Here is a 144,179-nt window from a genome sequence, read left to right as displayed (position 1 = left end):
ACTACTTCTGCTCTAGGTAACTTAACCGAAGAGCAATCCTTTATGAGAATTGTCGTGCTCCAGAATCGTCTCGTCCTTGACGTCATACTGGCCGATAGGGGCGGGGCATGTAGAGTCATCGGATCTAGTTGCTGCATTTTCATTCCTAATAACGCACCGTCTGTTTATTCAGCTATTACCAGACTCCATAATATTGCCCATATGTTACACCAAAATCCAGGCACCTGGACATGGTCCGGTTGGTTCTGGAATATAATTTCGCCTGGGGATGGAAAGTATTGTCATTTCTGGGTATTGCAGTAGCGATCATATTCAGTTGCTGCCTCTGTTTACAATGTGGCCCTGCGATTTGCGGCATTTGTGCTACCTCTTGTATTCCTAGTCCCAAGCCCCGTTCTAAATCCAGTTCCAAGAAAATTCGAGACGAGCAAATGATACTGTATGAAATGATAGATGGTATCATGAATATTGATGTTTCCTGATGGAAACGTAGTGACAAGGAGGGAATGTGGAAAAGTAAATTTTGCCATGTTCTGTGTCCCTACGTGTCCCCCATCTTATGTCATATGTGCATGATCAATATGCATATGTATTTCCCAAGTTCGATTAAAGACGCAATTACAGTTGTGTCCATCTCTAATATGCTAGTTTCCAGTTCTCGTGAAAGCTACGAGTATCAGGCCTATGTAAAGTTGCGTTGCCACGTTTCTCAGTGTGCACGTTATTTCATTGAAAAGTCCCCGTTTCTAGGCCTCAAAAGGGCCCGGACACCAGATTCAGCTTCTGTCTCCTGAACCCTCGCTGAGGAGCGATACAGCCCCCACCTGTATTCCTGACCCTTCACTTACTTCCTGCCTCACAGTGCCCGGCTCAGCCTGGCTCTGCCTACGAGTCTGCCAAGAGTATGTTATGATTCTAGTTATCAGTCCAGCCCTCCTTCTCTGCATTCCTAAGCTACTGAATCGCATCAATAGTTTCCGTCATTGTCTAGCCTTTACATCTCCATGTAGGAGAAATACTGTATTAATGGTCATTTAATATTCCTCAACACGCACTACATGTAGAATAATGCATGCTCCAGTCTTAGAGTCTGTTAGCCTCTCCCCTCCTGACTCTTAGTTTATATCAACATGTCCTCTAAACATTAGATACTAGATAGGGTTTAGGTACATGTCGCCCTGACTCTCCAGACTTCAGTCTCTACTCCTAGCGCAGAGTTCATAGCCCCCAGCTTCTCCTAGTAACACGTCATTGTCAGTTTGCGCGCACCATTAGGTTAGAGGTCCCGGCTCCTTAGGTAGCCCCCTCCATGTTTCCGCCCCATTTATGACATACTCTGTTACGTTTACATCACATGTCTATGTATACGCCTCTTGTTACACCCACTTTCACCCTTATCTTTCGCGACTGCTATTGACCACACCCACTGCTCCGCCTACTGTATTCACTGTAATGCAACTGTTTTAGTATATATGCTTGTGTACTGTTATTAAATGGAACGCCGATTCCTTTTCCCTAGCGCGCTCATTCCCTGTCCCCCCTGCAGGGCTCTGCCATCCTGTTCCCGTGCAGGTTGTCCTGTTCCTGTCCTTTATGCTGTATTAAACCTGCAAACTCCTACTACCTCGAATCTTGACTCTTATTTATTGAGCTATCTGTTATTGCTATGTCCAGTCAAACCTAGATCCGGTATTATTTATTTATATACCACATGACTGTGTGTGCTGTGTTGTCGCTTATGTGGAACATCTAATGCATGGTGTAGTATTCCTGGCGAACAGGGAGGGGGGGGGGGGAATGCAGGCGGCCCGGCCCGGGGGGTGGGGGGGGAGAGGGGGGAATGTTTTTAGTTATAGCTAATGAAGTCATCTTTGTTGCTTCTTACCTCCCATTCCCCACCCCCTCTTGCCGGTGTTGTTTCTTTCCTCTGACATCCACCCTCAATGTCCGTGTTGCTTGTTTGCTCATACTCCAACCTCCCATTGTCTTTGTTTCTTCTTTCTCCCCACCCTGCACACTCCAGTTTGTCCGTGTTGATTCATGCCACCAACCCACCACCATTGTCCATGCCAACCAACCCACTGTCCGTGTTGCATCTTCCCTCCCAACCCCTAACCTCCCCTTGTCTATGTTGCCCCTACGCATCATAAGAAAAATAAAGTTCTGTGATGCAGTCAGTGAAGGCAGCGTCATTGCGCTTTTTGATTCCCATTCAAGCATCATAGCAACTTTAAAAAAAAAAAACTTTTAGCCACGATGCACAGCTGTCACACTGCTGTACAGCAATGCTAAAAGATATCTCACATAGGCGAGAGCTATTGGTTTTTCCAATGCTTGTTAAACTGAAAATACATCGCATCAGACTGGGCCTGAATGTAGGCTCACATTGGAAGGGTAATTGTCACCCACCCCCATTGGTAACAGAGGAGAACTGTCAACTTGGGTGAAGGATTGACTACCTTTCTGACACTATGTGGAACTTAATTGTGCAAAACGCCTTCACAGATTGAAAATTCTAAATAGAGGATTTTTTTTAAATCGAGAAGTGCAAGAATACTGGTGGAAAGCTGACAGTATGATGGGTTTCCCGCAGGCATTAAGTGGGGGTAGGAGGCCGGGCACACATGTGTACTAAAGGGGGCCAAATTGCGAAATGCAGAGAAAAACTAGAAATATGTGAACATTTTTATTAACATTTTGTAACACTTTAAATATGTACAAAACTACTAAGGTAAAAAGCAAAAAGTAAGGCTCAGATTTACTAAGGTTTTTGGTCCGGGCTGAGTCACTTTTAATGCGCAGCCCCAATATAAAATCCTTGTTGGTATTTAGTAAGCTATGCAAAGCTGCTTTGCCTGGTTTAGTAAATACAAAGCAACACAAGGCAGTGCATCGCATTGCATCGGGGAGGCATTCTATGGGTCGACCACGGTCATTCCCTTGCATCCACCCAAAAGTGAGGATTGTGCCAAAATGCTACACCTCCCTGAAGCTAGTACAACGAGGAGAAATATCTTTATTGCATAGAAAGAGGGAATTGCTTCTAAGAATTGTTGTTGTGTAGGATGGAATCTCTTCCTGTGCAAATGCAATTCTGCCTATAATGCAGACACCCTTGCACCATGGTACAAGAGTGCATGCATGGACGCTAGGCAGCACACAGTGTGCCAGAGCTTGGAGACAGCAGAAATGTGCCATATCTTAGTAGATATGGTGCTGTAGGAGGGATGGGCGGATATATGGCTTTGGAGGTTGATTTGATTTACTAATCTTGATATTTTATTGGAATTACACAACAGAGTAGTATACGTCTGAATGGGTGTTGTTCCTTCAAGCTCGTAACAGATAATAACACAGTGGTTTTTGTTTTCACTCCTTCTCCATAGGTCTTCCAAGGAGGTGGTCGCCACCAGTATCCTCAGGGAAACAGAAAAAGGAAGCAGTAACTATTATGGGCCTCATTTACAAGGTTTGGTGCTGGGCAGCGCTGCCCTGCATCAAAAGTAAAGGGCAGGAATGCGCTGTATCTATGAGATACAGTGCATTCTTGTCCTTTTTAGATCTCGCCTACGCAGCGCGCAAGCGCTGCTTTGGAGTGACGCCTGGGAATCAATCGATCCAGGCTTTTGTTGAAACTTGTGCATGTTCTGCACTGTTTCCTATTAGTACTCATGCATGTACGGTGTTTACCTTGCGGAAGCAAGCAGCAGCACCATCTGTTTGTAATTATGTTGCCTGACACTGCTCGCTGACACAAGGTAAACCCTGTTCATGGACTGAGCCTCAATGCCGCGCCCCGTTGCCTTCCGTGGCGCTACACTGAAACCATTTTGAGAAGCCCTCAGTATCCTGTTACTAATGACTTGCTTGTTTATCGGGGACAAAAGGTCTTTAAAGATTCCGTCCTGTATCATTAATTCCTAAAATCAGACGGTCCATGCGACTAAATTGTGAACATTGTGTTTTAAGGGACCATGTTTTGTTCCTTGCTGTTGGTTACACTCGCATTGCCTTGCCACAATCCTCCCAGTGGCTTAGAGTGCTTGTACTTGGACTTTTCGCCTCAAAGAACTTTGGGAGGTCCTTTTTAGTTTCTTGCCCTTTAAGTTATCTATTAGCTGCAAATTGTTCTTGTTGTGTGTTGAGTTGCACGTTTGTCTTGTCACGGTTAAGATTCCTTTGATGTTAGTTCCAGTTGTGGCCCACAGGGCTTCTGGTGTCCAGGCAGCGGCCATCACCCTTTTATAAGTATGCGCTCCGGAGTGGTGCTAGTTGCTGCCCGGCGCAGAATTCCCCATGACATCAGGCGCTCGGAGGTCAGCTCCTTCCTATTCGTCAAGAGACAACTTCCTCTTTCAGTTTCAGCAGGCATCACCTTCCCGTCCCCACTCCCCATGCTTGCACCCAGCAAGTTAAAGAAGAAAAATCACAATTCACCAAGCTTAACGCAAGAAGAAGGAAACTTCAAAAGAGGAATTAATGCGGAGGAAGGGGGGAGCTAAAGTGTCGAAAAACCTGCAATTTTGGAAAACAAAGTATTGTGGTTCCGGTTTCATTGCGCAAACACTCTGCTGTGGCCATCCAGTGTTTTTTCCACAAATCCCACAACTTGATTCCGACCCCCTCATTTACCACTTCAAACTGATGGCCACTTGAGTGATTGCGTCTCTCGAGACGGTGCTGTACGCCTGCATAATTACAGCCGGACTAATGAGTACAACTACATAGCGCACACTATGATTTGCCTCTGATCTAGGCGCTGATGACAGATGGTAATTACTACCTAACTCAGTGAAACTTAAGTTATGACCTCGGAACAATGAATGGCTGACTTGGCCGCCTATGAACGAGCAGGATAATATCAGGATACACAAAGATCGCCCCAATAAGTGCATTAGTCCGCTGAGCTATGTTACATGCTTTACACCTGTTATAATAGGGACTGCATTCAGGAAAGTGTGGGGTGCTTTGCTGGGGAGGGATGGGGTGGGTGAGCAGTCCTGATGCGTCCAGGCAAATTAATACTTATAAAAACCTCATCCACAGCAAAACAACTTACACCTACCAAAGGCGAGACCTATTGGCTATGCCAATGTTTAATCCCTTTTGCTGGCGCCATGGACTGCCATGCGTCAATGCAGGAACCCTTGCCCCATGGTGCAAGGGTGCCTGTATTGCAGGGCTGATTGATTTTGTACATGAAGGGACACATTTCTGCACAAAATCAATCAGTTGAGGGGATTTTCCCTTTTCTATTTGTGCTGAACAATGCAGACACATAAAAAGAGGAAAAAACGAGGCGGTGCGCCTCCCTAACGCCACCCCTGGGGTAGCGCTAGAATCTGATGCATTCCCAGGTTTATTATCATTGTAAATCTGGCTGGGAATGCTTCAGATTCCATGGGTGTTGCAGTATTCTGCGTGAAAGGAGCACATATTTACAAAGCCGTGCAAACCTGAGTTTGCACGGCACGGTCCTGGTTGACTTTAATATTCACATGGACAAGTCTTTGCATCCTGACCCCTTGAAGACTGTATGAATCTTTCAATATTCTTAACTTGACTCCATTTGTTTGTCATCCCACGCATGATAAAGGGCACAAAGTGGATCAGGTTTTCTCCTCAAACTAGATTTACATGGATGTCCCACTAGCCTTAACTTGGTCAGATCACTATTTGATCGAATTGAAAATTCATGGAAATCATGTAAGGCCCCAACTCCTGGATACAGCCAGGGTCAGTCACAGTTTCAGGCCATTCCATCTGATGACACCTGAGGCTATTCAGTGCGCTTTGTGTGATCATCTAATTACCTGGAACAGGATGTGCAGACCTTAGAGGGTTGGTTACAGCAACAGTCCAATGAATTGGCCCCCCTCTGTGAGCCCTGCTAAATCCACTCGAGTTTCGGCCCCTTGGTTCTCCGAAGCCTTAAGGGATAGTAAAAGGGCCTGCAAACATCTCTAAAGGGAGTGGTGGAAGAATTATAGCCCCTCTGATAAATTGATTTACAAACGTGCTTTGAAAAATAATTACAAGAAAGTGTGTGAGGGTATGAAACTCTTCCTGTCAACAAAAATTGATTTGGTGGCCAATAAAAGCAAAACCCTTTTCAATGTTGTAAAAAGCTGTTCCTCCCCTACGACAATAAGCCAAGTGTTTATTCCTACAAGCGATTGGACTGATCGAATGGCCCTCTTCTTTTATGAAAAAATGTAAATGATCTAGGACTCCTTTGTAGTCCAGTCGTTGGACTTGGAGGATGTCGAGGGATTCCCCTTAGCTGAGTGCTCCAGCTCCAGTGCCTCCCTTATGGAGTTCCCGGTGATCACCCTGGAGCAATCTCTGGTGCTCATGAAATCTTTGAAATCTGGCTGGCCCTCTGATCCCTGCCCAGCGAAGGTCCTGTCTTCATTAGCGGAAGTGATCAACCCCTGTGTGAATCCTATCTTGAACACCGCTTTGCGGGAAGGGTTGATGCCATAAGTGTGGAAACACGCTAAAATTCTCCCTCTACTTAAGAAACCTACGGCAGACCGGGACGTTGTAATTATAGGCCCACTTCTCTCCTGCCTTTTTTTTCAAAGGTTGTGGAAACATTTGTTAATGGAATCTTAATGAATTATGTGGAGACTAATGATTTGCTGCATTCTAGCCAGTTTGGCTTAGATCTAACTTTAGCACCGAAACGGCTCTGCTAGAAGTTGCGGAAACTATTAAAGCTACGGTGGATAGAGGAGGTAATGCCGGTCTGGTATTACTGGACCTCTCTGCAGCCTTCGATACCATGCCCCATGCTAGATTACTGCAAAGACTCAGTGAAAGCGGTATTGGTGGCACGGTGTTGAGTTGGTTTGCATCCTTTCTTGCCAACCGCTCTCAAACCATCTGGTCCCCTCCTTTCTCGGCGGCGATTCCTCTTATGAATGTTAGGATGACCCAGGGCTCAATCTTGAGTCCTACATTATTTAATTTGTATATGGCCCCTCTTGCCCTTCTCGCAGAGAAATTTGGTGCTAAAATAGTGTCATACGCTGATGACACTCGGTTGTTGTTCACCTGCAAGAAGGGAGTTGAATTCAATGGCAACTTAATTAATATCTGCCTCTCTATAGTCTTCTCCTGGTTAAGTTATAACCAAGTAAAAAGTAATTCCGAGAAGTCCGAGACTATCTTCTTTGGCCCACAGCCCTCCGAAGCTTGGCATGCATGGCGGCCTCAGGACGTCTCCTCCTGTGTCAGCCGTTTCCACTGTGAAAAATATAGGTGTAAAGTTGGACTCAATCCTTTCCATGAAGACCCAAGTTCATACGGTAGCTGGGGTCTGTTTCGGGCTGTTGAGAATGTTACGAAATGTTCTCCCCTTGCTCTCGATCTCCTACAGGAAGACAGTGGTTCAGGCCTTGAAAGCCTCTAGATTGGACTATGTCAATTCCTTGTATCTCGGCCTCCCTGAATATCTCTTGGGCCGACTACAAGTGATCCAGAACGCAGCGGCTAGAGCCTTTTTTCTGACAAGACCTAGAATCCATACCACCCAGCTCCTGTCTTCACTGCATTGGCTTCCGGTACGGAAAATAATTCCGTTTAAAGCGCTGGTTCTGGTCTTTAAAGCCTTCCACAAGATTGGAGCCCCTTACCTCAGGGATAGATTCCAACCTTATCCAAGCATATCTTCCTCAGCGCACCTTGAGATCTTCAGCCCAACTCCTAATCATTACCCCTAAGGTGCAATTTTTCCAGATAGGGGGTAGATCTTTTCATGTAGTTGCTTCATGGCTGTGGAATAGCCTACCTTTCTCCGTTAGACAGAGCCCAGACCTCCTTACTTTCAGGAAGAGTCTTAAAACATGGATCTTCCAGCTATGATCTCCTGAGTAGTTATCTTGCTTTGTTCTACGTTACGTGGCCAATGTTTTTATAGCGCCGGGACACTCCATGGAGTAGCCGCGTGCTTTATAAATATGAGCTAACATAACATAACATAACAACCCACGTAAAGTGGCTATGTGTGGCCTTGTAAATTTGCTGTGGTACATTGCCCTTACAGGAACGTAAAAAAAGTTACGCTCTGGCAGTGGTAAGGAGCCTAAAGAATGAGGCCCTATGTCCCCAAGGCGCAGTTGGTTTTCCTTCACTAGTACACCTGTGACACTATCATCTGTCCCATCCCTTCAGACATCCCATTTGGATCAGGGATTGTCTAATCAACCACTTCCAGGTGTCTCCAGATCGTTTTGTGACTAGGAATCTTTTAGTTAACAAAAGGCCTAGCAGGACATTGAGGTTGTTATATTGTAGCAAACCCCCCCCCACAACCCCCAACAGTTGTGGGTCGAAATGCCCACTCTCTGAGGTAGCTCCAGGAAAAATAACGTAGACACATTGGAAAAATGCTAACAGAAAAATAAAACTGGTACCTGAGCTGTATGTTAAGGAACTACATCCAGGAGCACACAAAAAACATTACTGCTCAATAAAGCAACATGTAACCCAACACCAGTGTTCCTCTTCACCCAGTGAACAAATTTCCCACTGCTGGTTACAGGCTTCCCCTTCACAGACCAATCACTGCGCTGCCACAGCTCTCCTAAGTTGTCGCCGTCTTGCACACACCTTCCGGCAGCCTCCACCACTCCTCTGTCCACATCTCCTCGGGGTCCTTGAGGGGCCCAGCTTCGCTCTCCTTGCCTCCCTCCCTCTGGCACTGCAGTCCACGGACTCCCACTCCATAGGTTCTTCTCCTTCCTTGGCGTTTTCTTGACGTGCTCGGTAGGTGTCCCCCTTCTCCCTGAAGTGCCTTTTCAAACACCGCTGTGCGCCCTGATACAGGGCCTTCTTCCCTTTGGGTGGCAGGGCTCTGCCCCCTACACAAGGCAAGAGAAGTCCATTCTTACTGTTTATGCCATGTTTTTCCTTCCCAGTCCCTCCTCTATACTCTCTCTATTTTAGTTTTTTTCCAGGTCTGTTGGCAGTTCTTGCTCCTGGAGGATCGAGACGTGATGGATTTCCCAGGTAAGTGCAGAATACAGGAAGGGGGTTCTCCACAGGCACATTTCTGCTCTCTCCCTTTCACGCAACTGAGCGACATGGCTCCAGGAGCTAGGGTTCTACTTGCAGCATAAAACACAGTTGGAACATCCACCTGTATTACCTTTCTCTGCGTTGATTGGCCTTGTGGCTGGTGAGTGTTGCCTCCCACAAGAGAAAACAAGGGAGTTGAGTGACTCTATAGCTACAGTAGTGTCACACAAGAAAGTAACAGTACATCAGCTCTAGGTTCTAGTGGGTCAGTTGAATTTCGCTCTGAGGATTATTACCATGGTACGCATTTTCTCCAGATCCATAGCTAGAACAATATCAGGCCTAAGGAATAAGCACCATCACACTAGATTAGGCGCTTCGGTCAGGAAAGATTTAAGAATTTGGCGCAGTGTGGCGTGGGTGAAGGAACAGGACGGATACGAAGTCGAGGTAAAGAGGGTTTTATTGAGCTTAACATGCATCTCCTCCTGGACGCCAGCCTTCCTGGGGCATATGGTGATGAGACTGTTTGATGGGCTGACGGGTGATCGTTCCCAGGCTCTCTCCGCTCCTTCTCCCAGCGAGTCGGTCTCCGGGTTCCCGTAGACTCCGTGATGTAGGTCGCGGGGAGACAAAGAAAAGAAACTGACGTGAGAGTTCGGTTGGGGATGGAAAGTGCAGGGACACCGTAGCAACCGTGACACACTTCTAATGGGAAAATAAACGTGAAGGTGCTCGAGGTAAGGTGATGAGGGGGAAGTAAGGAGGGTGGGAAGATCTCAAAATTTACTCTGTTCGCCTATCCCTCCTCCCAACCCAACCTGTGAACTTCTCTCGTACCTGTTGTAGAGAGCCAGGCGGGCTCTACCCTACAATGTATCAACATTCATGCATCCACTCCACCCCTCAGGGCGGGCACGCCCCGAGGGTATAATAAACCCCGGGGAAGATCGCTCGTGGTCTTCCCGGCAACCGGATCCCAGAGTGTCTGTCCAGTCATTTCATACTACTGCCCCCATGTGACAAGGCCCTGACCCCATCACCACATTGGCGACGAGGCCGGACTGCCCTGCGCGTGCTGGATACGACTAGGAGTGACGGCGCATCACGGAGCCCGCTCCCGCTCTGCTCCGGTCCGCGGCCTGCCCACGCGCCTTCCCGTCGGAAGCGCTTTCAGCTGGCAGGGCCGGGACCGCGGAGCGCCCAGGGTGAGTGCGCGATCATTGCCCCCCTGCGAGCGCCTCTCGGCCTACCTGGCTGGTTGTCCGGGCGACGGCTGCCTGTGTCGAGGCATACGCCGGACCGTGAATCCGGCTGCAGAGGTCGGTGAGGCTCCGCGTCACGCCTCCGACCCGCCTCATGGACACCTCGCACCTGTGAGTGCGTCAGGCGACGCTCTCCCGCCTCATGTGCACCACGCACCTGTGAGTGCGTCAGGCGACGCTCACCAGGCTTCTGAGTCTCTCCCTCAGGCGACGCTCACCAGGCTTCTGAGTCTCTCCCTCAGGCGACGCTCTCCCGCCTCATGTGCATCACGCAACTGTAAGTGCGTCAGGCGACGCTCACCAAGCTCCTGAGCCTCTCCCTCAGGCGACGCTCTCCTCCGGAGTCTCTCCTCTTGTCAGCTGCCCTAGGCCCAGCGCGGAGAGCGCGAAGAGCGAGAACGAGCGCGAGGCGGCCCCTGGTGGCTGCCAGTGGTACTGCACGCGCCACCATCTCCACGTGGCTTCGCCTGAGAAAAGGCGCGAGGAGCGCGACCGTGCTTGTCAACCCCCACACAAGGTGCATACTGAGCCCCAATGGGTGTCACAGATTGCAAATAAAGCTCCTATCAGCATACTGATAGCCAAATATTAGGAAAACAAAAATAAATAAATAAATAAAGAACGCACCATGTCCCAGGACGAGGGAGCCCCAGCGTTGCAGGATGGGGCACCAGCACAGGCTGCACAGCCTCCACCACCTGTCCAAGCAGGACACATCCCAGCACAGGCCCAAGCCGCAACACCTGGCCCGCAGACTGGCCATCATACCCATTCAGGCGCGGCGCCGTTGCCGCCGTTCAGTGAAGCGTCTGACCCGGCCACTGCGGCGGTGAGATGGAAGGCGTGGGTTCGCAGGCTGAACCATTATTTCAAGGGCACCAGGGAGACAGATGGCGAGGTCAAGAGGTCCCTTTTGATCCTATACGGTGGAGCAGAGATAGACGAGCTCTTTGAGACGCTCCCCAACACAGGAGGTGACAGCGACTACGAGGCCGCGGTGGCCGCGCTAAACAAACACTTTGACCCCCAGCTAAACAACGATTTCGAAAAGTTTAAATTCAAACGGGCGTGGCAAACGGGCTCCGAGTCGGTAGACATGTTCTACGCACGGCTACGCCGGCTGGCGAACACCTGCCCGTTCACGGACCCGCGTGAGGAAATTCGGGATCAAATCATTGTGGGGTGCCGTTCAAAGCTGCTCAGGAAACTAATCCTGCGCCAACCAGGGATTTCGCTCGATGCGATCCTGATTCTCGCAAGGTCGCATGAGCTGTCAGACGTGAGGGCTGAGGAGATGGAGGCGGCGCTATACACCCCGGTAGCTACCCCCGCACAGACCAAGCCAGTGCAGATCAAAACGGAGAGAGTGGAAGCAATCCACCGGAAACCTGCGGCGAGTCGGCCGCATCAGGTGCCTACGACAAGGAATCTGTGCGGGTACTGTGGAGAGGCCCACTCCGCCACCGCAGCGTGTGCAGCAAAAGGGCGCACGTGCTCCAAATGCGGCAGGATGAACCACTTCGCGAAGGTATGCCGAGGCGGAAAATACAGGCCGGCAGGGACAAGGCCGAGAAACATACAGAGGAGAGTTCATCAAATGTCACTTGAAGAAGATGCCGACCCGCCACCAGACAGCCATGCTCAAGAACGGCCTCAGTGGTACGAGGATGATGAAGACGACGAAGTCTACGTCGTCTCATACGTAGGCAGAGCATCCGCAGCGTCCACGAGGAGAAGACCCCCACCGATGTGTTCAGTCAAGGTGGATGGCACGACAGTACAAGCACTCATAGACACTGGGGCATCCGTGAATGTTATGGACTCGGAGCAGTACAACCAAATGATGCCGAGGCCCGAACTGGTACCGTCCCAAGCGAGAATATACACGTATGGAGGAACAGAGCCCATGCCGCTGCGCGGAGTGATCACGACAACAATCAGACAAGGGGAATACTCCACTGTAGCTAAGTTCCACGTCACGGAAGGAAAGAAAGGCACGCTACTAAGCTGCCACACCGCCGAGGACCTCGGATTAGTGTTTTTCGCTAATCAGGTGCACCAGTCACATGCAGAGTTCTTGATGGAGGAGTTTCCAGAACTGTTCCGAGGACTAGGGAAACTCAAGAACAAGAAGTTCAAACTACACATAGACAAGTCTGTGCGACCGACAGCCCTAAGGCACCGGCGTGTCCCGTTCAACCTGCGGCCGCAGGTGGAGGAGGAGGTGAGGAAGCTTGAAGAACTCGGTGTAATCGAGAAGGTGACCGGGCCCACACCGTGGGTCTCTCCACTCGTCGTGGCGCCCAAGCCCAAGCAACCTGGAGCTATACGGCTGTGTGTGGACATGCGTCTGCCAAATGTAGCGGTGAGGAGGGAAAGGCATATCACCCCTACCATGGATGACATCATAGCGGACCTCAACGGTGCCAAATGGTTCTCCAAACTTGATTTAAACGCAGGTTACCACCAGCTGGAGCTTGAGCCAGACAGCCGCTACATTACAACCTTCTCCACACACGTCGGGCTAAGGAGGTATAAACGACTAAGCTTCGGAGTGTCCTCGGCAGCTGAAGTATTTCAGAATGCAATCAGAGAGGTGCTATCCGGACTGAGTGGGGTCATCAACTTGAGTGACGACATCCTGGTGTACTCTGGATCGCTTGAAGAACACCACGTACACCTGAGAGCGACCCTCAAAAGGCTATCAGAACAAGGCCTGACACTCCACAAATCCAAATGTGCTTTCTACCAGGACTCGGTGGACTTCTTCGGCTACATCTTCACCCGAGAAGGCCTGAAGGTTGACCACAGGAAGGCCGAAGCCATCCGGGCTGCCAGCACCCCGCAAAACCCCACAGAAGTCAGGAGTTTCCTCGGGATGGCAACGTATTGCGGGAGGTTCATCCCCAACCTTGCAGACCTGGCCGAGCCACTGAGGCTACTCACCCGCCATGACCAAAAGTGGGACTGGACCGTGGCGGCGAACACGGCGTTCCAAGCTATCAAGAACAGCCTCCTGGACACCACAGTGATGGCGTATTTCCAGCCAAAGAGGAAGACTGAACTAGTGGTCGACACAAGCCCGGTGGGCCTGGGAGCGGTGCTCCTTCAAGAATACGGAGCTGATGTCTGGAAACCGGTGGCGTACGCCAGCAAGGCTCTATCGGACACCGAGACCCGCTATGCACAGATCGAAAGAGAAGCCCTGGCCATCAAATGGGCGTGTCAACACTTTCACTTGTACCTATGCGGCCAGGAATTCCGGGTGATAACGGACCACAAGCCCCTTGTGCCCCTATTTGCAGGATCAGCGAGGCTGGCCCCTCCAAGGATCGAGAGGTGGGCCGTCCAGCTACAGGGCTATAACTTCAAAGTCATCTTCCGCCCGGGGGTCAACAACCCAGCGGACTACCTGTCAAGACACCCGGACTGCACCAAACCAGCCACTAGACTAGAGGAAAGTCAAGAAGCAGACGCCTTTGTGCGCTTGATCTCAGAAAACGCGTGTCCAGAGACAATGACATTGAAAGAAATTGGGGAAGCAACGGAAAGAGACGAAACACTATGCCGAGTCAAGCACGCGCTCAGGGGGAACCAATGGGCGCACTTCCTGGATGGAATACATGGGCTCAGGCCGGAGGTCAGTCATGCCCGCCAGCAAATATGGCAGATCAAGAATGAACTGAGTATCGGGGATGAAGGTGTGGTTCTACGAGGGCATCTAATAGTGATACCGGAAGACCTCCATCCCAGGATTCTGTCCCTCGCTCACGTTGGGCATCAGGGAATGGCCAAAACAAAGGCCAGGCTGCGGTGCCGAGTCTGGTTCCCGGCGATGGACCTCAAAGTAGAAGAGATGGTGAGGGCCTGCCACGCGTGTCTAATCACCGGAGGAGATCCCGCCCCGGCCCCTGTTATAACGGAGCCCTCCCCGACGCTGCCCTGGACCAACCTGAGCCTGGACTTCGGGAGTTTCCCGGATGGTCGCCATACCCTGGTACTAGTGGACTCTTTCTCCAAGTTCCCGGTGGGGGAGGTGATCCCCTCCACGGCTTTTCCCCAAGTCAAACGGAATCTAGACAAGATCTTCGCGACCATGGGATTGCCGGAGGAAATTAAAACGGACAACGGTCCTCCCTTTCAAGGCCGAGACTTCCAAGCCTACTTGGATGCCCTCCAAATCAAACATCGGAAAATCACCCCCTTGTGGCCGCAGGCCAATGGAGAGGTGGAGAGACTTATGAGGACCATTAATAGAGCCCTGAGGATTGCCGTAAGTCAAGGAGAAGATCCGGAATCAGCTCTAGACCGATTCCTGGGAGCCTACCGACAAACGCCCCACAGCACAACCAAGTGTGCCCCGGCCCATTTACTGTTCAAAAAGGCCCCCAGGGACATCATCCCGTCCGCAAGCACGTGGACACCACCTGAGCGAGATGGGGACGCCATTCAGTCCAGAAGAGATGTAACCAACCAGAAGGCCAGTGCGGCCAGACGTGCGAAGACATCAAATCTACAGGAAGGAGACACCGTAGTGGTCCATGACCGACACCCCGGATGGAAGTATAGGACCCCCTATGAACCGGACTTGTGGACCGTTGAAAGGATCAAAGGAACCATGGTGACCGTCAAGAAAGGCGAACAAAGAGTCACGCGAAATGTGTCATGCTTTAAACCAGCGAGGGGAGGAACAGAGGACCAAGGCGAGGAAGAAGAGGTCGGGCCACGACAAGCCGGTCTGTCTCCAACAGCCTCATCATCGGCGAGAGGATCTGATGATCAAACGTCGGTCGAAGACCAGAGGAGAAGCCAAGATCCATTGCCGTTGCCGGGCGCATTGGCCGACAATTCCCCGACCTGCGGAGCACAAGGAGAGGTGTCCCAGGCTGGGGACACTCAATCACCAAAGGGCCGAAGCCAAAGATACAACCTTCGGCCAAACTCTGGCCCAAGCCACAAGTTACGGGACTTTGTGTGTACCTCCCCCTGAAGACCAAGAACTGGTGATGAAGCAGACTGAAATGAAGGAGGGATGTAGAGAGCCAGGCGGGCTCTACCCTACAATGTATCAACATTCATGCATCCACTCCACCCCTCAGGGCGGGCACGCCCCGAGGGTATAATAAACCCCGGGGAAGATCGCTCGTGGTCTTCCCGGCAACCGGATCCCAGAGTGTCTGTCCAGTCATTTCATACTACTGCCCCCATGTGACAAGGCCCTGACCCCATCACCACACCTGTGTCAGCCATGTTCCTCCTGGGGCATGGCTGGGCGAGTCGCGGGGTCGTTGGCCTCCTGGCTCTCCCGAGGCTCCAGATGGTACTGCTGCATGGTCTGCTCTCTCTCGGGACACTCCGCTTCCTCCGTAATACACAACGCTCTACTCACACGCCTCGTCCTCCTCTCCGGTGTAATCACACACCTCCTTCCTGGACTCCAATCTCCTTATTGGGGCAAGAGTAGTGACGTTGTTTGTGGGCGGAGTCTCGTGGATTGCGAATTCCCAATAGCAGACGCTGTCTTCCTGGAAGTCGACACCCCCGGAGGGGATGCTGGTTGTTGTAGGCCATTTGTCCTGCTGGTGCGGGCAGCATGGGCTTTGGGGCCTACTGGTGCGGTGCATTGGCCACCTACAAGGCATTAATAAAACATTGCCTTCCTAGAACTATTCATTATTGTCGTGACAGTAAGTATTTGGAAGAGTTCTGGCAAATAGTATCATCTGCTGGTCGGAAAATATGTAAGTGGTCGAGGCTATTAAAAAGCAGGGGGCATCTTGCAAGCAGGTATTGGGGCTACTCAAACACGTGGTTCTCCTTTGTCTGAAACTTGGTGGCAGAATTATCAATCTTGCATGAAGTGCACAGCAGCAAGTCTCTTTGTTGCGTTGAGCGGTGTGAAAGGGAAAAGACGGGAATGCATCGCATTTACCATTATACGGCGCATGCCTGTCCTTTTTTTAGCACTGGTGTACTTTTGGAGGTCTGGCACCAACACAGGCACCCTTGCGTCATGTTGCAAGGGTGCCTGCATTGTAGGAAAGATTATTTTTGTACAGGAAGGGACACCTTCCAGCACAAAAACAATCTTAAGAGGCATTTTCCTCTTTCTGTGTGTGCTGAAGAATGCAGCACACGTAGAAAGAGGGAAAAACGAAGAGAAATAAAGATATTTCTCCTCTGTAAGCCTCACCTGGCGTAGCATTTTGATGTATTCTTGGGTCTACCATTAATGGTAAATCTGGGAATGCACCAAAATCCATGGTTAATTGTGTGGGCACACCCACGCTCCACTCATGGAACGCCTCCCTGCCGCAGAGTAACGCATGGCAACAGTTTCCACTAGCTTGCGTTTCTCCAGACTTATCAAGCCATGCAGGGCCATGCAAGGGGGCTATGCAAGGGGGCTTTGCATGGCTTGATAAATCTCAGTAAAGTTTGCGTCGCCCTTGCACCCCTCTGCGTGGACAAGGGTGAAACAAAACCTTGATAAATATGGGCCTTAATGTATTATCTAATACCAGATACGTACCCAACATCAATATTAATGCAGCCGATGCTTTGTTTTCTCTATGCTACAGAACGTTTGGATTTTCCATCTACATGCAACAGGGATGATTGGTGTTCTGTTTTGTCTGATTTAGTGGCCGCTTCCCTTGCAAATGGCACACGTGGACTATGTAAAAGCATCCCGGAGCAATAGGGTTTTTCTGCTGGAAAAACATCTGGGACCCAGGGTAGACCAGTCTTCCATGCTAGGACTCACATGCCAGCTATTGGTTTGTTTGCAAAGTTGAGTAGGGCACAGGACATGGGTGATAGCTTTTTGGTGAAGAAGGCCTTCGCTGGTAGGGCCAGGCTGAGCGATGGGCCAAAGGACAGTAGGAGGGCTCTTGATGTGCATAAAGTTACTACCACTTTAGACAACCTAGAAAAGGCTTTCAGTTTACCATATGAGACGGTGCTATCACTTGCAGTGACTTTTTACAGTGCCTTCAAAATTGGCAAGTTGGTTGACAACTTCAAGCAGAATCATTCTGGTGATGGATACTGGTGTTCTCCAGTACAAGCTGATTATTAGACTCACAAGTTCCAAAGAGGATCAGGTTTGCAAAGCGGCTCACATCAAACTCCAGGATAAACAGGTACTTCTATTTGTCTGGTGGCCCGCTTGAGTGCCTGCCTGGCACTGCAGCTGGTATTGGGGGAATCTGCATTACTTCTTCATTTAAATGGGTGATTGTTTGTCACATTACCAGTTCACTTGGGCATTTGCCACGGGGCTCAGGGCTATTGGGGTAAATCCATCGATGTACTCTTCCCACTTCTTCAGAACAGGGGTGGCTACCTTTGCCTCTGGGGCAGACCTTTCACAGCAGGTACTTAAGAGAATCGGTTGATGGTCATCCTCTTGCTACAAACGATACATCTGCCCCAAACTGCTATAGAAATTGTCCCTTTAACTAGGCAAAATAAATATGCATCTCGTTCCTATTTTTCATTCTAATAGCCATGCCTTCCAATGTTATACAGGTCTCCGGTCATTCTTTAGTGATGCATGCGGCATAACAGTTACAGCAACTCTGTAAACCCAACCCGCCTACATTGTAAAATGACTTCATCAGATGGTATGGAGTGGAAGGTCTCAAACTCCGTCAGCTGCGGAAGATGGTGAAGGAGACAAAAGACCATGAGAGACTTGTGGTGTTCTGAATTAATGAATTCTGGAATGTGAACTAGGTCCTAGGGTGGAAAGTTGTATTTGATGAGGGTGACAGCTGAACTGGACTGCGGTGTGGATGGGGTCTCTGCAGATGTACTACTTAATAAAAAAGGTTATTCACTCTACGGCATATCTACATATTTATTGGAGATGTGAGCTTTACATTTTGGCGACTATCTACTCATGCAACAACTGCAGAGAAACCCCAGCAAGAAGAAGACGAACAACAATGTTTTCATCGTTATGGAAAGACATTTGAAGATCTTACCGGTGTTGAGGTGCCGAGTTTTTAGGAACCCGGTGGTGCCAGGGGATAACACCCGAAGACCTCTGAGTTCTCCCTTGTTCCGGACCACAGAAACAATGAGTCTTCTATCGCAGTCAAAGATCAAGTTTTATTTGGCAGCTACCAAGTAACATGTGTCCCAGAAGTACACCTCACGGACAGTAGGTTCTCAGGAGACTGTTCGTTTTTACAGAACCAGCCTTTTCCTTATATACAAAATATATAGCTCCAAGCAAGAATTCTTGAGTTTATGATATGGCTATACACATATTTCTACAATAATACAAAGAGCGAAGTCATGTAAGCAAGCCCATATTTTAGATGTCCAGTTCGTTGATAGATTACCCAGTTAGGCCTGGAACTCCCATCAGATATCGATGAAACCTCAATAAAGAAGGGCACCTCCTAGTCATAAAACTGGCCATAAACAAGGAACGTGGACAGGTGCGTGTTTGCAGAAAGCATGGTCTGTATGTAGTGAATGGTTTGCGGAATGTTATGCACTGATGTTATCGTATTCGGCCACTGGGCGAGGGGCCGCCCAAACAGGTCTGGCCGAAGGCAGTGGAGTCAGTTGGGACAGGTCAGGGGGAAGTCAGGGAAGGTGGACGTGTCCTTTTGGATCAAGCTCAACCTTTAATTGACTTATCATGAGGGCAAGACGTAAGATGGATGCCGTTTACAAAATGGAGTCTAAGGGGTCGGAACGGAAACTACGATTTAGGGGTGTTGGCAATCTTCGATTATGATGCAAATGCACAGGAATGATGTCCTAGTCATTATCGGTTCGTCGATACCAAATTCGTCATGGTATGTGGATGTTTTGTGACACGGAAAAGGACCTCGATATCGGGATAACAACAGGGTCCAGATTTTCAGAACCACAGACCCTCCTTTTGCCCTTATGTAAGGCAATAACTTATGTTAATCTGAGTCCAAATCGGTATGGAGAAATTCGCGGAGATGTTGCTGTAGCATCATTCCGTTACTCAGTTCGTCCTTTGACACAGGCTTCCGTACACACGAAGTAGCACAGAGGCCACATAGTGCAGGAGCGCACTGTATACACAGGCAAAACATGAACAGGAGTGCTAAGATCATCCCAATGAAGATCAAGGTTTTCCATCCCCAGGCGGTGATCAGCTCCCAGAACCACCCCAGCAAAGACCAATCCCCTTTCTCTACGTGAAGGGAACCAGATATTTCATGTAGCTTAGAGATGGCCTGGTATACCGTCGGCGCATTATCAGGGATGAAAATGCAACAACTAGATTGGATGACTCTACACACACCACCACGATCGGCGAGTATGATATCTAGGGCAATTCGGTTCTGAAGGGTCATAAGTCGATCCGACTGAAGCTCGGTTGTCAAATTGCCAAGGGCTCCGGCCGTTGTAATCACGGCGGATTCAACTATCCTTGCTAACTGACGAATATTCCTGCTGTTCACCATAGGCCCCCAAAACGGCAGAAAACCCTTTGCGAAGTCAGCGAATTCCTGACCCGCGGTGTCGTCTTTACTCACGACACCTCTAGCTGTCCTTGTCCGATGGTAATCTGCTCTGGCCGTGTAGGTGGGAGGTAGCAGAAATGAGATGAAACATGTACCTGAGAAGTCAGGGGGCAACCAGGTGTAGGCTTGGTCGTGGCAGACGAAATACGTGCCTTTGGCTGCTAAGAGTATAGGGGAAGTTCGGGAAGCGAATACATATGTTTCTGTGCAAATGCTCTTTCCTAACTGTGCTGTGGGGTCCCTACCAATACCCTGTAAACATAAGTGACCTCGGTGGGCCACTATCCAAACTGGGCGGGATTTCTTTGCTGCCTGGCTCTTGTCCAGGTAAACCCCATGTTTAGTCACGTTCCATCGGGTGTAGGGACTGAGTTCATCTTTGGGTATTGTCAGGTATGTGTCGATATCCCTACTCATATTTCTTATCCCTGCAATTAGTGCCTTGTTACTGGAATCGCTCTCAGTGGAGCGGGTCGGGTATGGTTCTAGGGCGAATAGGAACATGGTCTGGAAAGCCCACAGAGAACCATAGTAACTGAATGGCAAAATGAAGTATGGGATCCCCTTATCGGTTGTGTGTGGCATGAGTCAGCATATCCAACAGTTTGATGTGGTCATTATGGACTGGTGTTGGTGTAGAAGCTGAATGAAAGAGTTATTTACAAATTCGAGTCTTCGGGCAGACTTGTGTTCAGGTAGAGGGTGAAAGTAGTGTGGAGAAATAGTGGGAGGAGGTGGTGGCTGGGTGTCATTCGAGAAGGTAACTTTAAATACGAATAGAGTATAACCAGTAAAAAACACGACTATGCTACATAACATTAAAACACATATTATCAGGAATCTTCTTTTGGACAGTATCGTGCATAACTCTTTTTCAAAGTTCGTGAGTCTGATAGGTCTCTCTACCCTAGGAAACTCCATCCTCTAGTTGCTGCCCGCGGTGGTTGATTGATTCTCCCAGGGGGTGCACTCTGTTCAGTCCGGGGTAACTCCCGTGGACCAACCAGAACCGTGGACCTAAAACTTCCCCAGTTGCACTCCCCAGACTTCAACCGCGACCCTAGCAGCAGAACCGGATGGCGGTTCGAAAATCAAAAATGAGCTAGTTCCCTGGGACGAGAGAGCTGAAAAATCCAAAAATAGTTCTTAGGGGAAAAGGGAAATCACATTAGATCAAGCTTTTATTAGTCTCTTTGTCTAGACCGTAGGTTGTACCGTCGTTTCCCAGGTACGGTGTGGTCTTCAAACAATGTCTCAGGTTCGGTAGTGTCCAATTGCATAGACGGTGACACAAGTCCTTGTAAAATATGATCACTCTCCTTCTCGGTACCAGTTTCTTTCAAACGTGCATCGCTGAAAGGGATGAAGCGAGGTACGGATTCGGTCTCGGAGTCGGCAAGTCCTTTATTGACCCATCGGTCGTATGGAAGGGGTAGAGGGACCCGTTTACAGTGGGTCCCATGTACCCAGTTCTTCTTGCCTTCCACCCGAACAGCTGATCTCGTTGAAAGCAGCACCAGGTACGGTCCGGTCCACCTCGGCTGTCCGTTGTTGGTGCGCTGGAAATTCCGCACCAAAACCCACGAGCCGGGTTCGATGAGGTGACCTGGATCGTCAGAGGCTGGCGGAGAGGAACTGTGAACCTGTTGGTGTAAAACACGCAATTTAGTTGTCAATTCGCACAAATAGTCAAGCAGTACGGGGTGTTCTATTTCACTGAGTTTCTTTGGTCTTGGCACGCCCCAGACGTTGGCTGGGCGGCCAAACACTATCTCATGGGGGCTAAGTCCTAATCTGGAATGGACAGTCATTCTGGTTGACAAGAGTGCTAGAGGCAAGGCGTCGGGCCATTTAAGACCTGTACTGGCTTGGATCTTGGCTAGTTTGAGTTTTAGAGTGCCATTGTAGCACTCTACTAATCCAGCTGATTGGGGGTGATTTGCAGCATGGAAGTTTTGGTGGATGCCTAGACACTCACACACTCTCTTCATCACGCATCCTACGAATTCACTTCCGTTATCACTCCAGACAATTCTAGGCATACCGAACCTCGGGAAGAACTCTTTGACAAGGGCTTTGGCAGTTGATAAGGCGGTGTTGTCCTTAAGGGGGTACGCTTCCACCCACCTTGAAAAGGCGCAAACAACAACGAGCACATACTTTAGATTGTTGCACCTCTCCATGTGGATGAAATCGAGCTGCAAAACCTCGAACGGATACGTTGGAGGCGCAAAATGACCAGCTGGAGTTGGGGTTCCCCTACCGGAATTGTACTTCAAACACACCATACAGTTTTTTACCACATTCTCTGCATATTTTGGGATATTGCTATTCTGCCATACTGGGGCCAATAGTTTACATATTCCTTTCGAACTGATGTGCGCAATTCCGTGAGCCATCGTTACTACTGCAAGTACGTATGCATTAGGTAATAGCCATCGCTGGTGTTCTGATAGTTCGACCCAACAACCATTCGCATCTAATCTACCTGTGCTTTCTCTCCATTCATTCACCTCGTTCTCAGTGGCCTTGGCTTGTATCGATTTCACGCTTTCAATGGTGTCCTCACACATTCCCACATCAGCAATCCATCTAGCGGGACCCATAACATACATCCGACTCATTGTGTTCATTGCAGTTTCTTGCGCAACCTCGTCTGCAAATGCATTCCCGCGGCCAACATCATCCTGAATCTTTTTGTGTGCACTGCATTTTATGATGGCGACTTGTAGTGGCAAGGTAAGTGACTCAAGGAGCTCATTAACTAGCTGACCATGTTGTATCTTTGCACCATGGGACGTAAGGAACCCACGTTCACGCCACAATCTCCCAAAACTGTAAGCCACACCAAAGGCATATTGGCTGTCAGTGTACACATTCACTCGCTTTCCTTTCGCCAACACACATGCTCTGGTAAGCGCTATAAGTTCTGCGGCTTGTGCAGAATCGTGGGGAATACGCGCAGTCTCTATAATGGTGTGTAATGTCGTTACGGCATATGCTGTAGTCGTATCACCATTCGGCAACTTGAAACATGAACCATCAACCCATAAAGTGTCATTGCATTCGGGAAGGGGAGTGTCCTGTAAGTCTACTCTCCCTTTTGTCTCTTCTTCTGTCCTAAAGCAGCAGTCATGGTTATCAATCTTGTCTATGTCGGTTTCTGTTGGGATGGGAAGTAGCGTAGTGGTGTTGAGTGTACCACACCTCTTTATGTGGATGTGACTTGCTAGCAGTGTAAGTTCGTAACTGGATAGTCGAGCGCTAGTAAGATGTTGTGTCTTTGTCCTATTTAGCAAAATGTCTACTGCATGCGGAACCATAACGATCAGAGTGTTATTCATGACTAATCCAGCAGACTGTCGAATGCAGACAGCTGCTGCGGCGGTTGCTCTCAGACAACTTGGTAGGGCTTTAGCCACAGGATCTAGAGTTGCCCAAAAATACGCGCATGGGCGCTGTTTGTCCCCAAAGTATTGCGTTAAGACTGATAATGCACAACCTTCTTTTTCGTGGACATATAATGTAAAAGGCTTACTGTAGTTGGGGTTTCCCAACACAGGTGCCGAACATAATGCATCACGCAACTCGTGGAAACTCGTCTGACAATCTTCAGACCAAGGCATAGGATTAGGCGTGTCTTTGCGGAGTAGTGCCAGCAAAGGTTTGGCTAGTAGTGAGAAATTCGGTATCCACTGTCTACAGTACGATGTAATGCCCAAGAAGGCTCGAACCTCTCTCTGTGTCCTTGGGGCACTTAGTTCTGCAATTGCCTGTATTCTTTCTGGTGTCAGTCTCCTTCCCTCCTTCGACAAGATGTGACCTAGGTAGGTCACTTCTTGTCGACAAAATTGCAGTTTTGAAAGGGAGACTTTGTGCTTCATGTCACATAAGTGACGCAATAGTGACAACGTAGCTTCCTTGCAAATCTCCTCAGTGTCTGCGGCGATCAGTAGATCGTCTACGTACTGGATCAAAGTTGACCCATCTGGCAGCATAATTGTGTCTAGTTGTGTTTTCAGAGCCTGACTGAATATTGATGGGCTTTCGCAGTAGCCTTGAGGAGCGCATTTGAAGCGGAAACTTCGTCCTCCTAAATTGAAGCCGAAAATATCTCTACTCTCTTCAGCAATTGGGATGCTGAAGAAAGCGTTTTTCAGGTCAATCACCGAGAACCAAGCTGCTGAAACTGGAACCATTGTCAATAAAGCAGTAATGTCGGGGACAACTGGAAACTACGGTATAACTACCTTATTCACTTCTCTGAGGTCGATCACGAACCTGTATACAGGTGGTCGTGAAGGATCAGTACGTTTTAGGACCGGTAAAACTGGACTGTTACAAACGTTACCTGTTGTTTCTTCGATAACATCTTTGTCGATCAGATCATAAACGATCATTAACAACGCCTTTTCGCATTCGTTAGATATTTTGTATTGGGGAATACGTGCCAATCTAACGTTGGCTTTCAAAGTTATGACGTACGGTGCTATCTCCAAACGACCTACATCATTGGAACCATTAGCCCACAGTATATCAGGAAGTGATGACAATTCAGTTGGAATATCTTCTTTTGACAAATACATTGGAGAAATGACTTTTTCCCTAAAGTAAGTTGTACTCCCGAGGGAGAACAGTACAAAGTCGCATACAACCTCTTCAGCAAATCCAATCCTAACAAATTTTCACCGCAACCTGTTGTAAGAATGAGGGGTGCTTCTAATTCACAGGGGCCAACAGAAAGGGATATAGGACTAGAGATCGGGTTTCTAACAGGGGCGCCAGAGAAGCCTACTGAGACATTCATTTCGCCAGACAAAGGTGCGCCAGGAAGTTTCGAGTGCATAATAGAACTTTTTGTAGCACCAGTATCCAGCAGAAATGGCTCTGACACTCCTGAGGTAATTACCTCGACATAAGGTCCATCCTGATCTACTGGAACTGAAACAACTCCCTCTCTTTGTCCATGGCTGTCCTAGCAATCGTTACCCTCATTGTCGTGTTCGGTGTAATAGTCGTCAGCATAGTACTGAGCTGACCTGGACGATGTATTATTCTGTTGGTCAAAGCTATTCATGGAATTCTGAGGCGGAAAAGAAGCTGTGTTTTGGGCAAAATTTCCACGGCCCCTACCTCTAGGGGCATGTTGAACACCTCTTCCCCTTACACCTAAAACACCGTTTAAGCGTCGCGCAAGAGCCGGACAATTACTTTTGAATTGGCCCTCTTCCTTGCAATACGCACATTGATTCGGGCCATACGGAACACGCTGATGGGAAAACTCGTTTCCTTGCGCGTTTCTCGAATACTGCGGTTGTTGCTGATAATTGGGCTGACTAGCCATACGAGGCGGATAGGCCTGCTGGAGAAGAACTTTAGTTTTTAAATCTTTCGTCTTTTTGTCTGCCTTATCTAGCTCGTCTTTGCGCCTGTTTTCGTAGTACTGAGCTGTTGCTAAAATCTGCGCTGACGTAGAGACAGCCCAAGCACTCTCTGAATCTTTTAGTTTAGTACACAGTTCAGGAAGCAAATTATGTACAAATTTGTCTACGAACAATCTTTGGCCACCCTCGGTAGCCATATCCTGACCACTATGATCGGTGAAAGTTTCCTCGAATCTCGTGAAAAAGTCAGATACATTCTCGTCTTTCTTCTGCTTGCATGCAGATAGCTTGTCCCAGTTTACGCGTACTTCAGGCATAATTGTCTTCATGTACGCAATAATTCTACCGGGAAGTTCAGCTATTAACGGCTCAGGCTTGAAACCACCGACTTGTCTAGCATCTGTAGTCGCAATGTTCGCCCACGAGTCACCTAATTCTTGGTCATGATCCGTATGACGAATTTGACTCCATAAAGGATGTGGAACAACGTTCCCAAACAACATGTCTATATCCGCTAAATTCATTATACATGAGCTTGCAGTTTGGGACAACTCTTTATAATACCCAGTCGGGTTTTTACGGGGATCGGGTAGTGTCTGCTTGAGTGCTAAAACTTCGGATCTTTTCCAGGGGACATGTACCCATACGCGCTGGAAATGAGGCAGAACCGGTGGAACTGCAGTTGCGTCACCTTCCCTCCAAACCGGAGGAACCTCTCTCATGGGGTACTGTCTCGCTCTTTTCCTACTAGATGTACCACTTTCAGAGGATGACCCAGAATTACCACCCGTACTTCGATGTGATAATAATATCTCAACTGCTTTTTTAACGTCGGGACCCACAATCATACCCTCCCCAAACTTAAATCGTACACTACACAACTCTTGCGGGTTGCTCTTCTGACCATTATCTTCCAAATCCTCACACAGGAAAACACACATCTGCTCAAACACGTATCTTTGCGTTGGTTCATCCCATTGACGGAAAACGTTCATGACAGACTCTACATCATATCTTGCGGTGTCAATAGCCCAATTCCGTGCTAGCTTATTCAATAATTCCCTTTCCTGATAATCGGGCATTTGGCTTCGTAATTGTCTTCGTTCCGTATTAGGGGTCGTTTCAGGCGACCGAAAAAGTGGTGAAGGAAAGTTAGTAACAATGCTGGCCATTTTATGCCAGACGGAAGGTGAAAGTGGAGGAATAACTGGTGGTAGAACAGAGTCACGCAGAGCAGAAACAGAAACATTCGTAGAAAGAGTATCAGAGAGACTAGAAGGTGCGCTAGGCGAAATTTTAGAAGGAATAGTAGGAGAAGTAGATGTGATCGGTGAGCCTTGAGGAGGCTGCACCAGAGAAACAGGAGCCAGCTGAAGAGCAGCTGGTGAATGCTGTAAAGGAGCCTGTATAACAGCTACCAGAGGTGCAACTAAAGGTTGCGGAGGTGCTGTGGCATTTTGTGCATAGGGTGGTGGCGAATTCAATAAGTGGGACATTAATGGATCTTTCTCGGATCCTTTCTCTTGACCCTGTCCCTTATTTGGTAACATCGGGTAACATTTATCTACTGCTAGTTTCTTGCTCCTAAGCATTTGTTCGCTCTCCTGCTCTTCCTCGTTATCTCTGTATGCAACGGCAACTTGCACCATCGACATACCTCTTTTATTCCTTTTTGCTAATTTTATTTCTTTCTGTTTGGCTTCTTTGCGCCATAAGCGGAAAGAGTCAAACATCGCCGGCCGGGCTTTTTTCTTGAACAATTTGACCTCTAAGTTATCTAATATTTCTGAGTCGAAACTACCATATTGGGGCCATTTTAAAACACCATCCTTGCGGGTGTATTTTATCCATACTTCGTTATATGCGATAGGACCTACGCCGTGTTTGACATAGAGCTCATACGTTGGAGTTCCAATCGGAGGAACCGGACAAGAATCCTCTAATCGGGAGTCCTTACTACAACCAAGACAAAACAAGTTTCCAAGTCTGCTAAAACCAGGCATCTTCGCTCACTAGTCTAGCTTCAAACTTCAAAGGGTTATCTATTACGATATTTCTCGTGAATACACGAGTCCTTCGGCTTTGGGGCTTGCAAGTACCAAATCAAAGCGTATCTCAAGGATACCAAAAACTAAGGACAAATTAAGGACTGGGAGACGCTCCACTTATACTTAACTGAAGTATTTGAAGATCTGGACGTCGCTAGAAGACTCGTCTATCGTTTCGCTCTACCAAGGATCACTGGGTCCAAAACAAGGCGATAGTCAGGGTAGCAGTCCTTCGTAGCCGTCGGGACGCGGGGAACCTCGCAGCAAAGACCTTCGGAACCACGTCGACATACAGGGGTCGCTGAAGTGGCTGGCCGTCCTCCGGAATATTCACACGAAGCTCCTCACGAACATCTAGCTTGGACCGTCGCCGCTTGATACCGCCCCGAGTTGGGCGCCAACTGAGGTGCCGGGTTTTTAGGAACCCGGTGGTGCCAGGGGATAACACCCAAAGACCTCTGAGTTCTCCCTTGTTCCGGACCACAGAAACAATGAGTCTTCTATCGCAGTCAAAGATCAAGTTTTATTTGGCAGCTACCAAGTAACATGTGTCCCAGAAGTACACCTCACGGACAGTAGGTTCTCGGGAGACTGTTCGTTTTTACAGAACCAGCCTTTTCCTTATATACAAAATATATAGCTCCAAGCAAGAATTCTTGAGTTTATGATATGGCTATACACATATTTCTACAATAATACAAAGAGCGAAGTCATGTAAGCAAGCCCATATTTTAGATGCCCAGTTCGTTGATAGATTACCCAGTTAGGCCTGGAACTCCCATCAGATATCGATGAAACCTCAATAAAGAAGGGCACCTCCTAGTCATAAAACTGGCCATAAACAAGGAACGTGGACAGGTGCGTGTTTGCAGAAAGCATGGTCTGTATGTAGTGAATGGTTTGCGGAATGTTATGCACTGATGTTATCGTATTCGGCCACTGGGCGAGGAGCCGCCCAAACAGGTCTGGCCGAAGGCAGTGGAGTCAGTTGGGACAGGTCAGGGGGAAGTCAGGGAAGGTGGACATGTCCTTTTGGATCAAGCTCGACCTTTAATTGACTTATCATGAGGGCAAGACGTAAGATGGATGCCGTTTACAAAATGGAGTCTAAGGGGTCGGAACGGAAACTACGATTTAGGGGTGTTGGCAATCTTCGATTATGATGCAAATGCACAGGAATGATGTCCTAGTCATTATCGGTTCGTCGATACCAAATTCGTCATGGTATGTGGATGTTTTGTGACACGGAAAAGGACCTCGATATCGGGATAACAACAGGGTCCAGATTTTCAGAACCACAGTGTAACTCTGGAGAGTTACAGGACATGCAGACAATGACCAGGACCCCATACCTGTTGTGCCTGTCATCTGGGGGCTGATTGCGAGGCGGACCCATAACGCCTCTTTCCTCGAGTCACCGTCAGGGGAACACTGAATACAACGAGGTGTGTGCAGTGGTCCCCATTTGAAGCATTGAAGGGCCTTGCTGTGTTTTTTGGGCTCCCTTGGAGTACTCTGGGCTTGCAAGCACAGAGGCACCGTTTGCCTTGTGAGGAGCGAGCTCATGAGCGTGCAGGCCTTCACGTCAGTGTCCCTGAGCGACAAATGAACCTAGGAGAGCGGTAGCGGTGCAGCCAGTGCTCCCGCACACATGCTCTCTCTGTCGTGCCCCTACATCATAGTGGGGCAGTCGGAGAGCGTCTGTACCTTGGCAACTAGCCCTCTTACATGCATGCTCATGGTGGAGCGTGCAGCATAAGGAGTAATAAGTGGCTAGAGAGAGCTGATCAACCTTGTGGAAGCCATGTTGTGTGAGGACACGCACTGCCTGTGAAAGGAAAGGTGCGCTCTTTCGCTTCATCCTCTCGCTCAGCTGATGCGCGTGCCTCCAGGATCAGGTTGTGTCCAAGCAAAATGCGAGTGCGCTGATGCGCACAGCCATTTATGAGTTTGTTGTCTTTCTCCAGAGTCTCGTTTGATGACATTGTTGCGCTGATGCACACAGCTTCTACATGGTTATTGCCTTGCTTTACCAATGGAAATGTGAATGCGCAGATGTGCACAGCCTTCCATGAGTGTGTTGTTTTGCTCTTAAGTCGAATTACCTCATGTGATGACATTGTTGCGCTGATGCGCACAGCTTCTACATCATTATTACCTCACTTAGGTTAATGTTATTTTGAATGAGTTAATCTTATAAATACATTGAGTTGCACGGCTGACCTCCAAGGAGTTTCTTAGATTACTAATTTATCAGCCCATCAGAGACATATGTACATCCCACACTTAGTGCTTTAGTGATCACCACTATTCTCTCCTTGTTCAGAGACTGATTTGGTAGCATTTGGGAGCCTATTTTTATACAATGTAAACGTGCATCATGCAGAATGTTACAGTTCCTCCCATCTTTCTTACTTCCCCAGGAGACACCCCAACTTAAAGTGGAAGAAAGTCTTTGCACACTATGCTTGGGTTTGTGGCATGTCTCTTAGTGCTGAGAGGAAGACCTCTTTGCTCATGCACTGCTTGGGTTCGAAAGGTCAGGAGATTTTTTAACATCTTTCTGAACTCCCGGACAATGATTCCTCCAGTCTAAATGAGTATGAAATTTGCATCAAGATGTTAGACTTGCATTTACTTCCAGAGATGAGTACTGTTCTTGAACAGTATCACTTTGGGAGGAGAATGCAAAGACAGGATAAATCCATAGAGCAATACATTACTGTTTTACGCAAGTTAGCTTCCACCTGCAGTTTTGGCACTGCCTTGGAGGAACGATTAAGGGATCAATTTATGTTAAGGTTTGCCCTTGACAAAGCAAGAGGAAGTTTGTGGCAAAGGGGTAACCCTTCTTTGCAAAAGGTTCTTATGATAGCTAAGATGCATGAACATTCAAAAGTGTGTGTAGATATCATACACAAGGATGTTTCAGTAGAAGGAAAGGATGGTAAGGTTGTTAAAGTGGTGGATGACAAATCTGTAAAATCTAAACTGAGCACAAGCATTGCATCAAGGTCTACCAACATGATAAGTTTTCAAGGCAGGTGTTTCAGGTGTGGCAATCTAGGTCGTTCGGCTAACTTCAAAGACTCAAAAGACACACAATTGATGGACGGAATGCAGAACAAATCAAAACATTCACCCCCAGTCAAGAGATCTGTTAAATCCATAATTCTTTTGCTCACCTTGCCACCCTAGTTTAGACCTGGCCAATAGCAAATCAGTCTTGAATTTCAAAGACTGCCCCGGCTGGAAGACCACGTATAAGATCTGTGGAATGAAAGGTATTTCTCCAAGTGCTGCAAACCAGGCAAAGAGCAAAAGAAGGTCAGAGAGGTTGATCCATATGAGGAAGATGAAGAAGAAATTAACATCCTGCAAGTTAGGGAACGTACTGGTGATGGCCCTCTTGTAGTGGTATTGATTAATGACAAACCAGTGGAGATGCTTTTCGACTCTGGAGCTAAGATAACTCTGATTCCAAAAGTGTTTTATGAAGGAAATATGCTGGGCAATGTAGCACTGTTGAAACCTGACATAAAACTGAAAGGCTATGGTGGTATAACCATTGACCTTTTGTGCTATTTCTGGGGTATGTTTGACTTTAAAGGGAGGATCCTTCCTGGTAAGATTTATGTCTCAATGAAGGGAGACTCCCTGATAAGTTGGTTCCACTAGCAGGATGTACATGTTTTTCTAGACCCTAATGAAAGTGCACCTGTTTGCTTGAGAGAAATACTACCGGTTAGAGCATTGAATAGACCTAGTAGGCATTGGATTAACATGTTTCCTAATGCATTTAAAAAGGAATTGAGCTGCCTCAAAAACGATATGCACCAGATAAAGCTGAAGGTAAATATCACTCCCAATGTGGCTAAAGTGAGGAATGTACCTTTGTTAGTGAAAGAAAGCATGAGGGTGGAATTAGACAAACTTCTGGACAATGATATCATTCAAGAGGTTGAAGCCACAAAGTCTCTCTGGTGGTTGTGGCTCGGAAAGCCTATGGTGAGGCCAGACTTTGTGTCGATTTGAGGGAGCTTAATAAAGGGGTGGTGGTGGATCACTACCCGCTGCCGAATATAAATGAAATGTTGTGCTCCCATGAGGGTGGAAAGCATTTCATGTCCCTGGATTTGACTTCGGCCTCTCATCAGGTCAAGCTTCATCCCTCGTCTCGTGATCTCACATACTTCGTAACACCATTTGGCACCTTTAGATTCTTGAGAATAGCTTTATTTTATTTTTTTATATAGCGCGAACTCGACCCGAAGGTATTGGAGCGCTTTACATGAGCACCATATTTACATTACACATTCAGGCACGAGGAGATTAAGTGATTTGCCCAGAGTCACAGGATGTGGACGCAACCTTGAACCATTATTGGGTGTTTTCAAGGTGTCAGGGTGTATCAGGATGATGTTTTGACTTTTGGGGGGAAACTTGAGGAACATGATGATAGGGTGGGCTCAGTTTTGAAGAAACTTCAGGATGCAGACAAATGTAGATTTGATGACAACGAGATAGAAAACCTGGGACATTTAGTGTCTGCTTCTGGCATTAAAGCCAAAGCTTCTTTGGTGAATTCCTGTTGCAAACTCCGCGCTCCTCTAAACAAAGAAGAATTGGTGAAGTTTTTAGGCATGGCTGAGTTCTACAATGATTTTGTACCTACATTTGCGGGCAAGACATGCTGTGTGGAATGTTGTATTTGGTGAGAGTGACAGTTGAACTAGACTTCTGTGTGGATGGGGTCTCTGCAGGTGTACTACTTAATAAAGGTTACCCATTCTATGGTGTATCTACAAATTTTTCTGAGATCTGACCTTTACAGGACCCCACCTTTCGCACCTTAGTGTTTTGCATTTGGGTGGTAATGATCTGGTAAAGCTGGGGCAAAAGGACGTAAGGGAATTTATCCTGAGGGAATTCGATTGCCCAGGTGGACATTCCCAGATGCCTTCATTACATTGTCCCACATGATATTCCGTCACACTTGGGGCAAGGGTGTTAAGGCAAAGGCCCTTAATGTTTCTGTCAGACCAAATAATGCAGAAATGGCAAAATTGTGTTCTGGACCTGGGAGTTTAAGAAATATTCCACACAAGCTAATCGGGGAGAGCAGATATCCACCACAATATGGTGCCTCTATCTGATATGAACACTGACCTTTCCTTGGAGGGCTCTAGAATAGTCACTTAATCCTTGTTTTTTTGTGAGAGGGCGAAGGATCTCATTGCCCTGGTCACCCTTGTGGTAGATCAGCAACATGCAACACAGAATTCTTAGACACATAGGGTTTTCCACCAAACATTTCCTACGACAGCACTACCCTTATACTGAAAGGGACATTCACACCAAGTTGGGAGCATAGTTTCGCAGATGAGCGGTGTTGGGCAAGGGGCTCCAGCCCCAGCTCTCACATCCTATGACCCCCTTTTACAGCTTGGTGTTCGGGTTGGGACCATTACAGGTGGGTAATGGTGCAGAGAGTGTGGGACCGTTCAGGTAGTCCAAGGGTGCAGAGAGTGTGGGACCATGGCAGGTGGTCCAAGGGTGCAGAGAGTGTGAGACCATGGCAGGTGGTCCAAGGGTGCAGAGTGTGTGGGACCATTGCAGGTGGTCAATTGTGTCGAGAGTGTGGGTCTGTCTTTCAGGGAAAAGGGTTGTTTCGCCTATGTGGTCTGGGCAGGCGAGCAGAAGAAAGGGAATCCAGGGGCAGATTTGCAAGAAACTGATGCATCTGCATAGATGCGTCAGTTTCCCTGCGCCTCCATGCTAAACCCTTGCACCACCATGGATGCGTCGTATTTACAATACGGGTACCATGGCGCAAGGTTTGAGAGATGCATCAGAAATTCTGACGCATCTGTTGGCGCGAAAGTCACGCATGGCTGGAGTCGTGACACATGCACGACACAATTCCAGCATGTATAGGGAGGCCTATACTTATTGAACTGTGTCACTCCTTACGCCTGCTTCAAAAGAGCGTAAGGCTTTGATGCCGTGGTGTCCTAGAAGTGGCGCAGTGAAATCTTGTAGATTTCACTGCTTCACTTCTATGAGACTTTCCTGCGTGGGAACTCCCACTCTGCATACATTATACCTGACGCAGGTATAATGTGGCACAGAGCTTTACAAGGAGACGCATCTCCCTAGATGCGTCATGTTCTAAATGGGCTGCAGTTTACGCCACCGCTGAATCAAAAAAAGTGCTGCAACAGCGACGCAAAAGTGACGCTAGGGGCTTGTAAATCTGCCCCCTAGTACTAAGTGCTGTGGCATTTGAGGGATTGCTTTGTGTGTAAATAACTGCATGCATCAATCTTTTCAATGTGATTAGATTTATGGATGTGTTGTATATAGAATGCAGACCATATTACTGTAATGTGTTCATATTTTGATAACTTATGTAATTAGTGACTCTGCTATATGTTTTATGATCGTAATATTTGTGCTGTGCTATTCATAAACATGATATGTGTTATCCCTGTCAAACTAGTAGGGGTTTGTCATTTATTCGGTTGAGTTGGAGGGAGGCATGGTCCACACTGGGGGTTTCTGGCCACTGTTGCTAAGGACAGTGTTGGCTTGGTTATTGCTTGTGCCTCCAAAGTGTATTATGAGAACAAATCAATGAGAACCCTTTTTTCCAAAGGTGAACTTGAAAAGCCAAGCACGTTAAATAACAACACAATGCGAAAATAGGTCGAGACAACACAATATCACAAACTGTATGTATTGGAAAGCTGAACAATGCACACGGTGGTCCACAAAATGCCTGCTTTATAAGACAAAGCACATGTATTGAAGCAGGAAGTATGTATGAACATTAATGAAAGATCTCTAAAATGATAGATTGCGGGGGCAGAATGTGGCACGTCACAAACACACGTGTGCCATTTTACTGGTAAGGAAGGGCATACCTACACCTGTGCAAGTGTAGACATGCACCCTTGTTCTTGATCAGTCAGCTGCTCAATGGAAATGGACACACACATGCAAGAACAAACACAGACACACAGACGCCTCAAGACCCGACGGAGCTTGGGCAGGCGGCGGGCGAGCAAGCAAGCAAGGCGTCTTCTGCATTCTGCGGCCGGAGGCGAAGACCTGCTCTAACCGGGACCCAGATCTCAGGGCGCCCAAGCACCGGGCACAATGGTGTGCTGAATTTCACAATATTAACGCATAGTTAGAAACCTGTTGTAAAGTGGCACCTGTAAGCCAGGCGTCGGCTGATGGCACTGCAAACCACATCCCGCTGCTATGATTTGGGCTTTAAAAAAATCAACAATACACGTGTATATTTACTCTGTGATGCTTTGGCGATTGCTGCGTGCTCAGTGACGTCATCAGAATATGGGACACGAACATCATGTTTGTAGAACATATTCTTTGATTTGTGTTCAAAACTCATATTACCAGATATTAGAAGGTCAAATCCATTTTTCACCCCAATACTATTTAAAAAAAGAACACGATTCCTCTTGGGTTAAAAAACAAAAGGACAAAAACGAAATATATACGAACAAGAATAAAAAAAATGTAATTCAATGGAAGTCATCTACAATTTTCTTTGCTTGACGACGTTGTGTGTAGGAGTAGTTATGCTTCAGAAAAACAGAACAGTGACTGCTCGCACAGAGGCAGAGCGACTGATGCAAAGGACCCAGAATTCAAAGATGGTCTTGTGTCTGAGACTTTGCAGACGCTGCCAGCCCGCGAGGTCTGTGACCTCATCCAGGAACTATCTGCATTAATGATTAGCAAACTATTAGCTGTTCAGATGTTTTTGGCAGAAGAGCAGCTGGACCTCTCCGCACACCAATCGTGCAAGGCAAAGGTCTTGGGAGATTATTGCCAAATAAATTAATCATAATTTATAATGCCATAACGGGGAACTTACCGAGTCAGAACACTCCTTTATAACGCCATTCAGGCACTGAGGGGCAGATTTACAATAACTGGCGCATCCCTGCATATCAGCAGGGATGCGGCAGTTATTTTGCGTCACGGCAGACACCTCTTGCGCCACCATGGATGCGCTGCATTTACAATGCCGCGCACCATGGCGCAAGAATAGACAGATGCATGACGCATCTGATGCCGTAAAGATGACGCAGTGTTGGAGTTGTGTCGCAAGCGCGACGCAACTCCAGCACTGCTCGAGGCGCCCTATACAAGCTGTGCTGCGTCACTCCTTACGCCTGCTACAAGCAGGCATAAGGTTTTGACACAGCAGGGTCGGAAAAGTGACTGAGTGAAATCTTGTAGATTTCACTCAGTCACTTTTCCGAGGCGTTCCTGCGCTGTAACGCCCCCCCCCCCTGCGCCAGAATGTCCACATGAACCCTGACGCAGCTTCATGTGGTGCAGGGCTTTACAACATGACGCATCTCCCTAGATGTGTCACGTTGTAAATAACCCACAGCATTGCGCTGTCTTTGCCCTGCTGCTACGTCACAAAAGTGTCACAACGGCGGCGCAAAAGTGGCGTACGGGGCTTGTATATCTGCCCATGATTGCCCAGAAGGAGGCGTACAAAACTGCCATTCCACTCTGTGGGGCAGATTTACAAGAAAGTGACGCATCTATAGAAATACGTTACTTTCCTTGCGCCACCCTAAAAAATGCTTGCACCACCATGGATGCGCCATATTTACACTACGATACAAAAGGGGATGATGGACGGGGCGTTTGAACAAATCAAACACTCACCCCCAGTCAACTGATCTGGGTTTAATCCATCACCATTGTTCACTTGGCCACTGGATTCAAGATAGCCTGGCTTATGAGGATTATGAATCCGAAACCGGTCCCAGGATGATTGTTTCCAGTCCAGGGAAGACATGGCTTGGCAGTTCGGGCTGGACTGTTCCCTTGAGGCACAGGGTCAGACTGATTTGCATATAGCCATGTCTGAACTGGGGTGGCTGAGTGAACTAAAGAATGGTGATGGATAAAACCCAGATCAGTTGACTGGGGGTGAGTGTCTGATTTGTTCAAACGCTCCGTCCATCATCCCCTTTTGTATATATTTACACTACGGCACACCATGGCGGAAGGATTGACAGATGCGTCAGAAACTCTGACTCATCTGTTGGGGCAAAAGTCACCCATTGCTGGAATTGTGTCTCATACACGACGCAACTCCAGCAATGCATTTTGTGGCCTATTCCCTATACACTGCCTCACTGCTTATGCCTGCTTCAAGCAGGAGTAAGGTTTTGATGCAGTGGCGTCCTAAAAGTGTTGCAGTGAAATCTTGTAGATTTCACAGCGTCACTTTTACAAGGCTTTCCTGGGTAGGAACGCCTCCCCTGCATACATTATACCTGAAGCAGGTATAATGTGATGCAGGGCTTTACAACGTAACCCATCTCCCTTGATGCGTCATGTTGTACATAGGGTGCATTGTTTGTGCTTCGTTGCATCAAAAAAAGTGACGCAATGGCGGTGCAAAGAAGCGCAAGGGGCTTGTAAATCTGCCCCTAAATATCGCAGGAGGCCTCGCAATTCAGACACACATAGTTAATTGTGACATCAGCACTTTTGGGACAGGAATGTCCCCTCCAAGGTGCCCAGTAGCATTTCCCTGCTCTGACTGTCCGACTTTGTGTACCTGGCATCCTGTTTTTTTTATTTTGTCCCTAGCCTCACACAAAGCTAGTGTGTACTGTCCTGTGACCTGGAGTGGTCACTAAGTGCACCGTCAATGACAAACAGTGGACTTTTGTCCCTGTTGTGGGTTTAGCACAGAGTAGTAGTGGCAGCATACTAAGTTTTGTGAATCCTTAGTTATAACCAGACATTTTTATCTGTGCCACTGGAGAGGGGGTTGTAAAGTTTCACCTCTATGCACTAACCCAGATCTTAGCACTAACATTCCAAGTTATGTTTACACCTCTGTTCATGTATCCTGCGTGGCCTTGTACAAGATGGAGTTGAGGTTGCGTTCCCAAACAGTGGTAGTTTCCTGCTGACAAAACCAAAGGGGATGATGAACTGAGTGTTGAACATTGCAAGCACTCACCCCCAGTCCACTGATCTGGGTTTAATCCATCATCATTCTTAAGCTCACTCCGCCACCACGGTTCAGACATGCCATATGCAAATCAGTTTGACCCTGTGCCTCATGAGAACAGTCCAGCCCGAACTGCCAAGGCATGTCTTCCCTGGACCGAAACAAGCATCCTGGGACCGTTTTCTGGCTATCAGCCGTCTTCAGCCAGGCTAGCTTGAATCCAGTGGCAAAGTGAGCAAAGGACCCACATCTGGGCATACCCTGCCAACTTAGGGCTTGGCAGTTCGGCCTGGACTGTTCCCATGAGGCACAGGGTCAAGACTGATTTGCATATGGCCAAGTCTGAACTGGGGTGGCGTGGTGAGCAAAATAACGTTGGATTAAACCCAGATCTGTGACTGGGGGTGAATGTTTTGCCAATGTGCAACATTCCGTCCATCATCTTGTGTGTTTAGTCTACTGCTGACATTCATGAACCGAGAGAAAGGAGATCTATACAGGGAAGTGGTAAAAGAGAAGACTAAGATCCCTTAGAAATTTAATTAGTCATTTTGTTGAGAGAAGCTGCTGATTAGTTTTAGTAATTGCAAAAAACACAGTTGATGGACAGAATGTAGAACAATGTCATACATTCACCCCAGTACAAGGATCTGGGCCTAAATCCATCGTTTTTTTGCACTCCACACCACCCTGGGTTAGACACTGGCTATATGCAAATCAGCTCTGACCCTGTGCCTCAGGGGAACAGTCCAGTCCGAACTACCAAGCCATGTCTTTCCCAGACCGGAATCAAGCATCCAAGGACCGGTTTCTGGCTATCAGCCTTCATCAGCCTGGATAGCTTGACTCCAGTGGTGTGGAGAGCCTGGGACTCACGTCTGAGCATCCCCAGCCCACTCGGGGTGAAATTGCAAAAAACACAGTTGATGGACAGAATGTAGAACAATGTCATACATTCACCCCAGTACAAGGATCTGGGCCTAAATCTATCGTTTTTTTGCACTCCACACCACCCTGGGTTAGACACTGGCTATATGCAAATCAGCTCTGACCCTGTGCCTCATGGGAACAGTCCAGTCCGAACTACCAAGCCATGTCTTTCCCAGACCGGAATCAAGCATCCAAGGACCGGTTTCTGGCTATCAGCCTTCATCAGCCTGGATAGCTTGACTCCAGTGGTGTGGAGAGCCTGGGACTCACGTCTGAGCATCCCCAGCCCACTCGGGGTGAAATTGCAAAAAACACAGTTAATAGACAGAATGTAGAACAATGTCAATGGGGTGAATGTATGACATTGTTCTACATTCTGTCCATCAACTGTGTTTTTTGCAATTTTCACCCCGAGTGGGCTGGGTATGCTCAGACATGAGTCCCAGGCTCTCCACACCACTGGAGTCAAGCTATCCAGGCTGATGAAGGCTGATAGCCAGAAACCGGTCCTTGGATGCTTGATGCCGGTCTGGGAAAGACATGGCTTGGTAGTTCGGACTGGACTGTTCCCATGAGGCACAGGGTCAGAGCTGATTTGCATATAGCCAGTGTCTAACCCAGGGTGGTGTGGAGTGCAAAAAAACGATGGTTTTAGGCCCAGATCCTTGTACTGGGGTGAATGTATGACATTGTTCTACATTCTGTCCATCAACTGTGTTTTTGCAATTTTCACCCCGAGTGGGCTGGGTATGCTCAGACGTGAGTCCCAGGCTCTCCACACCACTGGAGTCAAGCTATCCAGGCTGATGAAGGCTGATAGCCAGAAACCGGTCCTTGGATGCTTGATGCCGGTCTGGGAAAGACATGGCTTGGTAGTTCGGACTGGACTGTTCCCATGAGGCACAGGGTCAGAGCTGATTTGCATATAGCCAGTGTCTAACCCATGGTGGTGTGGAGTGCAAAAAAACGATGGTTTTAGGCCCAGATCCTTGTACTGGGGTGAATGTATGACATTGTTCTACATTCTGTCCATCAACTGTGTTTTTTGCGATTAGTTTTAGTAAAGCACAGCCATTGGTAGATGGTGGATGTAAAATATGGGACTGCTGTCGCTGTTGTTCTGAGACATGGACCCCGAAGTGAAGGCTAGCCTTTTGTCTTTCCTCTGATCACTCTTCAGTGTAGCTGATGACAGCCAGGGACAGAAAGCTCACATCTCTTGGTGCCTCTGTTGTGGGTGCTGCCGGCTGGAGACTGCTGTTAATAGCATCTCTCTTCACAAAGACTTTGTCTGGAGAACCACCTCAAACCAGTTCTAAAAGTGCATACAGTGGATCCACATTGCCTGTCTGATTTGACTGTATAAAATTGGAATCAATTGGCCCATTTCTGAATCTACATCCAAGTTTTCTATGAGCAAGGATGCTTTATTGAGTACTTAGAGAACTTGTATGCTAAACAAGATGGTGAACATTTACTAAACAGTCACGCAATGCAGGCTAGTAAGCAAAGTCACTGCACAGCTTTGCGTGAAAGGGAAAGAAGAGAAATGCTCCATATTTACAAAGTTATGGAGCATTTCTGCTGTCTTGAAGCAATGGCACACAAACACAATCCTTGCACTTTCCTCTTTCATTTCTATGTGTGCTGCAGAATGAAACAAACGTGGAAAAAGGAAACAATGAAGAGAAAAAAATAGATTTCTCTTCATTATACGTCACTTGGGAAGACGTAGCATTTTGACACCTTCCCAGGTTTACAGCTGAAAATCTGGAAATTCACCAAAATTCATGGGGGGATGCAATGGAATTCCCATGCCAAACACAATGAGATGATAGACAGAATACTGAAACTTTTCAACCACTCACCCCAAGTCAAGAGATCTAGGCTGAATCCATCATTCTGATTTGCATATGGCTGGATCAAAGCTGGGGTGAGATTATGAGCAAAAGAACAATGGATTAAACTAAGATCTCTTGACTGGGGTGAGTGGATGAAAACGTTCAGCACTCCATCCATCATCTTGCTGTGTTTGTTATGTTCGCTCTAAGTGGCCAAGGGTATGCCTAGACGTGGGCCCTTTGCTTGCTGTGCCACGACATTCAAGTCAGCCTGGCTGATATGGGGTGATACCATGAAACTGGTCCCAATATGCTTGTTTTACAGTACTGGTAGGATCTGGGCTAGCAGTTCAGCCTGGACTGTTTCCATGACTAGCAGGCTCAAGGCTGATTTCCATAGGACTGGGTCCAGCTTCCAGTGGCATAGTGAGTAAGAGAAAATGGTTCAAACCAGATCTCTTAACTGGGGGTGAGTGGGTATGCCCAGACGTGGGCCATTTGCTCGCTGTGCCACTGGATTCAAGCCGGTCCCAGGATGCTTTTTTTCTGGTCCAAGGAGGACCTGGCCTGGCAGTTTGGGCTGGACTGTTCCCAATGAGGAGCAGGGTCAAGACTGATTTGGATATGGCTGGGTCCAAGCTTGGGTGGCATTCTGAGCTACAGAACAATGGATTAAACCCAGATCTTTTGGGAAGGGAGGGCGACCTGCCTCTGACCCAATCTTCATTCATTAACCACCACTGCAGTTGTTGTGCAGTTTCTTCCGATATCTGTATGTAGTTGGAAAGATTCCCCTGTTGCTCCACCCACTGGAACTTCAGGTCCCACTGCAGAGCCCGCATATGCCATCTGGCATGATCCACCAGCAGGATGCAGGAAGCTATGAGGCCCAGCAGCCCCAGGGTCATTCTCACCGAAATCCAGGATAGAGGCTGAAACATCGGTATCATTTCCTGAATATCCCGGACTCATTGCTTGTAGGATAGGCCCGAAATTGCACTGTGTCCAGAACTGCCCCAATGAAAATGAGCGTCTAAGAGGGAGTCAGGTGTGACTTTGGCTTGTTGATAGTGAACCGCAGCGAATGCAAGAGGTCCGCCGTAGTCTAGAGATGGGAGACAACAGCCTGGGGTGAGCCCGCCTTCAACAGCCAGTCGTCGAGATAGGGGAAGACTGAAACCGCTGATCTGCTTAGATGAGCTGCGACCACCACTATCACTTTCATGAACACCCGAGGGGCACTGGTAAGGCTAAAGGAGAACACAGTGAACTGAAAATGCTTGTAGCCTACCATCAACCGCAGGTAGCGTCTGTGGGCTGGCAGGATGGGTATGTAAAAATAGGCGTCCTGCAAGTCCACTGCCACCATCCAGGGTCGACGGCAGACAGGACCTGAGCCAAGGATAGCATTTTTTAACTTCTCCTTCCAGAGGAAGCAGTTGAGGGCCCTGAGGTCTAGAATAGGACGCAGGCCTTTCTTGTTCTTGAGCACCAGAAAGTAGCAGGAATAGCAACCACGACCTACTTCTGGCATAAGAACCCTCTCGATAACTCCCTTGACCAAGAGAGCCGAGACTTCCTGGTGGAGAAGTGCCAAATGATCCTCCGAAATGCGATCGAAAGATGGTGGCATGGAGGGAGGGGTAGTCTCGAAGGAGTGGGAGCAGCCCCCTTGGACTATTTACAAAACCCACCTGTCTGACATGATGACTTGCCAGTGGGGGAGGTGATGTTGAATCCTGCTACCAATTGACCTTTGGTGGCCCTGAAAGGTCGGACTAGGAGGGCTTGGAGGGTTTGGAGGCTGTTGCAGGTGGGGGAAAGGGTGGACTGGCCAACCCGCTGGCTCCCAGGCCCGCTTTGCTGGGTCCCTCGCCCGCGGACACGCAGAGGCTGTGCCGCTGCATGAACTGGTGGCTGGACTGGGTCGGCGTGGTTGGATGCCCCTTACGCAGTTACCAAAGTGGTGAAAAGCAGACTGAGGGGGACGGGATGGCATAGCGGGGCCCAAGGATCTGGCCCTAGCTCCAGAATCCTTAAAGCGCTCGAGCACGAGTCTGCTTTGTCTTCGAAAAGGCGACGGCCGTCGAAGGGCATGTCCAGCAATGTTGACTGGACATCCCCGAAAAGCCAGACATCCTCAACCAGGCATAGTGCCGAAGGGCTACCAACGTGGCAATTGTTCTGCCCATTGAGTCGGTGGTATCCAGTACACATCTTTTTGTGAATTTGGCTGTGTCTCTCCCCTCTGCCACTGCCTGAGAGAGAACAGCCTGGGCCTCCTCCGAGCACTGAGGCAGCACGTGTCCAACCGAGTCCTAGATGGTACAGGAGTATCGGCCCAAAAGGCACGTGGTATTCACAGACCGCAGCGCTAACCTGGAGTAAGAGAACGTTCACTTCCCAAGGTGATCCACCTCCTTGGATTTCCTATCTGGGATGAAGAGGCTTGCAACACCTAGCTCTCCGAGAAAGGGTGTTGGCTGAGGAAAACTGGGTCACCCGAAGCCTGGAGGTGGTGGCGGGCAATCGTCCATTCCACAGGAGCCCCTGTGCTGGCCTTGGACCAGGTAGCCAGAAGGACATCAGTGAGGGCTTTGTGCATCAGCAAAAGGGGTTCAGAGGAGGTTGCTGTCGGTTGAAGCACCTCTGTCAGGAGGTTAGTCCTGACTGCCACTGAAGGGAGCTCCAGGCCTATGGCCTCGGTTGCCCGTCACAGCACCACAGCATAAGACGCTCCCTCCCCGGTAGTCACGGTAGGGGGAGAAAGCATGCCAAGGTCTGGTGAAATGTCCAGATCACTGGTGTCACCCAGGTCCTCTCTCCAGTCCGGCTCTTTCAGCTGGTCAGCTAAAGGGTACAGTGACCCCTCCCAATCCTCATCACCACCTTCTGGATGGTAGGGTACACTAGGGATGAACACGGGAACCAAAGTACCCTCCGGCGTCAGATTCGACGTCGACCGATGTCGATCCGACTCCAGTTGCACCGTGGGGGTAAGGTTTGGGACGGCATCGGTCAAGGGCACGACATTCGCCAGTGGCATCATCGCCGGGACTGGAGCTGCCGGCATCGAAGGCCCAGGACCCACAACTGGCTCTGCGGGGCCTGAAGGCACGCCGGCAGAGTCGGGCTAGCAAAAGATGGAATGGAGACCCTTGAAAAAAATGCACGAAGCATGGGAGGTGACAGAGTGTCCCCTCCCGGAAATGGAGGGAAGCGCGGAGTTGGCTCAGAAGGAGGCACAGAAGAGGGAGTCTTTGAGCGACGATGCTCTGGATCCGGTGTCACGTCAGCCGACCGACAGGGAAGCGGCCCGCCGGTGCTTCTTTGCCTTCATCTTGTGCCTCGACTTACCCAAAGACTTGGAAGACTTTGAGGGTTCCGCGACCGGTCTCAAGACCTTCCTCTCAAGCGAGACTGGAAATGATGCGTAACCGACTGACGAGCTTCCAAGAGCTTTCCGAACCGCTCCTGCAAAGACTTAGGGGCAGATTTATGAGGCTCTTGCGCCTCCTTGCGCCGCAATTGCGTCACGTAATGTGACGCAACGGCGGCGCAAACAATGCGCCCTATTTACAATGTGACGCATCTAGGAGATGCGTCACGTTGGAAACCCCTGCGCCATAAGGAGGCGTTCCTGCGCAGGGGGGGGCGTTCCTGCGCAGGAACGCCTCCTAAAAGTGGCTGAGTGAAATCTATGAGATTTCACTCAGTCACTTTCTACGTCAATTCCTTACGCCTGCTTGAAGCAGGCGTAAGGGTGACGCAGCATGCATAGAATAGGTGGCTCCTGTGCATTGCAGGAGTCATGTCGCACTTGCGACATGACTCCTGCAATGCGCCGCCCGTGCGCCGAGAGATGCGTCACGCATCCTCGCTGCCTTGCACCATGGTGCGCCGCATCATAAATGAGGCGCACCATGCGTGGCGGAGCAGTGGCGCACTGTGGCGCATGTTAACTGGCGCATCCCTGGGGATGCGCCAGTTAACATAAATCTGCCCCTTAGAATTTATGGCCTGGCAGTCGGAGCACAACTTTGGGTTGTGATCGTGCTCCAGGCACCAGAGGCACACAAGGTGCGCGTCCGTCCCAAACATCAGTTTGTGACAGGCCTCGTAGGGCTTGAAGCCAGTTCAACAATGGGACATACTCGCTCACTAGTAGTTGAAGACTCAAAAAAGAAGTCGACAAAATTAAAAAACAGCTTAGTCAAAAAATGACTAAAGGGGTAGATCTTGCCCGATCTGCGCTAGGCTGGCATGGAAAAAGAAAAAACTGAGGTCGGCGCGCAGGAGCGGCATCTATGTAGGCACCGCAACGTCATCCCGGCGAACACGATGCAGATGACGGACGCTGAGTTGACTGACACCACCTACCGACGCGCAGGGGTACTGCCAAGAAAAATTCTCCGGATCCAGTCTGACGCCTGGGGGTTATTCGAAGGTAAGGAATCTATAACTAACTCTCTCTCAGATTTGCGTATCAGCATGAGATCTAGCTATACAGCTAAAGTTGTCAGTAGGCAAGACCTAAAACCCGAATTGACGTTTTAAAATGTTTATAAAGTAAGGCAAAAAGACCGGCTCTCAACTTTATGAAACACGGTAATAATAAATAGGCTTAAACCTTTTTTCCCATACAAAAAATTGCTGAATTTATGGTTTCAGATATCCACAAAAGCTGTAAATGCATTTACTACTGCGCCATTGTATATCACGCTTGCACACAAAATGAAACCTCTATCTTGTCAAAATCAGATGCCAACCTAAAATGGAAAGATTAATACATGGAGTCAGATCCTGGGAGTAAAAGATCACAAGTTCAAAGATCCTTTCTCAGAAGTCATATAAAAACTAAGCTGCTCAAAAAAACTCAGATGACTGAGAACTCATACCTACTGTGGATGACCAAAGCAAACTGTACCTACCAATTATTCAAGTTCCTGCCACATCCTATTTGTGTGCTCTCTGTTACCAATGCTTGCACAGTAACCATGTAAGGGCCTCATTTACAAGGCCCTGTGCCACTAGAGCATCACTTTTTGCGACGCTCAGTTGAAGCTTTGTCCTGCTTCATATTTACAAGGCAGCGCTAAGCCACTTTGCAAGGCTTAACGCTGCCTTATTTATTTATTCATTTCTGTGTTTTATAGAGCGCGAACTTGACCTGTTAGGGTATCAGAGCGCTTTACAGAAAAACATAGCATTGCATAGACAGGCTTAGAATCACCAGGTAACGGATCGAGTGGTGGTGGAGGGGATGGGGAGGGGGGTGGCAGGATATATAAGAGACAGAAGGGCACGTATTTACAGATTACATTTACAATTACTCAAGATAAGTTCCCAAGGTTCTTGGTGGGGTGACTAGGTAATCCGAAGGGAGATGGTAGACAGCCATAGATCAGGGCCATAGTGGTGATTGAGGCAAAGATTAAATGAGAAATGTACCCATAAGGAAGCTATTGGCATCCTTTTTGAAGCGAGCCAGAGAGGGGATTCTTCTGATGACAGGTGAGAGACAGTTCCATATTCTTGGAGCAGCCCCAATCAAGGCCTGATTGTAAGTTTTGTTTCTCCGAAAGCGTGCAGGTTGGAGCAAGAGGTCTCTGGCAGACCGGGAGTTTCTGGATTCCTCCGGAAATCACAAGTTTCTGTGCAAGATATGCAGGGGAGTTCGAATATAAAGCCTTGTGCGTGATGCATGCTATGTTCAGCTGTATATCAACATTGTTCTCTTTGATGCAGTTTTCTGCATTAAAGGGGCGTACAAAGGGTGTTGCTGTGGGGGTTCCCAGCAACACCCATGGCTTTTTGACCCTTCCCCAGATTTACATGGGTTCAGAAATCTGAGGCAGTGCCAAAAATGTATGCCTCCCTAGGGCAGGTGTAAGGGTGGCGCAACAAGGACAAATAATTTAATTTCTCCTTGTTGCTTGCTCTTTCTGTGTGTGCTACATTCTGCAGCACACTTAGAAAGAGCAAAACGCCAATAATTATGGTTTTTGTGAAGGAAGGTGTCACTTCCTGCACAACGACAATCATCCCTGCAACACGCATGCAAGGGATTCTGCATTGGCACACGGATGCTGTTTGTGCGCCGGTGCAGGGTGAGTACAGGAATGTGCCATATTCTTGTAAATACGGTACAGCAAAATTGCTTGCAGCACTGCATGGCATCATTGTCTTGTAAATATGCCCCTAAGTCTTTCCTAGTTTGCTGGATCCTAGCTCAAAAACTGACCGCACCTTAAAACAATCACTTATAGAAAACTGGACAATTTTGCAACTATTGTGTTTTTATTCAAATATATGCAAGGTACATCGAGATGGTCAAATGATGTCATGTTGTTGCAACAGAAAAATATAAAATAATTATAACTTATTATTAGAGTTATAAGACTGATTAATAAGATGGATAATCATAATTCTTCTTACAATATTATTTATCTTAGCATTATTAGCAATTGTCCTTATTAATATTCATATTAACCCCTTCCACGCTGATGACGAGCTGGGCTCGTCATGGCGTAGCCTCCTCGCACGCTGATGACGAGCCCAGCTCGTCACGTAAAGTGCGCTTTAAAAAATCTCAGCGTACGAGCGGAATTCCGCCCGCACGCATGCGGTTAACTTTAATAACACTTAACAAAAGCAGTAACAAGAACCCGAAAATAATATCAATAACAACAATTATAATAATAATAATGATGCACCAGGTACTAAACAAGCATGTCTTTGCATTTGATAACACACTTTCATGTATAATGTTATGTTCTAAATGCCACACAATTGATATATCGACAAATCAACATTTCCTGATTTTGAAACACTGATGTTTTGTAACAAGCAATATTTTTGCATCAGATATAAATTAATATGTCGTTCATGCACAGGAAATACACAGCACGAGGGCCTTCATGCGGGCAGAGGGCTAGCAGCCACCCAGAGCCCCTGGAATGCTGCTGCTCCTGTACTTCCAGTCAGGATGACGCAGCCTGTGAAGGCCAAGATAAGGGTGACAATGAAAGACAGCCAGGGGAGATTACCCTGCTTCCGCCCTGGATCACGGCACCAGCAGCCTCCGCGGGTTACTCTTTCACCGAGTCCTCCACAAGGCCATCTCTAAGTCAGGCTTCTGCCAAACAGGGCAGCGAGGCCAAAGCAGAATAGATTAAGAGCACAGGGGGTGCGCCTCTGTCAAGAGGTTAGTCCTGACTGCCACTGAAGGGAGCTCCAGGCCCAGGGCCTCGGCTGCCCTTCACACCACCACAGCATAAGACCTGTAGCCACGGTAGGGTTTTTTTTAAAAAAGTCAGTGCGCTTGAAAAATAAAAGCTAATTACTACTACCAGGAGTTAGTATCAGGCTTTTTCTCCATGTCCCAGAGCTACAAGTGGTTACTGGCCAGTACTCGGGCGAGTAATCCTCATGAGGTCCTGACTCTTCATGGGAAGAGAGGAGGGCCGGACTGGAAAACCAAAGCAGCCCTCCCATTTTTGTCGGACCGGCCCACCCAAACCCGGGTGGGGGGTGTGTGGGGGGTTAAGCCATGAATCACTGCTGCTTAACGAAACCGGCCTCTCTACAACAAGAAGCCCTGTTAGCCTGCATGTAGTGAATCTCAGACTCAGTAACTTACGGGGTCATACCTCCCGTTCACACACCAAGTGGCCAAATTAGGTCAGTGCTGCGTTACAGGTCCTGACATGCATTCAAACATACCAACAACACTGTGCACACGGTACAACACATAAAGAAAATATGTGTGAAAGCAAGGAAAGCACCTCACGGACGTGACACCCGAGGGGGTTCCCGGTCTGTGAATGGCCGGTTTACCCACTTCTCATCATCGGTTACTTTCCTTGCAGGGAGGATGAAAATGTGCAAAAGAAGATGTGCACAAAACAGGATAGAGAAACAGAAAGGGAGTGTACAAATACACTACCTAGTAGGATAGAGACATGTGTTCAGAACTAACAAGTACCTACACCCAACACCAACAAAACATAAAAATATATAAAATAGTGAGGTTTGGCTGGCTGAATCAATTTTATTCTGGTGCTGCCAAACTGCACTGTTTTTAAAAAAGGCTTAAATTGATACCATTTGATGTTGTAATTGGACCAGCTTTCCTTGCTTTCACACATATTTTCTTTATGTGTTGTACCGTGTGCACAGTGTTGTTGGTATGTTTGAATGCATGTCAGGACCTGTAACGCAGCACTGACCTAATTTGGCCACTTGGTGTGTGAACGGGAGGTATGACCCCGTAAGTTACTGAGTCTGAGATTCACTACATGCAGGCTAACAGGGCTTCTTGTTGTAGATTTGTTGAGTGGGGGACTGCCCTAGATAGCCTTTTTTCCCCTCGTATCCCTTTGTGATTAATTAACGAAACCGGCCCCCAACACTCCTGCTTTTGTTACTGGGGGCCGATAGGGAAGCTTCGCTACAAAAAATGGCCCCCAATAACAAAACTGGCCCCTTCCCAGGGGTCGAAGTGGAGGAAAAAAGTAGGGGAACTGTGGGCGGAGACTCAGGGGATGGGAATAAGCAGAGGATTGGTTTAGTGGGCGGAGTCAGAGGTGTGGCTAGAAATAGCAAAGCATAACAATTTTTAGTACATTTGGTGAAGTGGAAGGCTGATTGTCTTTGCACTGTTCTATTTGTAAACAATCCATATTTATAGAACTTGAATGTCATTTACAAAATTTGAAAACGTTTTTAATGGAAAATATGAAATGAATAAGAAAAAAGGAAAAAAATAAGAAAATATATCATAACTGAAATAAAAAGATCCAAGAATTTTTGATATATCAGTGTTTCAGTATATATTTATTTAGATGCTGTACAGTAGATATAATTACATGTTGGCCTAGGGTCTATATATATTCTCAGAGTTTGCTACACTTCTTCTCTACATAGATTGTATTCCCTACGAGTAGCTAACTCAGTACATTGTAGGGGCCCCCTTTTTTCCATTGAATTTATACTCATGGCCGGTCCATGAGGGGTTTCTTGTCCTTTACATCATTCTCTCTGATACAGTACCTATGTATCTCATTTAATGTGATGAGTAAATAACACACAGTGTATACCACAGTTCCAATTTGCAAGCTTCATGTGTTGTATTATTTGTATATTATCTGTTCATTTACAATTATTTGTGGTGATTTAGGGTGATTTAGTTAACAGCTCCGGTTATATTTCTGTACTTAATTCTGTCATTTTCATTTCTTTTTCTTGATTCTGCTTGAAATAATTTCTTTCTGCATCCATTATGGCTACACTAAAATCGCATGGCTTTAGTGATGAAGAATTTACCTCTATGGTAGGATCTTCGGTTAGTTTTGAAACTAGAAACACATCAAACGATGAGCAATGTGGAGATCTATTAAAACTATTGGCCCTTAAAAAGAAAAGTAAAAGAACTGAGTTACATGGAAGATTCATATTAGACTACCTTAAAGCAGGAGTTATTCCGCAAGGTCTTCAGATAAAAAACATCCCTGGTCTATTTGTCCATTTAAAGCACTTTCTTGAACGTTGGTCCCTTATTTCTAACAGATGCTCTAGGGACCACATGATGCTTATAGTGGAAACAGTTAAAGAGGTTCTAGATGAATTAGCCAAAGAAATCACAGAACTTGAGGATAAGATCAAAAATTCTACAATAATTACAGACATCAAAAAAAAGTTAGAAGATGTAGAGATGGACCTCAATTCATACAGTGATTATCTATTTAAACGAAAAATGGATAAACGACAAAAAGATCTACGCTTTTTTAGTATGGAAAAAGTATATCCATATTTGGCAGACAATTTTTATGCCCAAATAAGTGACAACGATCAAGAATATATGACCTATTCAGATTCTAGATCAAAAAATTTCTCCACGTTCTCCAATTCCTCAGATTCAGGGAGTAATTCTAGCATGTCACCTTTCCAACCGAGGGGAAATCGTTTCAGAACTAATCAAGGTTATAGACCTTTTTTAGGAAGACATCAACCAAGAGGAAATTGGAGACCGAACTATCGATCCCAATATCGACCACAACAACATTATCAATACAACCAACAATATCAGCCACAGGGACAATATCCGCCGAACCAATCATACCAACCTCAGGGTCAATATCAGCCCCAATTCCAGGACCATCAACAGAATACAGACAGGTACCTGGAAACGAGAAATGCAAGGTACTGGAGACAATGAACACAATACCTATCTTTAATTTAAGTAGCCACGATACCAACTCAGCTACGCTTGCAGTGCTTTCTAAAGGTCTCTCATTTGTTCCCCATTCTGGGTTGAACAAGTTTGAACTGTTTAATGACATGATAGGTTTCTTTCGAAAAATACGATAAAAAAGTTTCTTCTCTAATCAGGAATGTGAGTTACGTGAACCAAATAAATCTGGTTTGTCACCGAAATCGATTTTTACACTGACCCTTGATCAAGTTGATCCTGAAATAGGAATCTTTGAAAAGATTGTCACCTCTAAACTACAAAACATCACCAAATATATACCACACACTCCCTACAATATTTCCATCGACGAACACAATGCTTTATTGAAACTGAAGGAATCGACCCAAATAACTGTGAAAAGTTGCGATAAGGGAGGCGGCATCGCCATTTTTGACACTAACAACTATATTGATAAAATGGAAAATATGCTGAGTGACACCAAATTCTATTCTAAAGTCACTAAAGATCCGACCAGTACCATCAAAAATAAGATCACCAGATTAATCACTAAAGCTTTAGGTAATGGAAATATTTGCCAGAAAGAGTTTGACTATATGAACATAGAAAATCCTAAAATGGCCAGCATATACGGGATCCCGAAGGTCCATAAGAACGAACATGATCCGCCCCTTCGTCCGATAGTCACTACCATTGGTAGCGTGACAGAACCCATTTCTAAATATATAGATGCTATTTTACGTCCCTACATAGAGAACATCTTGGGACACATTAAGGATACCGGACACGTAATTACCCAGTTTGAAGGTACCACGTTCAATGCTCACAGACAATGGATGGTGACATTGGACGTAGAGAGCCTGTACTCTAACATTCCCTGCGAGGGGGCTATGGAAGCCACCAAATGGTTCATTGAGTCTTTTAATATCGACTGCAATATGCCATTCATCTTAGATTGTCTGCAAATTATTTTGGAAAATAACATTTTTGAATTTGCAGGACAACTCTATAGACAAACTAGAGGAGTTAGCATGGGTGCTTCGTGTGCACCTCCATTGCTAACATTTATGTGGCTTTATTTGAGGAAAAATTTATTTTTAATGAAGTGGCACCTTTTTTTGAGTCGATTTTCTATTGGTCACGTTTTATCGACGACATTATTTTCATTTGGGATGACAACGAAGATGTTTTGCAAGATTTTCTATCTTGGCTTAATATCTGTGATCCCAATTTAAAATTCACAGAGAAAATAAGTAACTCGGAAATTGAATTCCTGGATTTAAACATCAAACATCTTGAGGGAAAACTAATCATGGACCTTTTTACAAAACCCACTGCTCGTAACACACTCCTTCATTACAGTAGTTTTCATCCTCCGTCACAAAAAGATAGCATTCCCTTCAGTCAATTTCTCAGACTGAGGAGGAATTGTACGAGATTAATTGATTATGACGAGAGGGCTACTGTAATGAAGGAGAAGTTTCTAGAACGTGGTTATCCACATAGATTGATACGTGAATCGTATAAGAGAGCTAGGTACTATGATCGCCAGCATCTCCTTACAGGCACAAACGACAAACGAGATGCCAGTTTGGTATTTGTAACACGGCACTCTATGTTGAATAATCAGATCCGACAAATCCTATATTCGAACTGGCATATCCTCAATGTTAACAAAATAGGCAAGGAAATTATGAATAAACCCCTTTTTGCCTATAAGAAAAACAAAAACATTAAGGATATAGTTGTCAGATCCAGGATGCCAACTATGAAGGCTAAGAGTCAAAGAGGCATTGTCACTGGGGCTCCGGTGACAGGAAATTATAGATGTGGAATCTGTAAAATCTGTCCACAAGCAATTGAGACCACAGAATTTATCTTCAACAACACATCCATTCCCTTGTTGCATATGACAAATTGTAAAACTACAAACATCGTCTATCTATTAGTTTGTCCATGCAACAAGGGATATGTCGGTGAATCCTCACGTTCCGTATGTACTAGAGTCACTGAACATAAATCAGCAATTCGTACGCGAAAGATGAATGCCCCTCTAGTCTCACACTACCTAGACAAAATCGGGTATCAACATAGATAAAATTCGCCGAAAACGTGAAGTTTTTTGGATATTCACTCTGGACACCTTTAAATCGGGCCTGAATTCCGAAATCCCTTGGCAGCAAGCGATCTTATAATCATAATATTTGGTTATGATCCTATACATAGACATGTAAATATAATAAACCTATTGTTACCGCGGTAAGTGTCTGGTCATCTGGTGCTATGTTTGTGGTGACTAACATCATTTAGCGCATTGAGGAGAAAATCATGAAATATTGATGAATACATCTATCACCAGGTAAACGTCTGTGTTTATGTTAACAGTCTTTAAGAGCTTTCAAAACAGTCTGTGTCTTAATCCCTATGAGTTATTGTACAAGATACCATCTGTCTGCGAAAGTTCTCTTTTTCACACTTATGTAGAGAAAGACCAATGTATATTAGTACGATTAAGTTCGTCATTTATATTCATCATATATCCAGAAATTTATACTTTTATGTATTAAGACAAGAACGGATTAGAGCATATGTAAATACAAATGTTGTAGGGTTAATTTTGTCTACACAATTCATTTAGCGTTTTGAATAAAATTACCATCTATTTTTTGAAGCTCTTCGTCCATAATATATGTAGTATAAACACTACTGTCCTAGATTATAATTTCAATTTGCCATCTATATTTGTTAATTATAATCTACATCCCTAAAAACTGGACCGTATTGTGTATAGACGAAGTATCAGCCGTTTAATTTCACCTTATAAAAACGTAAGCGCTGTATAAATAATCTTAAACAACAATAAATCATTGTATTCCTTGTACCCATTAGTAGCCATGAACGGAAGTCTTTCTTCCTCTGCTTGTGCAGTGTTGACACCATCAACTAGGACCCTAATGTAGTCTGTTTTCCATAGCGATCGTACTCTTGCGAGCCCGTAGATGGACACAACGTTTTAGGCCTACGTACGTCATCAAGACGCGCTGAGGTAACAGGTATCAGCTGTTATGCCTTAAGTGGTAGGTTACGAGGGCGCGTCTACCTATATAAAGTTAGAACTTTAACAACTCGTTTTGATCGCCATTATTGGAGGGAACAATCGAGCAGAACCCCCGTCTTGGAACGCTTTATCCAGATAACGAAGGTATGTTTCAAAATCGAGTAAAACCACTCTGGTCGGACATTATTACCGTTTCAGTATAGGGATATATATTGATCAAAATCTTTCTCTACTCTATGTTCGTGTTGCAGGTTGCCTGACACACATGATTTTCTATCCGGCGTATTTATCCAGACAATCACGCCAAGGTAACTCTAATAAAGATACAACTACTAAAGCGAATTATATACTATAATTCTGTTTGGTACAATGGTGTTTTCTTATTCTTTTAGACTAATCATACAAGCAAGGAAATAGATGCCGGTATCCCGCGGTTCCATTCTAATTCGTCTAGAAACATTTCAAACGAAGTGAAAATTATAAATAACATTCGGCAGAATTCCGAGGTAGGAATCCCCAAAATAAAGCTTTTCTAGGAAATTATTTAGCGGATTGTGTGTATCATTATAGCCGCATCTATGATAGTCTACTTTATGCCTTGTCTGTATACAGTCTTTATAAGAATCTTATTGTACATACCCGCACATTTTCAGCGTGTGTATTGCACTGTCACAACTGTGCATTTAATGAGTTGAAATATATCTTGAGGGTAGGCTTTTCGTCCCCAATAATCAACTGTTTGCATATAACTATTAGACTGCAACGGTTCATTAATATTGTAGATGATTTTTTAACAGACCTCAACCTGCATAGATGAGGGCTCCGTGATACATAAATGTATCTTTAGGGTAGGCTTTTTCGTCCCCAATAATCAACTGCCTGTATATAATTATTAGACTGTAACAGTTATGTAATATTGTAGATTATTTTTGAACAGACCTCAACCAACATAGATAGGGGCTCTGTGATATATAAATATTATCCATCTTGTTTCCACCAATACAGAGTCAGGCAATTTCAAAGAAGTCTCCATGAAAACATTTTTTATATAACTGGATTTAAAACCCTTGAGCTACATACGAAACCGAGTACACTGAAGGGCATCTACTTGGACCTATCAGGTATATTTATGTATCAGGCCATTATTTTCCAATAGCACTATACAATGAATACCTAGTGTCTTAATAAGATCATATGTCTATTTTTCAGCATGTCATAATTTGATGCCATTAAAATAAAGCTGCCCCTATAGGGACCAGATATTTCGTGTTGTTTTCACAAAGCGTCTTTTTTCATGTAAGTAATAATGGTTGCTCTTCTTTTCTTTAAATAGTGGAAGTTATGTGCTGACATAACCAATGCTTTACCTATATCTATAGATATTTTTTCTTTGTTTTTCCTTAAACTTTTCTCCTATTTTGGAACTGTTAGTTAATGACCCCTCTTGAAATGTAGATATACTATACTTAGAAGTGACAAATAAATACAAGGAAATATATGTTGTTGAGGCAAAGAACATATTGTATGTTAGAATTTCGATACCTAAAGTCAGTTAGGTATGAATTAGAGTGAATAATTCTCTTTTTGCTTAGGATGAATAATTAGATGGTTTATTATAAATGATTTTGAGTGGTTGCACTGAAAGACAAATACCGTGTATATATGCATTTACACATGAAAAGTTATAGACCCTCCAATAACTGTACAGCTTTGATCGTGAATTATTGAAAATGATCTGGATTTATGTGCATTTCACTTATATGAATTTTTTGTATTTGTTTTGTCTGTTTAGGTCTCTATCACATTTTTGTATATATGTAATGTACGAATGACGGTCACCTGACGAAGGCCCTTTGGCCGAAACGCGCGTAGTTCCATTCAACCGCATTGCCTTCATCCAATCTTCCAACGACTGGTTATATCGTATATCACCTCCTTTTATGTTCATGATATTGTGTTTATGTAGTTGTTTTGTTCACACTGATTGTCTTTGCACTGTTCTATTTGTAAACAATCCATATTTATAGAACTTGAATGTCATTTACAAAATTTGAAAACGTTTTTAATGGAAAATATGAAATGAATAAGAAAAAAGGAAAAAAATAAGAAAATATATCATAACTGAAATAAAAAGATCCAATAATTTTTGATATATCAGTGTTTCAGTATATATTTATTTAGATGCTGTACAGTAGATATAATTACACGTTGGCCTAGGGTCTATATATATTCTCAGAGTTTGCTACACTTCTTCTCTACATAGTGTGTGGGGGGTTAAGCCATGAATCACTGCTGCTTAACGAAACCGGCCCCCAACACTCCTGCTTTTGTTACTGGGGGCCGATAGGGAAGCTTCGCTACAAACAATGGCCCCCAATAACAAAACTGGCCCCTTCCCAGGGGTCGAAGTGGAGGAAAAAAGTAGGGGAACTGTGGGCGGAGACTCAGGGGATGGGAATAAGCAGAGGATTGGATTAGTGGGCGGAGTCAGAGGTGTGGCTAGAAATAGCAAAGCATAACAATTTTTAGTACATTTGGTGAAGTGGAAGGCTGGGTGCAAAGGTTGACTGGTCACCTTTCTCACCGCTGCATTTGCATGTTACACTGGATTAATGAGGCGAAAGCTTTGCAGAGACTGTTAGTATGTGTAAAAATGTCAAAATAATAAAGTATCAGAAAATGTACTACATGACACTGCAGTCTTTTTTGCAGCATAATTTAGTCAACACTGCAACATAATGTTGTCCTCCATTGCTGCATAATTGCAGTGGCCCCAAAGCAGGCAGCACATGCTAAAAGTGCTTGTGTATGAAGCAGAGAGACAATGAAGTTTGTGAACTTAGGGACATATTTATGGGAATGGTGGTGCAGTGACTTTGCTGCACTGCCCTGTAACACAGGGAAAGGGCAAGAATGCACGGTATTTATCCAATATGGTGTATTCCTGTTTTTCCCCCTGCGCTGGTGCCACTTCCACAGCCTAGCGTCAATGCAGGCACACTTGCCCCATCGTGCAAGGGTGCCTCCTTTGCATGCAGGATTGTTTTTGTGCAGGAAGGGGCACAAGGAACTCAACAGTGATTTATGCGTTTTTAAGAGTGAGTCATTATGCTGCACAGTTCTGCCGGTTTTGTTACTGGAGGCCGATTTTGCAGCATTGCTGCAAAACCAGTCCCCAGTTACAAAACCAGTACCCATGCAACACCTACCGCAACAACTCCCTTGCACACAGTAAGGCAATGCAGCAGTTTGTGCTGCGTTGCTCTACTCCATATCTATCAAGGCGTTCAAAAACATTCAAAGTGGCTTTACGTGGCTTTTAAAATATGAATTGGAGCTTTGCTTTGTGCTTGTACCATGTTGCAAGGTGCAAGCATGATGCAAGGCCTTTGAAAATAAGCCCCTTAGTCTGGTGTGAATGCAAATCCTGCATTGCCAATCCCTGGTGAGTTGCATTAGTACTACTGGAACAAGGCCAATGGAGGCACCAATGGGTGAGATGGACTGGCCTCACAGGTCCTGTGACCTCAGTGACAAAGTCACTGCTGCTCTAGGGTGTGCTGCTTTGTAGGCCTGCCTGCAAGACCGGAAGTGAACTTCAGTATGGATTGTGGTGGACAGGGCTTCAAGGTTTACCAACACTGGTAAACGGTAGGGTTCACCAGCTGGTGCTAAGAGACCAGGGCTTCTAAGGTCTTGTAGGGCCCTCTAAGGCCTATCATGGGAATGTGCTCCCTCCGGAGTGGTCTGATGGACTAGGCATGAAGGCTGAACCAGGTTCCCCAGTTCCCAATTCGGTAGCTCTGGCCAAAGTGCCACTTCCTGTCCCCACCGAACACCCTTCTGCCCCACTGAGTGAAACTCACACTGTCTTCAGCTACAACCCAATTCTGCACCATTAGAAACACCTGGATGTGACTCATTTCAAATTATGCACTGCCTGAAAAAAAGTAACAACATTCTGTAAATAGCAAACACTCATAGGGAATGCAGGAATATGTAAAGCAGGCAAAATATAGGCAGGAACGACATGTTACCTTAACACTTTTACTCTCATTATTCAGAAATCAATGAGCATTTCTTGTCATTGAGGACATGAATATAGGGCTCCTCCTGTACACATGTGTTAAGCAGCGCTCAGCAGACAAAGAAACTCTTCAAGAGAATCTGATCTGACTCACGGAAACCCACAAGTGCTCCTTCATATTCATGTCAGCCAGCTAGCTGCTCAAACTTAGTATACCACATATGTATTCAAGTGTCCTGCAAAGAAGAATGAGTGCGAGTAAGTTAATGTGGGTGCGAATGATTGAGTGCCTGAATGTAACTGAGCATGAGTGAAAGAGTGTATGTGGATGAAAATGAGAGAAAGTGAGGGAGAACGAGTCACGCAGAGTAAGTAAAACTGTAAGTTAGAATGAGGTAATCAGAGTAGGAAAAAGTGAGAGTGAGTGAGAGTGAGAGTGAGAAAGTGATACCGAATGTTTAAGAGTGAGTGCAAGTGAGCAATTTTGAGTAAAAGGGAAAGGGAATGAGAATGAATAATGGGGGTAGTGAGCCTGGGTGAGATAAGATGTGAGCAAGCATGACAAAACATAGGCCTTGGCAAAGTGGAGGTAAATATTTAATTATGGGAGGAACATATTGTGCATCTTGAAAAAAAATTTGGTCAACTCCTGGGGAGCATCAGGCTATGTTTTTCATGGCACAGTAATGGCTTTTGAGAGAATTTGTGTAAAAATGGGGTGTTGAAAATAAAATGCAGTATTTTTTTTTTTTTTTTTTGTTTTTTAAAACCTTTATTGAAAGACACGTAGAAGTACAAGCGCAGGCCTACAACCACAAGGGCCGGCCGCAAAAGCAGGAGATTCAAAAGAACAACATCAATGCGTACAATAGAATGAATACAGGATAGACGTGAAAGAAAGACGATAAACTGTCAGCGCCAGGATAAGAAAGGTTTCATTTTACATTTTATAGAGGAGGCAGCAACCATATCTATCGGGGCGTCATGCAACATATACAGAAAAAGAGGGGGGGGGCGGGAGGGAGACAGCCCCCCACGCAATCAATTAACCCTAGTAGGGCGAAGCCCAAAGACATCCCACGCCCATCAAAGGTTCAAAAATAAAGGACAAATTACAGCAAACAAATAAAGTGGACGCCACATGTACAGCCCTCCCGCCCCGAAAAAGGAGAAAGTGCAGACGCGTACGAAACAAAGGAGTTAAAACAAAGGGGACATAGCCCACCCCCTGAAAAAGGCAAAAAAGGGACCATAGAATAAAACAAACTAAAATAACAAACACCCCCCCCACCCTACATCACTGTAATGGCTACGGCCTACCCCACTAAACAGCGTGCCTGTCGCCCAGAGTCACCCGAAATATAGAAGAAAGAGAAAGGGAGTAATAACAAAGAAAGAGAAAGGAAAAAGAGAGAGAAAGAGAGGAAAAAGAAGGGAGAGAGAGAGGAGAGGAGCCAGCAATCGAAACATAGAACACTACCCCATCCGCAACAACGGAACATTAATCGAGGTCGAAAAGGACAGTGAGAAAAGCCCACACAGGGATGGAAACAAGAACTAACCAAAATAACGAGGCCTGGAGATGCCATGTAAAAAGGTCCCACAGGTACTCAGGCACAATCACCCCTGTCCACGTTTATGAAGAGTCAAGCTTCCAGACCCCGCCACGGCCGAAAAGCAGCATGATACAGTGGGTCCATACCAGTCAAGGAAAGCCAGTGGGATCTCCGCAAAACACCGTCCCGGCCAACAAGAAGCAACCAGGAGAACTCGGCAGCAGTCAGAATGCAAAAGTACCTCAACGATCCACGTGGCCAGGCACAATATCTGGGCTGTCCAGCACGAAGCAAAGAAATCAGGATGTAGGAAACACTGCAGCATCAGCACCCGGTCCACTTGATCCAATAAAATCAAACACCCAGCCGGAGATCCCAGCACAGCAGCCGGAGAGGTTTCAACCATTACAATTCGGGGAGACGACACCGCGTCACAAAATGGCGGAGCAGCCATGGCGGCGATCCGCGACTCCAAGTCTCGGCATTTCAAGGACAGATCGATCCGCAGAGCAGACAGGGAAGACAAGACAGCACTCCGAGTAGGGGCCGCCCGAATCAAACGAGGGCTGGAGAGAGCAAATGCAGCAACTTCCCTGTCTCCAGGAGAAAGACACTCCAAGGGGCCATCCGCCATCTTAAGCACCGCGCCCGCCGCCATCGTCGCGGGCGCCTCCAAGTCCACCAGGAGCACCGGCGACCCCAGGGCACACAGCCGATCCGCGGCGGATGGCGCTCAGCGGAGAAAGGAGAGTCACCAGAAGAACGGGCGTGCTCCCCACAACACTCGGGGGGAGCCCAGCACCGGACCCCGGACGGGACTAGCAACAGGAGCGGGAGTCCCACTGAAGGGGTGCCGGACAGCGCGGCTTCTCTTCTTCGGGCCGGCAGGCAATCGGGCATACGGGGTGGCCCACCAGCGGGGGTGGATCCGCTCCAGGGTTTCCGGCCCGCGGCTCTCAGGCTCCCACCATCGGGTCTCTCAACAGGTTCCGGACCGCCGGCACTCCGAACATCTCCGGGCAGGCACAGCACTCGAGGCCCCGGCGTCAGGGCCGGGAAGGCCAGCAAGGCGACAAGGGCAGAACGCCGAGATGACTGCATGCCAGAGCCCCGGAAAAGGATGGTAAGTGAAGGCTCTTCCTTGGTGACCAAATTCGGAACACCCCGAACAGGATGAAATACAGGATAGGTGGCGGGGAGGAAGGGATCACGGAGCGAGGCGGTTATGCGACTGTTCCGATCGCCATCTTGGCTCCTCCCTAGCTAAAATGCAGTATTTGACCCTATAATTTTTTTTCAAAATTATCTTGGGAGTAGCAATACCCAGACTGCAAATCCTCCTCCTTACTCGCTTTGTACGCTCTAGTTCAGCTCTAGCATTACGCTACACTACTCCTCCCGTAATCGCGATCCCCTGCAGCGACGGCCCTGAGCTCCCGTCTTTGATTGTACTGCGTGCTGTACTAGAAGGTATTTGCAGCTACTACCCCTGTACGCCACTAAATCGCTAAATCACTCCTCTAAAACACGCCTTGGGGCCGGGATTTTTGATTGGATTTTGATTGGACTGCCAGTGAATTGCTCGTTATCGGCGGCAGTGCTGTGTTTGATAGTGCGCCTTTTAATAGCTGCCGCCTTCCTGTTCGTCACTTCTGGAGCTGTGGCGCACACTGCTGGCTTGTTATCCCCATAGCTGGCACTACCCTCCCCTGTTATTGCCTCTTTGAGCTTACGAGTCCCATGACTATCTCCTTGTTGGTTCCCTCTGCTATGCCCCCACTGTGACTTGGAAGGGTTCGGCGATTTCGGAAGACTGTTCCATTTTACTTATCTACTGAAGGTGCAGGACCGCTGGGGGATAATTTCTTGTGGCTCATTACCGAAATGTGAAACCATCCAGTGTCCTGGGACCTGATCATTATACTGGGGTTGCGCAAAAGACTAATATCTCTAAACTTAAAAGACTCCTGGCAGCTTTTACCTGTTTGTTAGGCTCCCTGGTACGCCCTTGTTGCTCCTGTTGACCCGCGAGGCGATCCCTGAGCCCCTGCAGCCGCAGCCATACCCTGGGGGGACATGCAGTCCCAGGGTACACCACAGCGTATCAAACATCTTCAGCTGCCACTGGGGGGAGGCGTGGTGATCGCGCTATAAAGCGCTGCCTCAACCCCCAAAGCGCGGGTCAAGGGCGGGCCCATCTGTGCCAGTCAGTGACCGGGCTGGGGCCCCCCTTTTGGTCCTGCTGTACAATCCCACTGCTGTGAACGGTTTGCTTTGGTGAGTACCGGCAATCTACTCAGCAGGGTTAGTGAGAAATTCCCATTCACGGAGGTCCCCTAATAATCTGAGTCGGTGACTTTCAAGAAGTCTCTTTGGTAATCTGGTATAAATAAAGCTTTGGAGACCTGTCGAAAGTATTATAGTATTAGCAACTTTACACTATTAAGATGGGGAAACGAAAGTCAGAAGCTGGTAAAATGCAAGTGAAAACCCCGGCCTCAAAAAAAGATCCGAAAAACTGTACTTCTCTATTAAACTATTTGAGGGGCGCGGTGGGGGCAAATGAAAAGCAAATAAGCACAGTAGAATAGACACTCAACGCCGAAGCCAAGGGAGAGCCACACCCATCTAGTAGTAAGGGTGAAATGGGTCAAGTAGAGAAGCCCTTAACAAAAACAACGCCTAGAAATGGCTGCGTTCAGTTAACAACAGATCAAGTGTGGGTTAGTAGTGATGATGACGAGGAAGGATATCAACCGCCCTCAAAACGTATGAAAAAACCCGAGAGTGGGAATGGGCCTGAAAAAGGGGTTTCTTTAGATTCTAATACAACCCCTTTAAGGCAACAGAAAAAAGTACCAAAAAGGAAAAAGCTAATAACTCAGCCCCAAACAAGACAGACAGGGAATAAATCCACACAGAGAAGTCATGTCATAGCCATAGGAATAGCAAGGCAAATGAATTTCCATCACTGATAAAGGATTTAGAAATGGTAATTAAAGAAGCACTGAGTAAGATGGATGAAAGATTAAAAAAGATTGAAATAATCTTAGAGTAGATCCAGGGGGATAATATTGGATGTAATGACCAGGAGAAAAGAACAATAGAGGTTACAAGGAGATCTAGACCGCATGATATAGCGACATTGAGTTTGACAGCAACAAGCACTTTAGCAAACAAGAATAATGTAGAAAAGAGAGAAAGACCTGATCTAGAACTGACAGGCAGTATGACCCCCTGGGATTTAAGGACCAAAGATTGCCAACAGCTCAAAGTTTTCCCCAACAGTATACTATGAGACAAATAAATGAAGTACACAATCTACCGAGCACCAAATCGAGAGAAGTTAACACACAGTACCCCCGAGCTAGTCAACCCCTACCATGCCCTGTTCTGACCAATAACGGGCAAAATATAAACTGCCTAGATCTCCCCCCTGAAGCAACCCCATACTCTATAATACTAACAAATGTCCCGTAGTTAACTAGCCAAGAAAGAGAATCATGGGAGACGTTGAGAAATAAATCCTTACATTGGCTAAATATAAGGACAGGTTTGGATAGAGCGTTGTTTTTAGAGTTTAAAATGGTGAGAAGAATAGCATGGGTGGGGAAAACTCCTAAACATCTAGCAGGGGATTGTATAGTTTTAACTTTTGCTTCAACACATTTGGTACAAACAATATTGGAACATCTTGGAAGTTTTCTGATAAACCCACGAGGCATACATGTTGTCCCACTTGGGTATTTTTATAAACCGCCCCAAGAACGAGAATAGATGGACTGGGCTCAATTGACAAATCCTCGTTATAACATTCCTACCACAAATAGATTTGAAAGTCTGTATAGCTTAGATGATCAAGATTGACTCGAAGGAAACAGAGTACCTCAAATACAAAGTTTAAATAGGCCCTCTTGTGAAATTTCTGCAATAGGTTTTCCTGTGTTAGAATTTAAGATTAATAACTCGATGGTTGAAGCAGATATTTTAGATGGAATGGGCACTGATCATACTAAGCTGTTAAAAGTGACTTTCTGGAATGTGGCAGGGCTACAAACTAAATTAAAATCCCTAGAGTGGTGAAAATGTATAGATGGGTTTCAAATTATATATTTGCAGGAAACGTGGTTAAAAGAGCCCGCACATTTGAATGGGTACCGCTTTTATCTTATGCCCACGGATGGAGGTAAACATGGGAGGGCAAAGGGTGGGCTGGCTATTTATGTGTATAACATGCTAAGTATAGGAAAAATAGCTGGAATTATTATGAATCTTTTACATGTTTTAGTAAAATTTGCAAAAGAAGTCAGAGGGGATATGTTTATCATTTGGGGGCGAAATTTTATATTGCACTATGTCCTAAAAATGGAACTAATGTCTGTGGGATTGTGAACGAAGACGGCGAATGTGAAACCCATTTCACACACACCCAATTTGGGAATGTTTTAAGTGAATTGCCATGTGAGCTTGATTTAAGATATTCAAATGAATTGAGTAACAACTCGGCACCTTTCAAAAGTACATTTAATGGGAGAGGGTGTTCTACTGTGATAGATTATATTCTACTCTCATCTAATCTGGCGTCAAAAGCAAATCATTTCGACACTCATAATGTTTTTTTGAGTGATCATTTTCCTTTGAGTGTATCGCTAAACCTTGGGACCAGTAAAGTTAATCATGATCCTAATAATATCTACCGCCCTGAATATCTGGTAATGAACAGAAAAAATGGATATGCATTAAAATGGCAGTTGGTAGATCCACTGGAAATAACACAAAAGTTAGTGGCAAAAAGTATCTTAGCTATAGAAGCCATACTAAAGGAAAATGCAACAAATGAGTTCGTTCTGGCATCTTTTCAAGAGGTCACCAGAGTAATAAATGAAGTGTTATGGAGAACTAACAATAATTCTGTGAAAAAAGCAAAAGGTTGGTTTGACTCAAAGTGCACTAAAGCATATACTATACAGAAAAAAGAGTCCCACAATGTCCCGAGGAACCCAATTACATTGAAGGAGGCATGGAAGGGCTATATAAATGCAATAAAAGAACGCAAAAAGGAACTCAAGGAGGAGCACTGGCTGACCCTGCAGGAAGCAGCTAAGTCTAAGGACGGGCGGCTTTCTGGAGGGCTTTCTGAAGGGCACCCTTTTTTGACCCAATGGACACTCCCAAAATAGAAATAGCTATAACAGAAGACCAATGGGTAGACTCTGGTAAACTGACAGAACCTACAGATAAAGAAAGGGATAAGACCAACCCCTTACAGTGTGCACCTATAAATAATCTCCAAATTACACTTGAAGAGGTTAACATGGCCATATTGGCAAGCAAGGGGGTAAGGCACCCGGTCCAAATGGGATTTCCCTGGATCTGTATAGGACAAATCTAGAGTTATGGGGCCCTATATTGAAGCAAATATTAAGGGCTAGTTGCTCCTCAAAGTATATTGAGACCTGGACTGAATCAATCTTAGTCCCAATATTTAAAAAGGGCAATAGACATGATCCGGCATGTTATCGCCCAATATCTTTATTAGATTCCTCTGCTAAGATTATAGGGTGTATCATATTGGGAAGACTACAAGAGTGGGGTGAGGAAAATCGAATCTTGTCAGATTTGCAATACGGTTTTCGTAAGGGTTTGGGAACTGTAGAACAAAGCATAAAACTGAATATCCTAATCGGGAAATATGTTAATCTAAAGAAAGGAAGGCTAATTTTGGCCTTTGTAGACCTAAGCGCAGCCTTTGACTGCGTGGTGCATGAGAGGCTTTGGGGGATCCTCCATGAAATAGGAGTGAATGATAACATCACAGAAAATGCACCAGAATGCAAAGGCCAAAGTACGCTATGGCAAAGATGGAGAGTGTACAAGATTATTTCCAATAAGGAAGGGGGTCTGGCAAGGTTGTGTCCTAGCCCCCTATCTGTCTAGAAAACAGTCTAGAAAAAGCTTCACTCCAATCTGGCCAAGACTTTCCAGTAATAAAGGGCCGGCCCATTTCATCTTTAATGTACGCGGACGACGCGGTTTTAATGTGCCGAACTCAAGTGGGGCTACAAAGACTATTAGATGGGTATGTTGTTTTTATGAGTGGGCTGGGATTAAGGGCAAATACGACAAAAACTTTTATTATGAGGTGTGGTAGAGGGAGCAAAAAATGCAGAGATATCTTTATTGATAACCACAAAATTAATTGTGTTAACACTTTAGCTACCTAGGTCTTTTATTTGACCACAATTCAACATGGGTCCAAGCGGTCCAAGCTAGAAGACTCGCCTTTTTAAAAACATCTGCTGCTTTATATAACTTCTGGAAGAAACTAGGTACAAGGCCCCCCCAAGTGCTGTTACAAATTTACAGAGCTAAATGTATATCCACGGCTACGTATGGCTCTGGATTATGGGGGTACTGCAATGCACAACTGCTTTAGTTGATAGAAAATCAATTCCTAAGATATATATTGGCACTCCCCAGAGGCACATCAACGTATGTCTGCCATGCAGAACTGGGTCTCCCATACCTAACAGATATAATTAAAACAGAGCCAGTGATGCTGTGGCACATGCTGTGGACAAATGAGGACACCCATGTAAATCAAGATGTTTTTAAGGATATAATGGGAATGTCGGACGTAATGAATCTGAAGTGGTTAAAATATGTTCGGGATTTTCTGAATGATTTAGGATGTCTTAATTTTTATAATGACCCCCTGTACTATGAGAACAATTTCAAGGAAAGAGCTAAAAAGAAACTATATGGCACTACTTGAATCACGACGGCTATCGAAAGAACTAGTAAAAGACTGTAGTGCATCACCAACTGATAATGATTACATCTGGAAGGCAACCCTACCTCATAGTAGTACCCAGCCAATATGAAAGATTATTGTCAGCAAGATTTAGATTAGACATCTTTCATCATCAGATAAGTTTTCCAAAAGCGAAAGAATGGACGCAAGAGATGCAACTATGTCCCTGCGATGATATTTCAGAGAAGTGGAGAAGTGTGGCTCACTGGTTAGAGGAGGCAGACCCTGATGCAGAGGTCAGACCCGGGACCAGGGTTCAATTCCCGACGCGGCAGGTTCTTGAGCTCAAAATGTCCACGGACTCGATAATTCTCGCCTCGGTGCCTACTCGAATCATGGGTTCACACTCTGCAACTCTGGGCAATAGCTTGCTTAATCTCCACTATGGCCCCACTACGATGGGATGCCTGGTCTTCACCTTGGGGATGCCCAGTAGGGGTTATCTCGCAGGGAAAGCCAGGACGGGTTCCCAAAGCAAGCGCTAAGAGACCTGTCGGTGATTTGGCGCTATATAAATCGAAATTAACATAACATAACAGTCCACAATCCACACTGTTTTTTTCTGTAAATGTTATACCTTGTTAAGAAAAAAAGTCTGTTACCAATTTTAAAGGAATTAGATTTTAAAAAGTGTCGACCAGCTTTTTTAGTTTTACAATTTTTAAATAATGAATTTGTCATATGGTGCTTGGTAAATTTTTTGAAAAATGTGGTTAAATGCAGGAAATCTTTATACACAGCGAAAGTTTTTAAGCATTCCGTTCGAGATAGATGAAATTAGGGAGGCTATAATGCAGCTTCAGAATGGGAAAGCGTCTGGCTCAGATGGCCTTCCGGCTGAATTTTATAAGGCTTATATTGACATTATGGCACCAGTCTTGAAGGAGGTGTATGAGGAGTCATTAGAGGTGGGAATACTCCCCTCCTCGATAGTCATGTCACCGTTAAAGCCTGGAAAGCCTCCAGAGTCCTGTGACTCATACAGACCGCTGTCCCTGATGAACTGTGACACGAAAATATTAGTGAAGGTTTTAGCTAATAGGCTGTCCCTCTTATTAGATAAGCTTGTACTTCCCATCAGTTGGGGTTTGTGCCTAGCAGGGCCACCTCCCATAATTTTAGGACTTTATTCTCGCTGCTCTAGAATGTGGCGCCTGACTTCCCACTCGCCGCAGTATTTTTGGATGCCACTAAGACGTTTGACTCGGTGGAGTGGGATTATTTATTTGGCGTGCTGCGGAGGATGGGCTTCCCTGAGATGTACCTGTCCTGGATTGAGCTACTGTATCATCGTCCCACGGCTAAGGTTTTGATTAATGGCCATCTATCCCAAGCCCTCACTATCTCAAGAGGCACTCGTAAGGGGTGCCTGTTGTCCCCGCTTCTTTTTGCAATTGCGGTAGAACCCTTGGCGTGTAGGCTAAGACAAAGCGTTCGCTGCTGCCTTCGACAAATACTGGTATCGCTGTATGTGGACGATATTACGATTTATATAAGAGATCCGCAACAGAATATTAACCCCATCTTATGGGACTTTATAAAGTTTGGTCGACTATCTGGGATAACCATTAACTGGGGGAAATCCCAAGTTTTCCCTCTTACAGTGGCGGTAACGCAATTCCAGCTTGATTTCTCGTTAGAATGGTGTGCAACGGAATTGTGGTACCTTGGTATACAGGTGACCAGTGACAGGGAGGAAACCATATGAGCAAATTATGGTACGGCCATAACACGTCTTAATACCAATTTCACTCACTGGATATCATTGCCTCTGTCGCTTGCCGGTAGAGCCTCCTTTATTAAGATGGTTATACTTCCCCAGTTTCTTTACCTGTTTCTGAAGATCCCCTATGCACCGGGTGGTTCTTTTTTAACACACTATGCTCTGAGTTGCTACGGTTATCATGGGGGGGAGACAGTCAAGACTTTGCTGTACGACACTGACGAGGCCATATGAGCAGGGGGGTTTCGACATCCCCGATTTTGAGTTATATCTTTAAGTGCACAGGCGCATTACGCCTACTATTGGACGCACCTTCCTCGGTATATGCCGCAGATAGCCACGGCAGATTGGCTTGCTGATACAGTGCCGCTAACTGGTGTGATACACGGACCTGTCAGCACGCGGGCGATACCGCCCACTACTATCACCGGTACGGTGGATGCATGGCACGGGATAACTAAACTACTAGAGTTGCCTATCCTTTACTCCCCGCGACTTCTGCTGTCGTATCATCCTGATTTGTCGTTGTTACAGGAAAAAGGATTTCAGGGACTGTGTAAACGTGCAAATATGACCACCTGGGGAGATCTCTTTCAAGATGGGATGTTCCGCTCAATGGAACAGCTTCTCCAAGGAGTGCAAACTACGCCCTTGGATATATTCCTTTATATATGACTTAGGCAGGGGATGCGGTCTATCCTTCCTGATTTCCCCCAGGAACCTGTGTGCCTACTCCCGCTACACCAAATGTTGGGGTCCACAGATGGAAAACACCTTGTGTCAGGATTATACAGCAGCATCCGCGCACATAGAGCAGGGATAGTAGCAGGTCCCATACACATTGGAATGGAGATTTAGGGCGGGAAATTACTGATGAACAACGGCGATACTGTTGTGTGCAAACGGCACAAATATCGGCCAGCTGTAGGCTGCGAATCATACATTATATATATTTGCATAGATTATATTACACACCGGTGACAAAATATAGGTTCATATTGGCTGATACAGATAGGTGCCAAAGGTGCAGGCAGTCAGAAGCAGGATTCCTACATTTAGCTTGGGAGTGCCCAACTATTTATGAATACTGGGAGCAAGTTCTAAAGGCGCTGGACAACATGACTGGATGTGTCTTGGAGAGGGATCCGCTGGTCACATTGCTAGGATACACGGCACAGATACCTACGCTGCATAGGAAGTTCATAGCTATATCTCTATTACTAGCTAAACGGAGAGGGGTCGTGCCCCGAAATTTAAGGAGTGGATGGCAGATTTAATATATTGCCAGGAGCAAAACACCACGTATGCCGAACTGCTGCCAATAGGTTCCAGACCCAGGGATATTTAGGGGCCCCTACAGGAGTATCTCATGTTGCATGGAGGTGTAGAATCAGGTACTGACTAATGTGAGACCACATGAATTCCTGTGGTTATATATGCATAGGCTGCATGCTTTGGACTTTGCATACATACGGACCCTATAGTGCTTCGAACTAACTACGGTGAACCTCGTTGTGAGAACCATAAGATTTATGTTGTACGTTCTCATTGTATGATTTCTATTTGACATGCTATATTTGGGCAATTGCTGGGAGAGATGGATGTACCTGGGTAATGACACACTGCGACATTGTTGTATATGAATTACTGTGATACACTCTGAAAATTTGAAAATAAAGATTAAAAAAAAATAAAAAATTGCAGGAAATCTATAATAACATGACAGGGAAAGATTTCCAACTAATGAAAATCAGTAATTTTTAATGTAAATTGCGATGTCTTTTTAACTGTACAAATTCTGTAATTAATGTATTTTTGTTTGTGTGCTTTTATGATGCTTGTTTATAGTATTGAATAAAGCTTTTCATTCCTTCATTCATTCACTACTCTCCAGCTGTGGTGAGAAAGGGTATTGTGCAAAGCCGACACAGTTAAATAGTTTACACATTTTTGTGTTCCATTGGCATGACACTCAGAAAAAGTAAACCTGATGCAGTTTTTTATTGATCCTTCACTTTAAAGTGGATCCGAGAAACTACTAATCTCTACTTACCGGACTACCAATAAAGTGATATTATATCTTTTGGACTCTCACTACCGGCTTTCTGACTTTATCTGCTTTTTATGGTGTCATGTTTGAATACGAATAAGACTTTCATCAACTGAAACAGCTCCATCATTACTCGGGCGCTGAGAGAAACAGTGACTGACTAGCAGAATTTTCTGCTAGCGGTTTCATGCTCCTCTGTCTTGGATGACAGGCCAAGTTCAAAAGAGGTCAGATTTTACTGTCATGCTTTCTGAGTTTATATTTCAGTGACAGCAGTAACTAGCACATACCTTTCAGCAAAATAATGACTGCCTCTTAGAATATAACAGGACTGAAAACAGTTGGATTGCTTTCTCTGACATCATTAAAGCATGTGAATAATTCGCAAGAATTCTAATGAAAGTCGATAAAGCCACAGCAGTGTTACGCCATTTGTGCTAACGTTTAACCTCCATGTTATAGATAGCAAAAGGGATGCTCGGGACAAGAGAATAATGCACAAACGAAAGATTAGCTTTGGCATTCTTGCGCAGAACGTCCCGCTGTACTAGCAGCAGAGCAGGACTTCCTCATGCTAAATGTTCCCCTTGTTTTACGGTATTCCCGACGAGGAAAATGCAAGACAATCCAAGAACAGACAAGATATATTCCATGTTTACGATTATCATACGCAGCTCGTTGGTCTTAAAAAATAGACCATCACGGTTTCCTAGTCTTCTTATTTAAAATAACCAGGTTCTGGTGTGGCAGGAGGCTCAAACATCCTTTGATTCTGGGCAAATCACTTAGCCTTCTTTTGCCTAAAAAAGCAAGTATTTGCAATGCAATAGGCTGAGGGCCTCTGCTACAGCGGCCGCCGTCCCCCTATTTTTCAGTTCTCGCTGGCTGGAGAGCAGATTTACAGCAAGTCACATTCCCCCACATGCATCATAGTGACATTTTGCACTTCTTAATTTGCGAAAAATAAGGAATCGCAAATTAAGAAGTGCAAAATGCTATGCATCATTATTTTCGGTATTCATTTGTGATTCGGTAAAAATCGCAATTTTTACCGAATCCCAAATAAATACCGAATTCTTAAGTACATTTTCGCAATTCTCATTGATTCCTATGGGCCAAAAGGCCCATAGGAGTCAATGGGAAGGCAGTAGCAAATTGCGAGTGGCACTTTGAAAATTTCATGGGTGCAGGGGGGGGGGTCCAAAGGACCCCCCCATGCACCCCTGAAATGTATTTTTCGCATCAAGTTTCACACACACATGTCCTAAGGACATGTGTGTGTGAAACATGAATGTTGAAAAAAAAACTTTTTCAGCATTTAAAACACTTTTTCCAAATTTACCGAGTGGTTCAACTACTCGGTAAATTTGACACCCTAATTGCGATTTTGCACTTTTGAAATTAATGATGCATTGCTTTTAAGAAATCGCACATCTGCGACTTCTTAAAAGCAACCGCAATTTTAGAACTCGCAAAAATGCTACGAATTCTAAAATTGCTTCATGCATCCCAAAAAGCACTTTTGGAATCGCAAACGGCCGATTTTAAGGAATCGCACCGTTTGCGACTCCAAAAATGCTTGATGCATGTGGGGGAAAGTCCTCAGTGAAGCCCTTTTCTTCTTTCTCAGGTGACATCTGTTAGTCTGCGTGAGCCCGAAAATAAAGGGCAGGGGAGGTCAAGGGCGGGGACACCAAAGTATCCTGATGTGAACATTGTATTGGTCACAGTGGGGGCAGGCAGGCAGTGTGAATCAAGGGCTCTCTGCAGCAGCAGGGCCATCAGAGATAGCTATTTTCGTGCTCTGCTAAGACTGATGGCCCTTTGGGTGTCACTTTCCAGGCCCCTAGACACAGAGGGGAAGGGGAGGAGGTCAGGCGCACTGCAGAGGCCTTCCTCGATGGTCACGGTGCACCACACAGGCTGAAAAATAAAGTTGTAATTGTAAAGTAAGGCTATTCCTGCAGCCCTGGTACGCTTTTATAAAACAAAGAAGTAGGGGAACGGACTGACATAATTTTTAAAAGTAGTGGCACGCCGTGCCCTTCCGATCCTGCCCACTTCCAACACTGCCCCTACAGCTCCAAAACCAGCCCCCACCCTTCCAGCCTTCCAGGAAACGGCCGAGGCCGCTATGGCCAGTCCGGCCCAGGATGAGAGGTCAAGCAGTAAAGGCTTACTCAGTAGATTATTTTTCTTACCATTTTTTATATTAAGTGAGCTCTGCCTGAAGGTATTGGAGAGCTGTACATGAGCACAGTGGCGTAACTAAACTTGAGAAGGCCCCCCGCGTGCAAATTTCATGGGGGAAAGCCCCTCATGCTCCACACCTAATCAGGAGGAGCTCTCAGGCCAGAGTTCCACCATCCATGCACAGTGCCAGATATGGGGCCCCCTGGATTTTGGGGAAACCTCGCACAACAGGGGCTGAAGGGGATATCGTTAACCCACCGCATGAGCACCAGTTATACATTACACAAGGACATGCCAAGTAATTCCAGGTCATAACAGTTGATAAATGTCACAGTCCTATCAGATCATTTTCTTTAAAATTAAATATGTTTTTATTTACAACACTGAAATTTAAAAAAACGGAAGCTCCTCCTACAACCTGCTGAAGGAGAGAAATGATCACAATAGATTTAGGAAGTTTTTGCTATAAAACTCTGCAACCATGGAAAGATACAAAGGGGCTTATTTATCGCATTTTGGCACCTTGCTGCACTGCCCTTCGCCTAAGTGAAAGGGCAGGAAGGCACAGTATTTAAGCAATATGGTGCATTCCTGTCCTTTTTCCCTGTGCTATATAAACAAACAACAGGAGTAAACCCATAGACCAGGTTGAGATCTGGGTAAGGAGGTATAGAAAAACAACAATGTCTCAACCGGTATTACTGAAAGAGCTATTTATCAAGTATGTACACAACATTACAAGCAAAGAAAATAGGAAGACTCATAGTTTGGTTTAAATGTGCTCAAGGCATCATTTATTTTGCTGAATGTGAGAAAAAAACAATGGTTGTGGAAGACAACTGTAAACAGTTGTCTCAGCACTGTAAGCAATTATTGCATAGACAGCCCAAAACCTTTGTACACGCAAGTGTTCGTAACAATCAAAGGTGAACGGCGCAGGTGAAAAGTGGCAAAAACAGCAAGGGCGCAATGTGAGAAAGTGACTGGTATACACAGAAACGACTTATGGTTCAAAGAAGGATTATTTAGATAGGTTTATCATATATTTTAGACATTTTTGGTTGAACCATAGTAAAAGAGGCGCCGGAGTTAGCGCTGGTATGTCGACGGCGTTTACACAAGGACATTCCAAGTAATTCCAGGTCATAAGAGTCGATAAATGTCGCAGTCCCATCGGAGCATTTTCTTTAAAATTAAACAAGGTTTTTTTTTTACAACACTGAAATTGAAAAAAAACTGAAACTCCTCCTACAACCTGCTGAAGAAGAGTAATAGATTCAGAAAGTTTTTGCGATAAGACTCTGCAACCATAGGGCACCACAGAAAGGCACCTTGCTGTGCTGCCCTATGCCAAAGTGAAAGGGCAGGAATGCACAGTATTTAAGCAATAGAGTGCATTCCTGTCCTTTCTCCCTGTGCTAGCACCATTTCGGTAGCCTTGCGCAAACGAAGGTACCCTTGCATCATAGTGCAAGGGTGCCTCTGTTGCTTGCAGGATTGCTTTTGTGCAGGAAGGGGCACCTTCCTGCACAAAAACAATCCTAAGAGGTGTTTTCCTCTTTCTATGTGTGCTGCAGAATAGTTTTTTTCCTCTTTCTATGTGTGCTGCAGAATGCAGCACACATAGAAAGAGGGAAAAAACAAGGACAAATAAACACATTTCTCCTTGTTATGCCTCACCGCGGGAGGCATACAGATTTGGCACTTCCCGAGGTTTACATCACTTTGTAAATCTGGGGGCAGCATCAAACTCCATGGGTGTGCATGGGAAAACCAACTGCAATGCCCATAGGCGCCTTTCAGGGGGCACAGTAAGGCAGCCCAGCGATTTGCACTGTGTTGTCTTATTCATGATTATGAGGCCACTCAAAGCCACCCAGGGTGGCTTTGTGTGGCTTCATAAATCGAAGTGAGAGCCTTGCATCACACATGTGCCACTCTACCTGGTGCAAAAGGGAAGCAGGGCTATCATAAATAAGCCCCAAAGTATCCAGCGTGTAATCATGCTTTTGCTTTATGTCCTAGGTTTCCCAGTGGTCCAAGGTGCAAAAAGGGGTAGGTCTGTTCGAGATCAGATGGTTTTCCTCAAATCCAAAATCGAATACCTAAACATGAATACTCAATCCATGACAGGGAGGTTTCTGGCTGGCAACGGATAATTTTTTTCAAAACTTTAATGTCCAGTCTACCAAGCTACCAGAAGTATAGAGGTCGTCGTCGGGGGCACCAGACACATGTGTGGAGGTGGAGCGGGTGCTAAGCTGGACGGGGTAAGCAGTTGTTGCAAATCCAACTACTCCCACGGTTAGTGTTCCAATGGCAAACCAGTAGTAACGAGAACTGAACTTATCGTGGGTTATCTGGTAGGAAGTTTTAGGGGAAAAATCTAAGAGCCTTACCCCATAAACAGATGCAAGAAAATGTTTTCATTGCTTTGGCACCTATTGGAACATAGTGCACCGCCTGGACACACTGGTCCATCAATAACTAGGAATCACTTATTTACAGATAGAGACTTATTGCACATTTAAACAATTATTGATTTGACACCATAGGAAGCAGGGACATGGCTAAAATTGTTTCAGAATTAATATAGCGAGCCTCATCCAGTGGAACATACCCAAGGGCCCTATGGCGGAAGGAGTGTGACTCCTTGAGCTTACCCTGGGGTGGGAAAGGTGTGATATGGGCTACCACAAAGTCAGGAGGGCTCAAAGGGAAGAGCACACACACCTTCAGGTTAAGCCATTTGATGGTAAAAGTATGTTACTGACCCGCAGATGATGCAGATGTTAAAATGAAGGACAGACAGTCACATAATATGCACTGAATGAAAACTGAAGGATATCAGGTATGTAAAGCTGGGCGTATTTTATACTGAGATGGTTGAAAGACTGGTTTTCCATGGGCACATCCGTGTACCTCTGTGTATTCATTCAGATGCCGCCACCCACAGACTGGTGAGCAGTAGTCCTTGTAGGTGTACCTTTGATCACACATAGCACTCTACTACAAAAGCAATTAAAAGCAAATCAGGATCACCTCCCACCCACACCAGTCTGAAGCGGTGAGGCCAGGAGCAGAAACATCAGAAGGCATAAACATCATATGGCACAACTGATCATCCATCAGGAAGTCCTCCCAACTGTTAGGCATCCAAGCAGCCTATTGGAAATCATTGCGTTTTTCAAAGAGTGGGCACTTTAATGATAACTGGAATAACTGGGCACTTTCAATGATAATTGTATTGATACAGTTAAGCATATACAAAATAAATAAGCCTTTGCGGCAACGATAGCTCGCACAGTAGCATCGCACACGTTGTAAAGCATGAGGGCTAATATCTTAAGAGCACTCATGTAACTCCTGCTTTCTTAAATTGAACACCTTCTACACTGGTCCCTTCCTCCCACTCTTTTTTTTAAATGTATTTATTTTTTACAAAAACTTTATTAGATTTTCCGACAGTATCAAAAAACATCTTACTTCCATTGCTACCATATACAACAATCACAATGTACAGAAGTTGAAACCAGCAAGTACATTACAGTTGAAAAGCAACTCTGTGCATACTGAAACATAAGAGAGATAGGAAAAAACAAGGATCCCCCAAAAAATTACCCCCAACCCTCAACCAGGTGATAAGGGTACAGCTTACACCCCACCAAGGCGACTCAATAGGGACATGTACAGTTTAGTGGTCCGTTACCGTCAGAAAGCATCAGCATAAACAAATAGGGCATCTCAGCTCTAAGTCCAAGAACAGCATATTCCCAGACCATGTAAAGTGTAGTAAAAATTGACACATAGAGATATCACATGGAACATAACACCTCGGAATAAATCAGGATGAGCCATCAGATACGCCGTTAAGGGGCTCAAAAAATCTTTCGGGTGCGAGGATTCCGGCAACTCTTCCTCGTACACTTGTAGCTGGTCCCTACAATAGCCCAGCTCCTTAAGCCAAAATTTTATAGTAGGCGCTGACCTCGACCCCCATCTCTGGGCCACCGCCCGTTTTGCAAGCAAAGTTGAAACCGCCACAAGGCGTCGATTAGCCGACTTCAGTTGTTTCACATGCCCCAGAAGACATAACTCAGGCACTCAGGCCACAGGCTCCAGCACCACTTCCGACAATATAAGGGTCACTTCAGTCCAGAATGAAAGCACCCTCCCACACAGCCATGCAACATGATCCGCATCACCAACACCACACCGCACACAACTCGCCGTGTCTCTCAGGCCATACTTATGAAGTTGTAGAGGTGAATCATATACTTGGTGTAGAAATTTGAAGTGAATGATCCTAAGATTGCATTACAATTGGGGGTGGGGTCGCACACTACGAACACACCAGCAGGATCGCCCCTAAGGACTATAGTAAAGGTAGTTACGTGTTCCGCGATGCATCTTCTTTCGATTCTCTGCTATCTTCGCCATCCCTGGACACGTGTTTCGGGGTATCACCCCTCGTCAGCAGGGATAGGCCGTGTTCTGGGGTTGCCGGTGGCTGCCAAATATCTGCCAGGTTTAGTACCGCTTAGGTGCGGGGTCCCAGGCTCGTCAGCCAACTGCTCGAGGGAGCTTTAACATTACAATTGGGGGTGGGGTCGCACACTACTCACACACCAGCGGTATCGCCCCTAAGGACTATGGTAAATGTAGTTACGTGTTCCGCGATGCATCTTCTTTCGATTCTCTGCTATCTTCGCTGTCTTCGCCATCCCTAGACACGTGTTTCGGGGTATCACCCCTCGTCAGCAGGGATAGGTCGTGTTCTGGGGTTGCCGGTGGCTGCCAAATATCTGCCAGGTTTAGTACCACTCAGGCGCTTAGGTGCGGGGTCCCAGGCTCGTCAGCCAACTGCTCGAGGGAGCTTTAACATTACAATTGGGGGTGGGGTCGCACACTACTCACACACCAGCGGTATCGCACCTAAGGACTATGGTAAATGTAGTTACGTGTTCCGCGATGCATCTTCTTTCGATTCTCAGCTATCTTTGCTGTCTTCTAAGGATGCAGTTGGCTGTAAGTCGGCCTGTGAGTTGACAGCACGCCATCCATACCTCCATCGTGCTTGGACTGCCTATTACGACCTGTCAGCCATGACGCGAAGGGTGATCTTCAAACTCGTGCTGTCGTTGGGAAGCAGAGTAAAGCCTAGTGATGAGCCCCTTGCGGCTCTCCCTTGCCAGCAGCGCCTGTAGGGCTCGAAGAGTCGCAGGCTCCTCAAGAAAGTCCGGATATTCATCCCGAACGGCCTGCGGGACCCTGAAATACGTGAAGCGAAACATAAAGTTACGATTCACCCCACTTTGGGCCTCTCCAAGAGTTTTGAAATGGCCTTCCTTGTACAGATCTCCCATCCTAACAATACCAGCCGCCGCTAATTCTTTTAATGCAGTTGGCTCCCGAGCGGCAGAGATCTCCGGATGGGAGGCAATGGGCAGAAGAGGTGCATACAAATACGAGCCCTGCAACCTGGCAGCCAAATCCCGCCACGCCCAAGATGTACATAGAGGGGGGTTTATTTCCTGGCGGAGGCCACCTGAGCCACCCAACAGAACCATAGCCTGCACCGGGGTTGGGAGGACAGCATCCGCTTCAATAGCCACATGTGGCTGAAAGCGCTGCGGGAAATGCCAAAAATGAGCAAAGTGAGCCTGCGCGCAGATGTAATACAAGCGAAGGGCCGGAGCTTCGAAACCACCCCTAGCAAAATGCTGCATCAATAGATCCCAGCGGCACCGAGGTTTTTTGTCCCCCCAGACGAAGGTGAGCAGTGCCGACTTCGACGTTTGGAATAGTGCTACATTTAATTTGATAGGTATATTAATAAAGAAGTACAGCTTCTTGGGCAGGAACACCATCTTTATTACAGCGATCCTGTCCGCCAATGACAAAGGAAGACGTGCCCACCGCTCCGCCTGCTCCGTTATGCGCATAATAGAGCGTCCATAGTTCTCGGTAACCACTACAGCCGGATCCCTGTGGATCCACACCCACAAGTACTTCACGGGCTCAGAGGACCAGGTCAGCGGAAACTCGAGCTCAACTTCCCTCGTATGCGCCGTAATTGGAAAAACTACAGATTTGTACCAATTAATGCTCAGCCCAGAAAACCTTGCAAATTTGACATATTCTCTCAATAATGGCAATAAATATACAGATGGTTCCCGGACATAGAGCAGCATATCGTTCGCATATAGCGAAACTATCAGCAGGCGCTGTCGGAACCTGAAATCTACAGCAGAATGCTTTTGGCGGAGCTTACAAGCGAGAGGCTCCAACATCAGGGAAAAGAGCATGGGTGACAGGGGACATCCCTGACTTGTGCCTCTTTCTATAAGAAATACGGACGAGACCCTGCCATTGACACGCCCCCGGGCGACTGGTTCACTATATAGAACACAAAGCCACTGCACAAAAAAGTGGGGGGAACCCCATTCTACCCAGGACCGTAACCATATATGACCAATGCACGGAATCAAACGCCTTTGCTGCATCCAGTAACACAGCAACGGCCTGAAAGTCAGGTTCAAAATAATGCAGTGTGGAAAACAAAGTGCGCAGATTATGCGTAGAGGACCTCTCCGTAACAAACCCGAATTGATTTGGCAGCACCATCAATGGTATCAGAGGTTGGAGTCTAGTCGCTATCATTTTTGCTAAAATGTTGGTGTCAATATTAATGATAGAAAGCTGCCTGTAGGATCCGCACTGGTTAGGGGGTTTGTCCGGTTTCAGCAAGGTGACCAACAGGGCCTCCCGGGGCGACGGCGGCAGAGTGCCATTATCGTACGCTTCCGCGTAAACCTCCAGCAGCCGTGGAGCCAATACTGCTGCAAACGCCTTATAAAATTCACTTGGTAGACCATCCGGTCCAGCAGCTTTACAAGGGGGCAAGGCCATGATAGCGTCCCGAACATCCTCTTCACCAAATGGCTGTACTAAGTATTCGCAATGGGCCTTGGACAGCCACCCCAGTGCCACATCATCAAGATAATCATGTGTTTCCTCCAATGGGGGAGACTTCCTAGCGGCGTAAAGATCTGTATAGAATTTTAACACTATATCGCACAGCTCCTCCGTCGAGTGACGGGGGTGCCAGTGTCATCAATAAGTTCAGTGATGGGGTCCTGACTACGGGGCTCCGCCAATTTCTGGGTGAGCGAGCGGCCAGGGCGCCCCTCTCCCCGTAATATCGAGCCACTTGGCGCCGAGAACAATGCCGCACCTCCTGATCAACAGTGTCATTATGCTCAGTGACTAGTTCACGGATTTATGCCAGCTTATCTGCAGTGGGAGCAGTATCAAACGATTGCTCCAGGGTATGAATGTCTGCTGCCAGCTTACGTATCTGGCGCCTAATATCCCGCAGAACTCCAGCTTTCGCTCCTATACAGACCCCCTAATGGTGCCCTAGAAGGCCTCCCATAAGACCCCCGCACTTTCGACTGTGCCCTCATTTTCTTTAAAAAAAATCCCGATCGCCTCCTCTATAGTATGTTTAAACACCGGGTCTTTAAGCCCCGATGGTTGGAGCCTCCATGTGAACTGGGTTGCCCTATACTCTGGCAATATCAACTCCATAAGCACGGGGGAATGATCAGACAGAGTGCGGGCTGCATGAGAGATACTCTTGACCCAGTGTTCCACCTCCCCAGAAATCAACCAATAGTCAATACGTGACCATGAGCCATGAACCAAAGACACAAACGTACTTTCACAGATATCCGGGTGCCGCAGGCGCCAAACATCCTGCACATGTCCAGCATCAATGAGACCCCACACCACATCCGACACTCTTTTTTGCCTATTCTCACCCGATCCATAACGATCTTTGGTAGAATCCAAGTACAAGTTAAAATCTCCTCCCAAGATAATTTCAGCAGGAGGGTATAACAGTATCCTGCGCCACACATTCTCAAAAAAAAGCAGGGTCATCCACGTTAGGCCCATATATGTTCACCAAGAGCACACTTGCACCACCCAATCTACCATGCAAAATCACGAGTCGTCCACTATCATCTGTTTCAGTTTTTATTTCGGTAAAAGGGACTCCCTTCTTCACTAGTGTTAGCACCCCTCTCGCATACGATGAATATGAGGAAGCCGCACGCACGCTGGCCCAACGCACGCCCACATTTCGCACCGAAGCAGCAGTCAGATGTGTTTCCTGAAGAAAAGCAACATTCACACCCATGCGATCCAAACCTGCGAACACCATCCTGATCTTCTGAGGCGTGTTCAGGCCTCGGACGTTCTATGTAAGACACTTAATAGAGCTACCCAGCACTTGACAGCAAGAAAATCAGATAACGATTAATAAATTCGAAGCAATGCAACCACAAGCTGCTGTAAGTACAGTACATCACCACTTGACACCTGTGAAGAAACAAAAAACACCCCCCACCTGAAATCTCAAACTCACCCACCCACCACCCACTTCAGCACCCCAACCATGCCAAAGCCAACCCAAAAACCAGCCTAACTCACCCCTCCCCTCAAAGACAGAAAACAGTGTTTGGGGAACACCCATGGGGGGGGGGGGCACAGGTGCGCAATCCTCCCGCAAGCACGAGTTGACCGTGCAGACAATAACCTAGCATCCCATCCCAATCTGACAAACTATACAGAGACAATTGGAGTGTGACAACCCACTAAAGCAGGAACATAGTACAACTCGGTGGCCCCGATTAGGATAGAGTGAACGCGTGGGAGCCAGACTAGAGAAAACGGAAGCCCCACACATATAACAATCACCCCATTTACCAAAAAGAGGGGAAAACAATAAAGCCACCCATCTTATTTCAACTATTGGATAATCCAACCCACACTCATATATACCAAAAGGTACAATTCTTCAGCTAAAGGACAAGGCAAAAAAAAAAAAAAAACAGTTTTCGACGAATAAGATAACATGTCATCATGGAGGCACATACGGAACTCAGTACAGGCAATGAGTCCCAAAGAAGAAGCCACAGTGCAATCCAAGTGGACCCCTTAGCATTCCGTGTCTCCCGACCCCTCCTCATCAGGTACTGCAGCAGAGTCACGCTTCCTACGTTTCAACTTTTTCGCCTAATCCATCTCAGCTTTTGGGGAAGAAAAAAGCTTATTATCGGCCGCAGCTCTAATACGAAGTCGGGCCGGATACATCATGGCGTATGGGACCCCTTCACTGCGCAGAAACTGCTTCACATCTCCAAACTACCTCCGTGCAGCCTGGACTGCGACCATAAAATTTGGGAAGAAAGCAAGCGTATTTCCCTGGTGGTCTATAGTTCCGTTCTCCCTTGCCAGGCGCAAGCGCAAGATGGTGTCCCGGTCCCTATAGTTTAAAATCCTAGCTATTATAGGGCGGGGGGGAGCCCCCGGAACCGGACAAGCACCCAAGGAGCGGTGGGCCCGCTCCACAATGAACATGTATGATAACGGTTCCGTGCCAAAGATATCTGTGATGAGGCGCTCAATGTAAGTCTCCATCCTGCCCACATTCGTGGACTCCGGCAGCCCCGTAACTCGGATGTTATTGCGCCGGGACTGCGCCTCTAAATCCTCGTTCTTCGCCTGAATAAGGGAGAGCACTTTTTCCATGTTCAATGTCTTATCTGTAACCATGGTCAGCCCATCCTCTGCTGCCGAGACCCTCTGCTCCACTTTCCCCATGCGTGCGCTCTGCTTCTCAGGTTGAGACGACATGTGGTCCAGCCTATGATTAACAGCCGCCATTGCCTCCTCAATTGACTGCAAGGTCCGCTGCATGGCTACCAGAGTAGCCTCCAACGTAGGGGGCCCATCCGACACAGCGTCCGCCTCCGAGTCCGAGGCAGCCTTCTGCGGGGTCCTGGGTGCCCGTCTTGACTCGAAAGTGAGTTTGGACTGATGTTTGTCTGCCCGCCGCATGTTCGTAGGCCAAACCGCAGATGCAAATGCAGGAACCAGCAAAGAACAGTGCACATAGGCCACAAGGCACTCCCTCGCACTCCACTGCTCGCCGCCAGACAAGGGGTGGGGGAAGGGCACCACAGTTTCACACGTGGCCTCAAGGTATCGCACAGCACCAACAACCAGTTCTGACTGTCAGATGCCACAAAAACAGCCTCCTATCCCCGAAATATTCCCCCAGCCAGACCACACACAATCCAACCAAGGCACTAGGCCGCCCGAAGGTAGAGGTGCAGGAACAGTGAAGGGCCCAAACTGCCAATGCTTAGGGCAGACAGCAGGTGATCAGTGCAGCATAGATAGCAGCTCTCAGTGTCCATATGCCCCTCCACATCCAGACTCCATGAGACAGTGTGCAGAAGAAAAAAACCTGTGGAATTCCAGCCCAAATAGCCGCCAATACAATAGTGAGGGAAGTCTTGCCGCCAATGGAACTGCCATTAAATCCAGGGCCGCGCTATGTCACGCTCACTGGGTCCGATATTGCAGGAGTCCAGGACCCCAGCAAGCACTCTCACAGTCACCGCTTGAAGGGCAGTTGTCTCCGCTGACCCCGCACACGCGATGCCCTTAGCGGATCTCACTGGGCCTCAGACGTCCCTCCGCCGCGTGCTAGGCCCCGCGTCAGATACAGCAAGCCGGGCAAGACCCCAGTCCCAGGCCCGACTCCACCTCCGCAGCCCGGGCCTCAGAAAGGGCCAACCCACTCACCGTGTCCAATGCGGACAGGCTCCTCTGTTCAGGCTGCAGGAACCGCACCTCCTCCGCCACAGATCGTCAGCTCCGGGCGCAGACACCCTCTGGAAGCGCCGCCCACGCAGCTCACTGCCTTGTAGCGAGTCCCCCTCAGGCCGGGCAAGCTCCAGTCACACTTCCCCGCACCTGCCGCAGTCCAGTAAGTCCCACCGCTGCCTCCGCAGTAGCCTCAGCCGCCAACAGCCCGAAGGAGGCCGCGCCGGAAGTCAGCGAGGCCCAAGGAATCTCTCCGACCAGCAGTCTACCGGGATCCAGCGGCCGCCATTTCAAGTCCGAACAGCAAGGTAAGGGGAGATGCCCCAATTCTCAGCCACAGGTAGGAGAGTGCGGCCGCAAGTTGCATCAGGCCGTACAGCAGTTGATTTCAAACCCACACCCGCCGTTTTTCGCCGTCAGGCTTGCGGGATGCAGCAGATAATGGACGGATGTGTTCCCTGTCACGCAGAGCCTCACAGCAGTGCGGCCATTTTGCTGTGCGCCCTCTAGCGCTCCCCCTATATAGGATTGCATAACAAGGAAGGGCCAGGTTAGCGTAAAAACTTTTAGACTTTTTGGAATTACCATTTTGCTGAGGATAAAACACATTTGTAGTTGTGAAAAATTAAAATCAGTCATCATGAACAGAGGTGTTTCAAGGCGGGAGATTTCTAAATAAATGATGTTGTATATATTTTACTATGGTCGCATTTATATAGCGCTTCATTAATCCCTTTGAAGCCCAAAGCACTTTGTATGATCGAGTAAGAGGCTCCTCAATGTGCTGTTCTTGGATGATAGAGTGCTTCTCTTTTCTAAGGGCCTTAATTTGAGTACGGCACTCCAGAAGACTGCCGTACGCGCAGTGGCGGTTCGACCACTGCCCCACTGTGGTGTAAAAAGGGTCAGCCCCGATCGCACCCGATGACTACAGTAGGCCCTTATTCTCCATGCAATAGGAGGGGGCTGTCATGCGGCTGAGTGTTCTGCTGATTCCATTGGAATGTGTGCTCCTGATCGAATCTCAGGGGTGGGGGTGGTCATGATCAATAGCGGCTCCTTTCAAGAGAGACGAGTGCATACAGTAGTGGACAATGAACTGTATCCTCAGGCTAAGGGATGACCAGCGGTCCGTGCAGACATTCAGGCTCAGAGGAAGAGGTCATCAAAGGAGGGGTATTCATGGAGGGACAGGAGGTGTTGGTCAGGCGCGGGGTGCGATTCTTTAGGGACAGAGTCATGCGGGAGGGGAGGGCTCATGACTCGCGCATGTGGGAGAGGGGGCAGTCAGGGGGCATGGGGGAAGCTTGCAGGGTCAGGGAAGGGGCGCTGGCGATCGACCGCAAACTGAGAGACCATGGTACCTAAAATGGCTGTCGTGTACGTGTGTGCATGGGTCTATGCTAGTGGGACAACACAGTCAGAGTTTTAGCGATACCCATTCTGTTTACACCAAGGGGTACTGTGAACATAAATGAACGCCGCTTATGTACATACACATTGCTATTTTTAACAGCCGCCGCTTTTTACATAAGCACGTTCAATTCCTACACAGTCGATGTGATAGGCAAAATATAATACATGTTAATTTACATTTGTTGAGTTCTAAATACAAGCCAAAAGATGGGCATAATATTTAGTCGGGGTTTAAAAGGACTTTTTCTCCGACGACATCAATATACAGTAAAAAGTGCTGTATGTGACCTTTGGACTTGAGTGATCGATGAAACATTTTTGTAAGCAATAAAAATTGAGGGAGAAATGCAATTCGATGTAAACAACTAGTCAAGGGGTGAGTAGAAAGTTCTGGAAGGGGGGGGTCTTAGCGAAAATGTATTTTTCAACGACGAGCCACCACTGGTAGACTCTGTTAGTCCGTTTTTTCTTTTCGTTGGCGCTTTTGAGCACCGGCGGTGGAGCTATAAATCCAGCTCGGAATCATCCTTACACGTTGCAGGGTGCGATCAGTCCTCTGCTGTTAGATCACAGTCCTGTTTCCTAACTCATTTTCTTAGGGGTGCCTCATGCTGGGCACCTGCGTGTCTTTCTGTTTTTCCGTGGCAAAATCCCAGTCCATAGTCAAAGTTTATATGAAAAAAGTTTGTTGAATAACCGAGGGAAGAGAGGGCAGAGTGGGGCCAGATCTTCGAACACACCAAGGGACCAAGGGAGCAAAGGATGATGAGCAAGCAAGCCCAACAGTCGGACTCGAAAATGGGGACGGGGACTTTCAGGCACAAGTGGGTCAGCAAGTCGAGGGCTTCAAGACAGCCCTTCATTCTTTCATCTGCCGAGATTGAGAGTTGTGCCTCGTCCCGCGTCTCGTTGCTCTGCGGCTCCACCTTTGGTTGCGGTCACGTGTGCTTCATGATCTGTGGCCAGGCTGTGCGTCACGTCCAGCTCCTCTCCTCCGGTTATTATATCTTTAAATGAGTAGAAAACAAGTTTTTAGAACAACTGGCAGGAGAAGACATTTATACATCTTAATTCCGTCCCCAATCCTGTGTAGGTGGGGGATAAGTTCATCGGTCACAGTCAGAGGTTGTTATTTATGGAGTCTGTAGGAGTGCATTGCTATGGAATTCATAACCCTATTCGGTGCTCATTCGTGACGTTCGTGGAGAGAAATTGGACCTTTACACACAGTGTAACATTATAGACAATTCAAAGTCGAGTCCTTATGTAGAGACTCGTTCTTCCCTGCAACCCAAGTATCGACAATCTTACATTTCCCTTCGGGGTCGGCTAACTCTTGTATGTGGGGCGTTATCGTCATGAAGAAAGGGGGTGGACGTAAGACATGCTCTTCTTGGGGAGTGAACGTTAATCGAAGTCATTAATTTCGCTTTCGAGGGTAGATGACATGAAGCTGGGGTTAATCGGGGGAATGGGGACGTTTGGACAGGGAGCTGGGGTCGATCGGGAGAAGTGGGGTACTCTGGACATCCACGCTTAGGTGCAAGGGGGTGGGGCAATCGGGGCATTGGGGATCGCATTTTCTAACGAACTGAGAAACAGAAGACCATTGACGTTATAGTTCCCTTATAAAAGGCCAGATTAGGGGACATCCGTCGTCTTACCCGTCCTTTCCTTCATTACCAACTCGGGTTCTATTGTTTGCAGAAGGGAGAGGTAGTAATATGGCAAGTCTCAATCGTTTTGGTCAATTTTGCTGAACACCTTTGCGTTCGAGGGAACCCAATTATGTTTGTGTCGGAGGGACACAACGCCACCATACAAGAAAAAGAGGAAACGGGGGGGGGGGGGCTGAGAGAGAGAGAGAGAGAGAGAGAGAGAGAGAGAGAGAGAGAGAGAGAGAGAGAGAGAGAGAGAGAGAGAGAGAGACGTACTCTAAACAAACCATTCGGTACACGTGTGCCGTGGGGAGAGAGAGAGTCGTGTACAATAATGGTCCATTCAGTGCGCACACAACTTAGAACGGCAGGGGTTAAGTAATGCGTAAACACAAGCGGAGGGATGACGTATATTCATGCATCATGTACACACAAATTCAGACGGGGGAGACAGCACATGTATCACACACAAAGATCCAAGACAAGACATAAAACAGCTATTGGCCATAATTATCTTTTCCTGTACGTTGTGCGCCTCTTAACATCCTAAGCTCTTTTTACCTTTTGTTCTTCTCTTTTATCGTTGGCTGTCTTCACTAGCGGCTTTCTTTGTACACACTCACGCCGTTGGCAATTGGTCACGAACTAACCTGGTCGGGCTAATGCTCACGGTGGTTTATCCGAGTCATTTTTAGCAAGTGCGTTTCCAGGCTGAGACAACAGTTGGTGTCAATTGGAGAGCAAGGGGGCAGCTTTTAGTTATATGCCTCTGAGGATGCGAAAAAGGAGGTAGTAGGTTTTCAAATATTGGCAATATCCCTAGTCCTCTCGGCGGGGGATACTTGTGTAACCCCTACCTCGAAATACCCTAAACTTTTCCCTACTTAGTTTAAAACGTAAGAATGCTTAATCATGTGTGTACATTATTCTTTTTGTTTTATTCGGGGTTTGTCGCGGTCAGGTACTATAATCAGACTCTTTTTCCCGTCTCTTCGTCCGCTGGATCACCATTTTCGTCGGCATTCCGAGGTGACCTGCAGAGAGAGGGAAAAGAAGGGAGGGGAGAGCAGGGGGCTACATTGAGAGACACACTCGAGCGCATAAACCCAGAAAGGCTTTTACTTACTGCATACTCGGCCTCTCTCCACGGGATGCAGTCACTGCCAACTGGGGCGTTTAAGCCCAGGTGGACCGTTAGCGTGACTTTTCTTATGCAGGTAGCATATAAAGTATAGGCTAAATACCAGGATCTTCAGCTGTTGCTTTTGGCTGTATAAAAAGGAAAAATACACAACTAAAAGTTGGACCCTTCATATTTGCAATATTTCTACGTATTATACTTTTCAACCCTTTATCTAATCGAGCTTAGTCATTTCACCTATATTTTAGTTATATCGAAAATAGTGATCATTCATTCAAGACTCATCGATTTTACGCGGACAACTATATTTGCTTTCTCCAAAAATCTTTAATAAGAATGTCGGTGCATAAATACGGGCCTACAACCTCGTGGACCGGCCACGGAGCAGGCTGGAACTGTAGATGTGGGGATACTTTCTTAGCAACAACTTAATGGAGTCGGTGGTCGTTTATTTCATAAAAAGTGCGAAAGCGCAATAAAATTATGTCGAGACTTCAGTGTGAGCGAGTGTCATAAGTGTTGGGCTTCCAACTTTCAATAATCATGATGTGCAAAACTCAAACAACAATTCATTGTCCGAATGTTCAATTAATACCCATCTGGTGTCAATGTACCGTCTGAACACATAATCAGTACCCATCCAATATCAATTCATTGTCCGAACCTATAACCAGTACCCATCCCATATCAATTCATTTCCCGAACTGACAGTACACATCTTGAATCCCTTAATTGTCCGAACACTTAATCAGTGCACATCCTATATCAATTCATGCGGTTAAAAAAACCCTTCATACATAACTCATGGCACCAGGGCCGAACAATCGGGGTACAACAAGGAGTTGAAAGTTTCATTTGCATCGGCGCCATTTTGAGTGCAGTCAGGCAGAACCAGGCATAGTCTAAATGTCTATTAACTCGTGGTTGGCCCAGAGCTTCCTTTGGCAGTCCAAAAGTTCCGTTAAAGGGCAAAAGAATGGATCGGTGGTTCGAACCATCAATCAAAAAGGGGAGGGAGGCAACAATGTTCCTACCGGGTCATACTGTGCTTTCACCGGAACTGATCCGAATTGTGGTCTATAGGACTCTAGTCATTCAAACTGAGGCTGGCGCCAGCATGGGAGCGCCGACGTCCTGCGGCTACATTTCCATCGTTCCGTGGGCAATCATGGCAGTCACTCCCCATCGGGGGTATTTGCGGGAGTCGGGGACTCCCGCGGCTCCTCTAGAATCTTCAAGGTTGTGGAGAACTATGACGGTGGAGTCAATAAGTGACCGGGCCATTCCTTCATGCTGGGCCCGCTCTTGCCAGGTCGATCGCCATTTTGAGAGTTCGGCAGCTACCGGCGATCGCAGGGTTAAGTGAGCGGCCGGGCTCCACCCTGCCGGGCGAGGCGTTGCAGCATCGCCACAGTGGAAGAACCCTTTTCCGGGCGCCTGGAGCGTTGAGGGTGCAGCTGGGAAGCCTCCACCTGGGGAGGCGGGAGAGGCCTGTTCGCACCGTCTCTCCCTCCCAGTGCACCCCACGGCGTCTTGCTTGACATTTGTTATGGCCGGACCAGGCGATGAGGACGAGGGGGGGGGTCGGAGGCATGTGCAAGACATCCCCCCAGTGTTGTCGCAGCCATTATAAAAGAAAGAAGTGGTGTCTGGCGTGTTGTCGCTGCCGTCACGAAGGAGAAAAGAAAAAAAAATGTCCCGTCCGTCTTTGGGCCGGGCTTCCGGTGGATGTCGTCCGGACGCCCCTTGCTCTGGCCCCATGACCGGGTTCCTTGGTTTATCGGCTGCAGCTGGATCCCATCGGCCCCAGCCCCCGGCCGTTGGTGGCCGGACCGGAAGAGCATGTGGCGGGACTACCTGCAACTCTCAAGGGCCCCCGCGGCCGGACTGGGAGAGAGAGAGGAGGGTCGAGGACATTCCCCCCCTGCAACTCTCCGGTGTTGTCAAGGCAATCCCCTGGCCGGGTCCCGCTGGCCTCGGCCTCTCCTCCGGCTACACCCTACGTTAGGATCTCCTGGCCAACTGTTGGCAGCAGGACCCGCCTTATATGGGTTGCTTTCGGCTGGGCGTGGCCGCAACCCTGCTCCACTTTGGAAGGTTCCAGAGTGGGGGCGGATGTTCTGTTGACTTGCATTTTCCCCAGTTTATCGTTCTTATTGTTTTCATGTTTCTCATTTCGGGTTACTAAATAGGTTTTACCATTAAGTATTGTTATCGTTTTCCTTGTTCGTTATTTAATAAAAAGCTCATTTTTCATCAGTGGCCTACTGAATTCGTTTTCCTATTCCCTTCTTTCCAGGTTGTTTCATGCTAAAGTTTTTCTGTTAACAGGTTACAGTGATCACTTCGTTATTATTGTATATGTCCTTTTCACTAGGGGTGTTCTCTGGTCAGGCCAGGTGACCTACCTCCAGTAAATGGTCCGGGTGAGACTGGCGTATCAATCAGTGGGGAGTAGATAGGTATGACAGATTACAACGGGGGACAAAGGTCCGCATTACCTACCCTTCACTACTTGCAAAGACTAGAGTATGGTGACTTCTGTGCTTGTTTGCAAAAATAGAGAATACCTCCAAAAAGAACCAATTCCAAACAGTCAGTGTTTGGACAAACAATCAATCAATGAGGAACGAAATAGGTACGACGTGTTAAAGGTTTGCGTTACCTACCCTTCACTGTCGGCAAAGGGAGAGAGAATATTCCTATTCTTCCCCGTTTGTAGGCAGAGAAGATCCTTAAGAGAACCAACTTCGAACAATTTAATGCTCGATTCAATCAATCAATCAATGGGGAGGAAAAAAATAGGCACGACGTGTTAAAGTTTTGCGTTGCCTACCCTTCACTATCTGCAAAGATTAAACAGAGTATGGCGATTCTGTGTTTGTTTGCAAATAGAGAATCTCCCAGAAGCAATCAATAGGCAATACTAGTATTTTCAAACAATCAATCAATCAATCAATTTCGCAATTTGTCGTGTGTCACGACCTTACCCGGACCGGACCATGTGGGCAGTTCTTCGCCTTCCTTTTTCCAGCGCCCGATCGTTCTCTTTCTCCATGTTTTTACCGCAGCATTCCTGTGGGATTCCAGTCAGGACAATAGGTCACTTGAGAGAGGTCCGTTCGGAATCGGTGAAGCTCATTCAATCGGCAGCCGGACGAGGGCCCTCTCAAGGCAGGTATACTCCAATCATTTAGATGTTCACCCCATCGTCTGGACCTCTCTTACCGGACCTTATGTCGCTGATGGACCCCGCGTTTGGGGCGCCAATTGTAAAAAGGGTCAGCCCCGATCGCACACGATGCCCAGGCTGCTGGTGCAGGGCGACTCTTTGTTTCCTTCTTGAGTAGTTACCAAATAAAGAGACGGGCACTGGAAGTAGGAAGACAAGGAAAAAGGTTTATTACTCATGAGGAGAGCATGTCCTTTGGGACACTCGCATGGTGTCTTCGGGAGGTGCTCTAACAAGTTTCTCTGAGGCTTCGTCTTTTATACACAGGTTTATGACACACACACATCCTTCATTATAATCAAGGCATTGTAAAGTATGGAGGTATTCCAACACATGGCTACAGTAGGCCCTTATTCTCCATGCAATAGGAGGGGGCTGTCATGCGGCTGAGTGTTCTGCTGATTCCATTGGAATGTGTGCTCCTGATCGAATCTCAGGGGTGGGGGTGGTCATGATCAATAGCGGCTCCTTTCAAGAGAGACGAGTTCATACAGTAGTGGACAATGAACTGTATCCTCAGGCTAAGGGATGACCAGCGGTCCGTGCAGACATTCAGGCTCAGAGGAAGAGGTCATCAAAGGAGGGGTATTCATGGAGGGACAGGAGGTGTTGGTCAGGCGCGGGGTGCGATTCTTTAGGGACAGAGTCATGCGGGAGGGGAGGGCTCATGACTCGCGCATGTGAGAGAGGGGGCAGTCAGGGGGCATGGGGGAAGCTTGCAGGGTCAGGGAAGGGGCGCTGGCGATCGACCGCAAACTGAGAGACCATGGTACCTAAAATGGCTGTTGTGTACGTGTGTGCATGGGTCTATGCTAGTGGGACAACACAGTCAGAGTTTTAGCGATACCCATTCTGTTTACACCAAGGGGTACTGTGAACATAAATGAACGCCGCTTATGTACATACACATTGCTATTTTTAACAGTGGGCCCGCCCGCAGTATTACAAATGTGGCGGTCGGAGAGCCACAGGACTGCTGCGATCGCCATGGATCGAGGATCCCACAGCGGTCAGAGGGAGAAATATGCTTGTTGTGCCATAGCGGCACCACCAAACATATTTCAAGTTGCCTCTCCACAGCCTTTTTTATGGTGGTGAGCCTGACATAAAAAGGGAGATGGAGAGGCAGCAAAAGAGGCCCTAATTATGCCCCCAGCCGCCCCCTGGCCTGGGGGTGAATGCGAGAGGCACATGTAGTGCCCTCCTGGATTTCCACCCCCAGTTCCTGCACGGTGTGGCATGCATGCCACATCATGCAAGAAGGAGCAGTGGGCACTCTGACGACGGCGATTCGCATCTATGAGCCTAATAGACCGCCACTGTCAGATCGCCACAGCACAGCCGACCAGACCGGGGTTTCACTCCTAATCTTGTGGGTGCACTGCCGCTTTGGTGGTCCTACAGCAAACAGCACATTGGCACCGCATCTGTCGGCCCGCCTAATTCATAATAAGGCCCTAAATGTCTTCTATGTGGGTAGAGCTTTGGTGGTGTTTATGAGGTTCGGGGAACATTCTCGCGGTATGTTGTGTAGAACATAGAGCTGTATTAACCATGGGGTTTAGCGAAGGAGGAGGTGCCATTGTATACACTTTCTTTAACTGCCTTTTCAAGTTTTCCCTCTATGCAAAATGGGGAATATAACATGCAATCAGGACCAGGGTGTCCTATAACACCAGGTCTTTCTCGATAAAGCGTCTGTTTTACTTTGACGTAAGTCCAAAGTCCTTCACTGGGGTTGTCAGTCTTTTATTGGTATGCGCAAATAAACAAAAACCAAAGAAAAATGAGAGGTCTTTAACAAATCATTAAGTAACCAGAAAACCTGAAAACAACAAGGAGAAAGCAAACACAGTCCGTTTTGGCCTTCTCTTGGTCCTGGTTAGGTAATTAAGAGCAGGTGGTCCACATTGGGGTCCACGTTCCCCTTTGACGGTGTGGCTGTGGCCCCCGGAGCAACGAGATACTCAAAAAAATAAAACAGAAAAAAAACAAAAGGCAGTCAGGATGTTTTCTGCTCCTTTATTGTTTAACTAAACTGCTTCCCGTATAGTCACCAGATGTGAAACAAAAGGGTAGGGGGGAGAGAAAGGAAGTGCTCCCCTCGTCTTCTGTTCCTTTCGTTACTGTTGGAGTGTACTTGACCCTTTTCCAACTCCCCACCAGTGTCTAATAAAATGGAACAAAGGGACTTGCTTGGGACTGCGGCCCTCCTGGACCGCAGTAAGGAGTATCTCTGCATCCTCGCTCTCTTGGGGGGCGCAGGATACTTCAGCAGTGCCTCCAGGCGGTGTCTCAAGTTGCTCGGCTCTCCCCTCTTTCCGTTCGTCTCATCTGGTCAGCAGCTCTGAAGGTGGTCCACAGCAGCTTCTTTCTTCCCTGTTTTCTGTCTCTGGTCTCTCCTCCCTCCGTTCGCTTCCTCTGGTCACCAACACTGCTGGTACATCAATCACTCTACTCTTCCTGGCTCTCCGGCTCACCTTCCTGCTTCTCTTGCTCACCGGCGTCAGCCTCCTGTGTTACCGCCCTTCCAGCTGGTGCGTCACCGTCGGTGTCTGTGGGGAGTTCCATCTTGAACGTCTCGGCTGTTCGGGACGCTGTACTACACAGTGGCATTCATCAGGACGGGGCTCCCATCTTACCAAGTTGGTTTCAGATGTTACCACTATGTTAGGGTGACCTATGTAATCTTCTAACACAACTGTTGTTCTTTATACCCCAGAACTGGGTTCTATTTGCCCCATGTGAAGAGAGTAATGGGACCCCTGTAGTCACACTTGCCTCAAGGTACGTCCCTTGCTGACCTCCTAAAGGCATCTACTCCTCCACCCCGACAGTGGTAACATCTGGAACCAACTTTGTAACATAGGAACCCCGATTTACGTCCTGATGAATGCCATGGACCCACTTGGGCCAACAGTGTTACAGCAAACAAATGATGGACGGAATGCTGACAATGCAAACATTCTCCCCCAGTCAAAAGATCTGGGTTAAATCCATCGTTCTTTTGCCCGCTACGCCACCCCAGTTTGGACCCAGCCATATGCAAATCAGTCTTGACCCTGTGCCCCATGGGAACAGCCCAGACCGAACTGCCAGGCCTGGTCCTCCCTGGACCGGGAACAAGCATCCTGGGACCGATTTCAGGGTATGTTACCCTTCTTCAGCCAGGCTAGCTTGAATCCAGTGGCACAGTGAGCAAGGGACCCACGTCTGTGCACATCCACCCCACTTAGAGTGAAAAGTGTTACAGCAAACAAATGATGGATGGAATGCTGACAATGCAAACATTCTCCCCCAGTCAAAAGATCTGGGTTAAATCCATCATTCTTTTGCCCACTACACCACCCCAGTTTGGACTCAGCCATATGCAAATCAGTCTTGACCCTGTGCCCCATGGGAACAGCCCAAACCGAACTGCCAGGCCAGGTCCTCCCTGGACCGGTAACAAGCATCCTGGGACGGGTTTCAGGGTATGTCACTGTTCTTCAGCCAGGCTAGCTTGAATCCAGTGTTACAGAGAGGGACCCACGTCTGGGCATTTCCATCCCACTTAGGGCGAAAAGTGTTACAGCAAACAAATGATGGACGGAATGTTGACAATGAAAACATTCTCCCCCAGTCAAAAGATATGGGTTAAATCCACCATTCTTTTGCCCACTACGTCACCCCAGTTTGGACCCAGCCATATGCAAATCAGTCTTGACCCTGTGCCCCAACGGCAGAAGCATGTTGACGACAAAGGTGGTGATGGGGTAATAGTTCCCCCTAATCCCCATATTCATGTTTTTAACACCAGGTTTAGTTTTTAACACCCTGCGATTAAATGTAATTTGGTTTAGTACATTGGTTTTTAAATCAATTTTTCACGGGCCCCCACTTAGATCATTAGAAGTGCCTCCCTGTCTTCAGGTGTAGGCCTGCTCTCTAGTGAACATGGATTTTAGAGAGCGAGGACTGCCAATGATGAATCATGACAACTGGTAGTGTGTGAGGACAGTCCTTTACATGTTTTGAGATGTCTAGCACTTTACTGTCTTAGTGCTTTATAGGGATATGGTAACATTATATCAATGACCAATTTTTCAGGGTAGCTTCTATTGTGTGTGCATTTTTTGCAGGTTTTGAGGCCAGCTCATCCTGAGAACCCTGCAGCCGCTAGTACCCTCCATTGGGTAAACTCCGAGGTTGAAATGTGTTTATATATGAATACACAGAGGCCAACTATTCAGAATTATGTGACGCAGTACTCAGGCTACTGGCACCAAACGGTTAGGACAATACAATAGCACCTTTCAAAAAGTATTTTTTCAGAATGTTGAGTTAAAATCCGACTTTACCATTACAGAGGATTTTAATTTACAATTGTTTGAGACCAAACATGGCATGTCTACCTGTTACCTAATCAAATGTTAGCATTTATTAACTGTAATAATCTAATCCAGTGCTATCCTATGGGAGAGGTAGGCATCACAGTAGCGAAAAATGTATTTGGGAGTTTTGTTTTACTAACAGGACATGTAAAACTTATAGGTCCATGTCCAACGTATTAAATACACTGCACCCTTTCCTATGGGCGGTTTAGGGCATACTTTAGGGGTGACTTACACCTATTAAAAAGAGAGGTTTAGGTCTGGCAAAAGGTTTATTTTGCCAGGTCAAATGGCAGTTTAAACTGCACACAGTCCTGAGAAATGTTTAAAAGGGCTAACTGAGCAGTCAGTGGCAGTGTCTGCTAGGACCCGCTTTCGCGCTGTTTAAGCTACTGGGAAGCCTGACTTTTGCCTTATGTGATTTTAGAAACGGCTTTTAATTTTTAAAATATTGTTGTGCACTCTTATTTGGTTCACTCACTGCTGGTTCCTCCCGCCCCGGTTCGTCACGGCTTCTTGTGGCGATTGTATGGAGGGCAGAGAAGGCAGGAGGAGTGTTTACGGCCTCCACGCCCTGGACCTATTAGCTGGCTAGTTGGAGGTGGGAGGGGACTTTAAATGTACATGGGGGAAGGAAGCGCAGCGGACGCGCCGAAGGCGCGCCTAAGGCAAGCCCGTCTGCGCCCGTCCGCGCCTGGACGGTGCCAGATGCCGGATGTTCTGATGGCCCGGTAAGCAAACTGCTGACTTATTCCAGGGAGTGTTTGCTGTCCCTCTGTATTCCTTCTAATCCTTGTTGCCCCCGTTTGGGTGAATGTATGGAGGGTCCGTTTTGTTGCCGCAAATGTGGCTTTGACACTTCCCCGTCCCCGCCAGCCCTAGTAAAGCCCTCCCTTAAACTCCTCCTTCTCAATGCCCGCTCTATGGTAAAGCACTACATGGATATTTACGATCTCATTGTAGATGAGGCTCCTGACGTCCTCTTTATAACCGAGTCTTGGCTAACCGAGGACAGCGTGGCGGAGCCGGGTCTAGCCCTGCCTCCTGAGTATAGTACCTTGACAGTGAACAGGGCGACGAGGGGGGGGGCTTAGCGGTTATTTTTAAATCTAGGCTCGCCTGCTCTTTGGTCAGAGAGCCTATAGCGGGGTGTGAATGTGCTAGATTTGTTCTTCCTCTTACGGCACACTTCTCCGTTACGGGCCTCCTAGTATATCGCCCCCCGGGCCCTGTGGCAGAATTCAGCTCGGCGATTGTCGAGGCAGCAAGTGCTTTGGCTCTGACCTCCGCTAATTTCATTCTCCTGGGAGACCTTAATCTTCATTTCAATCTCCTCGCGGATGGCGAAATTGGGAGGCTTCTTGCGGACTTTGCCGCTTGCCAGCTAAGACAATTGGTGGTGGGAGCTACACACTCTGCCGGCCACTTGTTGGATCCGGTCTTTTCTAACATCTTGGGGATCACAGCTGGGGCTCCTAGATCAGTGTGTTGGTCAGACCATTGTTTAGTACCTCTCTCCCTTTTGCTTCCCACTCCGCTTCCCAGAGTTAATCTTAAATCTACGTTTAGATGCTGTTGGCACAAACTTAAGTTGGAGGAGCTTCTTGCCGCCTTAAAGGCTTGCCCTCCAACTTTAAGCGCGGATCCCGATCTGGCTTATAAAATATTTTGTGACTGGCTTACTGGTGCCCTGGATTCTCTCATCCCGGTGAAGCGGTCTGTTGGTCGTTGTTCTAGATCCAACCTATGGTATAGTGACTCCTTGGCTGCCATGCGCAGTGCCTATAAAAAGCTTGAACGGGCGTGGAGAAAGAACTACGACCTAGAGGCTAAAAGACAGTACCGGGATGGGATTAAGGCCTATCATAAAGCAATTCATTCTGCTCGGGCTGTCTATCTTACCGATGAAATCAAGGCCAGTAATAACCCTATTAAATGTGTTTTTAACATTTTGAATGATTTTAAAAGTAGGAAAAATCCCCCCGCCCATGCGATCACCTCTGGCGAGCAATGTGAAGCTCTGGCTGAATATTTTGTCCGGAAAGTGGAAAACATCTACAAAACGTTCCCTGGCTGTGCTGTTGTGCAATTTGCTGTCCCCGCTCTCCGGCCTATTAACAAACTATCGGTCATTCCTACTATCACCCAGGAGGAGATGCTTTCCCTAAGTAGTAGGGTCAAGTCTGGCTCCCCTTTGGATCCAATGTGGCCGGATCTTGTTAGGGACTGCCTTCCGGTTCTTCTTATTCCCCTTTGTCAAATGATCAACTCCTCTTTTTCTTCGGCGGTTGTTCCGCTTGCTTGGAAATCAGCCAGCGTGGTCCCCCTGTTGAAAAAACCTTCTCTTGACCCTACCAACCCTGCTAATTTTAGACCGATATCTCTCCTTTCTTGGGCCGCCAAAGTAGCGTAGGCTCACGTTAATGACACTCTTGCGTGCCTCCTGGAAAGTAATAGCACCTTGGACCCCTCTCAGACGGCCTTTCACCCGGGCCATAGTACCGAGGCCGCACTTTTGGCAGTGTGTGAACATCTGCGGTCGATTTTGGACAAGGGTCAAACAGCGGCGCTGATTTTGCTTGATCTCAGCGCCGCGTTTGATACTGTCTCTCATCAGATCTTACTACGCAGGCTGGAGGAGGCGGGGGTAATGGGCCTTGCTTTGGATTGGTTTCGCTCCTTTCTTTCTGTTCCAGGTTACTTCACCCCCTTTTCTTTCGCATGTCCATCTTAGCAAGCAGGGGGTCCCTGAGGGCTCTGCCTTGATCCCCTGCTTGTTTAACATCTATGTCCAGCCTCTGGCAAGAGTGGCGCGTGAAGCCGGCCTGACCTTAGTGTCATATGCCGACGACACGCAATTGGTGGTTGCCCTTTCGGATGGCAGAGTCTGTGGTCCGGTGCAGTTTCGTACTGGACTCGAGGCAATTTCGGAGTGGATGACCTCAAATTGTCTTCAATTAAATGCTAGCAAATCGGAAGTATTGCTGGTTGGCAAAAACAAGGACCTTTGGAGCTCACAGTGGTGGCTTACTTCCATGGGCAACGCGCCAACCCCCAAGCAAGTTGTAAAAAACCTGGGGATCTGGCTTGATTCTACTCTGGGGTTTCAGGATCACACTAAAAAGGTGGCTGGCATTTGTTTTGGTCTCCTACGTGGCCTTAGGCCGATTTTGGGATTCTTTGACTCTGCCACTCGCCAACTGATAGTTCAGGCTACCATTCTCTCACGCATAGATTATGCGAATTCTCTCTTGTTAGGGGCCAACAAGGCGGACGTTCTCCGCCTGCAGAGAGTCCAAAATGCAGCTGCACGGGTCCTGCTCAGGCTCCCTAGATTTTGTTCTGTGTCAGGTGCCATCAGGCAACTTCATTGGTTGCCTGTTCAAAAAAGGATTGAATTTAAAGCACTCTGTCTTACTTTTAAGATTTTAAAATGTTCTTCTCCTGAGATTCTATCCAATTTAATGACTCCATATGTCCCCAACCGCCAACTTCGCTCCTCGGAGCAGTTGTTGGCTTTGGTTCCCCGTGTGAAGCTGGCCAGAGCTGGGGGGAAGTCTTTCTGCCTTTTGGCGGCTAGGCTGTGGAATCCCCTCCCTGCCCATGTCCGCTATTTGGATGGTCTGTTCCCCTTCCGTAAGGCCATCAAAACCCTCTTGTTTCCTGCCTAGACTGTGCCGCTGCCTTTGCTCTGCTTTTTGCCTCGAGCGCCGGGACGCCCCTTTGCTAGGGCAGCTGCGCGCTTTATAAAATTACGTTATTATTATTTTTATTATTACTAAGTGGGTGGCACAATACTTGCTGGAGCCCCTCTAGTTGCATTTCATTTACAGGCCATAGGTACATGTAGTACCACTTTAGTAAGGACTTATAAGTAAATTAAATGTGCCATTTGGGTGTAACAACAAAGTTTATTGCAGAACCGTCGCACTCAGATTAAAGCAAAGTGTAAGAAGGTAGTTTAGTATATGTGTGTGCTATATGAGATCTTCCTTCTGAGTCTTGGAAGAGGTAAACAATGATTTGTAGCGTTATTCCAACAGGAAATGACGTCCTCAAAAGCACTCAAAAAACAATTTCCTTTCAAATTTAGATCATTCAAATAAAGTTTTATTCAAGAAGTTTTTGAATTCGTTGAATTCTTGATTTCATTCATGAAAAATGTCAATTGTTTTATGATTCACTTATGATACATAGCCCAATGCATTTCGGGCATTTAGCCCTTCTTCAGGGGCATACTTAATCTAGGTTATGAGGAATTCTCGTTTTGGTTACCGACAGTCGTCACAGCCATGGCATTGGCGTGCTTGTACCGAAGACTCTTCACGGAGAGCGAATTTGAATTCTCACACGGAACTTGGCCCGTCATATTGAATTTTATTGCACGGACAGCTGAGCAAGCGCACGCTGCCGAAAACCATGGCTGTGACGACTGTCGGTAACCAAAACGAGAATTCCTCATAACCTAGATTAAGTATGCCCCTGAAGAAGGGCTAAATGCCCGAAATGCATTGGGCTATGTATCATAAGTGAATCATAAAACAATTGACATTTTTCATGAATGAAATCAAGAATTCAACGAATTCAAAAACTTCTTGAATAAAACTTTATTTGAATGATCTAAATTTGAAAGGAAATTGTTTTTTGAGTGCTTTTGAGGACGTCATTCCCTGTTGGAATAACGCTACAAACCATTTGGGTGTAAGCCAGCATTACCATGGTTAAAGGAGTGAGCACAAGCAATTTAGCACGGGTTAGAAGTGGTAAAGTGCACAGAGTCCCAAAGCCAACAAAAACAAAGCCAGCAAAAAGGCAAAAGGTGTGGGGAATACCAATTCAAATGCTGTCAGGTCTAACAGTTAGAAGGTGGGAACTTGAAAGGTGAAATACTTAAAGAGTTATTTCTCGTGTTAGATACCAGCACTACTGCAGAGAAGGTTAAACCTAGTTGTAAGAAGAGGCAGAGTAAAGATATCCAGTTTCACAGTTTCTCTCTCGCATCCCACTCCCTTTTCTCGGAGTCTACCACATTTTAGCATAGTATTTCTTCAGTGGTTGTCACTTCTACTGTCAATTCCAGATTAGTGCAGATCTGACACATAGTTTAACAGATGCCCTTTCGTCTGGCATGCATGAGCCTTGGCAGCTTGTTTGCTGTATTCCAACCAATACGTTATCATTTCCAAGTGTGGTACAGAGTGGTCAAAGAGGGCAGGGGCACAGTCATTAAAGTTTTCAAAAACGTAGATTTCCTGTGTTGGAAGGTGTTGTCAAAGCGAACTACAGAGGCACAACTAGGGGGTGTGGTAGGGAGTGGAGAGGGTGGGTTTGTGGGGTGTGTGTGTGCATTTGGAAAGTGTTGAGTCAACGGTCAAAGTTTTTGTGTGTTTTGCATTGTACAAGCATTTCAAGTTATTACACGTCAGAGGACTATACCTTTCCACGATTGTGTTTCTTTAAAACAAAAGGTCAGAGTTAGTCACCAGATCTTGCCAAGCTGCTTTCAGTTCTGTTATGTTGCTGGACTTCACCACACCTCCCCTCCCTCCCAAGCCCCCGTTCCTTCCTACATTTCCGTGTTATCAAGGACAGGGGCAAGATCTTTGGGGCATATCATCAAGCCCAGGAGATAAAATTATCGCTGCTTTAGCGTCCGTTTTCAGACGGAAAGGGGCGATAATGTTATCACCTAATCAGCAAGGTCACGCTATCGCGTGAAACCTTGCATTTTCGCCATTTCCCCCAACGCCCATCTTTGCATCTCTAATGAGATGCAAAGTGGGCGTTCCTGCCCTGACATAATTAGAGAAATGCCGCTAAGAGACATTTCTCCAATTTTCAAGGGGCACGCTAACCTGCAGAGCAACAAGCAAAGTAGCGATAATCTCTGTTATCGCTACTTTCCTTACGCCTGCTTCAAAACTTACTTAGCCATGATATCCTATGTAAGGTGGATAAATCAAATCAAATAGGCTTTATTCGGTTTGAATTTAAAACCATAAAAGCAACAGAGAAAAATACATACAAACAAAAATAACTCAACATTTCATTACAAAATTAAAAGAAAAGTAACTATTTAAAACAAACTAAAATATTATAACAAATCGACTGTTCAAAGTAATAACCCAAATACACAGAGTGCCCTTTTTCACCGGATATTAAGGTTTGGTGCTCGGGGGCCAGGGTAAAAATCATACAGGTCCCAGATACAGATAGGCCCGTCTCCAACTGTGGCCTGGGTAGATCGTAAGTAAGTGGCAATATTCCTGTGTTTAAATTTTATTAGAACCAGGTCCCCCGGGATGTCCTTGGGCAGCAAACCTAGCCACCCCACCCTCCTGACGCTCAGGATCCCGCCATCTAGGGCGGATGGTAACGGTCTGTTGTTATTGAGCCAGAAGATGGCTTTATTCAGCAGGTCCTGATGTCCTTCACGTTTGCCTGGACTGAGTACAGGGACCCCAGAGAGAACAGTGACAAATGGGGCAGCTTCAGGGGGTAAATCAATTCGGTGCCTACTTTCTCGAGAAATCCTAGGTACTCTGCGAGGGATATGTCCGGGATTAAAAGTAGCATTACGACCACTTGGTATGCGGGTTTTGGTGGGGGAGACAGAAGTTTGAACTTTCCTGGGAGCATTGTTCATCGGCTTTTCATAAATTTTAGTGACAGTAGAGCATATGGATGTGGTAGTATTTTCAGTTGGTAGATGGGACCTTGTTACAATATTTTCAATCCTGATCAGCCTATCCCCCAACTCATTCATTTTTGCAACCAGCGGTGATAAGACAGCGTTTAGCAATCGCTCGATTTGAGCTAATAGGGTCGATTGGAGTGGGGATGCAATATCGTTAGTTCGTGTCCCAGCCTTATCCGACGCTAATGAGGTTAGATTGGTGGGAGATAATAAGGGGCTACAGCACATTTGATCAATGTTAGCTTGAGAAGGGATTGACTCAGGAGATGAAAGTACATCCAGGGGCGTACAGATTGTTTGATCAGTAACTCTGGCCGCTATGGGGGGGGGTTGGTACGTCCGGGGCATAATTTGTGCCACATAGGGCATTCAGCTCTTCCCAGAAGGACATGTTGGTTTTTGGAAGCAAAACCTTAGACACCCTGGAAACAACAGTAACAGTTCAACAGCAATTATGATTATAAAGATGTAAAGTCTCTGTACCTCCTCTATTGATGAAAGCAAGTGGGGTTGCCCGGCCCGTCCTCCTCTGGCCTCTGAGGGCCACAGAGGGCCCGCCCTTGTCCCGGGCTTAACCCGGGCGCTCCCGCGCACGACTCGCGGGGCGAGAGGAGGGCAGTGCTCTTGAAGCGCCTCCTGGCGCGCTGCCGGCGTGTCAGGTGCGCCGGCCCCCAGGTGTTGCTGCTGGGAAGTGTAGTCAGCCTGCCGTTCCCCTCACGGCACTATGGCAGTCCCCGGTATGGTTGTGCTCCCCCGCTGGCCTCGTGGATGGCAGTGCTCTTGAAGCGCCTCCTGGCGCGCTGCCGGCGTGTCAGGTGCGCCGGCCCCCAGGTGTTGCTGCTGGGAAGTGTAGTCAGCCTGCCGTTCCCCTCACGGCGCTATGGCAGTCCCCGGTATGGTTGTGCTCCCCCGCTGGCCTCGTGGAGGGCAGTGCTCTTGAAGCGCCTCCTGGCGCGCTGCCGGCGTGTCAGGTGCGCCGGCCCCCAGGTGTTGCTGCTGGGAAGTGTAGTCAGCCTGACGTTCCCCTCACGGCGCTATGGCAGTCCCCGGTATAGTTGTGCTCCCCCGCTGGCCTCGTGGAGGGCAGTGCTCTTGAAGCGCCTCCTGGCGCGCTGCCGGCGTGTCAGGTGCGCCGGCCCCCAGGTGTTGCTGCTGGGAAGTGTAGTCAGCCTGCCGTTCCCCTCACGGCACTATGGCAGTCCCCGGTATGGTTGTGCTCCCCCGCTGGCCTCGTGGAGGGCAGTGCTCTTGAAGCGCCTCCTGGCGCGCTGCCGGCGTGTCAGGTGCGCCGGCCCCCAGGTGTTGCTGCTGGGAAGTGTAGTCAGCCTGCCGTTCCCCTCACGGCGCTATGGCAGTCCCCGGTATGGTTGTGCTCCCCCGCTGGCCTCGTGGAGGGCAGTGCTCTTGAAGCGCCTCCTGGCGCGCTGCCGGCGTGTCAGGTGCGCCGGCCCCCAGGTGTTGCTGCTGGGAAGTGTAGTCAGCCTGCCGTTCCCCTCACGGCGCTATGGCAGTCCCCGGTATGGTTGTGCTCCCCCGCTGGCCTCGTGGAGGGCAGTGCTCTTGAAGCGCCTCCTGGCGCGCTGCCGGCGTGTCAGGTGCGCCGGCCCCCAGGTGTTGCTGCTGGGAAGTGTAGTCAGCCTGCCGTTCCCCTCACGGCGCTATGGCAGTCGCCGGTATGGTTGTGCTCCCCCGCTGGCCTCGTGGAGGGCAGTGCTCTTGAAGCGCCTCCTGGCGTGCTGCCGGCGTGTCAGGTGCGCAGGCCCCAGGTGTTGCTGCTGGGAAGTGTAGTCAGCCTGCCGTTCCCCTCACGGCGCTATGGCAGTCCCCGGTATGGTTGTGCTCCCCCGCTGGCCTCGTGGAGGGCAGTGCTCTTGAAGCGCCTCCTGGCGCGCTGCCGGCGTGTCAGGTGCGCCGGCCCCCAGGTGTTGCTGCTGGGAAGTGTAGTCAGCCTGCCGTTCCCCTCACGGCGCTATGGCAGTCCCCGGTATGGTTGTGCTCCCCCTCCCCTTGTGCAAGGGTGCCTGTGTTGAGGGGAAGAATGCTTATGTGCAGGAAGGTCCCCCTTCCTGCACATAAACAATCTTTAAATGCCGTTTTGTAATTCTACGTGTGCTGCTTAATACAGCACACGGGGAAGTTGAAAAACATCATTTTTCCTAAATGATTATTTATGTGCAGGAAGGGGGACCTTCCCGCCCATAAACAATTAAAGGCAATTTGCTGTTTTTATGTGTGCTGCCCAAGTCTTTCCTGTTCTTAATTGTTGCACTGCCTCCTATTTACACCTCCCTTGTAAATAGGGGGCAGCGTCAAAATCAATGGGTGTTGCAGTAGAACGCCCACCGCAACACCCATTGCCCTCCCCTTTCACGCCATTACTGAGTGAAAGATTGCCTTATTTACAAGGCAGTTTTAAGCCACATTAAGTGGCTTACCGCTACCTTGTAAATAAGGCAAGGCCCCTAACGCCATCACAACATCACTGAAAGTGATGTTGTGGTGGCAATAGGGGCTTGTAAATATGCCCTTGAGAGTCATATTCGGTAGGGTATGCCCAGACGTGGTGGGTCCCTTGCTCACTTTGCCACTGGATTCAAGCTAGCCTGGCTAATGACGGCTGATAAGCTAGCCTGGCTGATGACGGCTGATTAGCCAGAAACCGGTCCCAGGATGCTTGTTTCCGGTCCAGGGAAGACATGGCTTGGCAGTTTGGGCTGGATTGTTCCCATAAGGCACAGCGTCAGAATGATTTGCATATGGCCATGTCTGAACTAGGGTGGCAGAATGAGCTAAAGAATGATGATGGATTCAACCCAGATCAGTTGACTGGGGGTGAGTGCTTGCAATGTTCAACACTCCGTCCATCATCCCCCTTTGGTTTTGCTTTGTTCGCCCTAAGTTGACAGGGTATGCCCAGACGTGGGTCCTTTGCTCACTTTGCCACTAGATTCAAGCTAGCCTGGCTGATGATGGCTGATTAGCCAGAAAATGGTCCCAGGATGCTTGTTTCCGGTCCAGGGAAGACATGGGTTGGCACTTCGGGTTGGACTGTTCCCGTGAGGCACAGGGTCAGACTGATTTGCACATGGCCATGTCTGAACTGGGGTGGCGGAGTGAGCTAAAGAATGATGATGGATTAAACCCAGATCAGTTGACTGGGGGTGAGTGCTTGCAATGTTCAACGCTCATTCCATCATCCCCCTTTGGTTTTGCGTTGTTTGCCTTAAGTTGGCAGGGTATGCTGCGGCAACATGTGGATGAAGGTCAAACTGCGGCACTGATTCTTCTTGATCTCAGTGCCGCGTTTGACATGGTGGCACATCACACCCTGCTTCAGCGCCTGAGGGAGGGGGGAGTCATAGGAAAAGCCTGGCAATGGCTGGAGTCCTTCCTCCACGGACGCAGCTTTTGCGTGGAGCAGGGGCCCCATAGGTCTAAGGCTATCGCCCTGACTCAGGGTGTCCCGCAAGGCTCCAGCCTGAGCCCCACCTTATTCAACCTCTATGTTGCTCCAGTGGCATTAATCACGGAGAAACATGGGGTTGATGTGGTGACCTATGCTGATGACACCCAGCTGGTTGTGGCCCTTTCACAGCCAGCTGAGCATGCAGCCACCCAATTTACATCTTGCCTCCAGGACCTGGCCAATTGGATGTCAAACAATTGTTTAAGATTAAATGGGGACAAGACGGAGGTGCTTGTTGTAGGCAAGTCTCCGTCTGTCTGGACATCCGCATGGTGGCCCCAGACCCTGGGTCCCTTACCCCAACCTAAAGATCAGGTTAGGAACCTAGGTATCTGGATGGACTCAAAACTTTCTTTCGAGTATCATACTAGACGTGTAGCCGGAACATGCTTTGGCATCCTTCGCTGTTTGAGAAAGACGCTTGATTTGCTCCCGGTGTCAGCTAGGAGGGCCCTAGTCCACGCCCTGGTTACTTCCAGGCTGGACTATGAGAATGCCTTATACTTGGGAGCCAATGCGCGTTGTCTCCAGCGATTGCAGCATGTTCAAAATGCTGCGGCACGCCTAGTATTGACGCTACCGAAAAGATCCTCCTCCAAAAAGGCCTTGGGGACGCTACACTGGCTAACGATCAGGGAGCGGGTCCAGTTTAAAACCCTTTGTGTAGGCCATTGGATTGCTCATGGGAAGGGCCCCAGCTTCCTGCGGAACCTGCTTACACTGTACAAACCCACATGGCTGCTTCGGTCTGAAGGCACTGGGTTAATGTGCATCCCGAAGACCAATAGGGCCAGGATGGGCGGCAGGTCCTTCCGCCTCCTGGCGGCCCGAAGCTGGAACACTCTCCCTCTTAAACTCCGGATGGAGCCTTCGTAAATAGTCTTCTGCAGGGAACTTAAAACACACTTGTTCCCTAAACACTAAACTGCATTAGCTTTGTGAGCTGTATTGGGGGTTACTTAGGCCACTGAATAGCGCGGGGACACACTGGCTAGTGTAACCAGGCGCTCTATAAACTCAGTATAAATAAATGCCCAGACGTGGGACCCTTGCTCGCTTTGCCACTGGATTCAAGCTAGCCTGGCTGATGCCGGCTGATTAGCCAGAAACCGGTCCCAGGATGCTTGTTTCCGGTCCAGGGAAGACAAGGCTTGGCAGTTCGGGCTGGACTGTTCCCATGAGGCACAGGGTCAGACTGATTTGCATATGGCCATGTTTGAACTGGGGTGGCGGAGTGAGCTAAAGAATGATGATGGATTAAACCCAGATCATTTGACATGGGGGTGAGTGCTTGCAATGTTCAACACTGTCCATCATCCCCTTTTGGTTTTGCTACAAGTATTGCACGACATATTTTAAAGAGGGTAAACATGCTGATGTCTTTTATTTTTAATCGTACAGCATAGTTTGTGACTAAGACATGTAATTTCTGTGATTCATTTTCATCCATATCCTTGTCCTGCTAAAAAGTGCCAATGTGAGTCTGTATTGTTTGTTTCATCAGCACTTGTCAGTCAGGTTTCTTTACGGAACTATAGCGCAAACAAGAGAGACTGAGGGGAATATTTACAGTGAAGTGGCGAAGTGAGACGCTAGCCTTCCTGGCTTAATGCCGCACTCCGCCACTTTAGAAACGCAGGGCTGCACCATATTTAAGAAGATATGGTGCAGCCCTGCATTTCCCCATGCACTGGCGCTTAATTTAGCAGCCTAGCACCAACGCAGGCACCCTTGCACCATAGTGCAAGGGTGCCAGTGTTGAGGGGAAGATTGTTTATGTGCAGGAAGGTTCCCCGTTTTGTTTTGTAACTCTACCTGTGCTGCTTAATGCAGCACACGTGGAAGTTGAAAAATTGCATTTTTCTTAGATGATTGTTTATGTGCAGGAAGGGGGACCTTCCTGCACATAAACAATTATAAGCAATTTGCTGTTTCTATGTGTGCAGCCCAGGTTTTCCCTGGTCTTAATTTTTGCGCTGCCTATTTACACCTCCCTTGTAAATAGGGGGCAGCGTCAAAATCAATGGGTGTTGCAGGGTAATGCCCACCGCAACACCCACTGCCCTCCCCTTTCACGCCATTACTGAGTAAAAGGTTGCCTTATTTACAAAGGCAGCGTTAAGCCACAATAAGTGGCTTACCCCTGCCTTGTAAATAAGGCAAGGCCCCTAACGCCATCACAACATCACTGAAAGTGAAGCTGTGGCGGCGATAGGGGCTTGTAAATATGCCCCTGAGAGTAACAGTCCGCTGGTAAATTAAAAGACTAAAAAAACGAAGCTAATGATTATGAGATTTTTTTCCAGCATTTCACCATTATAGTTCTTGTTGGACCAGATTGCAAAGGTTTATTAGTTGAGGCCTCTCCTCCACTAAATAGTATTCCAACATGGTCAGTCTAATGGTATTTGCAGAACTGTGTATTTGATTTGATTACAAAATGGTGCATAGATTACCAAGGGCATTTCTTTCCATATGGCTGGTGCCTTAGTATAGAGAAAAAGGCCTAGTGGTTGCCGCAGACTGAGAAAAAGCTGTTGGGGGATGGGTTTTAGCTATTTAGATCACCAAGGAAAATAGTCTTTTTATCCATGCAACATTGTCTACTTGGTCATTTATTGAGTTAGTAGGAGACTGTGGAGAAATATTTCCTTTTGATATTGGCATGGCAGCACAAACGGAAGAATTTCTTCTGGCCGATCTGTGAGGCAGCGACTGACCTTCAGGAGCTGTTAGTGTGAAGTTTGAGGAACCTATTTAGTAGCCCTCTCATGAGTACCCACAATGTTGATACGCCAACCCAGATTTACATAAAAGTCATGGAACACAGTGCAGCAGCCAAATATGCTGCGCTGCATTGCGGGAGGCCCGCGGTCCCTGCAGGGGACCCCATAGGAGGGCAAACCCCGTAGTAGGGCGCAGGTAACCGCGGGCCCGCCAGGGGGAGGGGCAGGGGGCGGGGTGGGACAGGGGTAGGCCACCCCCCCCCCTTTCTGCAGCACTGATAAGGGGGAACACTTCCGCCCGGGCACCCTCTTTGTTCTGCCCTCCCTCTCTGACGGTCGCCCCAGGCTGTCCTCGCCAGCCCCAGACCCAGGCCCTAGCCCCCTTGCCCCTCACTTTCCTCCCCACGACGCGGACGCGAGGCCCGCAATTTCGCTCCAGAAAGGAGGTAAGGGATCATTCACGCCTCCCCCCTGAGCCCCGTCCTCGATATAACCGAGTCGACAGGGCTCTGTGGTTTTACCACGGGGGAGGATTTGATCCGTTTTGGATATTGTGGGGTCTCGGGTTTTGCGTGCGTGTAAAGGCGTCGAGTAATGGCGCCATCCGGGGGGATGTGGTGAGCTGGGGCGACATGTTCGTAGGCTGGGCGTGGGGGTTTTAAGGCGAGGCTGTGGCGGGAATTGTCGGGTGGGTCCGCCGCAACTGTACGCGTCGGAATATATTTAGTAGTTAGTAATGGGTGCGAGTTCGCGTGTGCGACGATGGCGGCGTAGTCTAAGGTGCGGCGTTCAGGGCATGGCTTCCTTCGGGAGGTGGGGGTTCGGATCTCAATTTGTGGCGGGGGTCGTAGGGTGGGTCCGATATTTATGCAGTATGGGGCACGCCGGCGGCACCAATTTCAATATAATGATGGGGTGGTGACCGGGTAGGAGGCAGATGGTCGCGTGAGGCGCAGGTAGGAGGCCGGAGCGAGTGTACCCGCCGCGAGCACTTGGGGCCGGAGTGAGTTTACCCGCCGCGAGCACTTGGCAGTCACGAGCTGCGAGGCTGTGTTCGATCGCCATCAACCCCCCCCCTCAATCCTCGGTGCCCCGTTAGGCAGACACGAGCTGCGAGGCAGTTCGACCGCGAGACCCCACACACCACCCCCCCGCCAACCTCGTTCTCGTGTGTACTGGGGCAGGATGCTCGCTGTGTGGGCACCGTCCACGTCAATGGTTTAATGGCGGCGTGAGGCGCGGGTAAATGGCCGGATTTAGGTCCCCGCCGGGAGCTCTTGCAAGGTGCTTGCTCCGTCAGGCAGTCACGAGCTGCGAGGTCGGTTCGACCGCCCCACAACACCCCGGTCTCGTGTGCCTCCGACTGGCCGGACATCACAACTGTCCTAGGTCACCAGCCCCAAGGTGCGTGCATTCATCTTTAAATGACATATTTCTATTGGAATAAGTTTGGATAGCCTCGTAACCTGTCTTTTATGGTAGTGTTTAGCAGCATTCGTCTTTTCCATTGTCCAATGGTCGTACTAATAAAGATGTGAATTGGAAAGTCGTTCATACAGTGGATTTTTGCAAAGGTAGTCCGATATAGTGGTGGTAAAGATATGGTTGAACAAGACTAAGTGCAGACTGCACCGCATGAAAGGCCACTCACAAACAGGAACCTGGATCACCAAGGGAAAGAGTGCCAGAATCCGGCTTCCGTATTTGCGCAGCGGGAAGGGAGCCAAGCTACACATGTAATTTGGCACGCAGGATAGACTGTGTAAGATGCATAAAATAAACCGATGACTACGCGCCACTTCTTTATTTGTAGGGCCAGCATTAGGTACCCTTGTTGATGGATTGCGACATTTAGGATATTCACAAATGAGTTTCACAAGGATAGTTACTGCCTTTTACTGAGCCACCATGCAGCATAGATACCATCATAGATACCGGTAGTAAGTACGTCGGGATACAAGTCAATGCTGCTGAAATATAAATGTGCGCTGAGAGATGGTGGTAATAATTTCAAAATGGGTGCATTGGCTGTTACATGTCATAATTGCGTGTTCCCCCAATTTCAGGCAACGGAAGATAGCGACGTAACACGACGGGAGTAGGTTCCTCCCCACCCCCCCCCCCCCTCAAGCGGAAGGTAAGAACTGCAGGTGGGGTTGGCCATTGAAGGGGTTGGGACAACGCATCCGAAGGGGCCGGTGTTCATTGTCCGGTCCTTTTGGTTAGGGGTGACGGGGTCCGGGCCGGGGACTGGGGCCAGCGACTGGAAAAACGGGGTAGGGCTAATGAAATCGTGTTTATTCAACATATACAGGGCTGTGGTATTCGACAGGCATCGCGGCGTCGTATCAAGGAACGGCGTGGCCACCCTCCCCCCCCCACCCTCTCTCGGTTTCAACAGTCCAGAAACGAAGTAAGTATTAGAAGGATGATGAGAATGCAATTGGAGTGAGCTGGAGGATACATATGGGGGATAGGCCAAGTAGTCACGACATTTTTCTTGCAGGAAGCGTCCTGACAATGGCAGAAATAAGAGCAGATGGTGTAGGACCAAGCACGGCCGTGACAGAAGCTCAAGCGGCGCACGCGGCGATCTTCCTGCAGCTAGTCGAGACAAACGGTGTGGCATGGGCTACCAATTTACTGAAGGGCAGCACGGCGAACTCATGTGTGAACAATGACATTATTGCTGTCGAAGATGAGGACACTAGTAGTGCTGGACACGTTAGAGCGTCCAAAAGAGTTAAGGTGCCCACAAACAAAGACTTTCCGCCACCTCCAAAAAAGAAGGGCACCGTTACTACCGCAGCTGCAGTGGTGCATGACGTCCCACGCACTTCGGACTTGTCAGACAGGGTCCAGGAGTTTCCTGGCCCATCAATGGGTCATGCTAACAGGCCCCCTGCTGTGGAATACGCTACCAGAAGCGATCTGGGTAAGATGATGTCCACATTGGAAATATTCATGAAAGAGATGAGGGAAAGTGTGATGCCGGGTCCCAGCGGGGGTTGCAAACACAACAGTGATGGACAGAATGTGGATCAATGTCACACATTCACCCCAGTCCAAAGATCTGGGCCCAAATCCATCGTTTTTCCACTCCACACCACCCTGGGTTAGACAATGGCGATATGCAAATCAGCGCTGACCCTGTGCCCCATGGGAACAGTCCAGTCCGAACTACAAAAGCCATGTCCTTCCCAGAACGGAATCAAGCATCCGAGGACCGGCCCGGTTTCGAGGTAACACCTCTCATCAGCCCGGCTAGCTTGACTCCAGTGGTGTGGAGTGCCTGGGACTCACGTCTGAGCATCACCAGTACACTTAGAGCGGTAATTGCAAACACAACAGTGATGGACAAAATGTGGATCAATGTCACACATTCACCCCAGTCCAAAGATCTGGGCCCAAATCCATCGTTTTTCCACTCCACACCACCCTGGGTTAGACAATGGCGATATGCAAATCAGCGCTGACCCTGTGCCCCATGGGAACAGTCCAGTCCGAACTACAAAAGCCATGTCCTTCCCAGAACGGAATCAAGCATCCGAGGACCGGCCCGGTTTCGAGGTAACACCTCTCATCAGCCCGGCTAGCTTGACTCCAGTGGTGTGGAGTGCCTGGGACTCACGTCTGAGCATCACCAGTACACTTAGAGCGGTAATTGCAAACACAACAGTGATGGACAGAATGTGGATCAATGTCACACATTCACCCCAGTCCAAAGATCTGGGCCCAAATCCATCGTTTTTCCACTCCACACCACCCTGGGTTAGACAATGGCGATATGCAAATCAGCGCTGACCCTGTGCCCCATGGGAACAGTCCAGTCCGAACTACAAAAGCCATGTCCTTCCCAGAACGGAATCAAGCATCCGAGGACCGGCCCGGTTTCGAGGTAACACCGCTCATCAGCCCGGCTAGCTTGACTCCAGTGGTGTGGAGTGCCTGGGACTCACGTCTGCGCATCACCAGTACACTTAGAGCGGTAATTGCAAACACAACAGTGATGGACAGAATGTGGATCAATGTCACACATTCACCCCAGTCCAAAGATCTGGGCCCAAATCCATCGTTTTTCCACTCCACACCACCCTGGGTTAGACAATGGCGATATGCAAATCAGCGCTGACCCTGTGCCCCATGGGAACAGTCCAGTCAGAACTACAAAAGCCATGTCCTTCCCAGAACGGAATCAAGCATCCGAGGACCGGCCCGGTTTCGAGGTAACACCTCTCATCAGCCCGGCTAGCTTGACTCCAGTGGTGTGGAGTGCCTGGGACTCACGTCTGAGCATCACCAGTACACTTAGAGCGGTAATTGCAAACACAACAGTGATGGACAGTATGTGGATCAATGTCACACATTCACCCCAGTCCAAAGATCTGGGCCCAAATCCATCGTTTTTCCACTCCACACCACCCTGGGTTAGACAATGGCGATATGCAAAAGGGCCGGTCCTCGGATGCTTGTTTCCGTTCTGGGAAGGACATGGCTTTTGTAGTTCGGACTGGACTGTTCCCATGGGGCACAGGGTCAGCGCTGATTTGCATATCGCCATTGTCTAACCCAGGGTGGTGTGGAGTGGAAAAACTATGGATTTGGGCCCAGATCTTTGGACTGGGGTGAATGTGTGACATTGATCCACATTCTGTCCATCATTGTTGTGTTTGCAATTACCGCTCTAGGTGTACTGGGGATGCTCAGACGTGAGTCCCAGGCACTCCACACCACTGGAATCAAGCTAGCCGGGCTGATGAGAGGTGTTACCTCGAAACCGGGCCGGTCCTCGGATGCTTGTTTCCGTTCTGGGAAGGACATGGCTTTTGTAGTTCGGACTGGACTGTTCCCATGGGGCACAGGGTCAGCGCTGATTTGCATATCGCCATTGTCTAACCCAAGGTGGTGTGGAGTGGAAAAACGATGGATTTGGGCCCAGATCTTTGGACTGGGGTGAATGTGTGACATTGATCCACATTCTGTCCATCATTGTTGTGTTTGCAATTACCGCTCTAGGTGTACTGGGGATGCTCAGACGTGAGTCCCAGGCACTCCACACCACTGGAATCAAGCTAGCCGGGCTGATGAGAGGTCTTACCTCGAAACCGGGCCGGTCCTCGGATGCTTGTTTCCGTTCTGGGAAGGACATGGCTTTTGTAGTTCGGACTGGACTGTTCCCATGGGGCACAGGGTCAGCGCTGATTTGCATATCGCCATTGTCTAACCCAGGGTGGTGTGGAGTGGAAAAATGATGGATTTGGGCCCAGATCTTTGGACTGGGGTGAATGTGTGACATTGATCCACATTCTGTCCATCATTGTTGTGTTTGCAATTACTGCTCTAGGTGTACTGGGGATGCTCAGACGTGAGTCCCAGGCACTCCACACCACTGGAATCAAGCTAGCCGGGCTGATGAGAGGTGTTACCTCGAAACCGGGCCGGTCCTCGGATGCTTGTTTCCGTTCTGGGAAGGACATGGCTTTTGTAGTTCGGACTGGACTGTTCCCATGGGGCACAGGGTCAGCGCTGATTTGCATATCGCCATTGTCTAACCCAGGGTGGTGTGGAGTGGAAAAACGATGGATTTGGGCCCAGATCTTTGGACTGGGGTGAATGTGTGACATTGATCCACATTCTGTCCATCATTGTTGTGTTTGCAATTACCGCTCTAGGTGTACTGGGGATGCTCAGACGTGAGTCCCAGGCACTCCACACCACTGGAATCAAGCTAGCCGGGCTGATGAGAGGTGTTACCTCGAAACCGGGCCGGTCCTCGGATGCTTGTTTCCGTTCTGGGAAGGACATGGCTTTTGTAGTTCGGACTGGACTGTTCCCATGGGGCACAGGGTCAGCGCTGATTTGCATATCACCATTGTCTAACCCAGGGTGGTGTGGAGTGGAAAAACGATGGATTTGGGCCCAGATCTTTGGACTGGGGTGAATGTGTGACATTGATCCACATTCTGTCCATCATTGTTGTGTTTGCAATTACCGCTCTAGGTGTACTGGGGATGCTCAGACGTGAGTCCCAGGCACTCCACACCACTGGAATCAAGCTAGCCGGGCTGATGAGAGGTGTTACCTCGAAACCGGGCCGGTCCTCGGATGCTTGTTTCCGTTCTGGGAAGGACATGGCTTTTGTAGTTCGGACTGGACTGTTCCCATGGGGCACAGGGTCAGCGCTGATTTGCATATCGCCATTGTCTAACCCAGGGTGGTGTGGAGTGGAAAAACTATGGATTTGGGCCCAGATCTTTGGACTGGGGTGAATGTGTGACATTGATCCACATTCTGTCCATCATTGTTGTGTTTGCAATTACCGCTCTAGGTGTACTGGGGATGCTCAGACGTGAGTCCCAGGCACTCCACACCACTGGAATCAAGCTAGCCGGGCTGATGAGAGGTGTTACCTCGAAACCGGGCCGGTCCTTGGATGCTTGTTTCCGTTCTGGGAAGGACATGGCTTTTGTAGTTCGGACTGGACTGTTCCCATGGGGCACAGGGTCAGCGCTGATTTGCATATCGCCATTGTCTAACCCAGGGTGGTGTGGAGTGGAAAAACGATGGATTTGGGCCCAGATCTTTGGACTGGTGTGAATGTGTGACATTGATCCACATTCTGTCCATCATTGTTGTGTTTGCAATTACCGCTCTAGGTGTACTGGGGATGCTCAGACGTGAGTCCCAGGCACTCCACACCACTGGAATCAAGCTAGCTGGGCTGATGAGAGGTGTTACCTCGAAACCGGGCCGGTCCTCGGATGCTTGTTTCCGTTCTGGGAAGGACATGGCTTTTGTAGTTCGGACTGGACTGTTCCCATGGTGCACAGGGTCAGCGCTGATTTGCATATCGCCATTGTCTAACCCTGGGTGGTATGGAGTGGAAAAACGATGGATTTGGGGCCAGATCTTTGGACTGGGGTGAATGTGTGACATTGATCCACATTCTGTCCATCATTGTTGTGTTTGCAATTACCGCTCTAGGTGTACTGGTGATGCTCAGACGTGAGTCCCAGGCACTCCACACCACTGGAATCAAGCTAGCCGGGCTGATGAGAGGTGTTACCTCGAAACCGGGCCGGTCCTCGGATGCTTGTTTCCGTTCTGGGAAGGACATGGCTTTTGTAGTTCGGACTGGACTGTTCCCATGGGGCACAGGGTCAGCGCTGATTTGCATATCCCCATTGTCTAACCCAGGGTGGTGTGGAGTGGAAAAACGATGGATTTGGGCCCAGATCTTTGGACTGGGGTGAATGTGTGACATTGATCCACATTCTGTCCATCATTGTTGTGTTTGCAATTACCGCTCTAGGTGTACTGGGGATGCTCAGACGTGAGTCCCAGGCACTCCACACCACTGGAATCAAGCTAGCCGGGCTGATGAGAGGTGTTACCTCGAAACCGGGCCGGTCCTTGGATGCTTGTTTCCGTTCTGGGAAGGACATGGCTTTTGTAGTTCAGACTGGACTGTTCCCATGGGGCACAGGGTCAGCGCTGATTTGCATATCGCCATTGTCTAACGCAGGGTGGCGTGGAGTGGAAAAACGATGGATTTGGGCCCAGATCTTTGGACTGGGGTGAATGTGTGACATTGATCCACATTCTGTCCATCATTGTTGTGTTTGCAATTACCGCTCTAGGTGTACTGGGGATGCTCAGACGTGAGTCCCAGGCACTCCACACCACTGGAATCAAGCTAGCCGGGCTGATGAGGTGTTACCTCGAAACCGGGCCGGTCCTCGGATGCTTGTTTCCGTTCTGGGAAGGACATGGCTTTTGTAGTTCGGACTGGACTGTTCCCATGGGGCACAGGGTCAGCGCTGATTTGCATATCGCCATTGTCTAACCCAGGGTGGTGTGGAGTGGAAAAACGATGGATTTGGGCCCAGATCTTTGGACTGGGGTGAATGTGTGACATTGATCCACATTCTGTCCATCATTGTTGTGTTTGCAATTACCGCTCTAGGTGTACTGGGGATGCTCAGACGTGAGTCCCAGGCACTCCACACCACTGGAATCAAGCTAGCCGGGCTGATGAGAGGTGTTGCCTCGAAACCGGGCCGGTCCTCGGATGCTTGTTTCCGTTCTGGGAAGGACATGGCTTTTGTAGTTCGGACTGGACTGTTCCCATGGGGCACAGGGTCAGCGCTGATTTGCATATCGCCATTGTCTAACCCAGGGTGGTGTGGAGTGGAAAAACGATGGATTTGGGCCCAGATCTTTGGACTGGGGTGAATGTGTGACATTGATCCACATTCTGTCCATCATTGTTGTGTTTGCAATTACCGCTCTAGGTGTACTGGGGATGCTCAGACGTGAGTCCCAGGCACTCCCCACCACTGGAATCAAGCTAGCCGGGCTGATGAGAGGTGTTACCTCGAAACCGGGCCGGTCCTCGGATGCTTGTTTCCGTTCTGGGAAGGACATGGCTTTTGTAGTTCGGACTGGACTGTTCCCATGGGGCACAGGGTCAGCGCTGATTTGCATATCGCCATTGTCTAACCCAGGGTGGTGTGGAGTGGAAAAACGATGGATTTGGGCCCAGATCTTTGGACTGGGGTGAATGTGTGACATTGATCCACATTCTGTCCATCATTGTTGTGTTTGCAATTACCGCTCTAGGTGTACTGGGGATGCTCAGACGTGAGTCCCAGGCACTCCACACCACTGGAATCAAGCTAGCTGGGCTGATGAGAGGTGTTACCTCGAAACCGGGCCGGTCCTCGGATGCTTGTTTCCGTTCTGGGAAGGACATGGCTTTTGTAGTTCGGACTGGACTGTTCCCATGGGGCACAGGGTCAGCGCTGATTTGCATATCGCCATTGTCTAACCCAGGGTGGTGTGGAGTGGAAAAACGATGGATTTGGGCCTAGATCTTTGGACTGGGGTGAATGTGTGACATTGATCCACATTCTGTCCATCATTGTTGTGTTTGCAATTACCGCTCTAGGTGTACTGGGGATGCTCAGACGTGAGTCCCAGGCACTCCACACCACTGGAATCAAGCTAGCCGGGCTGATGAGAGGTGTTACCTCGAAACCGAGCCGGTCCTCGGATGCTTGTTTCCGTTCTGGGAAGGACATGGCTTTTGTAGTTCGGACTGGACTGTTCCCATGGGGCACAGGGTCAGCGCTGATTTGCATATCGCCATTGTCTAACCCAGGGTGGTGTGGAGTGGAAAAACGATGGATTTGGGCCCAGATCTTTGGACTGGGGTGAATGTGTGACATTGATCCACATTCTGTCCATCATTGTTGTGTTTGCAATTACCGCTCTAGGTGTACTGGGGATGCTCAGACGTGAGTCCCAAGCACTCCACACCACTGGAATCAAGCTAGCCGGGCTGATGAGAGGTGTTACCTCGAAACCGGGCCGGTCCTCGGAATGCCTGTTTCCGTTCTGGGAAGGACATGGCTTTTGTAGTTCGGACTGGACTGTTCCCATGGGGCACAGGGTCAGCGCTGATTTGCATATCGCCATTGTCTAACCCAGGGTGGTGTGGAGTGGAAAAACGATGGATTTGGGCCCAGATCTTTGGACTGGGGTGAATGTGTGACATTGATCCACATTCTGTCCATCATTGTTGTGTTTGCAATTACCGCTCTAGGTGTACTGGGGATGCTCAGACGTGAGTCCCAGGCACTCCACACCACTGGAATCAAGCTAGCCGGGCTGATGAGAGGTGTTACCTCGAAACCGGGCCGGTCCTCGGATGCTTGTTTCTGTTCTGGGAAGGACATGGCTTTTGTAGTTCGGACTGGACTGTTCCCATGGGGCACAGGGTCAGCGCTGATTTGCATATCGCCATTGTCTAACCCAGGGTGGTGTGGAGTGGAAAAACGATGGATTTGGGCCCAGATCTTTGGACTGGGGTGAATGTGTGACATTGATCCACATTCTGTCCATCATTGTTGTGTTTGCAATTACCGCTCTAGGTGTACTGGGGATGCTCAGACGTGAGTCCCAGGCACTCCACACCACTGGAATCAAGCTAGCCGGGCTGATGAGAGGTGTTACCTCGAAACCGGGCCGGTCCTCGGATGCTTGTTTCCGTTCTGGGAAGGACATGGCTTTTGTAGTTCGGACTGGACTGTTCCCATGGGGCACAGGGTCAGCGCTGATTTGCATATCGCCATTGTCTAACCCAGGGTGGTGTGGAGTGGAAAAACGATGGATTTGGGCCCAGATCTTTGGACTGGGGTGAATGTGTGACATTGATCCACATTCTGTCCATCATTGTTGTGTTTGCAATTACCGCTCTAGGTGTACTGGGGATGCTCAGACGTGAGTCCCAGGCACTCCACACCACTGGAATCAAGCTAGCCGGGCTGATGAGAGGTGTTACCTCGAAACCGGGCCGGTCCTCGGATGCTTGTTTCCGTTCTGGGAAGGACATGGCTTTTGTAGTTCGGACTGGACTGTTCCCATGGGGCACAGGGTCAGCGCTGATTTGCATATCGCCATTGTCTAACCCAGGGTGGTGTGGAGTGGAAAAACGATGGATTTGGGCCCAGATCTTTGGACTGGGGTGAATGTGTGACATTGATCCACATTCTGTCCATCATTGTTGTGTTTGCAATTACCGCTCTAGGTGTACTGGGGATGCTCAGACGTGAGTCCCAGGCACTCCACACCACTGGAATCAAGCTAGCCGGGCTGATGAGAGGTGTTACCTCAAAACCGGGCCGGTCCTCGGATGCTTGTTTCCGTTCTGGGAAGGACATGGCTTTTGTAGTTCGGACTGGACTGTTCCCATGGGGCACAGGGTCAGCGCTGATTTGCATATCGCCATTGTCTAACCCAGGGTGGTGTGGAGTGGAAAAACGATGGATTTGGGCCCAGATCTTTGGACTGGGGTGAATGTGTGACATTGATCCACATTCTGTCCATCATTGTTGTGTTTGCAGGGTCCCAGCGGGGGGGCACGACCATCCAATGTGTGGGGAGCCGGTGCCGGTGACAATGGCACATTGGGAGATACTGGGAGAGGGCAGGAGGGTACAGACTTGACAAGCATTCCACCCGCACCTCCGGGGACTGGCTCAGCACCCCCTGTTGTCCCCCCGGCACCACTGCCACAGCCACCAAGCCCGCTAGCCCCATCACCAGTGGCGCCAGCACACTCGCCCAACATAGCGCCAGCACCCTCGCCCAACATAGCGCAGCCGGTTCCCACGCCACCAGCTCCTTCCCCAGCCTTACCAGGCGAGGAAGACATGCAATTCGACGCCCCCTTATTATCAGGCCGCTCTTGCCTATCTTGGGAGGTCCCGCAGGCAGCAAAGGAATTAATTTGGAGGCGAGAATTTATAGACATTTTCTCTTTACTGATGCTGGGTCAGCAAGGGGCAGATGCACGCAAGGCGGGTGTGAAGGAAGATGAGAAGAAAGTGAGATTCCAGCCTTGGCCAGAGAAGAGCATTGATAACTGGTTACAGGCCTTCGCAATTCTGTCCTCGGTCATTAGGGAGAAGTTTAGCGATCAAGGCCCAGGGCTGGTATTGTATGGGAGGCTCATCCACAACGAAGCAAAAAAATGGGGAGGTGTAGGCTGGTTAGAATACGATAGAGAGTTCAGGAAAAAGATGTCCAGATCGCCCAAGATGCGTTGGGACCATAAAGAGGTTCAGCTATGGATGGACCATATGGGGTCCAGGGCGCTCCAAGGGGTCACGACAAACAGCAAGGTGCAGGATAGCGTAACAGTGCATAGTGACAAAAGCAGCCCCGCGGCACAGCCGGACCAGAGGACGCCGCCCTTTCGAGGGGGCTATAAGGGGAGAGGTCAAAAAAGGGGAAGCGGGAAGCATTCTCAAGGGGCATCTCCAGGGTCATGCAGGTTATTCAACGGTGGACACTGCCACTGGGGGAGCTCCTGCAGATTCACGCATACGTGCAGTAATTGCGGAGGGCAGCACCAGGCGGGAGCATGTAGGTCAAACAAAGCACAAAGGCAAGGTGGCTATCACGGTGGCAGGGGCGGGTCGTGGCAGAACAAGTAACACACCCGTAGCCCCATCAAGCGCAAACTCCACCCCCCTGACTGCAACACCCCCCCACAGCACCCTGCAACTTAACAAATTACCCCCTGCCTGTACCTCCCCTGAGTTGCTGCCAGATCTGCCACAGTTGGGCGCAGTGAAGGGGCCCTCACCGATTAAACTGGAACGATTGGTGCCATTGCTGAACAAATACCCCAACAAAATTGATGGGAGATTGCTCCTGGGGGGGTTTGCGGAGGGCTTCATCATCCCATACATAGGAGCTCCTGCCGCTAGAGATGCAGACAATTTGAAATCGGCTAGGGACAATCCAGAAGTAGTGAGAGCCAAAGTGGGTAAGGAACTAGAGCTGGGGAGGGTTGCAGGTCCATTCCCACTACCGCCATTAGACAACTTTGTGGTATCTCCGCTGGGGATAGTACCTAAGAAAGAGCCTGGATCATTTAGGCTGATCCACCACTTGTCATACCCGGAGGGGGAGTCAGTGAATCACAATCTGAAAGAAGGGGTCTGCTCTGTCTCGTATTGTTCATTTGATGTGGCCATTGACCTCGTGCGCAGAGCCGGGAAAGGGGCATGGTTAGCAAAAGCCGATATTGAGTCTGCTTTCCGACTCCTGCCAGTGCACCCCAGCAGCCAGAACCTACTGGGTTTCAGGCTGGGCAACGAGTACTATTACGACAGATGCATGCCCATTGGTTGCTCCATTTCCTGCGCTTTCTTTGAAGCCTTCAGCACATTTTTACAATGGGTACTACAAGGCGTGGAGGGTGTCCTAGGCGTCACCCATTACTTGGATGACTTCCTGTTTGTAGGCAAGGCAGAGTCAGACGAGTGTGCAGAGGCATTGCAAAAATTTCAAATTATGACTAAGTATCTGGGAGTTCCACTGGCTCCTGGGAAGACCGTGGGTCCAGCGCAGGCTTTAGTCTTCTTAGGGATAGAAATCGACACATTAACAGGTGAGGCCAGGCTCCCAGCGGACAAGGTCATTGATATAGCGGCCCAGATCAAACAGGTGCTAGGGCAAGACAAGGTGTCATTGGACGACATCCAAAGCCTACATGGGAGATTAAGCTTCGCTACAAAAGTGATACCAGCGGGCAGGGCTTTCGCGCGCAGGTTGGCCAGGGCAGCAGCGAAGATCAGGCGCAAACACCACCAAGTGAGGTTGAGCTTTGGGGTTAAGGAAGACCTAAAGGTGTGGGGCGACTTCCTCCAGCATTTCAATGGATCAGTGATATGGAGGGAACCCTGGACCAGCAGCCAGGAACTGACGTTGTTTACTGACGCGTCAGGCAGGGACGGTTTTGGGGCAATTCTAGACAGAGATTGGTGCGCGGCAGGATGGCCAAATGCTTGGAGGAAGAAAAAGATTACCTCTAACATAACAGTTTTGGAATTATTCCCGATTGTGGTGGCATTCCACCTTTGGCCTGCCTTACTGTCTGCGAAAAGAGTGGTCCTATGGTCGGACAACATGGCGGTAGTCCAAGCCATCAATACCCAGTCGGCCTCTTGTGCACTTGTGTTATGTTTACTAAGGGAATTGGTAAAAGTGTGTTTATACAACAATGTGGAATGCAAAGCTAAGCACATCCCGGGAGTTCTAAACACGGCTGCTGACGCACTTTCCCGTTTCCATTGGCAGCGGTTTCGAGAGGCGTGGCCACGGGCGAGGGAAGAGATGACGCCTTTCCCGGCTCGGCTACGGCACCTGCTGCGGTGGCGTTGCGCATCAGAGAACTAGGCGAGATGTCAGTGGCACCTAGAACGATGAGGAGATACCAAACTTGTGTGAAGACATTCTGCGAGGTCATGGGCCCTTGGGAGCGGGAAGAGTCTAGTCAGGTTGGGAAAGTGCAGGCATTCATGGTCTGGGCAAGGGATGAAGGGAAGAGTCACTCCTGGATGGCGGGGCATTTGTCTGCCATCGGGCACCATGCTCGTTTGGAGGGGCAGAAGGACCCCACGACAGCATGCACAACCAGGGCGGCACTCAAGGGTTGGGCGAGAGTGATGCCCCGAGTGGCTGACCAGAGGGTCCCCATTGATTATGATACACTGAAGAACATGATAGATGCCTTACCTACAGTCACACACTCCGCTTATGAGGCAGCACTCTTTGCTGCAACTTTCAGCTTAGCATTCTTTGGAGCCTTTAGGATTGGGGAACTAGTGGCAAGGTCCAAAAAAGAGCATAACTCCAGGGCCATATCGGCTAAGGATGTCCGCACAACTGCGGAGTCAGTTGAGATCTTCCTACATTCATCAAAGACAGACCAGTCAGGGAAGGGTAGGAACATCACATTACAGCGATTGGGCAATGACAGCTACTGCCCGGTGGCCCTTCTGGCCACCTTCCTGCCCATCCGCCCACAGACAGACGGCCTGCTACTTATCCATTCTGATGGTTCCCCGCTCCCCAAGTACCAGGTGGAGCATGTGATGCAAGGGTGTCTTTTCTTGGCAGGATACACCATAGAAGGGGCCAAGTTTAGCACTCACTCCTTTAGGATAGGCGCAGCCACAACGGCTTTCAGGGCAGGCCTCCCTGCAGAAACTATAAAAAAAGTGGGTCGTTGGGAATCCAACTGCTACAGGAGGTATGTCAGACCTCTGAACATTGTACTCCCGGTGAGCACTCAGTTGGGTAACGACGTGTAAATAATATGTATAGCAACTCGTCATGACATGAGTAATATGGTGGTTCATTTCAGTAAGCCACATGGTGTGTTTTGTTTGCAGTGCTTTTAAGGTGTCAATAAAAAACATTTGTCAACATACTGTGTTTTATTACAGGGTCAGAGGTATGGGTGATGGGGCACTCCTACGTCACGAGACTGGCGAGATGGGTGAATGCCAACACATGGAAGCACGGGCTTAACAACACCAACATATCATGGTTCGGCTTCCCGGGGATGCACTGGGCCGCACTGATAGGGACACTGCGTAGATTACTGAAGGAACACAGGCAGAGGCCAAGCATCCTGGTGGTGCACCTGGGGGGGGAACGACTTGGTGTCATTAGGCAAAAGGCGTTTGTTAGATATAATGCGGAAAGATTTAAGCATACTGAGCAGTGAACTGGGGCAGTGCAACATATACTGGTCAGAAATTTCCCCAAGACGGCTTTGGCACGGTGCAATATCGCAGGAGGCATTAGAAGTCGCCCGCAGGCGCGTCAACGCAGCGATGCGCAAATTCAGCGAACAGAGAGGCATAGGTTTCATCAGGCATGGCCTGCTGCATGCCAAATCTATTGGTTGCTGGGAGTCTGATGGGGTGCACTTGTCCAAAGTGGGGATGGCAATTTTCCTACTGGACTTGGGGGAAGCACTAGAAACAGCCGGATGCAGATAAAAAGCTAACTAAGGCTAGGTGGTGGGGGCTCTGGGCGCAGCGGGTGCCACGCCCAGGGCTGTGGAAAGTACTAGGCGACCCCGATGCAGGACAGGCGCAGGAACAGGACCTGAAGCCACAGTGCGAGAGGCACAATAATGAGTCATACATAAGCCGAGGGGCCCTTCTTGGGGACTTGGTTCTACGGCACCCCGTTAGTCCTTAGGGCGGTTGTAAGCCTGAGCAACCGGGGGTTTGCTAATAACGCCCCTCCTGACTGGCCAAGGTGTGAGTTAACTCTCCCTGGTCCAGAGGGGGTGGGGCAGGTGGACGATAGGTCCATCGGGGGGAGGCTTGCCTCCCAGGTTCGACACATGGCCAGGGCCACTAGTGTCTGCTTCATTGGCTCCACTTCAGGCGCCCTGCAACAAGGGGTTGCGGGGTGGGGGGTCGCCTGTCAGTTAACCCGCTCTGTTATTTGTACCACAAATAAACCTGCAACTTTTTATTCCCAACATACTTGTCTGTGTATCATTTGGGCGGTGAGGGTTGTGGGACAAGGGTACCGATGCTACTACTATGCGGGAGGCCCGCGGTCCCTGCAGGGGACCCCATAGGAGGGCAAACCCCGTAGTAGGGCGCAGGTAACCGTGGGCCCGCCAGGGGGAGGGGCAGGGGGCGGGGTGGGACAGGGGTAGGCCACCCCCCCCTTTCTGCAGCACTGATAAGGGGGAACACTTCCGCCCGGGCGCCCTCTTTGTTCTGCCCTCCCTCTCCGACGGTCGCCCCAGGCTGTCCTCGCCAGCCCCAGACCCAGGCCCTAGCCCCCTTGCCCCTCACTTTCCCCCCCACGACGCGGACGCGAGGCCCGCAATTTCGCTCCCCTCCCTACCACTCACCCGCTGAAAGGGGGGAAGTGAGGAGGGGGGATTACTAATGATGTTGTTGTTTTTCAGGTTGCAGGAGGAGTTACATGGCGATCCCCATGCAGGACAGGCGCAGGACCTGAAGCCACAGTGCGAGAGGCACAATAATGAGTCATACTTAAGCCGAGGGGCCCTTCTTGGGGACTTGGTTCTACGGCACCCCGTTAGTCCTTAGGGCGGTTGTAAGCCTGAGCAACCGGGGGTTTGCTAATAACGCCCCTCCTGACTGGCCAAGGTGTGAGTTAAATCTCCCTGGTCCAGAGGGGGTGGGGCAGGTGGACGATAGGTCCATCGGGGGGAGGCTTGCCTCCCAGGTTCGACACATGGCCAGGGCCACTAGTGTCTGCTTCATTGGCTCCACTTCAGGCGCCCTGCAACAAGGGGTTGCGGGGTGGGGGGTCGCCTGTCAGTTAACCCGCTCTGTTATTTGTACCACAAATAAACCTGCAACTTTTTATTCCCAACATACTTGTCTGTGTATCATTTGGGCGGTGAGGGTTGTGGGACAAGGGTACCGATGCCACTACTATGCGTGACGACGGGGAGGGAGAAGGAGAGCGCCATATCTACAGAGATATGGCTCTCTCCGCCCCTCTCCCTTGCCCCGCCGCTGAATTCAGAGACAGTGTGCCAGGCACACATGTTAGCGCCATAGGGCTTGGGTGCATGCTTTAGTCTACCAAAGGTATTGTACTAGAGGTAACCCTTTCTGTACAAAATACTATATACGGAGACACACTTTAAAACTTTTCCTACTTTGCCTGTGTACTGCACAGTGCAGCACGCTTGCAAAGCCGGAAAAGAAAGGAGAAATAAAAACATTTCACTTCTTAAAGCCTCTTTTTAAATGACATTAACTTTTGACACTAAACCCTATCTACTGTTGTTTAAGATAGGGTTTTGCATTAAAAGGCATGTGTAGTAGCATGGGAACGCCCATATACCACCCATGTAACGCCCCCTTGGTGCTAAGTAACGCACAGTAGTGCTTGGCACTGCTTTGTGTTACTTTGAGGGTACTTTCATGCGCAAAACAAGTTTTGCACTGGAAAGTAAATTAGGAAAAAACATACTGAGCTGGTTAGGGTCACTTTTGTGACGCTAACCAAGCGCAAAATATTAGTAAATCTACCTCCTGACATCATAATTGTGGTTTAACTGATGCAAATACGTGTGCATTGGGCACTGGACTCAATTTTGCTTATTTTACGGGGCAGCATTAAGTGGGCGGGTTTACAGTCTCTGCCACCTCAATTGAGCTTGATTTAATTGTGTGGACTAAAGGAACAGAAGACTAGTAAACCTCCCCCATTCTGTTGAGTCATCTTTTGTTCCCTTTATCTAATTCATGCTTCCACTTGCGCAAGTTTGTGCCCACAGGCAAAAGAAAAAGTATTTCGTTTCATTCTAGGAATTCTTCTTAAAGGTAAAGGCCGTTTCCCAGAAAAACAGAGATTAGAACTTTAAGCGAAACAAATCACATAATTGTTTGGGTCATACTAACGCAAATGAGTCAGCTGTCATTACCACCGCCCCAACCCATTCCACCGACAATGTCAGATCGAAGCATACAACACGAAACCTGCAAGTGAAAGCAGGGACAGCTGGAGGATTCTGGGGGCAGTGACCCAAACGTATTTTGGAGGCCTCTGCTAGGGACAGCCTTGAATATATGTTCCAATTTCAGCGCTTTCATCGCCTCTTTGGCTAGGTCACTGACTGTTCAGGCGCACTCATCCAAATTCTAAATGTGTTTACATCTAATATTCAGGGATAGAGAGGTGTGCTTTCAATACTGTAACACAGCAGCAGCGCACTAATATTACTGCAAATAATCTCTATGACGCCCTCCCATTTCCATTTGTGAGGTCCTGTTTTAATCTGAAAGTAACTGTTTTGAGGATGTTGCATGAAACGTAAACAACATTTCTCTGCAAAATGTATGTAAATACAAGGGGGGGCCAATAGGCCCCCACGCAAGCATGGCGGGGCCCGGTCCCTCCCACAACCCGTCCCCTTCGGGGCCGCGTGCCTCGCCCCCTCGCCCCGGAAGTACTGGTGTGCTTCCGGGGCGGGGGGGCGGGGTCGCGGCGGCGAAGGGGTTAAGAGCCTGGGGAGCGCGGGAAGCGGCCTCTTTGTGCCCGCGCTCCCCAGGCTCGCTCCTCGCCCCACCGTGGGGCCGTTTAATTTTCTTCTTTCTTTTGCAGGTATTGCAGGTTCCTGTGTCGCCTGAATTTTCCCAGGAGCCCAGCAGACCGCCGCGTGGGATCAGAGCGTTGCTGAATTGATCGCTGCGGAGGACTCGGTTACTGAAGGGACACAGACCGGCGCCTGTCGAAGAGGAAGCGGGAGACCTTGTCGGGTGATTTTGGAGCCGTTGCTACTCGAAGGCGGGAGAACGCGGGACAAAGAGCGAGAGGCGTCACACAGCCGTGCGGTGGAGACCGTGGAAGGAGAGGCAGAACACGAGGTATTTTGCGGGGCGGGGGCAGCGGCAGGAGGGCTGAGCGCACGTCGGGGAAAGCCGGCTGGTAAACGATCCATCACAGCGGTGCAAGCGCTGGGGAAGTGAGTTGGTTGAATTTGAAGGAAATGATAAGGAAGGTTTAGCGACCTTATTGAGCGCATTCTTGTCGATTTGCCGGTTTGCCTGCCGTTTTGCTCACGATATTTAACTGCCGGTTTGCCTGCCTTGTTCGCTAACGATATTTAACTGTAACCATAGGCTTAGTGACCTGAGTGATTGCATGCCTATTTCCCTGCCTTATTGCTAATAGTGTCTACTGTGCTCGAAATTGGCGGTGCTTATTTTGTGTGTAATGTGTATGTAACACCAGGGACAGCTGAGGCGGAGGGTGCACGAGAGAGCAAGGAGGCTTGCCTTTAGTGTCTAGTCACTTATTTACTGGCTAAAGAGGTACATGCTTTAGATGGGTATTGTATTTACGATTTAAATAGATTAGGCAGGGTATGTACAAAGTTTGATTTCCTTTCAAAGCACTCAGGACAAACATTTTAATTTTGCTGTTATCATACAAGGACGTGACTTAGCTACAAGATACAGGTTGCAAGGGTATATACGTAATCTGGATGTTTAACCATTGGAATTAAGGTTGTTTCACCCAAATATAGGCTGGACGTGGCCCGTCTACCGCAATTGGAAAGCTAACGAAATTTCTATTTCAGGACAACAAGACTAGGATCTCGGTCTGTATTGGACGGGAACGAACCTAGGCCTTTGGTCCACGTATCCCAGCTCGGGCACCGTCAACTGGGTCAGGTACGGAGCACGGTGTGCTCATAAATATGTCTCAAAGAAGGGGGCGTGTCAATCCAAATGTGGGTGTAATGTTACAAAAAATGATGCGCAGAATGTCTGCAATGGATAAGAGACTGGGGAAGGTTGATAAAATGGATAAGGCTTTAGCGGTGCTAGGGGCCAAAGTAGATGCCCAGGCCGGTCCATCTGGTAGACCCAAGCGGACGATAGTACCGCCCAAGCCAAGGGGCGTTTTTGTGTCACCACCCAGGCGAGCAAGAAATAAGAGAGTGGGGGGGCAGCCACAGAATATTATTCCCATCCTACCTCCTGCTGGACCAATTGTACCACCACAGGTACCCCCAGCTGCCCCACTCCAGCCACTTCAGGTCCCGGTGCCTGTTCCAGGCCCGGTGCCCCAGTTGCCAGTGGCAGTACCAAATGTGCCAGTAATACCGGGGGCGGCACCACTGCCACCCGTCGCGCCACCACAGGCTCCGGTGCCCCTAGGTGCGGGCCCTTCTCCCACTCCCGCGCCAGGGCCCGTGCCAATAGACCTGGCGGCTCAGGTGGCGGCTATTCTACCTTGGTTAGGGGGGGGTGCGTTGCCGGTCAATACTGCTCTGACAGCGGAGCAACAAACATTGGTGACGCAGATATTGTTGGCTAGTGGTAGGGGCGCAACGCCGCCTGCACCGGTTTCTCCCCAAACAGGTCCAGCCAATGATGGAGGCAGTGCCAAGACTGCGGAAGCAATGTTACCCAACGACAATGGGAATGGTAAGGAGATTGCCCTGCCTTTGCTGGGCGAAGGAACATTGCCCTCTAGGGGTGAGTGCTTAACACAGCATGTGTCACAGAGTGTAAAGGAATTGATATGGGCCGACAAGTATGTGAACATGTTTTCATTGCTGATAGATAACAGGGAATGGGAATATGCAAAATCGCAGAAGGAAATGTTTTTGCCCAGTGAATGGAGAGCGAAGCTGTACAAGTTTAGGGTGGAAGAAAATCTCATCAACTGGCTGAGGGGTTTTGCAGTGTTCGGCGCAGTAATGGGCGAACGTTTTAAGGGGATGCAACCAGCCATGAACTGCTACCAAAGTAGGATAACAATGTTCCATGAGAATCATGCAGGGGATGTGTGGAAGGAATATGATGTCGCGTTCAGAAAGTCCAAAGAATTTGATAAAACTTTATCATGGGACAAGGTAGACTCTATCTCATGGCACAATCAATTCGAGAAGGGTCAAGGGGCAAGCACAAGCACAAATGCGGGTAGAGGTTATTTCCCCAGGCCGCAGCAGGCTTTTCAACAGCCCTTTCGACCAGCACCGGGAGGGGAGGCGGCCCAAAAGCAGAGAGCAAATGGAGGGGCAAAAGGGGGTATGTTGGGACTTCAATAGGCGGACATGCAACAGGGCACCAGGTACCTGTAAGTTCAGGCACGCATGTAGCGTATGTGGCCACACGTCCCACCCCGAAACAACATGCCGAAATAAAACTGGGGGTGCAGGTAGCAGGGGTAGGAGGAAACCTGAATAGGAAGATCCACCCGCTAATAGCACATTCACCCATCCAGCTGTCAGCATTGATCCCCTGGTTGAATAGGTACCCGAATCACACATCTGCTAGACTATTACAAGAGGGTTTCACACATGGTTTTCGAATTCCTGCTGGGGGGTATGTCGGGAGACCACAGTGTAGGAATCAGCTATCAGTCCTTGCCAATCCGACAGTGGTGTCAACAAAAATAGCTAAAGAAGTGCGTTTGGGGAGGGTAGCAGGACCATTTCACGTCATTCCCACGCAGAATTTTGTGTGCTCTCCCCTGGGGGTGGTGCCTAAGAAAGAACTAGGGGAATTTAGGCTCATCCACAACTTATCCGCACCAAGGGGGGCATCATTGAATGATGCTATTGATGACACAATTTGCTCTGTGAAGTATGCGTCCTTCGATCAGGCAGCGGGCATGCTGAGGAGTTTGGGCGCAGGTACAATGATGGCTAAGTCAGACATTGAGTCAGCCTTTAGACTACTCCCGGTTCATCCAGAGGACCAGCACCTGCTGGGTTTCTCCTTTCAGGGAAAGTACTACGTGGATAAGTGTATGCCCATGGGTTGCTCAATTTCATGTGCTTATTTTGAACAGTTTAGCTCCTTTTTGGAATGGGCATTAAGACAGCATACGGGTCACCAATGGGTGATGCACTACCTGGATGACTTTCTTTTTCTGGGCCCGGCGGGTTCACGGGAGTGTGCGTTGGCATTGCAGGAATTTTGCGTGCTCATGCGCTCTTTCGGGGTCCCGTTGGCGCAGGGGAAGACAGTTGGACCAGTGACATGCCTGGAATTTCTAGGCATCGAACTGGATTCTGTGGAGGGGTGTTTTAGATTACCAGCAGAAAAGATCCAAAAATTCAAACAGACTCTAGGACTGTGCTTACAAGCGAAGAAGGTGAATTTGGGGCTGTTGCAGCAGACAGTGGGACAGTTAAATTTTGCGTTGAGAGTAATTCCTATGGCTCGCCCATTTTCGCGCTCAATTGCACAGGCCATGAGGGGTCTTCGTGAAAAACATCACCGGACACGGCTGTCTGCTGAGGTGCGCCAGGACATGCGGATATGGATGGCATTCCTGGCGGATTTCAATGGAAGAGTGCTGTGGGGTGCACCTACGGTGTCTTCGGCGGACATTGGTTTATGGACCGATGCGGCGGGCAGTGTGGGGTTTGGTGCCATCCTTGGCAAGAAATGGGTGGCGCAGAAGTGGCCCGCCTGGTGGGAGGAGAGCGGGCTGACGGTGAACATTGGTTTCCTCGAGCTCTTCCCAATCTGGGTGGCACTGAAAGTCTGGCCCGAGGAACTGGCCAACAGATCGGTAGTATTCTGGTCAGACAATATGTCAGTGGTCGAATGCGTCAACCAACAAGCTGCAAGGTGTCCACTCATTTTACGCTTGATAAAAGAGATTGTATTGTGTTGCATGACAAGGAATGTACTTTTCAGAGCAAAACATGTCCCAGGCGTGTTAAACAATGCAGCTGATGCCCTTTCTCGCTTTAAGATGCAGGTGTTCAGGGATCACTTGCCGGAGGCAGAGACAGCGCCAGCCCAATTCCCGGCGATTCTCTGGCAAATTGGTGCCCCCAACTACATGACCTCGTGGCAGCCAGCCTAGCACCCAAGACCAGGACGGCATACGAAGGGGCGTTCAGGTCTTACTGTCACTTTCTGGGACAAGGCTGGGAGAGTAGTTGGACTAGGGAGGCGAGCTTCAATGAGTATTTGGGCAGCTTACACAAGGAAGGGCGCACGGTGGCAACAGCCAACAGGCACAAGGCCGCTATCTCCTTTTTCGCACAGGCACGGGGGGGCAGGGACCCTACACACAGCTTTCAGGCCCACAGGGCATTAAAAGGATGGCGGCGCATGCAGCCCCCCTCCATAGATTCCAGGAAACCCATAGGTTTTGAACGTCTGTCAGCTGTTCTCCTCGCGCTGCCGGACACATGTAGCTCTACGTCTGAGGTGGGCCTATTTAAAGCTGCTTTCTCGTTGGCCTTCTATGGGGCATTCAGGGTAGGCGAACTCGTGGCGGCCAACAAAGGTGATAAGATAGGCGGCCTTCAGCTGCAGGATATCAGCATAAGGGGCGACACTATGTGGATCAGCATCAGGAAATCTAAAACTGATCAGAACGCTAGGGGACAAACTTTGGCATTGCATCGGGCAAGGAACAATCCCTGCTGCCCAGTGACGCATGTGGAGGATTTAATAAGACAGCGGGCACAGGAGTGTGTGGGGTCACTGCTAATGCATGTGGATGGGACTCCGCTGACCAGGTTTCAGTTCCAGAGGGTACTAGCCATGAGCATGGCAAAAGCGGGTTATAATCACAAGGAGTTTGGGACACACTCTTTCCGGATAGGGGCAGCCACTGAAGCAACAGCTAGGGGTTTGACCACGAAGAGTGTGCAAAGAATTGGGAGATGGTCCTCAAGCGCTTATAAACGCTACGTACGGTTGCACATGTTGTGAGAGCTGCCGCCATGTGGAGTGTTGCTAATACCTGCTGTTTTTCTGGTTATTTACAGTTTCACGGGCCTGTGACGCAGGACGGAAACTACACATGGAGCATCAAGACAACTTTTCTACAGCATGGAGGGACCAGGAGGACAGACAGAAGACCGTAGTCATTTGGGTAGTGGGGCATTCATATGTCAAACGTGCTAACAAAATTTTTCTTGCAGGTTCAGGCAAACAAAGGGTGGAAAGTAGGGGGTGCAGGGTCTCCTTCCATGGCAGGGGGGGGCTCCGCCTCAATCAGCTCAGAGACTATATGTCGGACTTACTAGCGCGACATACTACACCACCCTCGGCGGTAATACTTCACTTAGGGGGAAATGATCTGGCAGGTCTGGGCAGAAGGGTCCTCCTGGAAGAAATTATATCTGCAGCGGGTTGGCTAGCAAAGCGGTTACCAGGTAGTGTTGTAGTATGGTCACAACTGATACCAAGGATGCAATGGAGGGGGGGAAACTCAGTCAGCGCATTGAACAGCTCGTTAAAGAGGGTCAACAACAAGCTGGACAGGTTATTTAGGACTCCGGTCTTACAGACCATCCCTCACGGTTGCATTTGGGGGGAACACTTCTACCTGCGGGATGGGGTGCACTTAACAGAGGAAGGGAATGCCCTTTTTATAAGAAACATCCTGGCATGGGTGGAGGTTTTTGCAGGAAGGGTATGACCTTTCTAGAAGGGGGGAGTTCTGGGGGGGGGCCAGATAGTCGGTTAACTACCTGGCCTGTGGCGGTAAGGTCATTAATCGGTGAGCAGCATTTTAAGGTCCTTACGGGGGGGGCGGACCCATTCACGAAAGGGGCCGCCCGCGGGAGGGGCCATTTGGTCTCTCTCAGAACTTCAGGGGCAGGAGATGGTCTCCATTAATTTAAAGGGTGCGGGGGAGGGAGTCTACGCTTTCCTCAGGCTGGTAGCCACCCCTCACAACACTATGACGTCATTAAGGTGCGCGAGTGTCTGGGCCCTCCTGTTATGGTTAAATGGAGTTCGGGGAGCGCACGTGGGTGTAACGTGCCCTGGGTTGCGCATGCGCATCTTCAACGCGAGAGCGCAGCTGTAAAAGGATCTGACACCGGTTGGCGACCTTGCCGTAGGCCTTTATTAAAGTTATTAAAAAGTTATTAAAAAGTATTGGAAATATTAGAATGCAGTTTAATTTTCAGGATGATTAGATTACGTTAGGAGACACGCTGTATTAGCTATTTGTTAAGGCTAGCCCATCATACCATGTCGAAACGGATGTCAATCTAATATTCTGAAAAGTGTGCATTTTAATAATTATCAGAAATGTTTATTTGATTAAAAATTTTGATTTGTTTTTATATTTTTAATAAATACGGCCAGGGGGGGGGGCCCCGTACCCCCCCCTTGACTTCCAAAGACCCCCATGTGTTGACTGGTTGAATTGGGTAATTCGGTCAGTGTTCAAGGGGGGAGGTGGCCGGCAGTCCAAGACCATGATACAAGGGGGGGCCAATAGGCCCCCACGCAAGCATGGCGGGGCCCGGTCCCTCCCACAACCCGTCCCCTTCGGGGCCGCGTGCCTCGCCCCCTCGCCCCGGAAGTACTGGTGTGCTTCCGGGGCGGGGGGGCGGGGTCGCGGCGGCGAAGGGGTTAAGAGCCTGGGGAGCGCGGGAAGCGGCCTCTTTGTGCCCGCGCTCCCCAGGCTCGCTCCTCGCCCCACCGTGGGGCCGTTTAATTTTCCCCACCCTCCATCCCTTATTTAGCAGACCTTGGGGCTTGGCAAATGGTGAGTATCAGGTTTTGTCAATGTGCCGGAACATAGATGTAAGGGGGACTTGATCCAGTAGGCCTGGAATTTCCTGTGTACTGGAAGGAAGTACAGAATTTAAACGTTGGTGCAGTGCCGTGATTTTAACCAATTCTTTCCTTAGGCCCCTTTTTCCCGCTTACAGGAGTAATTATAAATGTAGATGTTATGCTTTGCTGTGTGTTAACAATTTTATCCTTAGGCCTTTTTTCCTTTTAGAATAGCATTGTCGTATTTATTATGTGTGTCTGGCGGTAAGGTCATTAATCGGTGAGCAGCATTTTAAGGTCCTTACGGGGGGGGCGGACCCATTCACGAAAGGGGCCGCCCGCGGGAGGGGCCATTTGGTCTCTCTCAGAACTTCAGGGGCAGGAGATGGTCTCCATTAATTTAAAGGGTGCGGGGGAGGGAGTCTACGCTTTCCTCAGGCTGGTAGCCACCCCTCACAACACTATGACGTCATTAAGGTGCGCGAGTGTCTGGGCCCTCCTGTTATGGTTAAATGGAGTTCGGGGAGCGCACGTGGGTGTAACGTGCCCTGGGTTGCGCATGCGCATCTTCAACGCGAGAGCGCAGCTGTAAAAGGATCTGACACCGGTTGGCGACCTTGCCGTAGGCCTTTATTAAAGTTATTAAAAAGTTATTAAAAAGTATTGGAAATATTAGAATGCAGTTTAATTTTCAGGATGATTAGATTACGTTAGGAGACACGCTGTATTAGCTATTTGTTAAGGCTAGCCCATCATACCATGTCGAAACGGATGTCAATCTAATATTCTGAAAAGTGTGCATTTTAATAATTATCAGAAATGTTTATTTGATTAAAAATTTTGATTTGTTTTTATATTTTTAATAAATACGGCCAGGGGGGGGGGCCCCGTACCCCCCCCTTGACTTCCAAAGACCCCCATGTGTTGACTGGTTGAATTGGGTAATTCGGTCAGTGTTCAAGGGGGGAGGTGGCCGGCAGTCCAAGACCATGTGGACTCTCACCCATCAACCACATTAAAAATATATGACAGGAAAGAAGTTTTTAAAAGATCTGTTTCAGAATTATTCAAGGTCATCAGGGCAAGAATCTCTGTCGAACAGGCCTGGCTTGTCGGGGCTGGAAGGCTGGGTCCAAGCCAACTTTGCCCAAGCCTTAAAACGTCTCTGAGTGGAAGCAGACCTGTACCAGCCACTCCGGGGAACTCTAGGGAAATCAGCTGGTAGATTACTTTGCTCCTAAAGTATTCTTGTGAGTAGACAACTTACTTATTTTGTTTGTTGCTCCAGCAGTAGGCTTATGGCATGTAATTGGTTCGCTTCATTTACAATCGAGACACTTCCCCCAACAAATCTATTTAGGAACACATGTGTCAGTGCCTATATAGTGTTCAGTGGACGAATAATACCTTTCGTGGGAAAGAAAGGGAGGAACATCTGCCTAACACAGAGCAAAGCAGGCAAGGAAGTCTAAGGATCTGAGTGCATTTTAGAAACTGTTTACAAAAAACAAAGAGAAACTGCAAGACCCAACATAGCTAAGACAAAAGATGAAGAACATGCCATTTAAATAAACAACAAAGCTTTTCTCTACATCATTTTGCAAAACTGCACACAGTCACCCTGTTTTTACATGCTTACTTACCAAATAACAGAAGAAATTACTCGAAAAAGAGTAAAAAGATAATAGGCCTCAAATGAAAGGGAGAACTAAGACAGGAATGGATTCGCTGAAGAGGGAGGAGGAGTGTGTTGGCCACACCTCCCTCTTATTCATCCTGGAGCTTGCCTGTGAGGTGGTCAAATCTCCAGGATACGAAATAAGTATCAGTTAATGAAACCCTATTGCCACCCACATCTTTTCAACCCCATGAGAAAGGTACTGCTACCACAATCGTCCAGTTGTTTCCCTTTCTCCAGTGAGTGGATGGCTTTTGATGGTGATGGGTGCTGTTGGGCAGAAGCTTCATGACTTTTCTGAGACCCTGCCAGCAGAGTGAAGAGCGTTAATTTGAGGTGAGATGAGGTTTGACATCAGCGACATCTTTTGCAGGTGAAGACGGGAGGGAAGTTACCAAAGGCTAGGTGAAGAGGCCAGTGACCTCATGAGCATATGCACAATTGGTACTACACATATGAGTGCAGACCAGCAATCCCAGAGCATGGGCTGAAGAACTGAAAGGCATCTGCAGCTCCAGTTGCTTTTGGTATCCTTCACAGTTCATGGTCCCAGCATTTAGAGCCACCAAAAGTTTCTTAAGTTTGTGGTGGATTGTTAGCACTACCAGTTTTCAGTTCTCATTGTTGGGTTGAAGTCCTCCCACTGGTTTTTACGAAGATTCTGCTACCAATGGTCTCTCTCTGTGCCAGTGTGGTTCTCCATTTCCCCCATATGTATAGATAAAAGGCCACACTTAGGGGAATATTTACTAAGAAATGACACAGCGCTGCAAGCCATCTTGCTGTTCTGAGCTGCGTCAGTAGGAAAGTGCAAGGATGTGTCGGATTTACAGCAATACGACGCATCCTCGTGCTTTTCTCCGCGCTGGTGAACAATTGGCTGCCTATCCCCATCACAGGCACCCTTGCACAATGGTGAAATGGTGGTGCCTGCTTTGCAAGGACAATTGCTTTTGTGCAGGACGCTGTTCCTTGCAGCACAAAAACAAACATTGATGGTGTTTTCCTCCTTCTATGAGTGCTAAAGAATGCAGCCCACATAGAGCAAAAATCGAGGAGAAATAAAGGTACTTCTCCTCATTGCGCCACTCTAACGCCTCCCCTTGGGAGGTGTTAGAATCTGACGCATTCCCAGCTTTATGAAACCCTGTAAATCTGGGAATGATTCAGAATCTGTGGGTGTTGTATGGGAACACCCACAGCAATACCCAAAGAACTCCTGCTCACGTAGAGTAATACGTGAAACGGGAGGCATATTTACAAGGTAGCGAAAAGCCACGCAGGGTGAAAAAAGTGGGGCTCCGGTGGTGCAGAAACCTTGCAGATATGCCCGTTAGTTTGATGATCAACTAAGCCAAATGCCACATGATCACAGGTCATGAGCTTCATAGATATCAAATACAGCACTCAGCAAGGCAAGGCTCTCTTTCAGAGAGAGGACCTCACACATTAAAGCACCTTTTAATGGAGCTTTTTAAGTAGAACAGCACAACGGCAAGGTAGTAGATCATGATACATGGATACTTGATAGCATAATCATGCGATTGCATTCTTTCAGGGTCTTCCAGGAAGAATGGTGGAGTCATAGCTACATCTTTTCATTTTACCTGAGAATGCCCTTCTTTTTAACTACTCCACCAGACTCCAGCACCATAAGTATAGGGTTGTGAGTACTTAGTTTTTCATAGCATGGCACTTGATATTTCTACTGATCCTGTTCTTTTCCTAAAGTGTTGGGCAAGATCAGAAAAGTGGAAGGGAACGTTTTGGCCAAGGAGGCTTCTGCTCCTTTTACGGCTGAACATAGCTTCAGTCTGGCTGACCAAAGCATACGAGTTCCCGAACCTGGAGGAAGAAGAATTATCTCTCATACCCAGCATTCTCAAAAGGTGGGTGAGGAGATTGACTCAGTGGCGTCACAGAGAGGGGACCTCTCTTCTGAGTTAGGAAACAATGTTTGCAGAATAGAAGCCTTCCACCCTGTCTGGGAGATACTGGAAAAACTAATAAGCATCATGGAAATTCCCATTAGTGCTATAAGCTCTTTAGTGTGAACCTTTAGATACTCTGGAATCAATTGATGTAAAGTTTTTTGAAGGTTGAGTGATTGGTTGAGGTAACCACAACAGGAGATTGGTGGAATGGAAGAATCTCTTATTTAGGGAATATTATTATTAATCTTCCACAAAGGCTGGTGTTTAGGCCTGATCCAATATTCAAACTTAAGTTGGATCATGCATTCATATCTCGCAAGAAGTAATATTGCTTTCCTTCTGAATGCCTTTATTTCTTGACTTTAAAGAAGGGCCCCCCGGTCTACTTGTGGTAATCAGTTCACAACTTTTAGGGCATCAGGAAGGGTTTAGAAAGCTTATGTAGTATTTCTTGGGAGATGCGTTTTTTTCCTTGGCTTATTCCCGGACACAAATGCAGCTTCAGATGGGATTCTGGGCAGACCCACAAGTGGTTTAGCAATATTTCGGGTAGAAGTGCAGTGTCCCACTGACTGAAATCTTCAAAGCTGCAATATGGGCCACTACAAATAATCCCTTTATAATCGCACTAGAACAAGGGAACAGCTGTTTCCAAGGCTGATGATGGCATGTTTACTTTACTATAAATCGTGCATATTCTGAGCGCTCTGAGGTAAATATATATTTGAAGGACTAATGGCACATCTCCCTAGACTTTAAAAGAAAAAGTGAAATAGAAGAGAGGATCCATCCAATGGGTCCTAAACCATCTATCAACCAACCATTCAACAACATTTCAGGGACCTCTAGGGAGTTTGTCCAAGAAATGTTCAACTCATCCTCGCAGTCTCCATGATGCACCAGAGACATGAATGGTAGAACTCTTCCCAACAGCATTATCTGCTCTTGATTATTCAGAGGAAAACACATCCAGGCTTTCAATCTGAGCATTATGAACAAAGTAACAATTCCATCCTGGTGCATATTACTCACAACATGTGTTTCAGTTCCCACAGCTGCTTGGCCCTCCTTCACTGTGCAGAACCCCATAAATAAATGGGCTCTGTCCTGGCCTCCCGAGGGGGAGTTCCACTTAAAGGCAACCACAGCAATCGAGGGAGCATTATCACATCTTCGACCAAGACTACCAATGCAGTGAAAAAAATAGCAGGAAGAATACCCTGAAAATACAAGATGCCCTTGCAATGACACTGACTTCAGGTATGGAGGAGAGATCTGCAATAAAGGCTGATTACCTTCTACATGTGAAGTGAAGTGGTGCCAGAGAAATGTGATAAGATGACCAGGATACATATACACATTGTTTTTTGCTCTTCTACGGTTGAATTGGATTGTGTACATTGTATTATATTGAAATTGCATTTATGGGCTTATTACCCCTGACGAGGTGTCTAATCACTTTGTCGGAGAGTAGCACGCTACTCCGGAACCCATAAAGGATTAGTGGTGAATTAGTATAGTGAAATATGAAATTAATTTGAGTGGTGGATATGTTAGTCAGTTATTTGGATTGAGAAGGCAGAAGTGAGGGTCTAGAATTTAGAGTTTATAGCCGTATAAGGGGTTTGGGGTGAGTAAAGAGGAGGTGGAGGGGAGTTAGTATAGGGAAATATTAAATTAACTTGAGTGGTGGACATATTCTGTTTTTTGGATTGAAATGGAACAGTGGACGGATAGAAGAGGGAAGGAGGGATAGAAGAGGGAAGGCTCTAGAATCTTTTTTGTATTTTTTTAGTTCATAGCAGTAGGAGGGAGTTGGGATGAGTAAAAAGGAGGTGGAGGGGGAAGAGTCAGAGGTGGAGGAGGAAGAGTCAGAGGTAAGGGTTATTAAAGGCTTGTTTGGGAGATATGAATTGTAAAAGAGGTACAAGATGAAGCAAGGAGGGGTAGAGGAGGGAAGAGTCTAGAACAGGTTATTTGGGGAATTTTAGAAAGTAGTGGTATGGGGTTTAAGATGAATGAGAGAGTGGAGCTACAGGATATATTGATAGAGGTATAGGGTGAGAAATCGGGTAATACACTGGATAGAAAGTAGTAGAATGAGGTTTGAGATGAGTCAGAGAGTTGAGGTAGAGGATATATTGCGAGCAGTATAGGGTGAGAAATAGGGTAGTGCATTGCATATTTTGAATTAGAAGAAAAGTAATATATATATATAAATACATAAGTACATGGAAGGTATAAATATATATGCAGTATATATATGCATAAGGAAGGTAGTATATGTAGATTAAAGATGCATTTAATATAATCCTGCTTTCAAGTGTTGTTGTACTTTAAATTAATTTTCTTTATGTTTTATAATTCAATAGCGAAGCATTTGTAGAAAATTGTTATGATAAAAGATTTACTTATTTATGCAGTCATTTATATACATATTAAAAACATAGAATAATGTAACTATCAGTAAAATGTACATTTGTTAAGCAGAACTATTGAATATCTATATTTTTAAATACATAATTATTATACACGTTTATAGAAAGCAATGCAGATATATAGGTACATATCTATAGTCCAAATAAATGCTCATACACAGAGGGATATGCTGTATATTTACGTTTGCGTATGGTGATTATGTGGGGAAGAGATAATTCTTGAGTAGTTTTCTGAAGATAAGGTGGTTATTCGTGGATCTTATGTTGGGGGTAAAGAGTTCCATACTTTAGCTGCTTGAACGGAGAAAGATGTGCCACCCATGTTTTTTTCACATATGTTGGGATTTTGAGGCGAGGTGCTACTCTAGATCAGAAGTTCATTTGTTGAATGTGTTTGGTGATTTTATTCCTGATGAAGAGAAGTCCTGTTCCATGTATCGATCTGTGGGTGATACAAAGACGCTTAACTGTGGATCTTCAGGCAACGGGTAACCAATGCAGGGCTTTCAAGGCAGGGAAGATGTGGTCATGTGGCTTTATATGTAAGAGTAGTCTAGCAGCCGAGTTTTTTAATCCGTAGCAGTCTTTTCATAGTTGTTAAAGGTGATTTGTGATTGAGGCTATTGGCGTAATCAAGATTGGACAGAACAAGAGAGATGGTAGCCTGGACCTTGTGTGGAAATCCCAGATGGGGGAAGATTTGTCGTAGAGTTTTTATAGTAACAAAGCTTGATCTTGCTAGTTTGTCCAGTTGGGCATTCATTGACAGCTTGGAGTCCATGGCCATTATGAGGTTTCTTACTTCCTTTGATACTTGAGGCGGTGTTCGCAGATCATCAGACCAGGCAGCGAGGGAGTCATAATTTTTCCAATCGCCACACATAAGTATTTCTGTTTTGAAAGCATTCAATTTAAGAAGGCTCCACTTCATCAATTGATTCATGGCTCTAAGACAACTGAAAATGTGTCACTTTCCAATGTATTTGGGGCATTCCAGTTGAAGGAGTATTTGCGTGTCATCTACATAGTTATAGTACGTGAGGTGTAATTGATTGATCAGTGCCGGTAATTACTTCTTGTAGATGTTGAAAAGCATGGGCAAAATGATAGAGCCTTGAGAGACCCCTGCTTTCGTGCAGTACTGTTTGGACGAGAAAGGAGTGGGGGTATGGATGACATTAGTTTGTTGCGAAGGTAGAATGTGACCCAGTCTAGAGCAGTCCCCTCTATGCCGGCTTTGTAGAGTCCTTGTATCAGAGTGTCATAGTCAACCGTGCTAAAGGCAGCCGAGAGGTCCAAGAGAAGAAGCACAGCAAACCCGTTCTGGTCAACTGTGTTCTTCAGGTCATTCCAAATGGCAATAAGGGCAGATTCTGTGCCTCTTCTGGGATGGAATCTCGTTTAGAAGTCTGAAAGTATGGCATTATCTTCATTGAATGGCGACACCTGGGCAAATGCTGCTCCTTCTATCAGTTTGCCCATGAAAGGTTCATTTGTAATCGGTCTGTAGTTGTCAAAGTTCAGCGGTCCCAAGTTTGTTTTCTTCAGTAATTGGTGTATGTATGACTTTTTGAGTTCTGCTGGACATATTCCAGTAGTTAAGGAAGTGTTGATGATTCTTCTTACTGGTGTGGTAGCAGAGGTTGTTAGAAAAATTCTCTTAGAGGTTTACGGTGGACACGGGTCAGAAGGGCTGCCGGCAGGCCTGCTTGCTTTGACCAAATCCATAAATGTATTGTGTTAAGTGTGTTAGAAGTAACTAAGAGGCTGGGTTAGAGTACTCTTCAATTGTTGTTTTGGAAAAAAGTAGATGCTGGTGCTTTGTCTTTGTTTTAAATATGAGTCCAACGTGTCTGCTTTGGCCGTGTAATGATTTCGCATTTTGTCTGTGAAATTTTGAGTAACAAGATGAGCTCTTTCTAGGCAATTTAGTTTACAAAATTCATTGAGGCTTTTATAGAATTCTATATTCACATGTTTAGCATTTGGAATTCTGTCTGAATAGTACCTTTTTGTTAGCTTTTTTGATAGCTGACTTGTATTATCTGTTAAGTTTCTGTAGGCGAAGTTTGTCTTGATTTGTGTTTGTTGTGAGCAGCTTTCTAATTTCGGTTTTATCTCTTTTATCTCTGTATTTCTCCAAGGTACTTGCTTTCTTTTGTTCCGTTGTGTCGTATTCAGTAGTATCTGGATATCAAACGCTTCCTGGAGCAACTCGTGTATTTTTCTTAACAGAATTTATTGTGTATAGATCTGTACTAGATGTTAGTTGCGTTTCTAAGTGTGCTAAATTGAGTTTGTTCCATGGTCGATAGGTGGATATACGTAAGATGGTTTTAGGTATGTCGCTTTGTGTTGTTTTATGTTGGAAAGCAAGCAAATAGTGGTCTGACCATGTGACTGAAGTCATTGTTTGATAGGTGACTAGTTCTGATTTGTAAAAATGACATCTAGACTGTGACCAGCGATGTGTGTGGGTTTGTGGATGATCTGATGCAGGTCCAGCGCGTCTAGGCGAGCGATGATTGTTTTGGGATGGGGCATATTGAGTTTGTCAAACCAAATGTGGATGTCTCCCTGAAGGCATAGGTTGGAGTGTAGTGTTATCAGGTTTGAAACCGTGTCTAGAACTAGATCTGGGAATGTTGTCTTGCTAGGTGGAGGACTGTAAAAGAGCAGAACGTTACAGGAGGAAGATGGTGTCGGATTGCATCTGGTGAAAAGGGCCACACAATCTTATATGGAGACGTCATCAGCTTTAGTGATATTTAATGTTTGTCTGAACACAACAGCTAGACCACCTCCTCTTTTGCCTATACTATTTTGAGTGATAGTTAGATAGCATAGAGGAAGGGCTTCATGCAGGACTGGAGCCATATCGTCTCCTAACCATGACTCAGTTATGAATAGTATTTCAGGTTTATTGTCAGTGAGAAGGTTGTGGAAATGATGTTTGTTTTTAGACAGTGATCAAGCATTTATTAGACAATTTAGAGAACGTCCTTTGGTGATAGTGTGACATTGTTTTGTAGTGAGCAATATTTTGTCGGCTTGCAGCTGGTGTGTCCTTGGTGTTAGTATTTGCTGTATGAGGATAGCAATTGTGTAGCTGTTCTGTATCGTGTTCATCGTCCAACATGCTTAAAAGGCATTTTGATGGGTCTGCATGTGCAGGTGGTGGGGACGGTAGTTGAGAGTGAGTTGGTGCACTGTGTTGCATTTGCAGTGTAACCTTGTTGTGCAGTAGACATGGTGAAGTGAAAGTCTGGAATGTTGCTTATTTAGTTTGCGTCTGTTATGGGAGGATGGTGCATGAGATAGGGGCGGTGGTGCAGCACGTGGGTTATGTAGCTAGGTTCTAAATTGTCTAATGGATGAGAGGCAAGTCAAAGAGAGTTGCTGTGTTGCTTTATACTTGTTAGGTATGGGGGAAGAGAGAAAGTTTGCACTGGAGTTTGTTCATTTGTGTAGTCTGAAAGGTGCGTGTGTTTGTAGTTTGTGATGGAAAGTATATGAGGTGTTGCGCGTGAGATTCTGTTGTGCCGGTGTGTGTGTTATGTTTTGTTTTTAAGGAGCAGTGAAATGAGATTGCTTTACGAGATGGATTTGTTTGTATAGTATTGTTTGTGAGTGGAAGTTGTAAGGTATAGGGGGTGGTGATGTGTTTGTGAGTAGAGTGTATGTTGTGTGTAAGAGGGGATGAAGTAGAGTTAAGTATAAGTGTTGTGCAGTTATGTTATTGTGGTTGAAAGAAAAGGAGGGTGGTGGTGGATGAAAAGATGGAAGGCTGAGAATAGGTTTGTTAGTGACAAAAAGGGGTCTGTTAGGAGTAATTAGAGTAGGGAGCATGTGTTTGGATGGGATATAGTTAGGTATGGTGTGCATTTGGGTTGTGTTAGTGATGAGTGGATTGGTAAGTGGTATTAGATGGATTTGTGTACTGTTTGGAAGTGATGGTGCACATTTGTGAGAGCTGGAAAAGAAGGGTGTATAGCTTTGATTTCTGGAGTTTTGTAGTGGGTGCTGAGACAGCGAACTTTGTCTTTGGTTAGTTTGTGGTGAATGAGTAGAGTACATGTGCTGCGAGTGTGTTTGTCTAGTTGAGGATGGGGCAGGGTGGATGCTTGTGTATATAAAATTGGGCAGCATTTCTGTCCCTTGTCCCAACCGTCCCGAACAGGCTCAAACAGGCAATTGCTCTTGTCCTCTCTGCCCTTAGCCTCAACCCCGGGCTGAGATGTCCTGAACTCTCAGTTTAAATAGCCCTAGTAATCAGGTAAGCCCTTCGGCAATGAGAAACCTAGCCATAACCAATCACAACACAAGCCCTAAGCCCTAGATCCAATAGTACAGCAGCCTCTTATAGCCAATCACAGCCCTAGTCTCTGCAGCCAATCAGGTACCAAACCCTAAGCCCTATGTCCAATAGAAAGCTTAGTCCCAACCCTGGTTCCAGCAGCCAATCATACAGAAAACCCTAAGACCTACGTGCAATAGAAAGCCTAGCCCCAGCCCTAAACCCAACCCAGGCCCCAGCAGCCAATCATACAGGAAACCCAAAGCTCTAGTTCCAATAGAAAGACTAATGCCCAGGAAAAAATTCGAAAGGCTATACCAGGGGTCTCCAACCTTTTCTGTAGTGAGAGCTACTTGTGATCTGTGAAAATCGTCGTGAGCTACTTAAGGACAAGCAACTCACGCATTGATCTCTTTTTTATCAATGTGCTTGTTATCTTGTGTGTTTTAGCTGCTGATGTGTTCAAAATCATCCCTGTTGTCAGCACATCATAAAGTCTTCTTGATAATAAGGTTTTTACTGCATGTCATCCATGTCAAATGCCCAGCACATGACACCAGTTTGATTTCATTGGAGCTGAAAGATGGACTGCTGCCACAGTACAGCCAGCGCACAGACCGGGTTTATTCTCATTATCAAGAACTTAAAGTTCAAGTGATGGGACATAAACCAGATTCGAGGGGGGAATACGTTTCCAAATGAGCACAAAACCATACTTCATTCATGCTCCTAATCTGAAAGTTTTTTACTTCAAATTTTCAGAAACCGTGAAAGATAGAATGTTTTTACTGCAGGCTGTTAAAACAGCGGAGCAGCAAAATATCAGTTGTCAAGTGTAGAACATTACTGAAATAACAAGGCCTAAGTATCAATGATAAGGCTTTTACTGCAGGTCATACATGTCAAATGCCCAGGCCAGCACATAATGCCATTTTGATTTCACAGGTGCTGAAAGATGGGCTGCTGCCGTAGTACAAACAGCGCACAGACAGGGCTTATTCTCATGATCATGAACTTAAAGTTCAAGTGATGGGACATAAACCAGATTCGACTTCAATATGTTTCCAAATGAGCACAAAACTGTACTTTATGCAGGCTCCTAATCTGAAACTTTTCAGAAAACATGAATGATCGAATTTCTAACTGCAGACAGAAAAACAAAATAAAAGAGAAGCAAAATATTACTCATCGAGTATGGAACATTAATGAAATAACCAGGCCTAAACACTTTCTTTTACATAGCCATACCGTTTACTGTGCTTGGCGCTCTGTTTCCTGTGGTCAAGGTCACTCGGATTTTTACCCTGCTTAAATCTGTGCTCCAGACATCGGCATCAATGAGGGAGTTTTTCAGACTCAACGCATTTTCTTTTCCATCCAGAATGTA

The sequence above is a fragment of the Lissotriton helveticus genome, chromosome 6 (assembly GCF_964261635.1).
Source record: "Lissotriton helveticus chromosome 6, aLisHel1.1, whole genome shotgun sequence".
Classification (NCBI taxonomy): Eukaryota; Metazoa; Chordata; class Amphibia; order Caudata; family Salamandridae; genus Lissotriton; species Lissotriton helveticus.
This window is presented reverse-complemented; position numbering follows the sequence as displayed.